The sequence below is a fragment of the Hevea brasiliensis genome, chromosome 8 (genome assembly GCF_030052815.1).
Source record: "Hevea brasiliensis isolate MT/VB/25A 57/8 chromosome 8, ASM3005281v1, whole genome shotgun sequence".
Lineage (NCBI taxonomy): Eukaryota > Viridiplantae > Streptophyta > Magnoliopsida > Malpighiales > Euphorbiaceae > Hevea > Hevea brasiliensis.
In genome coordinates, this window is record NC_079500.1 from 1,190,552 (window position 1) to 1,334,730 (window position 144,179).

Sequence of the window (144,179 nt, forward strand, 5' to 3'; positions counted from 1 at the left end):
GTTAAGCATGAAAAAGCAAGAACTATTTAAAATTGAGAAACCATATTGTTGCTGAAGCTATAAAACAGCATGTTACCTGAAACAACAAATAGCAGGAGCCCAGGAACTGCAGCATGGAAGGAAATTAATCCTATGATCTACTGCAACAACCTGAACTCCTTGCTTGCAATTCTGGCTCCTGTCCAGGGACAACAATCTTGGTTCCCTTGAGAAGTGAAGCATTTCCTCCACTTCCATGTTCGTCATTTGCAACAAGGCTCTTCTTGCTGACAATTCGATAAATCTCTGTCAGGACAGAAAGGAAAGCCGATTCAACATTAGTGGACTCAAGAGCTGACGTCTCCATGAAGAAGAGGTTTTCCTTTTGGGCAAATTCTTTGGCATCTTCAGTTGGCACAGCTCGAAGGGTCTCCAGATCAGACTTGTTACCTACAAGCATGATGATGGTGTTACTATCAGCATGCTCCCGCAATTCCTCTAACCACTTTGCTATATGATCAAACGACTGACGCTTGCTTATGTCATAGACCAGCATTGCCCCCACTGCACCTCTGTAGTATGCACTTGTCACTGCCCGATACCTAAGAATGCCACCACAATTTACACAATCAATATATGCACCCATTATCAGGGCTTAAATGTAGAAGCAGGGGAAAGAGGCCATATAAATATCCTGTTCAATGCTTCACCAGTGAATTACGTACATTAAGGAACTATAATACATACATTAAGGAACTATATTGATCTTTTCCACACAGGCATTACAAAAACATGAGTACCCAAGAGATCAGCACCTGTTGTAATAGATAAAAACTCCTCTAGTAATTACACACTTTCCTAACAGAAAGTCATAGTAACGGAATCATTCATTTCCCATTTCACTAGTTCGTTCCTCATACCAACTAGGATTTTTTACAACATGTAATTACCGGACAAGATAAATCGAAGAGGTATGTTTGAAGAGAATGATTTGCACAGATACTAGGTGTCAGCGGAAAATGCAGTTCAGTCACGAAATCAATGAAATTTAGTTTCTATCATGGTTCAAATAGTGCCCATTCAAATTTACCAGCCCCAAAAAAATTGCTTTAAGGCAGTAAGAGCTAAAATAACAAGCATATTACAAGAAAACTAATAGAAAGGCATGACACATATGCTTTACCCAAAAAAAAAAAAAAAAGGACCATGTCAAAGCTGTTATTGAGAAAAGCAACTCCTCAAATAGGTATGATAGTTGTTAGAGGGTATTCAAATTTGAATTAAAGTTAATTTGACATATTTTACTCATCAAAACTCCAAAATAACTAACAGTTTTCTTCAACATCATCTAGAACTAGAATGATACTTTTTCAAAAAGCGCTTAAGATCCTTAAAAATTACATGCTCACAAGTCACAACCTACCCAAAAAAAAATTTATTAATAATAAAAACGTAAAAAATTAGACTTGGGATCTCAACACCGGAGTGAACTATTTTCACTTATTGTTGATTCACCGTTAATAAACTATTAGCTCAATGAAACTAAATAACTATCCAAGAAATTGAATAGATGCATGAAAATAACTTAATCACTGCTCAACATCCAACAATTTTAGTTCTTTTTCTTTCTATAACCAGAATTATTCACCTAAACTCCAAGAGAGAGAAAGAAAGAGTACCGTTCTTGACCTGCAGTATCCCAAATCTGAGCTTTGATGGTTTTGTGATCAATAACGATGGTTTTAGTCTGGAACTCTACTCCGATCGTGGCTTTGGAATCCAAACTGAACTCGTTTCTGGCGAATCGAGCCAGGAGCTGCGATTTGCCCACCGCTGAGTCACCAATCAGTACGATTTTAAACACGTAGTCTATCTTCTGATTGAAATTCACTTGCAAATTCGACATCCCTATCTCTTATATCAATTTCAAGCTAATTTTTTTATATGAAGAAAATTATTTACATAAAATTCAAAGCTTGGTACAGTATGAATGGTAAAGAGAGATCAGGATCAAAAGAAAGAAAGATCAAAGCCTGTAGTAGAGTAGGTGAGGTTTATGAGAAGTCTGAGTCTGGGGTTTGATGAGAAATTGAAAGGAAAAGGTGGGTATTGAAAAGAAAAAATGCCGCCTCTTGACAGCAAAAAAGGGGTGAATGTCATATATGGTACATGAATTTTGAGCTTCAAAACAGAATGGTGCATAAATTTTAAATTTTAACTTAAAACCTTCTAAATTTAAAAAAAAATAACTTTAAATCCTGAATAACTTACAATTTTCAGTTTAAAAGTAAAATAATGATATATCACATTAAAATAGGTTTAAAAATTTTTTATTCCCTTTTTCTCTTTTTCACTATATATCACTCTCACTCTCTCTTTCTCATCTTTATTTTATTTCTCCCTCTTTTATTCAAGGCCTTCTTCATCCTCCCAACTATTCACTCTCTCGCTCCTTCTTCTTCCTCGCTTACGGCTCTGAAACCCATTCACTTCTATCTTTAGTAATTGTATTATAAATCTAGATCTAAGTTGTTTTAGCCTATTCATCAGCTTAACTTTTATGTCTTCATCAACTTGAGATTTTTAATTTGCAGAATAAGACAATATACACCTATTAAAAAAAATAATTTCATAAAAGATGAAGTATACATCAAATTGTAGTGACTTCTTCTTCCTCAAGTTTTGCAGGCTTCTTCTGCTTGACAGGTTTCGCTTATAACTAAAACATCAGCCCATTAGGTTTAACTTTTTTTTTTTTCTATTGTTTTGTGTGTGTATATAATTTTAAAATCAATTAACAAAAAAATAACTTTAACCAAAAACACAATAATCTCCTTTCTTTTTGCCTTGATTTAATTCTAGATTTTTTACCATGTTGAAGACTAGGGTTTTTTTTCTTAATTTGGGTTTTATTGGAAGGTTTTTTTTTTTTTTTTTCCTTTTCTTTCTTTATATGCCTTGTTGTTGGTTCTAATTATTTTTCCTCTTTTTCTCTTTTGTTTTTTCATTTTGGAATTTTTGGTAGGTAATAGTTTATAGTTTAACGACATTTGCAAAAGAGATATGAAGTGAGAGAGAATAAGCCCATGGAAATAATGTTTTTCTTTTTTATTTTCCTTTTTTTATGTCATATTTTGGTATTTGATACGAGATCAATGGGATTGAAGGCCATGGGAAGTATGAAAAGTGATTCAAAATGAGAGATTGTCACATTGAAAGAGCAAAGACCTTTTTTTCTATTTTTTTTAAGAAATTTTTGGAATTTTTTGTTTATAGATCTTGAGAGAACTTTTGTTTGCAATTTTTCTATTCTACTTCTTTTTTTTTCATTTTCATAAATCGTGTCTTATTTTATTGTCAATTTTTTTTTTCTCTTTGGGTGAATGGCAAATGCAATAACATGATCATGCTCCTTTACCAAGCCATAATTTCGATATGGTATACTTTGCAGCTTGAAGCATTTTTACACACTAGAGTCTTCACATTCCGAAGAAATAAAAGAAATTGTTAAATAGATAATGAATGAAGTTCTCTTCAAAGTCATGAGAGAGGATGTAGAAGGAGCTGAGAGGACAAAGAAGGTATTGAATGCAAGAGAGAAAAACAAAATAAAGTTGAGAGAGAGTGTGAGGGAATACACAATGGAGGAGAAAGAAGAGATGTATCATGTCACTATTTTACCTTTAAATCGGCTATTGCAAGTTATATGGAGTTTATAGTCACCTTTATTATAATTTAGGAAGTTTTAAGTGAAAATTTAAAGTTTATGTATGATGCTATTGTCAATCCTAAAATTCATATACCATTAGTGAAATTTACCCAAGAAAATAGCAGCGGAAAGAGAGGGGCACGAGTGTGTTTTGGGTTCGGCTTGATTTAAAATTGAAATTGAATCATAATTGAACCGGTTAAAATTAGAATAAAAAACTGTCAATGTCAATGGTTCTTGAGATTGAATTGGACTAAATCCATGGCAGCATAAGTTCGGTTCCAGTTTAGGATTCTGTAAATCTTTAAACATATTGAAACTAATGGTTAAATTTATCGATTCGGTTAGATTTTGAACTGAATTTTTTTTTTAATGGCATCTCACTAGATCGATCTAGAATCACCGATTCTCGGTTCACTAAAGGGGCTAACCTGAATTGGTCCTTAAACCTCAATGTTTCAATTTTGATCTTGGTTTAATTCAATTCAAATCCAATGTTCTCAATTTTATTCAAATTTTTTTAAATGAGAAAAAAAATGATTTGGTCTGAAATCAAAACAAATAATTTTAGTTTAATTTCAATCCAATTCACTCATAGTTTGAGTCAAATATGAATTTGATTGATTTTTTATTATGAATCGGCCCATGACCCGGTCTATAAGAGATGCATAGCATTTAAACTAAATCGAAATTATCTTTAAATTGAATCAAAATGAAATTAAAATCAACCAATTACTTGTATGGCCCACATTTCTTGCTCAGTAAACAAAAAATTTATAATAATTTAATTAAATTTTTTTATCTATATTTGGAATAAAAGAAGTGAATTCTTTTTAACTTAAAAAATTTTTATTTAAAAAAATATAATTATGTAAATTTATTTAAATTTTTTTTTCTTACAAATAATTACTATAAATAAAGTACTGAAAAAACTATTTACACAGATAATGCAAGCTACAAAATCCCAATTCTTTCTTGAAGTCTTACCCTTCATATCACATTGTTGGATCAGAATCAATTCACAATAAAAAAATAAAAAATAAATAAAAAAATAAAAAAATTGAAGGGCACAAAACACCACTAAGACATTTACATTCAAGAAATTACAACATAGTATGTGCTAAGCAACTCATCTTCTTGAATCCTGCAGTGCAGAAGGATCTGATTTCATTTTTCTTTCCAAAAGAGATTCATCATTAAGAGTACTAGCTTGCAAAATAGGTAACATCACAATCTCCTATTCTTCTAGAGTACATTAAAAATTAAGTAGCTGGTTATTCTTCTCAATCCTTCACATTTTCCCAGCTGCATATGCATACAGAAACAAATCAAGCAGACACATTCGAATACTGTTTCTGTTTACTTGAACATGTGCACTTTGCTCTAGTATCTGTGAGGGTCTACAAAAGAAAGAAGAAAATTAGGTAAGAGAAGGTAAATGTAGTTGAAAGATAAAGTGATCTTGATTCATGATTGGTCCTTTATATATTACCTTAACCTGTTTTTGAAGGTCTTTAATGTACTCAACTGCCAAATCTAACATATCTGCTGTGTTCGTTTGCTGCCAAGAAGAAAGGTATTAAAGATGCTTAGTATCTAATAATCATTGGAACCCAAATCACAATTTGAGAGTGAAAAATTAATCTAGACCGTGATGTTTGAACTACCTTGTCCATGTTTGGGAAAAGATCTTGCAGTTTTCTCATTCTTTCACTGATCCGTGTTCTTCTTACCTGCAGCAGATACATATATCAAATGGTTAATTCATTGGTCTTGTGAATAGAAAGGAAAGATTATTGCTGGATGAGTGAATGGGTTAATTGGGATGTACCCTCTCTGCAATGCTTCGAGGGTGAGTAGCGCAGCCCCTTTTCGCTCGAATCTTACAGGGAACGGAAGAACCTTGAAATTGCAGAAACTTCTCTATAGTAGCCATCTCTGAAGCTGTCTTAGGCAAGCTCAGGTGGTGAGTCAAACCAATCATGCGGTTTCCAGAATTCCCATTCTGACAAAGAATGATATTATTAGCATTTCAACAAAGAATTTAGCAGAACTAACAACAGCTACATAATTTCTGCAAAATTTACCTGATTGTCCAACATGTTAAAGCCAGAAAACACATTCCCATCATTACTTCTTAACCGTTTAAAGTCGTTTGATGAAGAATCATCCCATGAGTCATTTGCAAAATTCATGTACTGTCTCTTGCCAGTATTGCCTTCAGTACTACTTGCACCAGGGTTTTCATCTCCAATTTCAGCAATCCGAGGCAAAAACCTCTGCCCTGATGGGAAGCTTAGATGATTGTTTAACCTAGTAGTTGACAGGCTAGCGTCTCCATTCAAGTCATCGCAAGCTCGAAAACTGCCTGTATCTTTTGTAACAGTGAAGCCTGTTAGCCATTGGAAAAAATAAAATAAAATAATGAATCAATCTTGAAGCAATGAACAAGAGACAATTAATTAGTCGTAATGGCTGAACTCAATATTTCAAGGGAACACAATTAGGATCTAATTGAAACTAGAAAACTCGACTTTACCATCAATATTAAGATTTCAGAAAACTGAATAAACATAACTCAGCTACATTGACTAATGTTATTCTGTAATTCTGGACTAGACTCTTTCTTTCACCAGACAATTCGAGTAATTCAATGGGAATAGAAGAAAAAAAGCAAATTCCAAAAGTCAATTTTCTTTGCTTAAAGAAAAAACTTTTAGAGGTACCTTTAACTTTTCTGGGTGAAAAAGTCCAACAAATCTTTTTGTTGCCACCAAGCCAAGCCAGGAACAAGAACTCAAAATGTTTGATTGCAGAAAAAGTGAAAGAAATCTAAAGAGCATTTTCCTTTATTCTCAATTTAATCTTTTTTTTTTTTTAATTTTTGCAATTTGAAAAATCAGATGCCATCATACCATTCCCGTCAAGAATTCAAGGGAATCTTAAACAAATATAAAAAATAAGATTCCTCCTACAGTCGTACATTTCTTCTATTTATTGCCAACTTTCTCGGAAAACAACTAGAGATAACACGCGCGTGTGAACGCTCTCACACACACATATATATACATGTTAAATTTTAAAATTTTTATGTGAATTCAAGTAAGAGCGAGAAAAAAATAACAATACCGTTGTCAACGCCTAGGTTGGAGAAAAATACAGCTGGAGAGCTGTTTTGCCTAACAAGATTGGATCCATTCACTGTACTCATCTTTGATGCCTGCATAGAATTCTTCAAAGCCATTGAGTTCATGACACCATAAGTGTTATCCAGAGAATTGCTAACATTCAGAGAATTTCCATTATTAGTCAAATCATTCACTGGTAAGCTTTGATAAACCATTTGTGAATCTTCCATTTCTCGCTTCATTGCTGGTTTTTCTTCAAATTCTTGCAAATTCCGAGAATTGGAATCCTCTGAACCACTTAATGTTGACATATATCTTGCCAACATGGTATCCATCTCAGGGCTCGAAGATCGAAAATAGCGGTAATTTTCACCTTCAATGCCACCACCGTCACCCCCATGACCACTGGTGCCATTAACAAGACTGTCAAGAAATGAGCTTGGCGCTGAGCGATACCGCATTAAGCCAGAATTATGCTGGTGTTGTTCCTGATGGTAATGATGGTGATTCAAATCCATATATTCTTGAGTCCTTCTCAATTCTCCATCTTGGTAATTGAAACTAGGACTATACAAAAGACTCATGTCTTCTTGTCTTGAGGGGCCCTGAAAACCACCAAGAATACCATACATCATTCAATCTCCTTTTCTGTTCCTTTCTTGCTAAGCTAAAATTGCTGATAATTCAATGAGAATAATATGTACCTGAGCTGCTTTAAGCAATTCCAAATGTGAACATTGCTTTGATTTGCTTGAGCGCCAGACCTCTAACCTTTGCTTAAACTTCAAAGTTGCTTGGTTGTTCTTCAATAGAAAAAATACCCAAGAAAGATCAGCTTTTCCTTCAAAGTAAATCCAACCCAAAAAAAGGCTGCAAAAAAGCAACAAAATTGTTACATTTCAGTGAGAAACCAAGTCAAAACAGCTTGCATTTACACTAGTATATTGTTGATCAAGCCTTGACTGAGGAAAATTAGCTTGCAAATCTAACACAATATACAGGACATGTAAGCATGAATGCACTTAAGTTACTTGTACAAATGAACAAGAGAAGAAAAACAACTTTGCATCTACTTGGAATCTCTGTTGATTTATGGCCCTTAGCATTGGAAGTAGTAGCTTCAAGACAAAAGAATTCACAAGACAAGACATGTACAAATAGTACAAGTCATTAACTCAAATTTAACACCATGTGAGCTATCAACAAAGTACCTTAACTTTCTGAGTCTCAGCTTTTATCACTCTTCTTCCTCTGCAAAACACTGAAATCAAGAAACAACCAGAAAGAAAGAAAAAAAAAAAAAGAAAGAAAGATAGAGAGAGAGAGAGAGAGAGAGAGAGAGAGAGAGAGAGAGAGTCCAGGAGCTGAACAATCTTGTTGTTGTCCCTCCAAATATGCACATATATGTACAAGTATTGTTACATAAAAACACTTGAAATTGAACATAATTACAGAAGGATGCCATTGATGATGATGATGATGCAAGGTAGTCCATGACACGTAAGCCATGTAGATTGACCAAAATACCCTGGAAACATTATTGGAATTTTCTAGGTTTTTGGTATATAAACCTGACATGTGGAGTGTCTGTTTGTTGCAACATGGAATTGTTTATGAGTTTTGATTTGTGGGTTTTGCTTTTAAGGTCTAAAAGAAAACAACTTTAATAAGGCATATGAATGTGATGCCTTCTTTGCTTATGGGTCAAGCGACTCTGCTGTGACATGGAGAGTTAACATTCACATAATACTGATGGAGAAAATGGGAAAATTACAAAACGTGGAGTATCGGGTGGTGCTGTTGCTCTCTTGGATAAGGGAAGAGCCAAGTAGTTGGCTTGTTTAAATATAATAATAATATTTTTCCCCTTCGATAATAATATTTTCAACCTTTAATTTTTTGTTTTAAAGTAAAGAAGCACTAATCTATCTTAATTAAGTAAAAATAGTAATATTGGCCATTTTGATATTTAGGGATGCTAAAATTGTGAGGGTTTAATTGCATCTTGGCTTGGATTAAGCAACAATTTAATGTAGCCATTTATTCTTTGACTATGGTAGTTTTATCTCATGCTAGTTTTAATTTTTCATTTGAGACTCCAAGTTTTTTATGTAATATTTTTTTATTTCATGTTATTTTAGATAATTATATTACAATTATCTCTAAAATTATGAGTTAAAATTCTAATAAAAGTTTGATTAAAATAATATTTTAATTTCAATGAAAAAATATTTAGATTTTTGTGGTCATATGACACATGATAATATGATATTAATCAAAATGAAATTGCTAAGTACCAACAACAGCCTTAAATTAATAAAACACACAATCATTATCAATTTCCTTTGAATATAATTTATAAATTGACTCTTTCTTTGGTAAAAACCAAACCAGGAACTAAAACAAAGTCTGGTATTGTTAAGTTTCATTGTTTTCTAATAGAATCTCTATAATTTCAAACCAAACCCTAAAAGTTAATTTTATATATAGAGGTATAGAGGCTTGCAGCGTACAAGTTTTGAGCAAAAGATTCAATGAAGAAAGGAAGAAAAGACAAAGAAGAAAGGTTCTTAGTCGAGAAACTCTTTAAACCCTAATTATTATTTTTACCATATATATATATATATATATATATATATATATATATATATATATATATATATATATATTTATAGTGTGAAGTTGATGTGATTTATAGCTGTTCAATGAATGGAAAACATTGACCAAAATGGTGATATAATTGCATTCACACATGTGGGTATTTAATTTCTTGATTGTTAACAATTCAATGCAAGCTAATTACTTGATTAAACTCATGGTTTTATTAAATCAATACCACCATAATCTCATGTTACTTTGTCTAATTATCAACACTGTTTATTATTAGTTGACTTTCTTTTCTTTTTTTTTTCTTTTTTTTAGTATATTAATTAGTTGACATTCATAAAATGTCAACCCTACTCATGAGTAGTAAGTCATGGCTTTTTTTTTAAGTAGATGGAACTTAAATTTTATAATTTTTATTCATTATTTGATCACCCAATTGAAAATCATAAATTTGATTTCAAGATTTTTCATCAACAATCCAAGAACAAAAGTATGTATTCAAATAAATATAAATATAAATAAATTACTTCAAAAAACCACTAATAAAAGTTTAATTAATGGATACTACTTAAATCTACATTTATTTTTTTAATGTATTAAGGGAAAAAAAATACTTAAAACTTCTATCTAAATTAAGCTGGGAGATTCACCTATCACAAAATTAAGTGTCATTTGATCTTATTAAGAAAATAATTACCTCCAAACCCACCATCCCAGCCCCTTGTCTCACTCCTTCCCTTCTCAAAACCAATATTTTAAACAACTGAACCAACTATGAGTCTCTAGCCAATTGAAATAATATGTGGTCACCAACACTTACCTAATAGTGGCATTATGAAGCCTAGTGATTGGAGCACATTAAGTTATGCACTGTCATCAGATGAGGTTTGGCGAAAAGATTGGATTTTGTTTATTGGAATCTCTTCCTCTCTCAAAAATATGGAATTAAAATCATAAAAAAATACTTTGTTCTTGGAATATAACACTTAAATAAAGAGCATTTTAGGATAATAAATTTCTTTTATTATTCTAGTGCTTACTGAGTACTTCCTTCTTTGTATTATTTTATGGAGAGATAATCACAATTTGATATTTGATAATTTGAACACACAATCATCAATGACAAATCTTGAAAGGTGATTATGAATCTTAAGTACATTTATTTATGATGAGGTGTAACCTAAAAGGTGTGTAAGAGAGTGTATAATGGATTCAAATAAGCTTTTTTAAGTGTTTTGATGGAAAAATGGTGGGCAAAGTTAATCCATGAGATCATAGACAACTGTAAAATTGGATTATACCCAATAGAATTTACTAATTTATAAGAGAAAAAAATTTAAAAAATTGAAGCACAGGCAACTCTTATCTTCAGGCAAGACCTTTGATTGGTGATTATTAGTTTGAGTTCATCTTTAGTGACTAGTGATTTGCTATATAATCTTAGATTGACAGGCTTACGTGAAACATGCCCCAAAAACATAATCAAAAACTAGATATGGAGGCACTTTTAAGATAATATATCTTAATTAGATTGATTTTGAACACAAATAAATCAGAAAAATCCCAACATCATCTTCCACTCCTGATTTTTTTTTTTTTCTTTTTCCTCTGAGAATAACTCTTTGCAAATGAAATTTGATGGTTAATTACGTGATTTAGTAAAAATCAGAAGGCATGTGCAAGAAGCATCAGGCAATGAAGTTTGCTATTAATGGATAGACAGGAATTCTTGGATACGTATGATTCTTTATCAATGGCTGTCTGTTTGGCTATGAATTGACCTTTGAAGGAAAAGAGGCTAATTACATGTCTGCCAATGGAGAACAAATACTTTCCTTTCCCACATTCTGGAAGATTACTCCCCTAATAATGACTTGTATCTATCACCTACTTCTTCTCCTTTCCGCTTTTATCATGTCTATCACAACTATATGTCCTCTCAGATATTCTTTTTCTTCTTAATATATATATATATATATATATATATATATATATATATATATATATATATATATGTATGTATGTATATTAAATTTATTGTACACTTCTATTTCTCTATTCATTTTTATATTATAATTCAAGAACTAAAATAGTAAGTGACTAGATAAGGAACTAAAAGTGTAAAAATTTAAAAATGAATTTTATAATTAACTCTCAGACTCTTTATTTCTTAGCGATGAGCGTAATTCAGTAATAACTATATCTATATTAATTCTAAAAATTTCAGATTCTAATTTTTTCACCCTTGTAAAAAAAAAAATATTCCCTCCCCTACATAAGTAATATATATATATATATATATATATATATATATATATATATATATATATATAAAATTTTTTTTTTAGAAAAAACTGCGTAAAAACAGTGCTTTCTGTGTTGCAAGTCTGAGAACAAGTAGAAGTAAGTCAAAGGAATCAGATTCTGTAATGGGAAAATGGGAGACTCAGAGGCAAGAAAATAAAGAGGACAAACTTTCAAGCTTCAAAGGTCTGATAAAGTTGCAGTGCTTCTGTGGAGGACACAAAGACACGTGAAAATAGATTCTGCCACGCATTTGCATGTGGGAGAACCTCTCAAGTATTATTGTATTGATTAAGAGCTAAATTTATAGTTTACATGATCTTAAAACACTGGAATTTCACAAGTGCCAGGATTCCTGTCATGTCTACCTGCATAATATATGCTGATAAGGATTCACTGCTTGGATTCTTATATATCCTTTCCTTGGATATCATAATTTACTACTGGAATATGATGCACCTTTTCTTGTCTAATGATGATGTATTGTTGAATATATGTATACATGCCCCTGAAACTTCTGGATTATTAACAAACAAGATCCTTTCAGGACATTTATTCCGCTGCATTGCCTTTAGAATTGCATATCATGGGTCAATTTTCACCTAGTCAGTAGTTATCGCCGTTTCGATTCTAGCCTATTTCGATTTAGTGATTTAAGGAGACTGCAATAGGAATGGTCGGGGATGAGAATCCCTCCTTCCGTCCTCGTCCAACAGAAGTTACGGGTCAAAGCGGAGCATTCCCATCGGAGTGCAAGGCGAGATGGGTTGTTCTGTAGAAAATTTTCTTTTTATTTTTAATTTTTTTATTTTAATTGATTAATATATAATATAAATTTATTTATTAAAAATAAAATATAATTAGAAATATAAGTTTTACGTATTATTTTAATAATATATTTATATTTTTTATTAAATTTATAATATTTAAATATATAAATATATAAAAATAAATTATTTTTAAATAAATAATAATAATATATTACTATGCAAAACGAGTTATGAGATTTTAATGCAGAGAAAAAGGCCTTTCCATTTCTGTTCCGCATAAATTGGGATCGAGGCCAAATCAAAGAAAATTGATTTGAGTTTGGAGCACGGCAGAAACTTTATGCGATCCCTAGACTGAAAGCGAACTATAGGATTGACAAACTTAGAATTCAACAAGAATCATATGGTACTGATTTTCATTATGCTAATAGTTCAGTTTTTTTCCTGAGGGTCTACTCTCTTGCTTGCTCTGTTTTTCGGCTTAGGAGACGAGTAGCTATAGAAAAGGCTTGATTGCTCTTTGTTATGAAGGAGAATTGACATGAGGACATCATTAAACCAGTGGTCCAATTATCAAATGCAAACTTCATATTCAAGACTGCACATTCAAGCCTAACATTTACCCTTTTGAAAATTTTCATAGCAGTTGGTATGCAAATTACTAGGCTAAGTGGAAGCTCAAGGGCTCATCAACAGGATCACCTCCTTGGCATCTCTGCTCCAATAAAATGAATTCCATATGAAAAACAAATGAATAATTTGTCATTGAACGCCAATTTCACAAATAGCATGCTCTAGACAACTTCATTCTGTCATAGACTACAGTTTAATATTCCTTGAAGAGTATAATACGTAGTTTCAATCCCAACTTACTTTTCCTAAGATAGGTCTTGACAAACAACTAGCTTGACTGAGGTTGCTCAGTAATATGCTTTTCGAGGGTTGTTCTGTAGATAAGAAACAAGAGACCACAATTAAACTTTGCAATTTTAAGGCAACTGTTATCAACAATTTACCAAAAGAATGGAAAATGAAAAGAACAAACTTTTAAGTAAAATAAGATATAATACCAGAGGATTTGGTCTGTAACGGTAACCAAGCATCATTCGCTTCTTATACTGTTCATATATATCGTCATCAGGAGCCACCTCCCCAGGTTGGTGAGCACCAACACCCAAATTGTCCTTCTTTACATTACCAGCCAATATGGGATCTGCAATGCCATTTCTGGAGCTCCCCAGACCCTCACCTGAAAGCCACAGCCCATTAACAGGTCTGTTTCTCACATAGCAAAACATTATGGAATTCTCTCACACAAATAGATAAGCCAAAGAAAGCTTTCAGAAGTATTACACTTGATGCAACAATAAAATTTCTGCCTAAATCAAGCTGCAAAAAAACAATTTGCTTCTCACATTATAGACAAAAACAAATGGCCCTCAAACCAAAAAATCCCAAATAAACAAATACATAGCACATTTTAAATTCTTTCATGGCAGAATGGCCATTCATACAGAATACAGTGACATTTTGGCTATCAAATTACCAGCATATTTTTCAGAGCATGCAAATATCTATACAAGCAGATTATAATTTGTCTAATAAGCATCTAAACCTCCTTTTAATCCTCTATTAGGCTCACACGAAATTATCTCAATAGTTACCTTCAATGCTTTAATTCAATTTCAATACAAAATAAGAAAAATCCTGAATGAAGAGCCAATACTTGCCAAATGTACAAGAGCATTGTACATTAGGAGTTACTTATATGGAACCAAAATCATAGCTAAGAAAATTAAATGTCCCAAGGTTCTGTGTAACAATTTTGTTTGCATGTGTAGCTGCAGAAACATATCTGCATAGGATGTGAACAAGTAGGCACACAAGTGGGGAAGGGAGGACAAGAGAGAGAGAGAGAGAGTAACATCCATACATATGAGAGAGAGAGAGAGAGAGAGAGAGAGAGAGAGAGTTGGAGAGAGAACCTTCTTTCCAACCCATTTTGGACAGCAATTTATGCCCAACATTATCAGCCTGGATTTTTGACCTATCTGCCGTTTCTCTAGAAGCTCGTTGTGCAGCTACATCATTACAGGCAGCCAAGAATTTCTCAAGCTCTTCTGGTGGAATGTAGTCACCCATGTGATGACCTCTTTTTGATGGAGCTCCTGTGCCCAAAAAATACATAAATATGTCCATTGTAAACATCATCATAGGAAGACCTGAGTTTTCCTGCCAACAAAACAAGAAGCATATGCTAACCTTGAAGGGAAGGAGGTGGGGGCATTTCATCCTTGGACTGTTTAGGCTGTCTCCTTTTCTCTTGTTGAGCAGCCTTTTTCATGTAGAATTCCATCATTGCTATGGGATCTGTACCTCCTGGAGCACTAGATTCACCTGCAGCTGCATTACAAAAAGTAAATAAAAAAACTAAGGAGTTGGACACAGATAACACATTTGATGATTAACACTATCCTACCATTAGATGAAAATCAACAAGCAAATAATTCAATAATCACTACATATAAGACCCATAGGGCAGTGACACTCACATAAAACTCTCAACAAGACAGCAAATCATTGTGTAAACACAATGTAGTCTACAAATATGAGACCTTCATAAAGAACCTCATTCCAATGGCAATACTAGCTACAGTACATGATAAATAGATCTTTTTAAACTACATTCAAAACTACAAGTTAGTTCAGATGGTCAAATGAAGTTTCTGGCTTGGCACAACCAAGAACAGATATTGATTTATAAGGTCCCCAGAATTATCCTCCATTATCAGAGTTTTGATTTCTTTCCATTTACTTGAGTAAAAAATGAGAAACAAAATCTCTGCATGACCCATTTCTTCGTAGGAACACAGAAAAGAATAAAGGAAAAAATTCACTCAAGAAACTAAAGTATCATAACACTGAAAGGTGGGCAGATATTATAAACAAGAGGATCTGAATGGACCCAAGACTGAAAGCAGCAGCACAGGTGCAGAACAACAGATTTTTATGATTTAAACCTCCTAGGATGTTAGTACATTACATTTCTATTGGAAAAGGAACAAAAATATAAGTTTTTTGTCCTTGGGAAAGCAATTAAACAAAACTCTCATGCAAACCCTATAAACAGATGCTATATGCTTTTACCAGTTCTTCCAGCTGAAGCTGTTTGTGCTGCAGTCATTGGACCCCCAGGCTCATCAGTGGCTTCATATAGAGCTGAGGCAGGAATTTGGTAATTTGATTGCTGCTGATGCAAACTTTGAAAACTACTTCTGGATTTAGAAGCTGACGTACTTGTAGCACCTATGCAGACAATTTTTAACATTCAAATTTAACTCTAAAGATGGAGAAAATTCAAAGGAAAGAACTTTAGAGAGGGCAACCCAAACCATGTATTTTCAGCATAAAATACTAAAACCAACTTTTCTCTGTCTCTGTCTGCTAAATAAATTTTATATTTTTACGAGAAGTGCGTAACATTTCAAAGACAAGCACATCAAATAACCCTTGATCCCAATCTACCCGAGGCCAGTTCAATGATCTTTTTACACTCCAGGCTGTTCCATTTAGGACCAAATTTTTTTCATGCACCGTTGAAATACACTTGCGCACTTTAAGATGTTAAGCATTCAGAAGCTGAGACAAAAATGTTCAGAGTATAAAGAAGAAAAAGAAAAAAGAAAAAGAAAACATATGTACACAACACACAGAATACTTGAAGTTTAAGACAATGACAGTCTAACCTCAACAGTTAATATTCAATAGAGAAGCACATAGAAAATCCTATGCTATGACTAAATAGTTAGTGAATGATATAAATAGCCCTTTGCATTGTAATTGATAGGAATCATCATCAAATCAACAATACAACAGTTATTTCCTCTCTCTAATTGTTCTCTCTCTCTCTCTCTCTTCTTCTTCTTCTTCTTCTTCTTCTAATTCTGGTGTTATGGTGTTCTGAGATTTTGCTATGTAACAAACTGGTATTAGAGCTGTTAGATCAATGGACAACATTTATGGCAGATTACTCTTCCCAAATACCAGGTTCCTTCTATTCTTCTCTCTTCCTCTCTTCTTTCTTCCAATTCTCCTTCTGCTTTGAGATCTTTGTCTTCTCTCTATTCTTCTTCTTCTTCTTTTTCTTCTTCTTCTTCTTCTTCCTCTATTTCTTCTTCCTTCTTCCCTAAAATTTCTTCCCTTTCTTCCCCTTATTTCTTCTTCCTTCTTTATTCTTCCTGTCAGTTCTTTTCTTTAAGGGACAAACCCTAAAGTTATGGTTTTGGTGGGAATTCGTATTTTCTTCAATTTCTTGAAATCTTCTTTCTTCCTCAAAATTTCCGCTTTCCGAGAATTAGATCTATGTTCTTTCTTGATTTCTTTGTTTCTTGAAATTCTTGAAACTCCATATCATACTGAAACCCCGTTCTTGAAGTTCTTGGGTTTTACTGCATTACTGTCTCAATAAAGACTAATCTATGGGGTCCATGGTGGTTAGTTCTGAGTTGTTTAGGGTTGCTGAATTGGAAGAAAGAATTACGGTTATGCAGGAGAATGTGGATGGGAAATTTAATTCAATAGAGGAAAGATTTAATGTGCTGAAAGGAAAGTTGGACCGATTTTCTGCTGATAACAATGCATTGAGGGAGGATTTAAGATCTTTCATGATTACATTCGTAAAGGAGAAAGAGAAGCTCCCTACCGTGGATAAATTGGATCGAGTCTCTGTTGACAACAATGCATTGAGGGAGCATTTGAGATCTTTTGTGAGTAAATTTGTAAGGGAAAAAGGCAAGGAGGTCTCTACTGAGGGTATTGGAGTTAGGGGAGCCGAAAGTAGTGGTTTGCTAATATTTCCAAAGGATCCGGCTAAGCCACAAATGAAAGATTAAAGCAATATTGATAATATTGCTACTGTTAAAGAATTTCTGAGTGCAGAATCCATAACCCTTGGAGCTGATGAAGACATGATAGATCAACAAGGAAAATTTAAGCAAAAAATAGAGAAAGAAACAGAGGAATTTCTTGAGGATGATTGTGGAATGTTCTCTGAAATCCAAGAAGCAATTTACATTGATTTTGGGATTAGAATTTTGAAGAAAGAAATTCAGAATTTCTTGAGCATTGTGTTGTGAAGGAAGTCCAAAATTTCCATCATGGCCTTTAGCATGTGTTAACCAACCAAAATGAGGTACTTGTTGCTGGAGTTCGAGAAATGGAGTGGGATGCTATCGAATTGCCTTTTTCAGCTCAGAAAATTTGCTCTTGTCACACGAAAATTTTGCTGGAAATTGCAATTTCTTGGTGCAATGGGGATGAATTGATCTTACCAACTCAAAAGGACCAAGATTACAAGTTCTATTCTTGTGTATTCTTAATTTCCAAGGAGGATAAATGGGAGAAATCAAGAAAGCTGAAGAAGAAATTAATCTTGAAGGGAGCTGCATTTGTAATTCTTAAAGAAGATGAATTTGAAAGATGGAGAAGGCAAAGAAAGAAAAGGAAATAAGAGGAAAGAAAGTACAATTTCATTATATTAGTTTTGAACATTACAATTCATCAGAGGACTTAAAATTGTAGCAGGAGGTTTATAATTGTAATATGTTTTTGCTGATTATAGTTCCTTTCTTCATTCTTGAGGACAAGAATGATTTCAAGAGGTGGGGAATGTTATAACTAAGTAGTTAGTGAATGATATAAATAGCCCTTTGCATTGTAATTGATAGGAATCATCATCAAATCAACAATACAACAGTTATTTCCCCTCTCTAATTGCTCTCTCTCTCTCTCTCTCTCTCTCTCTCTCTCTCTTTTCTTCTTCTTCTTCTTCTTCTTCTAATTCTGGTGTTCTGAGATTTTGCTATGTAACATCCTATCATACACACAAATATATAATAATAATAATAATAATAATAATAATAATAATAATAATAATAATAAAAGAAGCCAATTGAAAAAGGAAAAGAACAGCCCAAACAATTAAAAAAAAAAAAAGAGATTACAATTAATACACGCAAATAATAATACTCTAGAGGCTCATGAACCATAAAAAGCATATTTCCTCTATTTTCCATGAAAATGAACCAACTAAAACTGTGCATGGAATATAATAAAATAGAAAAACAGAGATCCAAGTACACACCACTAGGAGAGATTTCAGAATCCCTGGTCTGTGAAAGAGCCCTCTCCTCTTCAGCGAGCCGAAACTCATAGTATTTGTAGTCTGAACAAGTCATGTCAAATAAAAATCTGCAAAAAATACGAGACCACAAATAAACAAAATATGCAAGTTTCATGGGCACACTTCGAATCCACAGGGAAGTAGGCTCTGAGCTTTGAAAAAGATTAATGCAATGTTATTGATATCATACAGAACATACTTAAATGGTGTGTCTCCAGGGTTCTTCTGTCGTGTGATATGCTCAAATTGCCTTCCATTTTTGGCAACAAAACTTGCCAGTTTGTCTGCAACTTTCTTCACTGTAGGATCACTCGGTGAAGTTGGTGCTGCACATCACTTATAAAACTGATTAATATCGAGAGCATGAACAAGGGAATTCAAATTACTCTTGTAGCAGGCGTGCCACATATGCCAAATCTTTCATTGAACATCTCTTTCGACCAATGTTGATCACTACTTAAGGTATAAGCTGCATTCATCAGACAAGAAATATTCAAGAATGTTTTGTCCTCTTCATTTGCCCATTCAAGATGAGAATAGACATGTCCAGATGTTTCTTTGATCAGAATTACTTAATGAAGGGGACAATTTTTATTGGTTCAAAACTGATTAAAAAAGTTTTTTTTTTCTTTTGGCAAGAGATGCAGCCATCTAAAACAAGAGGACAATAGAAACTACTAAAATGGTTAAGACAAATAATCCAGCACCCCACCTACTTCTGGGAAAGGGATATTTAGGAAAAATCATTTGATTTGCTCTAATCATTTGCTTCACAGGTGACAAGAAGAGAAAAGATAATGAAAAGAATCATGAATGCAATAACAAAAACATCAGCATGCAATAATTCTGGACAAAATTATGCATTTCCAGCATGAGAAAAATGAATGCGTGCATTCTAACTAATTGTGGATGAAGAGATAGCACGAGTCATGTTAGATACCAACAAAAGAGAAGTTATCAAAACATCAAGATAAGTGCATAAATCAGAAGTAACTTTACTGATATGATATCCCTTAACTCAGGAAGTCAGACTAGCCAAAAGATCCAAAACAACCTTCAATTGCGACCACAACCAAAAGAGAAGGAAAAGGATATTTGTAAAGCAGTAATTACCAACATCCATTTGTTTTGATTTTTCAGAGGCATCCAGTTGATTCAACTTCTGTCTTTTCGCTGATGTGTCAACTGAAACATTCCCAGCATCTGCTTCATCTTCATCCTCCTCATCTTCACCCAACTTAACAGGAGGAGCCACAATTTTTGACTTCTGTTTCAAGCTGAATGCAAGTTTTCCACCTGAAGGAAGCTGAGGGGTCTTGCTTGCACTATTACCCTTAAATTGCATAGTTATTTTACCAGTAGAAGGTTTAGGAGTTGTTGTCCCAGAAACAATTGTTTTGGGTTTAGATTCCTTCTCTACAGCACCTTTAACCTTCTCTTGGTCCTTTCCCTTCTCTGGCTGAAGCTGTTTGAACCTCTCCATGAATGAACCATCATTAACAAAAAGACTAGAAGGTGCTTTTTTATCCATTTCCAAAGAGCCAAATATGCTCAAGCTGTCTACAGGAGGCCACTGTTCAAAAATAAGCTTTCAAGCTATTTAGACGTAAGTGTTAAAGTTTAGGACTGATCTTTATGACTATGAGCTTACGCATTTCTTAATACGACAGTGATCATAAACTCTACAGCACACAAATAATATATAAAATGAAAAGTAACCAACTATCTGCTAATGAACCACTACAAACATAGTTTCATCACCAACCAAACACCCAAATCGTAAATCAGAATAGCAACTCCTTCTGCAGCACAATAAAGATTCGAATTTCACTTGCTGTGAGAATATACTTATTTAAACCTCTAATGTTGCACAACTCAAAATCCATTGATTTTAAAGACAACAAAAAATCAAATTAAATTGAAAAAGGGACAGAAAGTAGAATGCTTGACTTGATAACTTCAAAAATATTCAAGCAGTCAGAAATGCAGAATATAAAATTAATCGTTCATAAGCCAAAACAATAATGCTTACTAATTTCATAAATGGAGGATTGCATTCCACTGCTAAAATACCTCTCTACCCTAAACAATAATAGCCCAATGAAAATTATTGCAATCACTCTCCAAATTCCTTTTGCCAGGAAAAATAATGTTTGAAGTACTCTTCAGATATTCTCCAATCAAGGCGGGGCTCAACGACAAAGACATCACCTTGTGCAATCCTCGCATAGCTATAAATAATTCCCAACTCTAGCTAACAAACCTCAATCTCTTTTCATTGGTTACACAATTTCAATCAATTCAAACCCTAAAATTTTGCACCTAACAGATATACATCAAAATAAAGAAAAAAAATTTCAACTTTGCAACACAAATAAAGACAGAAAAACCACAAATCTCATAAAATTAGAAATTCCGAAAGAAAGTACCTGTTGATGAAGTGAAAAGATGATCTAGACCGGTAATTCGTGGGTTTTTAATTATTGATCGCGAATATAACTGGGCTGGTTAGGGATTGAAAGAATAGAATGCTCTGACCTTATCATTTTACCGTCTCCGTGGAGGGGAGGGATAGAAGAAAGAGAATGCGTGCGGGCTTAGTAGAGCCAGCGGAGGTTACTTTGATATCGTGAAATTTGCAGTCTTGCCCTTTACGTTTCGGAAATTTTATGTTTGCCCCTAGTCCGTAGACCTGGCTACCGGTTTGGGCGGAGCCCCTGGTTCAGGGTTGAGAAAAGGAATGAACTGGAATCGGATTGGATGTCCCAAGTGATTACAATCAGTTCTGGTTCAAGACAGTTCAATTTCTAGGGAGTGTCTTGTTTCTATTTTCACATTTATCTAAATTTTTCTTAATATATCATTGTTTTACCAAAAATTAATTATTTATATTATTAAATTATTTTTAAAAATATTAAATTTTAATTTTTCAATGTTTATTAAACATGAACATAATAATAAATTAATAAATAAATTATTGTTTTAAAAAGGAAAATAATTTATAATTTTATACAAATAAAAAAATAAAGTAAGATTATATTTATAAGACAAAGAAAGTATAACATTTGAGAAAAGATAAAGTAGAAATATTATATTATAAAATAATTATAGGGAAATTTTCAAAAAATTACAACTTAATTTCTTCTCTAGTGATAATTATTTCATTTCCAATTTTTTTATGATAATTTAGGTAAAAACTTAAACAAGAATATTCTTATTCAAATATAGTGAGGGTTACAATGCAACAAACCAATGAAAAAGTAGTCCATCCTACAATTATAGAAATAAAAAGGAGCAAGTGGCAATAATACCAAACAACATCAATAGAAGAAGGAAGCCAACCCAAGTGCAACTCAGCAACGGATTTTAATGGAGTCGGGCTGTAGCTTAAGAACCCTAAACGCCATAAGCCCTTTACCCTTCCATTTCCGTTCAAGAACCCTTCTTTTGCGTCCCTTCTACTTATCCCAATTCAGGAAGAGGCATTTCCACTCGTTCCTTTCTTTCTCCCAACGCTTCTCTCCTCTCTGTTCTGTGTGTAATACTCCATCTTTGCTTCTGAATACGCACATATGTGTCTATGTATCTGTTTGATCTTTTTCTGGGTTGTTTACTAGTTTTTTCTTGCGTGTGTAGCTGAAAGAGGAAATGGGAATTCTTTGCCCAGTGGAGTGGGCGAGGCTGTTAGTGAAGTCCCACGAAATAAGCTTCTTCAAGTGGTATTAGTTTCTCCCCAGGTACCATGCATAGTTTAAGCTTCAAAAGATTCAAAACTTAGTGTTTAAATTTCAAATTCAGCATTGGTTGTGTTTGAATTGTGTAAGTTTATTGGTTTTGATGCTTGACTTGGATTTTTATCGTTTAAGTTGATTGCTTGAAGCTTGCTTCTTTCATTTTTAATGTGAATTTAATATTTTCTATTGCAATAGCTTCCTTACAATTGGATAATTTTCATTGAATTAGGAAAAAATGGAGAAAAAAATTAGAGCCTTTATGTTCTGTGTTTAGTGGATCTAACGTGTGGACTTTTGGAGCCAATTGATTATTGATCTAAGATTGATGCTACAATGATTTCAGAATACTATCATTTTACCAAAAGGCATACATGTTAAAGCCTGTGTATTTGTATCATTACAATGTTAAAGTTGTTTATTTGACAGAAATGACATGGATGTTAGACCATTTTATATACACTGTAGTATGATCGAGATTCTGCTGTCGAAAACAACTATTGCAAATATGATATGCTGAATGTAGCATTTAGAAGTTCCTGTTACATATATGCTTGAAGTGAATGTCTATCCTGGCAAGAATGAGGAAAAAAAAAAAGAAATCAGCTGAGGAAAATGCTCATGTTTCTACTAATAAAGTGTGTTTAAGTCTATCTTTAGTCTAATGTGCATCACAAAGTAGGTAACATTAATTCTTCCTGCTCTGCAACATAGAAGTTTGGTTGGTTAAATAAAATCCCAGCATATCGTTTGCTATTTGTTTCTTTAGTATGAACCACTCCTCTCTCTCTTACCAGTTTGTAGGAAGTTACTTGCAATGATTGTTTGGGTATTGTGTAGTAAATTTGCATTGATTATTTTCTAGATATCTTGTATCTGTGCTGAAAATGTAGGGTAACGTAAACTATTGTAAATTAAATCACTCGTGGATAAATGAAATAGTTGTGCATGATATTGCCAATTGTAAATGCTATGCCCTTTATGCACATCATTTTCTTGAATCCTGGAATTTGGTGGCCATAAATATATGCATGTTACATGTTTTTAGGGCCTGCAGACTACCTCAATATGTCAAACTTTATTCTGAGAAATATTTATTTTATCCTTGGCAGATTCCAGGAAACACAGGTTGCATTGCCAGAACATGTGCAGCATCAGCTGTTGGACTACACTTAGTTGGGGTGAATATTGCCGACTGACAATTAGTTCCTTTTTTTTCCTTTAATTTATTTATCAATAAGTTTGTATTAGCAGAAAGATAAATAATTTTCCTCTATCCTTGAACTTCATCGCTGTATTTGGTATTATTTTTTGCCTTTTGACTTGCATCTCTTCCTCTTTCAGCCCTTGGGATTCCAAGTTGACAATACAAAACTAAAGCGCGCTGGACTAGATTACTGGCCGTATCCTTGTATATCTTCTATATGAGATCCTTTCCATTGGATTTCCACTCACAGTTTTTTGTTCTGCTATAAATAGATACGTGCCTGGGTTTTAAAGAACATGCTGCTTAATATCATAATCAATGACGCAAAGACATTAGTCTTTCTTTTTTTTTAATTAAATATTTAAAAGTTTAAGTGATAGCATATTCTGCTTCCTTCAATACATGGACAAAGAAAATACTGTTTTTCTTTTTCTGTTGTGGTTCGTGAAACCTTTTGTTTTTGAGATGCCTACCTCTAATGCTTTATACAAAACCCACATATTAGCCTGTTTACGACGTCTCCTCTAGCATTATTATGGTTCGTTATCTGATATTCAACTCCTATTACAATTATCGTTATATAGCTTATTGCCTGTCTTAAATTAACTGTTTTAGATATGTGGTTGTAAAAGTTCATGACTCCTGGGCTGAGTTTCGGGAATACTTCAGGCAACAGGTTATTCCTCAAAACTGATAATGGTATTTTAGAGCATGACTATCTTCCTTTGATTTAATATGCCTTATATCCTTCGATGCAGCAAGGTGAAAAGCGTTTGTTAGCATTTACTAAAAGAGGAACAACAACTCATTCAGTATGTTCGCCATCTTTTTTAATCACTTTCTGGCATTAGAGATTCCATCGTTATTAATTTGTTTGTTTTGGTACTTACCAATGAATCTCATTGCATCAAAATCTGTGATACTCCTAAATGATTTTATAGTTTACACTCTCTCGATATGGCAACCTAGCAAATTAACCAGCATACATTAAACATGCCACAACTCGTGTCTGATGGAACTTGCTGGAATTCTCCTATAGAAAAGGCGATTACCTCATTTTTGGCTCAGAAACGAGCGGCTTACCACCTGAAGCTTTACTGGACTGTAAAAGCGAAACCATTGGCGGTGGAACCATTCGGATTCCAATGGTTGAAACATATGTTAGATGTCTGAATCTCTCTGTGAGTGTTGGAATTGCTTTGTATGAAGCTTCAAGACAGCTAAACTATGAGCAGCTTAAATTCCCTTCCGAAACTTGGTTGAATAACGATCAATCATTTACTACTGAGGATATATTTGCTTGATTCTACTGTGTCATTATTTTCTTCCCAAATCTGTAATTGCAGGAATAGAAATTTTGGATTGAGAATAGATGCATCATTTGTTATGCTGTAATTTCAATTTCAATTTCAATTTCAATCCTTTGAAGAGATTATAATACAATTAATTATTATTTAAAAAAAATAAAGGACTTGCAGTTACAGAAGTTGACCATATCACGTGATAGGCTTTGAATGATGTTCTAATCAAGACAACACAGCCCCATGTTCTTCCATGATATTTCCAGCTTTATGTCCCTAAAATCTGTCAGTTTAATTGTGCAATTCATTGGTTTAGATCTTTGCCACGTGGCTGATTATTAATATCCTTAATCTCTGCCTTAATCAAACAAAGATTTGGTTTTGCAAATATGCTCTACCATTAGATTAGCTACTGAGCCGGTTCTATTATCAAAAATAGGGTTCAGCAGAGTTTGTTTCGATTTTCATTTTGATTCAATTTTAGTTCAATTTTAATTGATTCGATTTGAGTTAATTTAATTAAATTTTTTTTCTTTTAAAAATGCACATTTAAACCAACTCAACTCTGATTTAATTGAAATTAAACTTACAAAATTTAAATCGATTTGATTTTAATCCAATTTTGAATTCATACTGAACCGTGGTCCATGGCAGAGTCTATCTACCATCTTAACTGTAATCATGAGAATTGTGTGCTAGCAATGTGCATCTCTCTCAAAAGCAAATGTCAATATGTATGAAATTATACCAAGGAATCTCAGAAATTAAATCAGCAACCTCACATAAAAACCAAATAAAGCCTTTTTCACGGAACCTTTTCAGTAGATAATAAACAATATTGAATTTTTATTTATTATTTTGAAATTTCTTAAAGGGGTACGGGAGAATATTGAATCTTTGAGAATATTGAATACCGAGCTGATTCTGGTTTGAACTGGTTTAGAGTTGCCAATTCATAGCTCACCAAAAAGGTGAACTTGAATTGGTCTATAACCTCCCATAAGGTTTTGGTTTCAGTTCCATTGAGTCCGATTCAAATTCAATTGTCAAATTTTTTTAAATAAAAAAATTTGATTTAATCTAGAATTGAACTAAAGGATTTCAGTTCAATTTCAATCTAATTCATTCAAGATTCAAGTCAAACACGAATTTAATCAGTTTCGATCCGATTTAAACTAATTTGATTTTGATTTTGAATCTGCCAATGGCTGGGTCTACTTAAACCCATTAAAGATGAGTAGCTTCCACCCAAGTGTGGATATAGATGTGCAGTGAAACTGAAAAAGTGGGCATATCTATACATATAAATATGTATGTGTTCTCTTTTTGCTTTTATCACATGACTCTCATGCAAGTGGCTTATGGTGGGTCCATTTATATACCTTGTTAGGGGTGGTACCCTTTACTAGTCATGCAGTTGGTCCAGTTGGCCTGATTCATAAAGTTTCAGTTCAGTGGTTTTGTAATACTTAGACAAATCCCACATCGGCAAAACACGAGAGAGACGCTGGGTTTATAAGTTGGCGGTTTGTAACCCCTAGCGACTCGTTTTAAAATCGTGAGGGCTTCTGCCCAGAGCGGACAATATCACTAGTGGGCTTGGCCATTACCGCTCCGCATGCAACCTTAGGCGATGGTGGGGCAAACCTCAGCGATGACGCTGAGTCCCATAAGGGGCCAAAATACAAGAGAGATGCTGGAATTTGCTTAAGGTGTTACAGGTTTAAGGGAATTAAAATTAAATTACAAATTTTTTTAATTATGGTTTGATTTTAAAATAAACATTTGTTCTTGAAAAGGCCAAAATTGGCTGCATGATTTTATGAATTAGATCAGAATGATGATGAATTGCTTATTTTAAAAGGAGGATTAGGTAAGACACATGTATATGTTCCCTACTTAATAATCTCATTTATACTTCTTCATCCTGTCTCCCTGCATGGTCCCTCACTTCCCTCTTCTTTTATCTTCATTAATGCTCATTTTGCCTTGGAAAATCTTCAACAAGCTGTAATTTCCAGTATTTTTTCTGAAATGAGAAATGATAATACAAAGGCAAGCCAGTATGGTAGACATGGGCCTGCCACTCACTTGCATTAATTAGATTTTGCTGGTGGGGTTGAAGTCAATTAGGTATTATTTCATTTCATTTCATTCAATAGAATTCACATAGCAATAAGTTGGAAGAATTATCAAAATTGAAAACATTTATAAAGCAATACTAAAATATTTATAATTTTAATTTTTTTATTAACCAATAAATTTTAATGTCCATCATATTATTATTAAAATTTTTTTTTTTATCTTAGTAAAATTTATAATTGTAACTTGACTCTAACCGGTAGTAACAAGAATAATTAGGATGAAGAAATCTTTTTTTCCTCTCAAGTAGTAATTGAGTAGCACTGATTATGTTGTGGTATACCAAGAAGATTTTGTTTTATTTGCTTTTAGGCTTTACCATAAGTGAAACTTTGGAAAAGAGGAACCTTTTCAATCATTAAGACTAAGATTTTATTTTTGAAATCATGAAGGGATCTCATTGCTAGATATTACTTTCAATGTCAGTCCTTTACATAGTTAGGTTTTATTTGTTTGATGGAAAATAATTTAATTATAAAAAAATATAAAAGTATACTTTTTATAAAAAAAAATTTTTGTTATTTAATTATAATATTAAATTAATGATATATATTTATTTTATATTTATATAATTGTGTTTACATTTTAATAAAATTATCAAAATTTAGAAAATAAAAAATATTTTTTTCTTTTAAAAAATAGAAGTTATTTTTCTTAAAAATAATTTAATTTTTCCTTTATTAGAAAAATATTTTCTGTTAATTAATTTTTCTAAATGTCCTACACTTCATAAAATACAGAAATATTTTTTAAAAAATATTTTTCATGAAATAAAGAATTCTAATCTACAAATATGAATGGTCAATTTCTATTTTCTTTTTTTGTTTTATTTTAGTTATAATTGAAGATTGAAGAGAGGTTGTACAATAGGTCCCTTCCAATCTTTTTAACCTTTCTTTGGAGATTGAGAGAACTTTAAAGGATTTTGCAAAAAAAATATATAGTTTATTATTTTTTAGGTGCTGCTACATAAAGTTCGAGCTTATATAAAAATGAGCTCATCAATCAACCGCTCAATTAAATATTTAAATATAAATTTGTATATTCTATATACACACTTTAATTAATTATGCACTTATCTCAATATAAATATTTAATTTAACTAAATTCATTCTCCTATAGACTTGAGTTTATACTATACTATTATTTGCCATAATAATAAAGCTCACAAAATATACTATTCAAATTATATTTATAAACTTTTCAAATCTAATTATAATTCAAGTAAAAAAATATAATTACATTTAAGCTACATTATAATAAATTAAATATTTTTATTGACTAATATTTTTTATAATTATTTTTTAAAATTTAATGACTTAAAATTTGAATTTAAAACTTAATTATTGTTGTGTTGTTTTTTAATCCCACCTCATGAATCAATGAAAGACCAAAGCAAGACCTAAATTCAAAATCTTCAACTTCTTATACAAATCCATAATTTCTTTTTCTCATCTCAACCCATCTCACATTATTCAATAATTAAACTAATATTATATAAAATAATACATATTCATTAAAAATTTTACATTGAAAAAATATGAAATAAAAAGATAATATATAAATGGTTAGATCGTAATATTAAATTGACTAATCAATTTAATGATAAAATAATTTAATCACTTATATAAGTCTAATTTAAAAATAATTAATATATAATTTATTTAATACTATATGTGAATTTAATAATATTTCTCATAAAATAATTATTTTATAAAAATTATTAAATTAACATTAAATAATATCACTGTATATAAATATAAGTATATATAATATTTCTTATAAATAATATAATAAAATATTATTTTAAATTCATAATATTTTTATTATTAAAAGCAAATTATTCAATTTATTATTATTAATTTAATATAATATTTGATATATCAATTTATAAAAATATTATATTAATTTATATATACTTTTAAAGTATATTTATTATATTTTTATTAATTTAATATATTTTCTGTGACATAATTATTTTATAAAAATCTATGAGATAAAATATTAAACTTTGTAAAATTTATTTTTTGTTTCAAAGTAATTTTATAAAAAAAACAGAGAAAACATATGCACATGTGCACCTAATTACCTGTAAACTGTCACATTATGCAGCCATAGCAAGGGCTGATTGGTCCAAAACTTTGTATATTAGAAGCCCCATCTCCCACCACCCCTCCACCCATCTCTCTCTCTCTGCCCATAAACCCATCACTCCATTACTCCATTGCAGAGTACAGACATCCTCCTCTCAGACACACCTCGTCATTCTAGTTCAGAGAAAACCACTTCTTACTACCTCTGTAAGAATAGAAACAGACCACAATATACATATTTTTTCCCATTATACTTAGGAAAGGAGAAACATGGATGTGTTGTTTCTTTCACTCTGTCTCCTTCTCGCCATTTTCTCCACCGTCAGCTCCTGCCCGGCTTCCGACTTGCAGGCCTTATTAGCCTTCAAATCCTCATTAAACGAGCCTTACTTGGGCATCTTCAATACATGGACAGGCACCGACTGCTCCAAGTGGTATGGCATCAGCTGTGACCCAACCACCGGCCGAGTCGCTGACATTAACCTGCGCGGTGAATCCGAAGACCCCATCTTCGAGAAGACTGGCCGATCCGGTTACATGACCGGTTTCATCAACCCTTCAATATGCAAGCTCGATAGTCTCACTACTTTAACCATAGCAGACTGGAAAGGTATTTCCGGGCAGATCCCGGAATGTGTAGTTTCTTTGAAGTCTCTTCGAATTCTTGATCTTGTCGGGAATAAAATTTCCGGTGGGATCCCGACGGAGATTGGAAACCTGCAGAGACTCACCGTGTTAAATCTTGCCGACAATGAGATATCTGGAGCGATTCCAGCTTCCTTAACCAAGATGGGGAGTCTCAAGCATTTGGATTTAAGCAACAACCAAGTGTCCGGTGAGCTGCCAGCTGATTTCGGTAGCTTGAAAATGCTGAGTCGGGCCTTACTGAGCAGAAACCAACTCACTGGGTCAATTCCCAACTCCATAGCCAAGATGAATCGCCTTGCAGACTTGGATTTGTCCAGGAACCGGATATCCGGCTGGCTACCTTCCTGGTTAGGCAACATGCTGGTTCTCTCTACCCTTAACTTGGATAGCAACATGATATCAGGCGAAATACCATCATCTTTATTGAGCTGTACCGGTTTGGGAATTTTGAATCTGAGCCGAAACTCTATAGAGGGGAAAATACCCAATGTTTTCGGGGCGAAATCTTATTTCATGGCCCTTGATCTATCATACAACAATTTGAAGGGCCCGATACCCGGTTCATTATCGTCCGCAAAGTATATCGGGCATTTGGATTTGAGCCACAACCATCTATGTGGGCCCATTCCAGTGGGTTCACCGTTCGATCGGCTTGAAGGGTCTTCGTTTTCCAACAATGATTGTCTTTGTGGAAACCCATTGAGGACATGCTAATGAGCATCGATCGGCCGATGGGCCTTAAAAGTGGTGGGGTTTCGTTTCGGCCGAAATGTGGGGTTGATTATTGTGTCTGAAGTGTTATTATTAAGGTGAAAGTGAGTGATGTTGTGGGGTTTGTAGATTTGATTAATGTTAATGTGATGTAATATTTAAGAGTTAATTACAAGTTGAAATGGACAAAGATAAGGCAGTTGCATGCATGTGGAAAAACAGCATAAGCTTTTGTCACATACTGTGAGATAAGAAGATAATGTAGCACATGCTTGCATAACGCATGGGCATTGTTGAAATAATTGTAAAATAATACATTAAAAAAAAATAAATATTATTTCATGCCAAAATATGCCGTGATAAAGAACGCTTTGAAATAATGAAGTCATTGCAAGAGGGTAAGGATTCCAAGCACTTTCTTGTGATAAAAGGCTTTGGATCGAAAAGAATAAAAGGAAGACAGAATGCACGTGATAAACAGTGCTGCTAGGATCATAAAGAGATTCGACAATTTTTTAGATTGCTTCGTTTCTTTAAATGCGTAGTTAAAGCTATAAAGGTTATGGCTATTTGGAAAGAATTCCAAAACTTAGGCTGCAATTAGTTAAGAGGGTTGCCCTTCACTGACACCCACATGACCCCATTAATTTTCTATTTTTGCCCTGCATTGGCCGTCTGTCTCTGCATTGCGAAATAGGCAAAAGCCAGACTAGTCCACATTCCTGAAAACCAGAATAGAAAAACTAATGGACATTTAACTTCAAATATAATTGCTCTCCGTCAAATTTTCAATAGACCTCTACTAAGATTCCAAGTAACTTCTTGAAAGCTTTATTTCAAATTCAGTATGGCAACCTAAAGCACTATCATGTTGGAATTTTATGTTCTTTTCACTTGAAACAAATCCAAATTCACGTTCATTTCAGATCCAGACGTATCCAAATGGACCATTGTCATTCTCTTATATCAACATTCACAAACTATAATGAAAATCAATGCATAAATGTAGGTAATAATAGTCCCATATCATTGAAACAAGGCACACGAAGCACCAGCAGGAGTCCGATAATGCCCCCTATCAATGACAAGGAATGAAGGGCACTGTGATTAATCCACCATTCTCCCGTCTAATATTTTGCAGTTTTATTCCTCCTATATATGCAGTTTTATTCCTCCTATCAATGACAAGGTGCAGATTTTAACGTATCCTGGTTTTGCTACCCTAACAATTTTGACCTAACAACTCCAGGTTATGTCAGTGGACACTGGCCTAGGCCAAAACAACAGCAAAATAAAGAGGATCTGATACTAGCAGCTTAACTTATATAGGAATCACTTATCACGATATATTAGCAAAGCAAAATTAACATGAAATAAGCTAAAAGCATAATAGAGACAACTGCAAATTAACATTTGAATTTGACGGCAAAGTAGTTTCAGGAGGTCAAAGAAAATAAAGGTACCACTGTATTTTTCAAGGTAAAAATTCAGACAATAAAATTAACAATGTAAGAGGGGATATAAAATAAAACTTAAGACCTCAAAATCTCATAATTGAATTATCAAAGTCAGCTATAGTTCAGTAAAGAAGTTCCAGGGTGGAGAAAATCACATTTTAGATTCAAATCCAATATTCAAAAACCTTCAGGAGTCAAGGGGGAATGTACTTATACCTATGGCTGGAAACACCATTATGATGCTCACAGCGGAAATTCTGCTTATTACCATTAGCATCCTTGCCGCCATTAGGAAGAACTGCATCATAGAATTTCTTGAACTGCTTAATTCTTTCAAATTATCCCACTCAGCTTTCTTTCTAACTGGTTCAACCTACTTGAATCCTTTTTGGCAAGCCATTGGAAGTGGCATCTGCTGCTTTTCAGGGCCTGGATCAACATTCATAACCTGTTTTTTCATCTTCTGATCTGTATGGATGCATATCTTTCCGAACTGGGGATTTGCAGATCGGGTCTTTCCTTTATGGTTTCATTCCAGCTCTTTCTGAGGTTCTTAAGGGGGGTATCAAGGAAATCATAATAGGGGTCAGGCCCTTCTCTGCACTGACAATACCTAGTAGTATCTACCCAACGTGATGCAGACCACTTTGTACCAACGACTGCAGCAGATTTTGCAGTAGGAGGGCATTTTGGTGCAAAACAACTGGAAGTAGGAGAATGGAAGCTTGGCTTTGGAATTGATTTGACTGCTTTACCATCCTTCAACCAATTACTGATGTAATTTTCGTTCTTCATTTTTTCAATCTCACGAGCAGCTGTAGTAGTATCTGCATGTATGCTCCCAAAATCTAGAATTCCGAAGGAAGTTTGTTTAGATTTTAGAATCAAGGACAGAAAAGATGTGATTTATTCCATCAAACAGGAAGACAATTAGGATTTCGGTTGTGTTTTAATGTAGTTTCTAAATTAATTATAGAGCCTAATCATGAGTTCAGAAAAATCCAGGACAAACTCATACAAATCAGATTTCAATTCATCAATAGACAATTGATCAATTTGTATTTGCCTCCTAGATCATGATTACTAGCAAATCATCACTGATTTTAATCATTTAATTCATCTCCTTTTTAGGATGTGAAGTTTGGGTTTGCGAACACATGCCTCTAAAATTTTCCAATTTCTATTCCTCTCCCTTTATAAATGCATAGAATAAAAGACCAAAAATATCTTACCAGGTGAAGTTTTTGGGATTTGCTGATGCGTTAATGAGCCACTTTCATCTTCGAATTTGATTTGAGAAAGCATAATCTCCTTAATAAGGCCAGTATTTGCACAGACAAATGTGTACTGAGAATTCAACCTTTTGTACGCATCCAAGACATTGCTTGCCTTCTTCTTCTCAGCCAGTAACTGAGAGTCTTTCAATTCAATTTGCTGAAGCAACTTTTCATATGAACACTTCCCTTCAGTGAACTTGCTGTTCCTTCCGAGATTTTCCTTGAGCTCGTTGATCTTCTCCTCTAAAGCATTTACTTTCTCCAGAAGAAGTTTTTTATCCTTCTCAGAGTCCTCCAACAGTAGTTTTTGCTTCAATATTTCCAATTTATTCACTTCAATCTGCTGAAGCAGTTGCGCTAGTGATACCCTTCCATCCTCAAATTCTTCTGTCTTTTTCAAGAGCTTCTTTTGGAGTTCACTAAGTTCCTCTTCAAAACATTCCAATTTTTTCTTCTCCTTTTCAAGCTCAGTCGACAACTGATCATTATCTGATAAGTGTGACAATAGGGAGTTGATCCATTTGAGTAAATCTTCAGTTAACTCATTTTTTACCGCTTCCATTAAAGTCTTTCGTCTAAGGTCATCTTCGAGAACCTCAACCTTTTTCTCCAAGCTCTTCACTGTGGCAATCAGCCCATTTGTCTTTTCTTCATGCTCTTTCAGTTCTTTTCCCTTATCTGATATGGATTTCTTTTGAAGCAATTGATGTAATCTATTACGCAATTCCACCTCACCAACTTCCTTGGACTTCTTCCTAACCTCCTCTTCTAGTTCATCAATTCTAACTTGCTGGCTTCTTCTTTCTCTTAAAACTAGTGACTTTGTCTGCTCATTCAGCTCCTCCAAAGACTTTTCTTTCTCAAGCATCAGACACTGGTTTTCTTCAAGGACTTGTTGCTTTTCAAGTTGAAGTCTTTCAATCTGGAGCAGAAGATTTCTCTCCTTCTCTTTCCATGAATCTTCTGCTTCTTTTTTAGCCTCCTGCAAGCTTTTAGATTTCATTTGGAAATTAGAGTAGAGCCGACTGCAAAATATACACTCTATCTCAGAAATTGTGTCCTTCGCTTCCTGAATTGTTTCAACAAGTGTATCACTAAGCCTGGAGACATACTCTTCATCATCATTCTCTGCTGGATACCCTGGTTTCGGTGAGTATTGAAAGCTCCCTCCCATTTCTGCAATTAACAAGATAATAACAGCCAATTAAGATCTACTAACACATCCAAATTTTCCCATTTTCAAGAACTGAAAGAGTTAAAGAACCTAATAATTTCAATGGTGAAATCGAGTATTGGGGTATTATGATAAGATCTTAAGCACGTATTAAACTAAGAAATCGAATGGGAGTAATATAAAGCAATTTTAAAAAAGGAAATATATTAAAAAATAAAACCAACACGATTAAAATCAACCAACAATATGAGAGTGTGTTTGATTTAAATTTGAATGCAATGGATAATTGATAAACATCCAAATTATAACTGTTCAGGATAAGTATTTGATTTAGCCATTAAATATAATTGATAATTGATAACTATTTAATAAAACTCAAAAAAGAAAAAGTATTAGGGTTGTTGAGAAGCGTATCAGTAGATTTTTATCTACTCTAAAATAGGAGTCGATTAAGGATTGATATATATTTATTGATTTTTTTTAATCCTCTAACATCATCTTCTTCTATCATATCTTTATCATATCTTCTGTTGATTTTTTTTTTAATTTTTTTATCTTCTTACTTTTGTCTCAAATTATCTTTGTTCTTGAATTTCTATCATTTGTCACGCCCATAATTTTAAAATTATTAATATGATCTTCCGACTTCTTTATAGATTATTAATTTTTTTAAATAAATATTTTTTTATTATTGTTTCAGATTTAAATATTATATATTTTAAGCAAATTTATATACTATACTACTTTAAGTTATTTAATTTTTATTTATATATTTCAATAGCCTATATCTATATTATATATAAATATATGAAGACATACATTAGTTTTATCCAAATTGCCCCTCATTTTTAAAATTAGTTACAATTATATTTTATTATTGAAATTAATTTTGAAGTTTGTATAAATTTAAAATTTTTAATTTTAGAGTTTGTATAAAATTAAAAGTCTTAATCTTACTTATATTTAATCCTATTTGTATTTAACTTTAATTAGATATAAAATTTTCTAAGAAGTAATTAACTAAAATAAGAAATTAAAAATTAAAAAATATTATTAACCTATCTATTAATTGTAATTATATTTTTGTTATTAAATTTAATTTTAAGTTTGTGTAAATTTAAAATTCTTAATTTTATAGTTCATATAAATTTAAAATTCTTAATACTATTTATATTTAACTTCAATTAAATATAAAATTTTATAAAAAATAATTAACTAAAATGTGAAACTAATAAATAAAAAATACTATTTGTCTCTGTATTATTTATAAAAAAAATAAAAAATATATATATTTATAGCAATAAATAAATAATTCATCGTCAATAATGCATATTAAAGACAATAACATGCAAATTCATATAAATTTATCACTAATATTATTTAGTGACGAAACATGCGTCACTATAATTTTAGTAACCAGTGCCTTCAAAACATTATCATTGCTAATATTTTAGTGATAGAAAATTTATCGCTAAATCCTTTAAAATGTCAATTCTACAATATTATATATAGTCTCTTGTAACTTTTAACTACAAAATACTTGTCATTAAATACTTAATAAATTATTTTTTTAATATTATAATAATTAATATAAATTAAAATTTTAATTTATTTTAATAATAATAATTCTACTTATACTAAAAAATATTTTATAATTCATAACATAGTAATTCTATAATTATAATGCTATAAGTATTATTAATTCATTAAAAATTATTTAATTTATTTTAATAAGTACACATATAACATACATGTCATGAAAAATAAAAAAATTATTATATTATCATAAAAATAATCAATATATTATAATAATATTACATTATATAAAAAAAATTTTTACACAAATATTAAAATTACAAATATATATATAACGAATGCAGAAAATATGCAATGCGCGTTTTGAAAAAAAAAGATATATAATAAATCAATAATTATATATTTATTTTAATCATAAAATAATTAATAAAATATAATAAATTTATAAGTATATATTTATTTTAATAATAAAATAAATTATATTGTGATTCTATGTATTAATAGTAACAATTAAATATATTTTATTAAACACTAATCAAAATAAATTATTATTAATTATTAATTATTGACAACTATCTTTATCAGTTACATTCAATAAGAATTTAGTAAAATTATCAAAATATAACTGATGGACAATAAATTATCAACAATGGTATTTCATTTCCCTCAGATTTCCTTAGCAACAAACAGAAAATGCATGAAATGGAAGGATGAAATTAACTTTTAGCTGAAGCTATTTGCTGAAATCTCCTACTGGTATTAGAAGAGATTCAACTCAACGCATTGACATGAATTCATGTGTGGATTGGGCAGGCCTAAATAATAGAAACGGACTGTCTCTCTTAATGACGAGTGTTTAGTTCAGATAAAATGATTGGTCAATTTTAGATTGAACAGAAGAACCAGTCTTTCTATTAATTTATTGTTATTTAATAAGATACTTAAACAGATATTAGATTGGATGATATCATTTCAGATCCGAGTTTTTGAAAAATCCAAAAAACAAAATTTTAAAATTGGAGATATTTAAAATCAAACTGGATTTCGATTTAGATTTGATTTGATTTTTTTTTTTATGATAAGGTCTCAATCCCTAAAGTTTTTCTAAGATTTTATATTTTATTAAGTTAATTATATAATTTAAAATTTAAAATTTGAAATTAAATTAAAATTTATTTTCTTAAATTTAAATATTTAATATAATGTAGTTTAACAACTACTTTAATATATTTTAATAATTTATTTTCATAAATTATAATTAATTATGTCATTATATAATAATATAATTTGTAATATTATATATTATTAATTATAATAAAATTTATACAATAAATTTATTTAGTTTATAATTTTATTTCTTTTAATAATTTATTTAATTTTATTATATAATATGTTTAATTATTTAAATAATTTCAATAAATTATTTAATTATAATTTAATATGACTTTAAGATTTGCAATAATTATTCATAATATTAAGTATCTTATCATGATATAATAATTAAGATACAACATTTAAATTTAGGGGTAGTCAATAATATATACAATATTTAGAGTTAAGTATTTTGTGTACTTTAACTCACATTGACTCTTTTTTAAATTTTTATTATTTAAAAAAAATTCAAAGTTATGGGCCATTAATTACTGTATTTTAAAATTTTCATCTTAAGATATTAAGAATGGTCTTTATTTTTCTTGACAAAACCTTAAAAAAAATTAAAAATGAAAAAAATAATCGAGAAAAAAATGAAGTCATAAATTATAACATAATTTTGAATTTTTATATTTAAAATTATTTCTTGAATATTAACATCATATTTAAGATAATATCATTGAGTTTTTTTTAGAAATCTTTGGGCATATATATATTAAATTATACATAATTTTTTTCTTAATTTTATTTTATCTAATAAAGATATTATATTGTTATATTCTTATAAAAAAATATTTAAAAGGAAATAATTAATAATTATTTGAAAAATAAAATTTTAATTTGACTTGAATAAATATATAATTATTCAAAATTTATTGTATTTACTATATTTAATAAAAATAATTTTTTTTATATGATTGATGGGTAACCGAGTAATGAGTAATATGCAATTATAATACCTCAACACTTGAATAAGGGCTCAACCAAACAGAATCCTAGCGCTACGCAACTTATTTCTTAACACTACTTGACTATAGAATCTAATAGGAGACAACAATAAAAGGCCCTCAAATAGTTTTCCATTCATCCTATCGTCTAGTTTCTATTATTAAATTTGGCATTAAAGTGGTGATCATCTAACCCATCATAGTATTCTTTTTCTTTATAAATCTAATTTTTATATCCAAAATCTATAGCCGCTAGAGAAGAGAACATGATCAATGATATAAAATTTAGATAATTTATTAAAATAGAATAACATATAGTAGACATAAAACGATTAATGAAAATGAAAGCCCAACAAAAGCTGCTTTCTCCCCTTCAAAGAAATAAGAGTCGGAAGGAGGAGTTGAGATTGGCACTTTAGATTGCCTTTTTCTTGGTAATATGCCTATTGGTGAATAAGATGTTATTCCATTCCAGCTCGAATGAAGTGCCCCAAGGGCAAGAAGAAATGAAGAAGGTGCATGGGATCTTTTCCTTGAGCTTGGCAGTAGTAATTGTCTAGTTTCATTAAGAAAACAAAGGGCCTAATCCAGCATTAGAACCTCATTGAAGAATGTAAAAATATTATTAAATCAGTTAAGATTATCAATTACTTATCAGCCATTAGTTTTATTTATTTTTTTAATTATTAAATACTTTAATTTATTTATTTAAATATATATCAGCTATTATAGTCAAACTTGAAACACTTCCCTTAATGCTTACATACCTGAAGTCTCAGCCTTTGCTTTTCCGCCTCTAATTGATACATTTAAATCGAAAATATAACTCTTTCCGGTTCCCTTAATTTTCTTGCTTCTTTGCTTGCGAAAAAGCTTGAGGAAAAGCTGTTTAACTGCAAAGTTTGCCTAAAATGTCCTAGTGTGTGTGTCCCTAAACGAATATCGTATTTTTCAATCAAATCTAAAAAATGGCTAAAATGTCACAGTGATGTTGATGTACATATTTCAATAATCTTAACTAAAAGTTTGCCTAAAAAGGCTAAGATGTGTGCGTGGGGTCATCTTTATCTTTGCCCATGTTTAAGATAATAGAGATAAGGGCGACAAGAAAAAAATATTTTTTTCTTTTCAAAAGAAATATTATTGATAGAGTAAATTATTATTTAGTTTTATATTTTAATAAAAATAATTATTTAATTTTTATATTTAAAAAAATATACTATTTAGTTCTTATATTTTGCTTATATTAAACTGTTTAGTCAATTTATTAATTTTTTCATTAATTAATATTGGTCAAACTATTATTTAATTCTTCTATTTTAATCAAATTAATTAATTAATTTTTATATTTTAAAAAAATACATACATTAATTAATTCTTATAATTTAACTTCAATAACTATTTACTTCTATAATTATTTTTTTATACTTAAATTATCCTAATTCTCCCATTTATTTCTTCCTTATCCTTTCATCAGATCATGCGAAACATGATTTAAACATTTTAGAAATTAAATTAATTAATTATTTGATTGTTTATTGTACTTACCATCTGACAAATATTTTATATTTGGGGACCCATGCACATGTCCTTCCTTCTCAATTATCAAGCAAACTGACCTTCATTGTATTCAACATATGGAATCTTAATTCGTATCAAAACATGCAATTTCTCTCAGTTCCATTACTTTCCATCTTCTTCCTACTCCATCTCATTCTATGGAGCATATGGAAGAAATTAAAAACCAGCAGAGGCAACACACTAAACCTACCCCCGGGACCCCAAAAGCTACCCATCATAGGAAATATGCACCAGTTTATTGGGTATCTCCCCCATCGCAGACTGAGAGACTTGGCAAAGAAATATGGGCCAATTATGCACCTACAATTTGGACAAGTATCGACAATTGTCATTTCTTCACCAGAAACAGCTAAGGAAATAATGAAAACTCACGATGTCATCTTTGCTCAGAGGCCCTTTGTCCTGGTTGCTGAATTTATATTTTACAACCGAGGAGATATTCTTTTTGCACCTTATGGAGACTACTGGAGGCAGATTCGAAAAATTTGTACACTAGAGCTTCTTAGTTCAAAGCGTGTGCAGTTGTTCCGATCGATCAGAGAAGAAGAGGTATCAAATCTCGTTAAATCTATATCTTCCAGTGCAGGATCTCCTGTCAACCTTAGCAAAATGTTGTTTTCTTCATCTTGTTCTGTTATTGCAAGAGCAGCCTTTGGCAAGAAATGCAAAGACCAAGAAACGTTCATACCACTTGCTAAGGAAGCTCTTAAAATGATGGAAGGCTTTAGCGTTGCAGAGTTGTTCCCCTCTATTAAATTGCTTCGTGTGATTACTGGAATTCAGTATAGACTCGAGAAATTGCATAAAAGACTAGATATGGTGCTTGAGAACATAATCAATGAACATAGAATTGACAGGGCAACAGCAAATACTAATGGTGATCAGGGTGAAGCTGAAGTGGAAGATATTGTTAATACTCTGTTGAATCTTCAAGAACATGGCGACCTTGAATTTCCATTAACAACAAACAATATCAAAGCAATTATCCTGGTTAGTATTACCTTTCACATATCAGTAACTTGTTTATTTTAAGAAAACACTATTAGTTTTGTAGATTTTTCATTCAGTTCCTGTAATTATATTTTATTTATTCAATTTCTGTATTTAAATTCTTAATAATTCATTTATCTTCTGTAATTATTAGAGCACTGTTCACCATAATTACTCTTTACACAGAGATTGTTTTAATCAAGTTATAACCACTATCCTGTTGTAGGATGTGTTTATTGCTGGGACTGATACATCAGCTGCAGTGGTAGAATGGGCAATGTCAGAACTGATAAAAAATCCAAGAGCGATGAGTAAAGCACAAGCAGAAGTGAGGCAAGTTCTTAACAGAAAAAGAAATTTTGAGGAAGCAGGGCTTGAAGAATTGAAGTACTTAAAGGCAGTGATCAAAGAAACTCTGAGAATACACCCTCCAGGTCCATTGCTAGCTCCCAGGGAGAATAAAGAGCAATGCCAAATCAATGGATACAACATACCCATCAAGACTAAAGTCATTGTGAATGCATGGGCAATTGGAAGGGATCCAGATTATTGGATTCATGCTGAAAAGTTTTATCCAGAGAGATTTTTGGAAAGCAAAATTGACTTCAGGGGAAGTAATTTTGAATTTTTGCCATTTGGGGCTGGAAGGAGGATATGTCCAGGTCTGTCATTTGGTATAGCCAATTTGGAGCTTCCACTTGCACAGTTATTGTATCATTTTGATTGGGAACTTCCTGATAATTCCAAGAAAGAAGAACTAGACATGAGAGAGGCCTTTGGGGCAATGGTTAGAAGAAAATTTGATCTGTGTGTAATTCCTATTCCATACAATCCCTGAAGTATGAAACTGCATCATCTCTCCACATAACTTAATTGTGGGTTAAGGGTTAGAATGGTTTGATGGAGCAGTGTTCTCTGTAATAAATCAGTACCTTCTGTAGTCTGTAGATAAATAAATAAATAATTCACTTGCATATTTATATACTTTTAAGTGTCTTAGCATGTTATCATAAATAATAAAATTTTATTATATACTAGTTACTAGGTGCAAATCATTAAGATTCTGAAGGTCAACAAAAATGTTTCCATGGAACAACTGCAAAGGCTGCTTGTTTGCACCCCACAATTAACAGAGATTGGTACAGGCTCTTTTTCACAAGAGCTCACTGGCTGCCAGTACACTGAACTTGAAAATACTTTCAACCATTGCAAGAACCTAGATACCATTTGTGGTTTATGGGAAGCGACGACACCATATTTACCATTTCTCTATACAGCTTGTACAAACTTGACTTTCTTAAATTTAAGCTATGCTGCTTTGCAAAGTCTTGAACTTGCTAATCTTCTTCGTCACTGCCCACAACTTCGTCGTCTATGGGTAAGAAATCATTACTTGCAAGCTTTCCATTCTGTTCTATTTCTGGAAGATTATTTCTTAATTTTCATTGGAATAATTTGATGAATCATCATTCTCTTTGGATTTGTAATGGTGTCAGTAAATGATACCACTGCCAAATGTTTGTCTTATCTTATACTATACGGACTAATTTTGTGCTTTATTGGCGAATTACTTTGGAAGAGATAACATGTTGCTCATTTTGTTTCCAATGTGTTGCTGCAGTAGCAACAATTGGGCAAAACTGCCCAAATTTCACCCACTTCCGCCTCTGCATTACATGACAAATGAACCCATGGATGAGACTTTTTGGTGCAGTTGTGAAAACTTGCTCAAAACTTCAGAGACTTTCAGTTTCAGGTCTCTTGACTGACCTGACATTTGTGTATATTGGGAGGTATGCCAAAAATTTGGAAACTCTTGCAGTAGCTTTTGCTGGCAGCAGTGTCTGGGGGACGCAATGTGTGCTGGGAGGTTGTCCAAAGTTGAGGAAACTTGAGATAAGGGATTGCCCATTTGGAAATGCAACACTTCTCTCGGGTTTGGAGAAGTATGAATCTATGAGGTCACTTTGGATGTCATCCTGCAATGTGACAATGAATGGCTGTCGGCCATTAGCAAGGGAGATGCCAAGATTGAATGTGGAGGTAATGAAAGAGGAGGGGAGTGATGACAGTCAGGCTGATGAAGTTTATGTTTACCGTTTTGTTGCAGGTCCAAGAAGAGATGGCCCTCCTTCTGTCCTTACTCTTTCAGGTTTATAATGTAGGTATCCCCTTTATTTTTCTCTCCCTATATCTCCCTCTCTCTCTTTCAAACACACACACACATAAGTAAGTGAGTCAATAGGGCTATCCCCTTTACTACCCACTGTTTGCCTTTGTTCCTGTGGCTGGTTGAGTGAGACTATTATCCTGGAAACCATTACTACCAATAACCGTAGTGCAAGTTAATTTATGTTGGGAAGGAGTGTAAAGAACTAGACTCAAGATTGTGCAGCAGCCAGTAGGCACATGGTTGCACCTGGCAGTGACTAAAATTATGGAAATGATTATTAAACTGCATTTCAAAAATGAATAATTTTCTGCGGGTAAGCATTTCTTTTTGATCTGGAAAGTTGGAGAATATGGTCAGCTCATATAATAAAATTTAAGGGGGCTTCATCAGCTCACATCAAAATTCAATTGCCAAAGAACTTGATGCCTAATAGCTAAATAGTTATCTCACATTGCATATTTATTTTAGTTTATGGTTTGGATCTTAATTCTTTTATAGAATGCTATGAGATTGCATATCTGATAGGTTGGAAACCACACCTAAAGAAACTACTGATGTTATAACAGATACTTTACCTCTTTGTTGGCTGCCACATACACTCAAGAAACAGCAGATACAAAAGTACCCAAAAATCTAGCAAGAATAACTTAAACCTCAGAGTAAAAGGCATATAATAAGATGGGCAAGACATGTAAATTTATTTAAAAAATAATAAAAAGAAAGATCAGCACGCAGATAACATAAAATGAAAAATATGCAAAGGAAAAACCTCACCTTAAAAAACCACAGATATGGCAGCAGCTCATCAAACACAGACACAATAAGGAACAAACAATGCCAATGAACTCATGAAGGAATAAATAGGATTTAAGCTGATAATAACCACAAAAACAAATAACAATCAAATGAAAAAAATATGGATAATTCAAAAAGAAACAACAAATAGGAGATTTATGAGAAATTTTGAAAGGGTAAAGAGCCTCATCTTCAGGCCCTAAAAGCTAGTTCCTTTTAGCTTCAAGTTTTATAGTTAATTTCCTAAATATTTTTTACTGCTGCTGATATGCTCTGAGCCCTATAAATTTATTTACTAATTACTATATATGCAAATTCAAAATATGGATTCAGAGGAGCACTAAAAAATAGAATAAGATTGTAATTTATAAGAGAAATATAGACATTGAACCATAAATGTTCATAAAAATGATTAAATCTGAACTCTGCACGGCATGGAACACTTTAAACTTGGACTATTATCATTACACAAGCAATTTAGTTTAAATTCATTTTTCTTTAACACCTCAGAAAATTAAGTAAAAACATGGCATTAGTACATGTAACATGAATTAGTCAATGAAAATAAATTAAAGGTGAGAACTTGGAAATAAAGGTGAGAACTTGGATGCTTTGAACAACATGGGTAGTGAGTCTGTGACACCAAGAAGAAGTGAGACGAAGGTCAAAGGCTCAGACCTGTTGAGCACCTCTTCTTAACTGCAGAATAAAAAGTCATATGTTAAAAAACTTCGAATGAAGCTTATTAAAAGTGAACATACAACACTATGAACATTACCAACAATCCAAATAAACTGAATTTACTCCTAATTCCCTATCAAATAGATTTAAGCCATAAAAAGAGAAAATAAACAATTTAAGCAATTAAATTATACATGTAAGAGCAATCTGTAATGGATCAATCACAAACCCAAAATTTGGCATACAATTATGTTGCACTTTCAATTAAGATACGATACTATAGATTGAATTATCACAGAACCCTTTTCCAAATACCTCACATTGCAGATAAACCAATAAAATAATAAACAAATTGCATTCATTTATTATCCTTTATAAAGACCAAAAGAAAGAAGAAAAAAAAATTCAAAACCCACCAACATATGAATGAACACAGAGGGCTCAATATCAAATACATCATTCAGGTCATAAATTAAAGAACCAATAATTCAAATAGAATCAGAGTTGGGTTTGGCTACCTCCAAGAAAAGGAAAAAAATTAAACAAAAAAAAAAAAAGGCTGAGAAGAAGAAAAATCAATAAACTTGACACGCATAATGAAAAATAGATATGAAAAAAGAGAAAATAGAGAGAAATAATATATACCTGAGCATCTAAATAGTTTCTCTAAACTCACCAATTAATGTATACTTTCTGAGTGCTTTCTATGCTTCTTTGGCCATTCCTGCAACATAGAAATATGGAAACTTGAAACAAACTAAAAATTTTAACATATACAAAAGAAAAGAACACACACACACACACACACACACACACACACACGTATACATTTTATCTCTGCTTTACTTCTGTAGACCTACAATCAAATTCCAATAGGAATTCAATTTTTTTTTTTTATTTTAGTATTGCACAATACAGCTAGGCATTTATATAAGCAAGAAAATTAAAAAGCATACCTGCAAAAGTAATGCCCCGAAGCAGTAGTGGCAGTTTCATCATTGACAGAACCAACCCAAAATTGTAGAACAACACAATCAACAAAAGCAAATCCATAAACATATTATAGATCCAACAATCCCATTAGCACCACAACTGAAGATTATTGATTATCGATGATAAACATATTATAGTAAATACAACAAAAAGCTAAATTCTTTGATAGAAGAAAAGCAAGCTATAATTCCATAAAGATGGTTCAGTAAAAACACATAAAGATGATCAGAGGAATAAGAAAAAATGCCTCATACACAGTGTACAAATCACCCTTTTGTCAAATTTTTGTTCAAATCCTTGAAAGCAATCTAAAAAGAACCCAAGACTTGAATTATCTGGGTTTTGATTTTAGGTAACTGCTAACTATGTTGGTTACAATAGGCACAAATATTTACAAAGCAATTGAAATTAAAAGGGACAAACTAACCTCTCCAGTAGGATCAAATCCATGAAGATATATGCTGCAATTCCAATCCCTAGAAAGAAATATTCAGGTGCTTATTTGGTTTACTTCCACTATCCCATCACTGGTTACAATTTTGATTTCCAGTGAAAGCATGTTTTGTACTGTTTATTGATCAAAGTCTCTTCTGGTGCTAAATTCACAACTTTTTTAAAAGATAATTAAAGCATTTTTGAAACAAAAAGAAGAAAAAGAAAATAAAGTGCACTTTTGATATAGAATTTTGTATCCCCCATTTGATCTCTGCTACAATTCCAATCCCCAGAAAGACATTTTCAGGTACATATTTGGCTTTACTTATTTTCACTATCCATTAGCACCACAACTGAAGATTATTGATGATAAATATATTATAGTAAATACAACAAGAAGTTAAATTCTTTGACAGAAGAAAAACAGCCTATAATTCCATAAAGCTGATTTAGTGAGAACATAGAAAAATGATCAGAGGAATTTATAAAAAAAAAAAAAACCTCATACACTACAAATCACCCTTTTCTCAAATCTTCATTCAAACCCTTGAAAGCAATCTAAAAGGAACCCAAGATATGATCAGTGTCTACTTGAATTATCTGGATTTTGATTTCAAGTAACTACTGACTACGCTAGTTACAATAGCCACGGATATTCACAAAGCAACTGAAATTAAAAGGGACAAACTAACGTCTTCAGTAGGATCATATCCATGGAGATATCGAATAATCCGTCGATTTTTCAAAAGCATCGGCAAATGTTACTTCACTACTTTCGAACTACCATGAATTGCTTGAATGACCCAACCCTCCTCACGTTCCAGAACTCCTCAGCAAAACCTCAAATCAAAATCACCACTCCATCTCTCTCATCACTATAGAGATCATGCTAATGGGTACATGCGACTGCAAGCCAACAGTGAATTCACCATTACCCACCAAATCAAAGGGAGAGAAACCAAAATGCTTTCTCACAAAAATGGGAATGAAATCATGTGAGAGGGAGAAAATTGAAAAAAAAGGAATCTTTTAACTTGGGTATAAAAGCATGGCAGTATAGTGCAAGAAAGGAATAACTTAAGTACAAAAGCATGACAGCATGGTGCAAGAAAGGAGTAAGAACATCCCTTTTTCAGGAGACACTTCTATAGGCATTGGAATAACGGAGAGAATTACCTTACTAAAGGAAGGCAATCTTGAAGTGAAACGACGCTGTTTTGCACCGATGGCGTGCACACTGGGACTGGTTAATGTTGGGCATTTTATCGTTAAGGAAACAAATGGGTTGATAAAGGGAAATGGACATCAATTTGAAAGGATTCACAAAATTACCAAAAATTTTCACTGTATGTTGGACAGTGGAAATTTTAGAAAAAATATATATCTATAATGTGTGAGTGAGATCAAAATTAAAAAAAAATGATTATATTTATTTTATATTGATTGTAAAATTATAATTTTATTTATAAATATAGTGATATAAGTTTATTAAAAATATTAAAAATTAATTAAACAAATTTCTTGAAAAAAAAAACACTTCTATTTAGGGTGAGTTTTCTCATGCAACAAAAATAATAAATAAATAAATAAAGTGAGACTGATCAATCTTGAAATAGAGGAAATCTGCACCCACAGTTTTTTTTTTGAAAATAAAGAAAAAGGAGATTCATTCAATATGAGATTTTAAGTCAAAACCAAATAGAATAAGCCTAATTGATCACTAGATACAAAATAGAATGAGGCTCAAAGAAAAACTAGTTTAGACATAGAAGGCTAATTATGAAGCGTATCAGCAGATTTTTATCTACTCTAAAATAGGAGTCGATTAAGGATTGATATATATATTTATTGATTTTTTTTAATCCTCTAACATCATCTTCTTCTATCATATCTTCTGTTGATTTTTATTTTAATTTTTTTATCTTCTTAGTCTCTTACCTATTTTGTCTCAAATTATCTCTGTTCTTGAATTTTTATCACTTGTCATGCCCATAATTTTAGAATTATTAATATGATCTTCCTACTTCTTTATAGATTATTAATTTTTTTAAATAAATATTTTTTTATTATTGTTTCAAATTTAAATATTATATATTTTAAGCAAATTTATATACTATACTACTTTAAGTTATTTAATTTTTATTTATATATTTCAATAACCTATATCTATATTATATATAAATATATGAAGGCAGACATTAGCTTTTTCCCAAATTGCCCCTCATTTTTAAAATTAGTTACAATTATATTTTATTATTAAAATTAATTTTGAAGTTTGTATAAATTTAAAATTATTAATTTTAGAGTTTGTATAAAATTAAAAGTCTTAATCTTATTTATATTTAATCCTACTTATATTTAAAATTTTATAAGAAATAATTAACTAAAATAAGAAATTAAAAATTAAAAAATATTATTAACCTATCTATTAATTGTAATTATATTTTTATTATTAAATTTAATTTTAAATTTGTGTAAATTTAAAATTCTTAATTTTATAATTCATATAAATTTAAAATTTTTAATACTATTTATATTTAACTTCAATTAAATATAAAATTTTATAAAAAAGTAATTAACTAAAATATGAAACTAATAAATAAAAAAATACTATTTGTCTATCTATTATTTATAAAAAAAATATATATGTTTATAGCAATAAATAAATAATTCATCGCCAATAATGCATATTAAAAACAGTAACATACAAATCCATATATATTCATTACTAATATTATTTAGTGACGAAACATGCGTCGCTATAATTTTAGCAACTAGTGCCTTCAAAACATTATCATTGCTAATATTTTAGTGATAGAAAATTTATCGCTAAATCCTTTAAAATATAAATTCTACAATATTATATATAGTCTCTAATAACTTTTAGCGACAAAATACTTATCATTAAATACTTAATAATTTACTTTTTTAATATTATGAAAATTAATATAAATTAATATTTTGATTTGTTTTAATAATAATAATTCTACTTATACTAAAAAAAATTTATAATTCATAACATAGTAATTCTATAATTATAATGCTATAAGTATTATTAATTAATTAAAAATTATTTAATTTATTTTAATAAGTACACATACAACATACATGTCATGAAAAATAAAAAAATTATTATATTATCATAAGAATAATCAATATATTATAATAATATTACATTATATAAAAAATTTTTTTACACAAATATTAAAATTATTAGTATATACAACGAATGCAGAAAATATGCAATACACGTTTTGAAAAAAAAAAGATATATAACAAATCAATAATTATATATTTATTTTAATAATAAAATAAATTATATTACCATTCTACATATTAATAGCAACAACTAAATATATTTTACTAAACACTAATCAAAATAAATTATTATCAATTATCAGTTATCGACTAACAGTGACAATTACCTTTAACGGTTACATTTAACATGATATTAATAAAATTATCAAAATACAACTGATGGCCAATAGATTATCAACAATGCTATTTCATTTCCCTCATATTTCCTTAGCAACAAACAGAAAATGCATGAAATGGAAGGATGAAATTAGCCTTTAACTGAAGCTATTTGCTGAAATCTCCTACTGGTATTAGAAGAGATTTAATTCAACGCATGGACATGAATTCATGTGTGGATTAGGCAGGCCTAAACAATAGAAACGGACTGTCTCTCTTAATGACGAGTGTTTAGTTCAGATAAAATGATTGGTCAATTTTGGATTGAACAGAAGAACCAGTCTTTCTATTAATTTATTGTTATTTAATAAGACACTTAAACAGATACTAGATTGGATGATATTATTTCAGATCCGAGTTTTTGAAAAATCCAAAAATAAAATTTTAAAATTGGAGATATTTAAAATCAAATTGGATTTCGATGTAGATTTGATTTGATTTTTTTATGATAAGGTCTCAATCCATAAAGTTTTTCTAAGATTTTAGATTTTATTAAGTTAATTATATAATTTAAAATTTGAAATTAAATTAAAATTTATTTTCTTAAATTTAAATATTTAATATAATGTAGTTTAACAACTACTTTAATATATTTTAATATTTTATTTTCATAAAATATAATTAATTATGTCATTATATAATACATATAATTTGTAATATTATATTTTATTAATTATAATAAAATTTATATAATAAATTTATTTAGTTTATAATTTTATTTCTTTTAATAATTTATTTAATTTTATTATATAATATGTTTAATTATTTAAATAATTTCAATAAATTATTTAATTATAATTTAATATGACTTTAAAATTTGCAATAATTATTCATAATATTAAGTATCTTATCATGATATAATAATTAACATACAACATTTAAATTTAGGGGTACGTAGTCAATAATATAAACAATATTTAGAGTTAAGTATTTTGTGTACTTTACTCACATTGACTCTTTTTTAAATTTTTATTATTTAAAAAAATTCAAAGCTATGGGCCATTAATTACTATATTTTAAAATTTTCATCTTAAGATATTAAGAATGGTCTTTATTTATCTTGACAAAACCTAAAAATAAAAATTAAAAATGAAAATAATCAAAATAAAAAAAAGAAAATGTCAATTAATATTACAAAAATTTCCTTTATTCCAATAAATTGTAATTCTATATGAAATAATCAACACACTAAATATCACCTCATTCAGTAAAAGTTATTTAAAAAATTGCCATGTGGGATGTTTATTTTAAAATCTAAAATTAATTGCCGTTTATTTTTATTTTTATTTTTTAAAGAATACATATTTAATCTTCAAGTTTGAAAATTTTCTTTACAATTTGTTACAAACCTATAATTCAAAATAATATTATCTAAACAATTGTATTAAAAATTTAAAGTCATTTTTTATCTATTCTATGTAAAGTCGTCAACTTGCTAATTTATAATAATATGATTAATTTCAAAAGTCTTGCAAATTTTAAAAGTCTTCTCTTCAGTGATTGCAAATTGATCAAAATTTTAATTATTAAATAATAAGAATAAAGAGATATGCTATTAATGGTATAAGTTTTTTTAACACCCATAATTTTTAAATTTATTATTTTTAGGTAAATATTAATATTTTTATTTTATTTAAATTTTAGAAAATTATTTGAAATTTTTCAGATTTTAGAAATCGAGTTCAATTTTTCGAAAATAAAAACTTTGATGATTTTTAAAAATTAATTTAAAGACCACGTGGCAAAACAAAAAATATATTTGAAGTCTACGAATTTTTCTGAGTTTTCTAGAATTTTTTTTGAAATTTTTGAGCCTCGTTTTTAGTCCCAAGACAGAGTAAAAAATTTAAAATTTTGTATCCTGAATCGAACCGGACCGGATTGGACCGGCCGAATAGAGCCGGCTCCTTTTCTTCTTCTTCTCCTCTTCCCGCGCGCGTTCTCCTTCCTCTCTCTCTCTCTCTCTCTCTCTCTCTCTCTCCCGTTTTCTCTCTCCTCCCACCTCTCCTCGCCGGCCAACCGCCTCTCCAGCCACCCCAGCCCGCCGGCGCTCCACCCCAGCCACCGAAACGCCGACAAACATCGCGCGAGCGACGCGACGCGCAGCGTTTGACGCTTCATCTTCCCGGGCGAAGGGTCTTGTGTCTAAACCCATCTACTCGTCAAGAGCTTTCCATAGATACCAAGAACACCGAAATCCATCGAACGGTTTGTTCAATTTTTGCCCGGGAAGTTTTAGCCCATTTTAATTTTGGGCTAGATTTCTCGCAAACAGTGAACCCCACGAGAAAACCGAGAGTACCAGAGTGCTCCACTCATCGGGAGCTTCACGGCGATATAAATTTCAAATTTTTCCGATACCGTTTTTCGATAGATCCCACGAACTTTGTAGTATTTTTCCGAGTATTAAATGAGCTTAGAAAATTCCGTAAAATTTATGTACTAACCCCCGTGTTATGAGCTTCGTGTAGGTATCTTCAATTCGAGGAAATTCGACAGTTGTCCAGGTTTATGAATTTCCGGCCAGACAGATCGGTTATCAAAAAAGTCTCCGAATTGGATCGAGATTTTGGCTACCCCACCATTGTCAGACGTCTTGAGCGCGTCCCCGAAGTCGGAATCGGCATAGGTAAACCCAAACCTTACTTTTTCGTAATTTTCTAGTACTTAAATGGGATTAAAAATCCATAAAATATTCGTGGTAGCTTAGAAAATTATGATTCTTTTTGCAATAGCCTAATAATATTGCTAAGGACCGCGGGGCAAAGTTTTAGAATATTTAGAGCTTATTTGGGCAGTTTTTGCAAAAATAATTAATTATAAGGACTAAACTGTAAATTTACATATTGTGATGGATGATTGTTTGGATGGGTCCAGGAGGGGCTGTGTGATATGATTGAGTTGTGGGTGTATGGTTGGTAAATATAGAAGTGCGTTTTGAGCCCTTTTGCAAGTTGGATAGGTCCTAGGTATAGGGGAGACTCTACCAGATTTTCGGCACGACTTAAGACGTATTGGTTTTTTCTTAGCTTGTATTGAGTCAAATTTATTAAATGATTGTAATAAAATTTGTCAGGTGAGCCGGAACAGCCTTCTTCCTCTGCTCAGCCGCCACAATGACTGCTATCAAGTCTGTGAGTAAAATATTAATTTTAATTGTAATTTCGATATTATTATATGTTTAAGCATGCCCATGCATCACCTATATGTATGTATCTATGTAGTTAAACTCTAGGCACGTTTTATGTTGCATTCATAACTATGGATAGGACGTGGTAATTTGGAGCAGTGTGCGTGCGACGTGGTGTTGACTATGGATAGGACGGGTACACACGGCTTGAGATCTTCGCTGGGACCCGGTCCTTCGGGGTAGACACGCCTTGAGTTCTTCGTTGGGACCCCGATTTGGTTATTAAGTGGAAGTCCGAGCTGAGTTCTTCGCTGGCACAGGTTGGATTAAGAGAGCTGTATATGGGATCAGCTCCCATATATGTATTGTTTGACATTATCGGGTGTGTGAGTGCTCCAAACTACCTTTTTGCTGTTATGATTTGAAATTATTGCTGATATTGCATTTCACTCTACAGGGTGCATTAGCTTTAGATAATTATAGAGATTATGGTTAAAATTGATATTTTACTCTCTGAGTCGAACGCTCACTCCTATTCAATATTTTTCTAGGCCACAGGAGGATATTTTTGAGGTTAACCTGCTTTTCTCCCTCGCAGGTCGTTTATTAATGTTTGTATAAACCTGTTAACTCTTAGAATTTCCGCATATGTTAGAAATAATTATTTGATTTGGGTCTGTAATATAAATTGCTATTTTGGACCTGTAAACTTATTATTTTATGCATGTTAATGGACTGGATGAGGGAGCTGAGCTCCCATTTATTTTTATGACATTTGAGTATGTGAAGGGTGAGCTGAGCTCCCATATTGATTATATATTGTGTTTACAGGTCGGGTGAGTCAAAAACTCCCCGTTGAAATGTCTATTTTATAGCTGGACTCTGTCCGGTTGAATTCTTGAAATTGGACCTAAATGGGCCTTAGAGTTGGGTTAAGGAATAGTTAGGCTTACAACGGGCCTCGGGGGCTTTAGGCTGGCCCAGGTTCTAGTGTCGGTCCGGCCCATAGGTTGAGTCGTGACATTTTTAATAATTTATATTATTAGTTTACTATTATTTTAAAAATTCAAAATACTGTTAAAATTTATGAATACTGAAATGTATAAAAAATTTAATTTTAGAAGAATGACGTGAAGACTTAAAAAATAATCGAGAAAAAAATGAAGATCATAAATTATAACATAATTTTGAATTTTTATATTTAAAATTATTTCTTGAATATTAACATCATATTTAAGATAATATCATTGAGTTTTTTTTAGAAATCTTTCGGCATATTTATTATTATATTTGCTGTTACACACACACACACACACACACACACATATATATATATATATATTAAATTATACATAATTTTTTTCTTAATTTTATTTTATCTAATAAAGATATTATATTGTCATATTCTTAAAAAAAATATTTAAAGGGAAATAATTAATAATTATTTGAAAAATAAAATTTTAATTTGACTTGAATAAATATATAATTATTCAAAATTTATTGTATTTACTATATTTAATAAAAATAATTTATTTTAAATGATTGATGGGTAACCGAGTAACGAATAATAAGCAATCATAATACCTCAACACTTGGATAAGGGCTCAACCAAACAGATTCCTATCGCTACGCAACTTATTTCCTAACGCTACTTGACTATAGAACCCAATAGTTTTCCATTCATCATATCGTCTAGTTTCTATTATTAAATTTGACATCAAAACGGTGATCATCTAACCCATCATAGTATTCTTTTTCTTTATAAATCTAATTTTTATATTCAACATTTATATTCGCTAAAGAAGATAGATAATTTATTAAAATAGAATAACATATAGTAGACATAAAACGATTAATGAAAATGAAAGCCCAACAAAAGCTGCTTTCTCCCCTTCAAAGAAATAAGAGTCGGAAGGAGGAGCTGAGATTGGCACTTTGGATTGCCTTTTTCTTGGTAATTTGCCGATTGGTGAATAAGATGTTATTCCATTCCAGCTCGAGTGAAGTGCCCCAAGGGCAAGAAGAAATGAAGAAGGTGCATGGGATCTTTTCCTTGAGCTTGGCAGTAGTAATTGTCTAGTTTCATTAAGAAAACAAAGGGCCTAATCCAGCATTAGAACATCATTGAGGAATGTAGAAGTATTATTGAATCGGTCAAGATTATCGATTATCTATCGACTATTAATTTTATTTTTTTAAAATCATTAAATACTTTAATTTACCTATTTAAATATATATCCATTGTTAGTTACGAAACAAACTTGAAACACACCCCTGAATGCCTTTACATAACTGACGTCTCAGCCTTTGCTTTTCCACCTCTAATTGCTACATTTAAATCCAAAATATAACTCTTTCCGGTTCCCTTAATTTTCTTGCTTCTTTGCTTGCGAAAAAGCTTGAGGAAAAGCTGTTTAACTGCAAATTACAAATACACCCCTGATTTTTTAAAAGATTTCTGGGACCTATTGCCCCCTTGTCCTAGTGTGTGTGTGTCCCTACTCGAATATCATATTTTTCAATCAAATCTAAATAATGGCTAAAATGTCACAGTGATGTTTTTTTTTGATAATAAATGGGATTTCATTAAAGCAAAAGAAGAGATGTTGATGTACATATTTCAATAATCTTAACTAAAAGTTTGCCTAAAAAGGCTAAGATGTATGCGTGGGGTCATCTTTGTCTTTGCCCATGTTTAAGATAATAGAGATAAGGGCGACAAGAAAAAAATATTTTTTTCTTTTCAAAAGAAATATTATTGATAGAGTAAATTATTATTTAGTTTTATATTTTAATAAAATTAATTATTTAATTTTTATATTTAAAAAAATATACTATTTAGTTCTTATATTTTACTTATGTTAAACTGTTTAATCTATTTATTAATTTTTTTCATTAGTTAATATTCATCAAATTATTATTTAATTCTTTTATTTTAATCAAATTAATTACTTAATTTTTATATTTAAAAAAAATACATTAATTAATTAATTCCTGTAATTTAACTTCAATAACTATTTACTTCTATAATTATTTTTTTATACTTAAATTATCATAATTCTCTCACTTATTTCTTCCTTATCCTTCCATCAGATTGTGCGGAACATGATTTAAATATTTTAGAAATTAAATTAATTAATTATTTGATTGTTTGTTGTACTTACCATCTGACAAATATTTTATATTTGGGGACCCATGCACATGTCCTTCCTTCTCAATTATCAAGCAAACTGACCTTCATTGTATTCAACATCTGGAATCTTAATTCGTATCAAAACATGCAATTTCTCTCAGTTCCATTACTTTCCATCTTCTTCCTACTCCACTTCATTCTATGGAGCATATGGAAGAAATTAAAAACCAGCAGAGGCAACACACTAAACCTACCCCCGGGACCCCAAAAGCTACCCATCATAGGAAATATGCACCAGTTTATTGGGTATCTCCCCCATCGCAGACTGAGAGACTTGGCAAAGAAATATGGGCCAATTATGCACCTACAATTTGGACAAGTATCGACAATTGTCATTTCTTCACCAGAAACAGCTAAGGAAATAATGAAAACTCACGATGTCATCTTTGCTCAGAGGCCCTTTGTCCTGGTTGCTGAATTTATATTTTACAACCGAGGCGATATTCTTTTTGCACCTTATGGAGACTACTGGAGGCAGATTCGAAAAATTTGTACACTGGAGCTTCTTAGTTCAAAGCGTGTGCAGTTGTTCCGATCGATCAGAGAAGAAGAGGTATCAAATCTCGTTAAATCTATATCTTCCAGTGCAGGATCTCCTGTCAACCTTAGCAAAATGTTGTTTTCTTCATCTTGTTCTGTTATTGCAAGAGCAGCCTTTGGCAAGAAATGCAAAGACCAAGAAACGTTCATACCACTTGCTAAGGAAGCTGTTAAAATGATGGGAGGCTTTAGCGTTGCAGAGTTGTTCCCCTCTATTAAATTGCTTCGTGTGATTACTGGAATTCAGTATAGACTCGAGAAATTGCATAAAAGACTAGATATGGTGCTTGAGAACATAATCAATGAACATAGAATTTACAGGGCAACAGCAAAGACTAATGGTGATCAGGGTGAAGCTGAAGTGGAAGATATTGTTAATGCTCTGTTGAATCTTCAAGAACATGGCGACCTTGAATTTCCATTAACAACAAACAATATCAAAGCAATTATCCTGGTTAGTATTACCTTTCACATATCAGTAACTTGTTTATTTTAAGAAAGCACTATTAGTTTTGTAGATTTTTCATTCAGTTCCTGTAATTATATTTTATTTATTCAATTTCTGTATTTAAATTCTTAATAATTCATTTATCTTCTGTAATTATTAGAGCACTGTTCACCATAATTACTCTCTACACAGAGATTGTTTTAATCAAGTTATAACCATTATCCTGTTGTAGGATGTGTTTATTGGTGGGACTGATTCATCAGCTGCAGTGGTAGAGTGGGCAATGTCAGAACTGATAAAAAATCCAAGAGCGATGAGTAAAGCACAAGCAGAAGTGAGGCAAGTTCTTAACAGAAAAAGAAATGTTGAGGAAGCAGGGCTTGAAGAATTGAAGTACTTAAAGGCAGTGATCAAAGAAACTCTGAGAATACACCCTCCAGCTCCATTGCTAGCTCCCAGGGAAAATAAAGAGCAATGCCAAATCAATGGATACAACATACCCATCAAGACTAAAGTCATTGTGAATGCATGGGCAATTGGAAGGGATCCAGATTATTGGATTCATGCTGAAAAGTTTTATCCAGAGAGATTTTTGGAAAGCAAAATTGACTTCAGGGGAAGTAATTTTGAATTTTTGCCATTTGGGGCTGGAAGGAGGATATGTCCAGGTCTGTCATTTGGTATAGCCAATTTGGAGCTTCCACTTGCACAGTTATTGTATCATTTTGATTGGGAACTTCCTGATAATTCCAAGAAAGAAGAACTAGACATGAGAGAGGCCTTTGGGGCAATGGTTAGAAGAAAATTTGATCTGTGTGTAATTCCTATTCCATACAATCCCTGAAGTATGAAACTGCATCATCTCTCCACATAACTTAATTGTGATTTAAGGGTTAGAATGGTTTGATGGAGTAGTGTTCTCTGTAATAAATCAGTACCTTCTTTAGTCTGTAGATAAATAAATAAATAATTCACTTGCATATTTATATACTATTAAGTGTCTTAGCATGTTATCATAAATAATAAAATTTTATTATATACTAGTTACTAGGTGCAAATCATTAAGATTCTGATGGTCAACAAAAATGTTTCCATGGAACAACTGCAAAGGCTGCTTGTTTGCACCCCACAATTAACAGAGATTGGTACAGGCTCTTTTTCACAAGAGCTCACTGGCTGCCAGTACACTGAACTTGAAAATACTTTCAACCATTGCAAGAACCTAGATACCATTTGTGGTTTATGGGAAGCGACGACACCATATTTACCATTTCTCTATACAGCTTGTACAAACTTGACTTTCTTAAATTTAAGCTATGCTGCTTTGCAAAGTCTTGAACTTGCTAATCTTCTTCGTCACTGCCCACAGCTTCGTCGTCTATGGGTAAGAAATCATTAATTGCAAGCTTTCCATTCTGTTCTATTTCTGGAAGATTATTTCTTAATTTTCATTGGAATAATTTGATGAATCATCATTCTCTTTGGATTTGTAATGGTGTCAGTAAATGATACCACTGCCAAATGTTTGTCTTATCTTACACTATACGGACTAATTTTGTGCTTTATTGGCGAATTACTTTGGAAGAGATAACATGTTGCTCATTTTGTTTCCAATGTGTTGCTGCAGTAGCAACAATTGGGCAAAACTGCCCAAATTTCACCCACTTCCGCCTCTGCATTACATGACAAATGAACCCATGGATGAGACTTTTTGGTGCAGTTGTGAAAACTTGCTCAAAACTTCAGAGACTTTCAGTTTCAGGTCTCTTGACTGACCTGACATTTGTGCATATTGGGAGGTATGCCAAAAATTTGGAAACTCTTGCAGTAGCTTTTGCTGGCAGCAGTGTCTGGGGGACGCAATGTGCGCTGGGAGGTTGTCCAAAGTTGAGGAAACTTGAGATAAGGGATTGCCCATTTGGAAATGCAACACTTCTCTCGGGTTTGGAAAAGTATGAATCTATGAGGTCACTTTGGATGTCATCCTGCAATGTGACAACGAATGGCTGTCGGCCATTAGCAAGGGAGATGCCAAGATTGAATGTGGAGGTAATGAAAGAGGAGGGGAGTGATGACAGTCAGGCTGATGAAGTTTATGTTTACCGTTTTGTTGCAGGTCCAAGAAGAGATGGCCCTCCTTCTGTCCTTACTCTTTCAGGTTTACAATGTAGGTATCCCCTTTATTTTTCTCTCCCTATCTCTATCTCCCTCTCTCTCTTTCAAACACACACACATAAGTAAGTGAGTCAATAGGGCTATCCCCTTTACTACCCACTGTTTGCCTTTGTTCCTGTGGCTGGTTGAGTGAGACTATTATCCTGGAAACCATTACTACCAATGACCGTAGTGCAAGTTAATTTATGTTGGGAAGGAGTGTAAAGAACTAGACTCATGATTGTGCAGCAGCCAGTAGGCACATGGTTGCACCTGGCAGTGACTAAAATTATGGAAATGATTATTAAACTGCATTTCAAAAATGAATAATTTTCTGCGGGTAAGCATTTCTTTTTGATCTGGAAAGTTGGAGAATATGGTCAGCTCATATGATAAAATTTAAGGGGCTTCATCAGCTCACATCAAAATTCAATTGCCAAAGAACTTGATGCCTAAAAGCTAAATAGTTATCTCACATTGCATATTTATTTTAGTTTATGGTTTGGATCTTAATTCTTTTATAGAATGCTATGAGATTGCATATCTGATAGGCTGGCAACCACACCTAAAGAAACTACTGATGTTATAACAGATATTTTACCTCTTTGTTGGCTGCCACATACACTCGAGAAACAGCAGATACAAAAGTACCCAAAAATCTAGCAAGAATAACTTAAACGTCAGAGTAAAAGGAATATAATAAGATGGGCAAGACATGTAAATTTATTTAAAAAATAATAAAAAGAAGATCAGCACGCAGATAACATAAAATGAAAAATATGCAAAGGAAAAACATCACCTTAAAAAACCACAGATATGGCAGCAGCTCATCAAACACAGAGACAATAAGGAACAAACAATGCCAATGAATTCATGAAGGAATAAATAGAATTTAAGCTGATAATAACCACAAAAACAAATAACAATCAAATGAAAAAAATATGGATAATTCAAAAAGAAACAACAAATAATAGATTATGAGAAATTTTGAAAGGGTAAAGAGCCTCATCTTCAGGCCCTAAAAGCTAGTTCCTTTTAGCTTCAAGTTTTATAGTTAATTTCCTAAATATTTTTTACTGCTGCTGATATGCTCTGAACCCTATAAATTTATTTACTAATTACTATATATGAAAATTCAAAATATGGATTCAGAGGAGCACTAAAAAATAGAATAAGATTGTAATTTATAAGAGAAATATAGACATTGAACCATAAATGTTCATAAAAATGATTAAATCTGAACTCTGCACGGCATGGAACACTTTAAACTTGGTGGACTATTATCATTACACAAGCAATTTAGTTTAAATTCATTTTTCTTTAACACCTCAGAAAATTAAGTAAAAACATGGCATTAGTACATGTAACATGAATTAGTCAATGAAAATAAAATAAAGGTGAGAACTTGGAAATAAAGGTGAGAACTTGGATGCTTTGAACAACATGGGTAGTGAGTTTGTGACACCAAGAAGAAGTGAGACGAAGGTCAAAGGCTCAGACCTGGTGAGCACCTCTTCTTAACTGCAGAATAAAAAGTCATATGTTAAAAAACTTCGAATGAAGCTTATTAAAAGTGAACATACAACACTATGAACATTACCAACAATCCAAATAAACTGAATTTACTCCTAATTCCCTATCAAATAGATTTAAGCCATAAAAAGAGAAAATAAACAATTTAAGCAATTAAATTATACATGTAAGAGCAATCTGTAATGGATCAATCACAAACCCAAAATTTGGCATACAATTATGTTGCACTTTCAATTAAGATACGATACTATAGATTGAATTATCACAGAACCCTTTTCCAAATACCTCACATTGCAGATAAACCAATAAAATAATAAACAAATTGCATTCATTATTATCCTTTATAAAGACCAAAAGAAAGAAGAAAAAAAATTCAAAACCCACCAACATATGAATGAACACAGAGGGCTCAATATCAAATGCATCATTCAGGTCATAAATTAAAGAACCAATAATTCAAATAGAATCAGAGTTGGGTTTGGCTACCTCCAAGAAAAAGAAAAAAATTAAACAAAAAAACAAAAAAGGCAGAGAAGAAGAAAAATCAATAAACTTGACACACATAATGAAAAATAGATATGAAAAAAGAGAAAATAGAGAGAAATAATATATACCTGAGCATCTAAATAGTTTCTCTAAACTCACCAATTAATGTATACTTTCTGAGTGCTTTCTATGCTTCTTTGGCCATTCCTGGAACATAGAAATATGGAAACTTGAAACAAACTAAAAATTTTAACATATACAAAAGAAAAGAACACACACACACACACACACACACGTATACATTTTATCTCTGCTTTGCTTCTGTAGACCTACAATCAATTTCCAATAGGAATTCAAATTTTTTTTTTTTATTTTAGTATTGCACAATACAGCTAGGCATTTATATAAGCAAGAAAATTAAAAGGCATACCTGCATAAGTAATGCCCCGAAGCAGTAGTGGCAGTTTCATCATTGACAGAACCAACCCAAAATTGTAGAACAACACAATCAACAAAAGCAAATCCATAAACATATTATAGATGCAACAATCCCATTAGCACCACAACTGAAGATTATTGATTATCGATGATAAACATATTATAGTAAATACAACAAAAAGCTAAATTCTTTGATAGAAGAAAAGCAAGCTATAATTCCATAAAGATGGTTCAGTAAAAACACATAAAGATGATCAGAGGAATAAGAAAAAATGCCTCATACACAGTGTACAAATCACCCTTTTGTCAAATTTTTGTTCAAATCCTTGAAAGCAATCTAAAAAGAACCCAAGACTTGAATTATCTGGGTTTTGATTTTAGGTAACTGCTAACTATGTTGGTTACAATAGGCACAAATATTTACAAAGCAATTGAAATTAAAAGGGACAAACTAACCTCTCCAGTAGGATCAAATCCATGAAGATATATGCTGCAATTCCAATCCCTAGAATGAAATATTCAGGTGCTTATTTAGTTTACTTCCACTATCCCATCACTGGTTACAATTTTGATTTCCAGTGAAAGCATGTTTTGTACTGTTTATTGATCAAAGTCTCTTCTGGTGCTAAATTCACAACTTTTTTAAAAGATAATTAAAGCATTTTTGAAACAAAAAGAAGAAAAAGAAAATAAAGTGCACTTTTGATATAGAATTTTGTATCCCCCACTTGATCTCTGCTACAATTCCAATCCCCAGAAAGACATTTTCAGGTACATATTTGGTTTTAATTATTTTCACTATCCATTAGCATCACAACTGAAGATTATTGATGATAAATATATTATAGTAAATACAACAAGAAGTTAAATTCTTTGACAGAAGAAAAACAGCCTATAATTCCATAAAGCTGATTTAGTGAGAACATAGAAAAATGATCAGAGGAATTTATAAAAAAAAAAAAAAAACCTCATACACTACAAATCACCCTTTTCTCAAATCTTCATTCAAACCCTTGAAAGCAATCTAAAAGGAACCCAAGATATGATCAGTGTCTACTTGAATTATCTGGATTTTGATTTCAAGTAACTACTGACTACGCTAGTTACAATAGCCACAGATATTCACAAAGCAACTGAAATTAAAAGGGACAAACTAACGTCTTCAGTAGGATCATATCCATGGAGATATCGAATAATCCGTCGATTTTTCAAAAGCATCGGCAAATGTTACTTCACTACTTTCGAACTACTATGAATTGCTTGAATGACCCAACCCTCCTCACGTTCCAGAACTCCTCAGCAAAACCTCAAATCAAAATCACCACTCCATCTCTCTCATCACTATAGAGATCATGCTAATGGGTACATGCGACTGCAAGCCAACAGTGAATTCACCATTACCCACCAAATCAAAGGGAGAAAAACCAAAATGCTTTCTCACAAAAATGGGAATGAAATCATGTGAGAGGGAGAAAATTGAAAAAAAAAGGAATCTTTTAACTTGGGTATAAAAGCATGGCAGTATAGTGCAAGAAAGGAATAACTTAAGTACAAAAGCATGACAGCATGGTGCAAGAAAGGAGTAAGAATATCTCTTTTTCAGGAGACACTTCTATAGGCATTGGAATAATGGAGAGAATTACCTTACAAAAGGAAGGCAATCTTGAAGTGAAACGACGCTGTTTTGCACTGATGGCGTGCACACAGGGACTGGTTAATGTTGGGCATTTTATCGTTAAGGAAACAAATGGGTTGATAAAGGAAAAAGGATTCACAAAATTACCAAAAATTTTCACTGTATGTTGGACAGTGGAAATTTCAGAAAAAATATATATCTATAATGTATGAGTGAGATCAAAATTTTAAAAATAATGATTATATTTATTTTATATTGATTGTAAAATTATAATTTTATTTATAAATGTAGTGATATAAGTTTATTAAAAATATTAAAAATTAATTAAACATATTTCTTGCAAAAAAAAAATACTTCTATTTAGGGTGAGTTTTCTCATGCAACAAAAATAATAAATAAATAAATAAAGTGAGACTGATCAATCTTGAAATGGAGGAAATCTACACCCACAGTTTTTTTTTATTGAAAATAAAGAAAAAGGAGATTCATTCAATATGAGATTTTAAGTCAAAACCAAATAGAATAAGCCTAGTTGATCACTAGATACAAAATAGAATGAGGCTCAAAGAAAAACTAGTTTAGACATAGAAGGCTAATTATGAAGCGTATCAGCAGATTTTTATCTACTCTAAAATAGGAGTCGATTAAGGATTGATATATATATTTATTGATTTTTTTTAATCCTCTAACATCATCTTCTTCTATCATATCTTCTGTTGATTTTTATTTTAATTTTTTTTTATCTTCTTAGTCTCTTACCTATTTTGTCTCAAATTATTTCTGTTCTTGAATTTCTATCACTTGTCATGCCCATAATTTTAGAATTATTAATATGATCTTCCTACTTCTTTATAGATTATTAATTTTTTTAAATAAATATTTTTTTATTATTGTTTCAAATATAAATATTATATATTTTAAGCAAATTTATATACTATACTACTTTAAGTTATTTAATTTTTATTTATATATTTCAATAACCTATATCTATATTATATATAAATATATGAAGTCAGACATTAGCTTTGCTCAAATTGCTCCTTATTTTTAAAATTAGTTACAATTATATTTTATTATTGAAATTAATTTTGAAGTTTATATAAATTTAAAATTATTAATTTTAGAGTTTGTATAAAATTAAAAGTTTTAATCTTATTTATATTTAATCCTACTTATATTTAACTTTAATTAGATATAAAATTTTATAAGAAATAATTAACTAAAATAAGAAATTAAAAATTAAAAAATATTATTAACCTATCTATTAATTGTAATTATATTTTTATTATTAAATTTAATTTTAAATTTGTGTAAATTTAAAATTTTTAATTTTATAGTTCATATAAATTTAAAATTCTTAATACTATTTATACTTAACTTCAATTAAATATAAAATTTTATAAAAAGTAATTAACTAAAATATGAAACTAATAAATAAAAAATATTATTTGTCTATCTATTATTTATAAAAAAAATATATATATTTATAACAATAAATAAATAATCCATCGCCAATAATGCATATTAAAAACAATAACATACAAATCCATATAAATTCATTACTAATATTATTTAGTGACGAAACATGCGTCGCTATAATTTTAGCAACTAATGCCTTCAAAACATTATCATTGCTAATATTTTAGTGATAGAAAATTTTTCGTTAAATCCTTTAAAATATAAATTCTACAATATTATATATAGTCTCTAATAACTTTTAGTGACAAAATACTTATCATTAAATACTTAATAATTTATTTTTTTAATATTATAAAAATTAATATAAATTAAAATTTTTAATTTATTTTAATAATAATAATTCTACTTATACTAAAAAAATTTTATAACATAGTAATTCTATAATTATAATGCTATAAGTATTATTAATTAATTAAAAATTATTTAATTTATTTTAATAAGTACACATACAACATACATGTCATGAAAAATAAAAAAATTATTATATTATCATAAGAATAATCAATATATTATAAAAATATTACATTATATAAAAAATTTTTTTACACAAATATTAAAAATACTAGTATATACAACGAATGCAGAAAATATGCAATACACGTTTTGAAAAAAAAAAGATATATAACAAATCAATAATTATATATTTATTTTAATGATAAAATAAATTATATTGTCATTCTACTTATTAATAGCAACAACTAAATATATTTTATTAAACACTGATCAAAATAAATTATTATCAATTATCAGTTATCGACTAACAGTGATAATTATCTTTAACAGTTACATTTAACATGATATTAGTAAAATTATCAAAATATAACTGATGGCCAATAGATTATCAACAATGATATTTCATTTCCCTCATATTTCCTTAGCAACAAACAGAAAATGCATGAAATGGAAGGATAAAATTAGCCTTTAGCTGAAGCTATTTGCTGAAATCTCCTACTGGTATTAGAAGAGATTCAATTCAACGCATGGACATGAATTCATGTGTGGATTGGGCGGGCCTAAACAATAGAAACGAACTGTCTTTTTTAATGACGAGTGCTTCGTTTAGATAAACTGATTGGTCAATTTTGGATTGAACAGAAGAACCAGTCTTTCTATTAATTTATTGTTATTTAATAAGATACTTAAAAAGATACTAGATCGGATGATATCATTTCAGATTCGAGTTTTTGAAAAATCCAAAAATAAAATTTTAAAATTGGAGATATTTAAAACCAAATTGGATTTCGATTTAGATTTGATTTGATTTTTTTTTATGATAAGGTCTCAATCCATAAAGTTTTTCTAAGGATTTAGTTTTTATTAAGTTAATTATATAATTTAAAATTTGAAATTAAATTAAAATTTATTTTCTTAAATTTAAATATTTAATATAATGTAGTTTAACAACTACTTTAATATATATTAATATATTATTTTCATAAAATAAAATTAATTATGTCATTATATAATACATATAATTTGTAATATTATATTTTATTAATTATAATAAAATTTATATAATAAATTTATTTAGTTTATAATTTTATTTCTTTTAATAATTTATTTAATTTTATTATATAATATGTTTAATTATTTAAATAATTTCAATAAATTATTTAATTATAATTTAATATGACTTTAAGATTTGCAATAATTATTCATAATATTAAGTATCTTATCATGATATAATAATTAAGATACAACATTTAAATTTAGGGGTAGTCAATAATATATACAATATTTAGAGTTAAGTATTTTGTGTACTTTACTCACATCGACTCTTTTTTAAATTTTTATTATTTAAAAAAAATTCAAAGTTATGGGCCATTAATTACTGTATTTTAAAATTTTCATCTTAAGATATTAAGAATGGTCTTTATTTTTCTTTACAAAACCTAAAAAAAAAATTAAAAACGAAAATAAAAAAAAGGGAAAATGTCAATTAATATTACAAAAAATTGTAATTCTGGTATGAAATAATCAACACACCAAATATCACCTCATTTAGTAAAAGTTATTTAAAAAATTGCCATGTGGGATGTTTATTTTAAAATCTAAAATTAATTGCTGTTTATTTTTATTTTTTAAAGAATACATATTTAATCTTCAAGTTTGAAAATTTTCTTTACAATTTTGTTACAAAATTATGATTAAAAATAATATTATCTAAACAATTGTATTAAAAATTTAAAGTCATTTTTTTTATCTATTCTAAGTAGAATCGTAGTAGTACAACATGACTTAGAAGTATTACACATTTATGAGGATTTAACCCAAAATCGTTCAGAGTGAAAAAAGCGAATCCATATAGCTGACCCCAAATTTTTAGGATAAAGGCTTAGTTGAGTTGAGTTGAGTAAGTAGAATCGTCAACTTGCTAATTTATAATAATATGATTAATTTCATGAGTCTTGCAAATATTAAAAGTCTTTCTTTTAAGTGATTGCAAATCGATGAAAATTTCAATTATTAAATGATCAGAATAAAGAGATATGCTATTAATCGTATAAGTTTTCAATAATTTATGTTATTAGTTTACTATTATTTTAAAAATTCAAAATACTGTTAAAATTTACGAATATTGAAAAGTATAATTTAATTTTAATTTTAGAAGAATGACGTGAAGACCTAAAAAATAATCGAGAAAAAAATGAAGATCATAAATTATAACATAATTTTGAATTTTTATATTTAAAATTATTTCTTGAATATTAACATCATATTTAAGATAATATCATTGAGTTTTTTTTTTTAGAAATCTTTGGGCATAATATATATATATATATATATATATTAAATTATAATAATTTTTTTCTTAATTTTATTTTATCTAATAAAGATATTATATTGTTATAAAAAATATTTAAAGGAAAATAATTAATAATTATTTGAAAAAATAAAATTTTAATTTGACTTGAATAAATATATAATTATTCAAAATTTACTGTATTTACTATATTTAATAAAAATAATTTATTTTAAATGATTGATGGGTAACCGAATAACGTGACTTGTTTCCTAACACTACTTGATTATAGAACCTAATAGGAGACAACAACAAAAGGTCCTCAAATAGTTTTCTATTCATCCTATGGTCTAGTTTCTATTATTAAATTTGACATTAAAGCGGTGATCATCTAACCCATCAGAGTATTCTTTTTCTTTATAAATCTAATTTTTATATCTAACATCTATAGCCACTAGAAAAGAGAACATTATCAATGATATAAAATTTAGATAATTTATTAAAATAGAATAACATATAGTAGACATAAAACGATTAATGAAAATGAAAGCCTAACAAAAGCTGCTTTCTCCCCTTCAAAGAAATAAGAGTCGGAAGGAGGAGTTGAGATTGGCACTTTAGATTGCCTTTTTCTTGGTAATATGCCTATTGGTGAATAAGATGTTATTCCATTCCAGCTCGAGTGAAGTGCCCCAAGGGCAAGAAGAAATAAAGAAGGTGCTTGGGATCTTTTCCTTGAGCTTGGCAGTAGTAATTGTCTAGTTTCATTAAGAAAACAAAGGGCCTAATCCAGTATTAGAACATTACTGAAAATGTATCAGTTAAGATTATCAATTACTTATCAGCTATTAATTTTATTTTTTAAAATTTATCAAATACTTTAATTTACTTGTTTGAATATATATCAGCTCAGTATCCAAACTTGAAACACTCCCCTTAATGCTTACATACCTGAAGTCTCAGCATTTGCTTTTCCACCTCTAATTGCTACATTTAAATCCAAAATAGAACTCTTTCTGGTTCCCTTAATTTTCTTGCTTCTTTGCTTGCGAAAGAGCTTGAGGAAAAGCTGTTTAACCACAAATTACAAATATTGCCCCCTTGTCCCATTGTGTGTCTGTCCCTACACGATTATCATATTTCCAATCAAATCTAAATGGCTAAAATGTCACAGTGATGTTGATGTGCATATTTCAATAATCTCAAATAAAAGCTTGCCTAAACAGGCTAAGATGTATGCGTGGGGTCATCTTTGTCTTTGCCCATGTTTAAAATGATAGAGATAAGGGCGACAAGAAAAAAAATATTTTTTTCTTTTCAAAAGAAATATTATTGATAGGGTAAATTATTATCTAGTTTTTATATTTTAATAAAATTAATTATTTAATTTTTATATTTAAAATATATATTATTTAATTATTATATTTTATTTATGTTAAACTATTTAGTCTATTCGTCAATTTTTTTATTAGTTAATATTGATCAAACTATTATTTAATTTTTTTATTTTAGTCAAATTAATTAGTTAATTCTTATATTTTAGAAAAATACATAAATTAATTAATTACTGTAATTTGACTTCAATAACTATTTACTTATATAATTATTTTTTTATATCTAAATTACCATAATTCTCCTACTTATTTCTTCTTTATCCTTCCTTATTTCTCTCTCTCTTCATTTTTTTCTCTACACCCACACACTTCTCCCCCTCATTCTCTTTTTATTTTTATTCTGTTGATGAAAATGATATAAATTGTCAATACAAAAAAAAAATTAATTAGTTTTTTTAAAATTTTAAATAATTAAGGAAAATTATTTTCAAGAGAAAATATAAAAATAATATCCAAGAAATTAAAAAAATAAATTTAAATTTAGTCTGCACATAACAATATTTTTATTTTTTTTTTCAATAATATATTTTTAAAATATTATATTTTTCAAAATACATGGACCAACTAATTAGTTTTATTAAAATAGAGAGATTAAATAGTAATATTTTTCAAAATATAAGAATCTACTAATTAGTTTTCTTAAAATAGATATATTAAATAATAATTTGAATAGTATGGATAATAAAAAATTTAACGAAAAGTCTAAATAATTAAAAAAAATAAAATATAAATATTAAATAATATATTTTTTAAAATATAAAAATTAAATAATAATTTTTTTTAAAATATAGAGCTAAATAATAATTTTTCTTTATTAATAATAAAAGTTTTAACCCATTAAATATAACGTCAAAGCTAAAGGATCACATTACATAAAAAGAAGGTGGTTTAAACTCACAACTACAACAAGAAGCTCATGGTATTAATAAAGAGCCAAGTATCACCCTAACCTATCCTACTAGACAAAACCCATGACTAGAACGTTAATTAATCAAGGTAAAGGGATCCGAAAAGAAGACCCGATAAAAAAAAAAAAGTTGCAGCGCCACTGATCAAGGTCACCTCTCCATCAGACTGTGCGAAACATGATTTAAACATTTTAGAAATTAATTATTTGATTGTTTGTTGTACCTACCATCAGACAAATATTTTATGTTTGGGGACCCATGCACATGTCCTTCCTTCTCAATTATCAAGCAAACTGACCTTCATTGTATTCAACATCTGGAATCTTAATTCGTATCAAAACATGCAATTTCTCTCAGTTCCATTACTTTCCATCTTCTTCCTACTCCACTTCATTCTATGGAGCATATGGAAGAAATTAAAAACCAGCAGAGGCAACACACTAAACCTACCCCCGGGACCCCAAAAGCTACCCATCATAGGAAATATGCACCAGTTTATTGGGTATCTCCCCCATCGCAGACTGAGAGACTTGGCAAAGAAATATGGGCCAATTATGCACCTACAATTTGGACAAGTATCGACAATTGTCATTTCTTCACCAGAAACAGCTAAGGAAATAATGAAAACTCACGATGTCATCTTTGCTCAGAGGCCCTTTGTCCTGGTTGCTGAATTTATATTTTACAACCGAGGCGATATTCTTTTTGCACCTTATGGAGACTACTGGAGGCAGATTCGAAAAATTTGTACACTGGAGCTTCTTAGTTCAAAGCGTGTGCAGTTGTTCCGATCGATCAGAGAAGAAGAGGTATCAAATCTCGTTAAATCTATATCTTCCAGTGCAGGATCTCCTGTCAACCTTAGCAAAATGTTGTTTTCTTCATCTTGTTCTGTTATTGCAAGAGCAGCCTTTGGCAAGAAATGCAAAGACCAAGAAACGTTCATACCACTTGCTAAGGAAGCTCTTAAAATGATGGGAGGCTTTAGCGTTGCAGAGTTGTTCCCCTCTATTAAATTGCTTCGTGTGATTACTGGAATTCAGTATAGACTCGAGAAATTGCATAAAAGACTAGATATGGTGCTTGAGAACATAATCAATCAACATAGAATTTACAGGGCCACAGCAAAGACTAATGGTGATCAGGGTGAAGCTGAAGTGGAGGATATTGTTAATACTCTGTTGAATCTTCAAGAACATGGCAACCTTGAATTTCCATTAACAACAAACAATATCAAAGCAATTATCCTGGTTAGTATTACCTTTCACATATCAGTAACTTGTTTATTTTAAGAAAGCACTATTAGTTTTGTAGATTTTTCATTCAGTTCCTGTAATTATATTTTATTTATTCAATTTCTGTATTTAAATTCTTAATAATTCATTTATCTTCTGTAATTATTAGAGCACTGTTCACCATAATTACTCTCTACACAGAGATTGTTTTAATCAAGTTATAACCATTATCCTGTTGTAGGATGTGTTTATTGCTGGGACTGATACATCAGCTGCAGTGGTAGAATGGGCAATGTCAGAACTGATAAAAAATCCAAGAGCGATGAGTAAAGCACAAGCAGAAGTGAGGCAAGTTCTTAACAGAAAAAGAAATGTTGAGGAAGCAGGGCTTGAAGAATTGAAGTACTTAAAGGCAGTGATCAAAGAAACTCTGAGAATACACCCTCCAGGTCCATTGCTAGCTCCCAGGGAAAATAAAGAGCAATGCCAAATCAATGGATACAACATACCCATCAAGACTAAAGTCATTGTGAATGCATGGGCAATTGGAAGGGATCCAGATTATTGGATTCATGCTGAAAAGTTTTATCCAGAGAGATTTTTGGAAAGCAAAATTGACTTCAGGGGAAGTAATTTTGAATTTTTGCCATTTGGGGCTGGAAGGAGGATATGTCCAGGTCTGTCATTTGGTATAGCCAATTTGGAGCTTCCACTTGCACAGTTATTGTATCATTTTGATTGGGAACTTCCTGATAATTCCAAGAAAGAAGAACTAGACATGAGAGAGGCCTTTGGGGCAATGGTTAGAAGAAAATTTGATCTGTTTGTAATTCCTATTCCATACAATCCCTGAAGTATGAAACTGCATCATCTCTCCACATAACTTAATTGTGATTTAAGGGTTAGAATGGTTTGATGGAGTAGTGTTCTCTGTAATAAATCAGTACCTTCTGTAGTCTGTAGATAAATAAATGAATAATTCACTTGCATATTTATATACTTTTAAGTGTCTTAGCATGTTATCATAAATAATAAAATTTTATTATATACTAGTTACTAGGTGCAAATCATTAAGATTCTGAAGGTCAACAAAAATGTTTCCATGGAACAACTGCAAAGGCTGCTTGTTTGCACCCCACAATTAACAGAGATTGGTACAGGCTCTTTTTCACAAGAGCTCACTGGCTGCCAGTACACTGAACTTGAAAATACTTTCAACCATTGCAAGAACCTAGATACCATTTGTGGTTTATGGGAAGCGACGACACCATATTTACCATTTCTCTATACAGCTTGTACAAACTTGACTTTCTTAAATTTAAGCTATGCTGCTTTGCAAAGTCTTGAACTTGCTAATCTTCTTCGTCACTGCCCACAACTTCGTCGTCTATGGGTAAGAAATCATTACTTGCAAGCTTTCCATTCTGTTCTATTTCTAGAAGATTATTTCTTAATTTTCATTGGAATAATTTGAGGAATCATCATTCTCTTTGGATTTGTAATGGTGTCAGTAAATGATACCACTGCCAAATGTTTGTCTTATCTTATACTATACGGACTAATTTTGTGCTTTATTGGCGAATTACTTTGGAAGAGATAACATGTTGCTCATTTTGTTTCCAATGTGTTGCTGCAGTAGCAACAATTGGGCAAAACTGCCCAAATTTCACCCACTTCCGCCTCTGCATTACATGACAAATGAACCCATGGATGAGACTTTTTGGTGCAGTTGTGAAAACTTGCTCAAAACTTCAGAGACTTTCAGTTTCAGGTCTCTTGACTGACCTGACATTTGTGTATATTGGGAGGTATGCCAAAAATTTGGAAACTCTTGCAGTAGCTTTTCCTGGCAGCAGTGTCTGGGGGACGCAATGTGCGCTGGGAGGTTGTCCAAAGTTGAGGAAACTTGAGATAAGGGATTGCCCATTTGGAAATGCAACACTTCTCTCGGGTTCGGAGAAGTATGAATCTATGAGGTCACTTTGGATGTCATCCTGCAATGTGACAACGAATGGCTGTCGGCCATTAGCAAGGGAGATGCCAAGATTGAATGTGGAGGTAATGAAAGAGGAGGGGAGTGATGACAGTCAGGCTGATGAAGTTTATGTTTACCGTTTTGTTGCAGGTCCAAGAAGAGATGGCCCTCCTTCTGTCCTTACTCTTTCAGGTTTATAATGTAGGTATCCCCTTTATTTTTCTCTCCCTATCTCTATCTCCCTCTCTCTCTTTCAAACACACACACACATAAGTAAGTGAGTCAATAGGGCTATCCCCTTTACTACCCACTGTTTGCCTTTGTTCCTGTGGCTGGTTGAGTGAGACTATTATCCTGGAAACCATTACTACCAATGACCGTAGTGCAAGTTAATTTATGTTGGGAAGGAGTGTAAAGAACTAGACTCATGATTGTGCAGCAGCCAGTAGGCACATGGTTGCACCTGGCAGTGACTAAAATTATGGAAATGATTATTAAACTGCATTTCAAAAATGAATAATTTTCTGCGGGTAAGCATTTCTTTTTGATCTGGAAAGTTGGAGAATATGGTCAGCTCATATGATAAAATTTAAGGGGCTTCATCAGCTCACATCAAAATTCAATTGCCAAAGAACTTGATGCCTAATAGCTAAATAGTTATCTCACATTGCATATTTATTTTAGTTTATGGTTTGGACCTTAATTCTTTTATAGAATGCTATGAGATTGCATATCTGATAGGTTGGAAACCACACCTAAAGAAACTACTGATGTTATAACAGATATTTTACCTCTTTGTTGGCTGCCACATACACTCGAGAAACAGCAGATACAAAAGTACCCAAAAATCTAGCAAGAATAACTTAAACCTCAGAGTAAAAGGAATATAATAAGATGGGCAAGACATGTAAATTTATTTAAAAAATAATAAAAAGAAGATCAGCACGCAGATAACATAAAATGAAAAATATGCAAAGGAAAAACATCACCTTAAAAAACCACAGATATGGCAGCAGCTCATCAAACACAGAGACAATAAGGAACAAACAATGCCAATGAATTCATGAAGGAATAAATAGAATTTAAGCTGATAATAACCACAAAAACAAATGACAATCAATTGAAAAAAAATATGGATAATTCAAAAAGAAACAACAAATAATAGATTATGAGAAATTTTGAAAGGGTAAAGAGCCTCATCTTCAGGCCCTAAAAGCTAGTTCCTTTTAGCTTCAAGTTTTATAGTTAATTTCCTAAATATTTTTTACTGCTGCTGATATGCTCTGAACCCTATAAATTTATTTACTAATTACTATATATGAAAATTCAAAATATGGATTCAGAGGAGCACTAAAAAATAGAATAAGATTGTAATTTATAAGAGAAATATAGACATTGAACCATAAATGTTCATAAAAATGATTAAATCTGAACTCTGCACGGCATGGAACACTTTAAACTTGGTGGACTATTATCATTACACAAGCAATTTAGTTTAAATTCATTTTTCTTTAACACCTCAGAAAATTAAGTAAAAACATGGCATTAGTACATGTAACATGAATTAGTCAATGAAAATAAAATAAAGGTGAGAACTTGGAAATAAAGGTGAGAACTTGGATGCTTTGAACAACATGGGTAGTGAGTTTGTGACACCAAGAAGAAGTGAGACGAAGGTCAAAGGCTCAGACCTGGTGAGCACCTCTTCTTAACTGCAGAATAAAAAGTCATATGTTAAAAAACTTCGAATGAAGCTTATTAAAAGTGAACATACAACACTATGAACATTACCAACAATCCAAATAAACTGAATTTACTCCTAATTCCCTATCAAATAGATTTAAGCCATAAAAAGAGAAAATAAACAATTTAAGCAATTAAATTATACATGTAAGAGCAATCTGTAATGGATCAATCACAAACCCAAAATTTGGCATACAATTATGTTGCACTTTCAATTAAGATACGATACTATAGATTGAATTATCACAGAACCCTTTTCCAAATACCTCACATTGCAGATAAACCAATAAAATAATAAACAAATTGCATTCATTTATTATCCTTTATAAAGACCAAAAGAAAGAAGAAAAAAAATTCAAAACCCACCAACATATGAATGAACACAGAGGGCTCAATATCAAATGCATCTTTCAGGTCATAAATTAAAGAACCAATAATTCAAATAGAATCAGAGTTGGGTTTGGCTACCTCCAAGAAAAGGAAAAAAATTAAACAAAAAAAAAAAAAAAGGCAGAGAAGAAGAAAAATCAATAAACTTGACACACATAATGAAAAATAGATATGAAAAAAGAGAAAATAGAGAGAAATAATATATACCTGAGCATCTAAATAGTTTCTCTAAACTCACCAATTAATGTATACTTTCTGAGTGCTTTCTATGCTTCTTTGGCCATTCCGGGAACATAGAAATATGGAAACTTGAAACAAACTAAAAATTTTAACATATACAAAAGAAAAGAACACACACACACACACACACACGTATACATTTTATCTCTGCTTTGCTTCTGTAGACCTACAATCAAATTCCAATAGGAATTCAAATTTTTTTTTTTTTATTTTAGTATTGCACAATACAGCTAGGCATTTATATAAGCAATAAAATTAAAAGGCATACCTGCATAAGTAATGCCCCGAAGCAGTAGTGGCAGTTTCATCATTGACAGAACCAACCCAAAATTGTAGAACAACACAATCAACAAAAGCAAATCCATAAACATATTATAGATGCAACAATCCCATTAGCACCACAACTGAAGATTATTGATTATCGATGATAAACATATTATAGTAAATACAACAAAAAGCTAAATTCTTTGATAGAAGAAAAGCAAGCTATAATTCCATAAAGATGGTTCAGTGAGAGCACATAAAGATGATCAGAGGAATAAGAAAAAATGCCTCATACACAGTGTACAAATCACCCTTTTGTCAAATTTTTGTTCAAATCCTTGAAAGCAATCTAAAAAGAACCCAAGACTTGAATTATCTGGGTTTTGATTTTAGGCAACTGCTAACTATGTTGGTTACGATAGGCACAAATATCTACAAAGCAATTGAAATTAAAAGGGACAAACTAACTTCTCCAGTAGGATCGAATCCATGAAGATATATGCTGCAATTCCAATCCCTAGAAAGAAATATTCAGGTGCATATTTGGTTTACTTCCACTATCCCATCGCTGGTTACAATTTTGATTTCCAGTGAAAGCATGTTTTGTACAGTTTATTGATCAAAGTCTCTTCTGGTGCTAAATTCACAACTTTTTTAAAAGATAATTAAAGCATTTTTGAAACAAAAAGAAGAAAAAGAAAATAAAGTGCACTTTTGATAGAGAATTTTGTATCCCCCATTTGATCTCTGCTACAATTCCAATCCCCAGAAAGACATTTTCAGGTACATATTTGGTTTTAATTATTTTCACTATCCATTAGCACCACAACTGAAGATTATTGATGATAAATATATTATAGTAAATACAACAAGAAGTTAAATTCTTTGACAGAAGAAAAACAGCCTATAATTCCATAAAGCTGATTTAGTGAGAACATAGAAAAATGATCAGAGGAATTTAAAAAAAAAAAAAACCTCACACTACAAATCACCCTTTTCTCAAATCTTCATTCAAACCATTGAAAGCAATCTAAAAGGAACCCAAGATATGATCAGTGTCTACTTGAATTATCTGGATTTTGATTTCAAGTAACTACTGACTACGCTAGTTACAATAGCCACAGATATTCACAAAGCAACTGAAATTAAAAGGGACAAACTAACGTCTTCAGTAGGATCATATCCATGGAGATATCTACTAATCCGTCGATTTTTCAAAAGCATCGGCAAATGTTACTTCACTACTTTCGAACTACTATGAATTGCTTGAATGACCCAACCCTCCTCACGTTCCAGAACTCCTCAGCAAAACCTCAAATCAAAATCACCACTCCATCTCTCTCATCACTATAGAGATCATGCTAATGGGTACATGCGAGTGCAAGCCAACAGTGAATTCACCATTACCCACCAAATCAAAGGGAGAAAAACCAAAATGCTTTCTCAGAAAAATGGGAATGAAATCATGTGAGAGGGAGAAAATTAAAAAAAAGGAATCTTTTAACCTGGGTATAAAAGCATGGCAGTATAGTGCAAGAAAGGAATAACATAAGTACAAAAGCATGACAGCATGGTGAAAGAAAGGATTACAAGAATATCCCTTTTTCAGGAGACACTTCTATAGGCATTGGAATAATGGAGAGAATTACCTTACAAAAGAAAGGCAATCTTGAAGTGAAACGACGCTGTTTTGCACTGATGGCGTGTACACATGGACTGGTTAATGTTTGGCATTTTATCATTAAGGAAACAAATGGGTTGACAAAGGGAAAAGGACATCAATTTGAAAGGATTCACAAAATTACCAAAAATTTTCACTGTATGTTGGACAGTGGAAATTTTAGAAAAAATATATATCTATAATGTATGAGTGAGATCAAAATTAAAAAAAAAATGATTATATTTATTTCATATTGATTGTAAAATTATAATTTTATTTATAAATATAGTGATATAAGTTTATTAAAAATATTAAAAATTAATTAAACATATTTCTTGAAAAAAAAACACTTCTATTTAGGATGAGTTTTCTCATGCAACAAAAATAATAAATAAATAAATAAAGTGAGACTGATCAATCTTGAAATGGAGGAAATCTACATCCACAGTTTTTTTTTTTTTTGAAAATAAAGAAAAAGGAGATCTATTCAATATGAGATTTTAAGTCAAATCCAAATAGAATAAGCCTAATTGATCACTAGATACAAGATAGAATGAGGCTCAAAGAAAAACTAATTTAGACATAGAAGGCTAATTATGGATAAAACATTTAGATATAAGTCTTGTCATTCTTTTAAAATTTATTTTTTTATAACTTAAAGAAATTTAAAAAATATAAGTTATTAATTTTTTAATTTAATGGAACAAATAAAAAATAAAATTTTAAATTATTAAAATATGAGTTAATTAAAATTTTTATTTAATTAGACCAATAAAAATTTTAGCATTTTAAAATTTTGTTATAAAATTTTTAGGGACTACATGTAAATTTTATTAAGGATATTCGTACATTTAAATTAGTATAAATGAAAAATTAAAATCTTAAGGAGAGAGGCAATGATCTTTTTTAAGGTAAATATTACGTGCTATCACTCAATTTTATAATTTTTTTTTTATAAAAATTATTAAATTTTTTTTTTCAAAATTTCAATTTGATTTTTGTAAAATAATAATCAGATTGTAAAATAATTGATAGGTCAATAAATTAATATGAAAATATTTAATTTTCAGTTACAATAATATTTATGAAATTATATTAAAATTTAACAAGTTTTATGAAAAAAAAATTAATAACTTTTTATAAAAATTTATAAAATTAAGTTAATTACCTTTTTTTTTTTTTTTTACTTTAAGTGCAACATTGGACAAGTGCAACTTTTAAATTTAGGTGTCTTGTATATTTTATTCAAAATCTAAATATTTTTAATTTTTTTTATTATTTAAAGAGAATTCTAAGAATATGGTTATTAATTTTTCGATTTAATTGAGTTAATATAAAATAATCTTTTGAATTAAATTATGAAAATATAGTTCATTAATTTTTGTTTAATTTAACCAATAAAAAAAAATTGACCTTTTAAACTTTGATAGAAATTTTTTATAGGATATATGCAATAATTTATTAAATATATGTTCATAATTAAAAACTAAGATTTTAGAATCTGTTAGATGTCTTGAATCACGAATAAGGTCTAATTAAAAATAATTTTAATTCAATTCTGATAGAGTAAAACATAGTAAAACATTGTAATTTTAATTTTAATTTTAATTTAGGTATGCGTTTAGGACTACTATAGATTTTAATTTGTAATTAAGTAAAAAATAATAATAAATTTGCAATATAAAATTAAATTCAAATATCCTAGACTTTAAAATCCATATTTATCCAAAAGATTTGAGTAATCAAAACACATATCCAAAAACTCCCATTGGCACAAATGGATTAGTCGCGTCCACATCATCAGCAATAACAAGAATTTTTAGCTTTCTACTCTGCAGTCCAAATTCAATAAGCAACTAAATGACTCATTGTCTTGGACGTACAAATCATACAATCTAACCTAATGGCACTTGAATGTAATTCCTGAACCACTAACCTCTTTTATATGTTGATAAGAGCATACATTTTCATAGGGATTCCTGGGTTTAAGATAACCAATGCTACAGTATTCTGATATGCAAGAACTTCAATTGCATCAACATCAACGATCAAAGTGTCTAACTCCAAGACCCTAAACGTAGCACCAAGTTCATAAATAGGGAAGATGAGATATTTGCACCAGGAAGAACAAGCATTGCCAAAGCAACATCAATGGCTTGTGTGAAACCAGATGTGATAAAAACATAATCAGATGACAATTTGCAAGGAAGATCACGAGTTAGGTAATCAAAAATTGCCCTGTAGAATAACAGAAAGCAAAACCGAAATGAATAAAGAATCACATAAATCACATTATTCGCGGAAGAAGACGCTCGAATTTTGAACTAGAAGTTTCATACGTGCTTTTAGATGCTTCCTACAACTACTCTAGAATCAGATACCAAAACAACCGAGGCCAATACAGATTAGTTATATTAGATTTCTTATGTAATATTCAAAATTTTTTGAAGCTAAGACCCAAAAGCAGTGAAAATTTCTGAAACCAACACCTCATTGTGTAAATTTAGCTGCACAAGTCACCAATTACAAAGTGGGAACCTTTGCTGCTCATTGTTCTTCAGTTTTCTGCCAACACAGCACAAAACATTGTTATTAGAACTTGAAGCAGATGCCATGGAAATTGGAATGTAAAATAATTCTTTGATTCTAGGCACCTGGGTCAAAGACAAATCTCCCATCTATCTCAACGTAAGGTATGTGAGCTATCTTAAACCATTCTCGTCCTTTGTATTTCTTGCACCGCTGTTTTAGCAAAGGACATCCCGAGATATATAGTTGCAGGAGTGAGATGGGAAGGCCTTCATCTGGAAAGGATAGGAGCTTTGGGCAATGAGACACGCGCAAATATTCAAGAGAAGAGAAGTTCTGAAACCCACTTGAGGTGAAGGATAAGTATTCCAAACTGGGAAAATCGCCAATGGTCAGCCTTGTTATGCTGGTTGGCAGCATATATTCATGTGGAAAGGACACCATGTCTAGACATCCACCCATGATAGAGAGTCGTTTAAGAGTGGCAATCCTGTGCAATCCCCACTCCAACATTGGCTTATAGATCTTAAGATTAGAGAGTTCAAGTGATGTTAGGTTAGTGGGAAACCCTTCTCTTGGCAAGCATACAATGCCTGGACATTCATGTAATCTCAGTTGTTGAAGAGATGTGAGATTGTGCATGGCATTGGGCAGAGCTGAAAGAGCTCTGCAATCAGAGATATGGACCTCCCGCAAACTATTGGCTGGAAACCCTCCTTCAGGAAATGAAAGAAGACTTGAACACCCAATAATTTCAATCCAATGAAGATGGATGAGATTGTGCAGGCCATTGGGTATGGACTTGAGATTTTCACAGTACCATATCTCAATATGTTCAAGAGATGCACCATTCTGAAACCTATCTGCAACTGATTCCAGCTTTGGACAATTAATAATCTCAAGGTGCTTTAGCATAGAAGGTAGCTCGCCTCTTGGTGAAAATGCCATGAGAGATGGACAACTTCCGATGCTAACATGTTGAAGCACGGCAGGTAACTCACCTCCTGATGATAGGAACTTCAAAGATGGACAGTCCCAAATATAAAGGTGTTCAAGAAGAGATGTGGTGTTGCAACTGTAGTTAAAATTCTTCTTCTGCATCATTGAAGAAGATGTGGAATAACTATCACCCTCATCTAACAAGCACTGCAAATTCTTACAATGTTCTATCTCCAGCCTTTTTAACGTTTGTGGTAGCTGGCCTCTGGCAAAGGTTATCAGAGAACTACATTCTTCAATTCGCAATTGTTCAAGATGCGTGTTATTTTTCTCCATAGCCTTAAAAAAAGATACCAAAGAATTGCAATTTCTAATCCATACTACTTTCAGCAAGGGCGGAAAACTAGTATCTGGTAAGAAATCAAGTCTGGGACAATTCACGATATATAGCTCTCTAAGAAACATGAAGCTATGCAGTAGTTTTGGTACCTTCTCAAGCCTTTCACAGTCCATTATTTTTAGAGACTCCAGTAAGCAAGTTAATCCCTCATCCAGTTGATCTTCAATCTCAGCCACCAAGGAGAAAAGTTGAGGACAGCTCTCAATGACCAAATGGTGAAGAGAAGTGAATTGTTGCAGTGGTCTCGCCTCATTCTGACATAAAAATCTCAGCTCTTGACAACCAACAATCTTCAAATCCCTCACTTTTGTTAACGCTAGAGCAAGCCCCAATTCTAGATTTGTCAAATTGGAAATTTTTGAAAGAACCAAGGAGTTAAGCGAGCTAATTTCTGCTGCACCTCTATGTACTACATTTTTGCATGCTTCAATTTCTAATTTGCAGAGCAATGGAAGGCTAGGAATTGAAACAACCAATTGCTCACATTTGGAAATTGCTAGTTTTTCCAATGATGGAAGACAACTGGGCAACTCTCTTGACAGTTTGCAACAGGTTTTTATAGAAAGCTCACGCAAACAAGGAAATTCTTCATAACCAGCTCCACAAGGAATCCATTCCTCCCACTCATGCATCTCCTCAAGTTGTAAACATTCAAGCGATGGAAAAGGTTTTAAGCAAGCCTCCCCATAAAACTCAGGACCCACTATCTTAATACTAGACATTCCAACCATAGCAAGATCCTTGAGAGAGCCTAGTAACCCAAGTGGAGGCAGGGATGTACATCTCTTACAATTCTCTAACCTTAGGACAGCCATGTCAGAGAATGAAGGTTGTCCTACCCATGCTGGAAATGTCACACCACCATAGCACCTAATTGTTAGCTCTTTCAGCTTGTTATGAGGTTGTAGCATGTCTAATACATCTCTTTCCACTCGTTCATTTCGTGAATCATCAAATTCAGAAGCCCATTTCAGCTTTAACACATCTAAACCCTGCTTACTGATTAAATTTGCCTCACTTGCATGCTGAATATTAGTCACATTCTCCAACCTAGAAATGCATAATGCCCCACACAGAAAATTCAAGTTCATCAACTCTCTTATGCCAGCTCCATTATATTTGCCCACATGATAATCTGACAATGTTCGTAGACATTTCAATTCATTCATTCCCAATGGCATATCTCTTATTGAAATTGCATTTGTCAAATTAAGATGACGCAAGCTGATAAAACTTCCTATTTGTCTAGGCAACTTCTCTAGATTGAAACAACCTACTAACAACAATGTCTGCAAGTTGCATAGAGCAACTATTGATTCTGGTAAACTTCTAATTTTGGTGTGAGAAAGGTTAAGGTACCTTAGATGCTTTAGATCACCGATTGACTTCGCTAGCTCACTGATGTTATACCCACTTAAAGATAAAACCCTTAAGCATTTCAGCTTTGGCAACAGATCAAACAGAACATTATAAGTTAACCAGCATCCTTGATATCCTAGTGGAAGGAAGGTCCTTAACCCCTTCACTTCATAGAAGGCCGTAAATTTTTGGATGTTGTCAAAATTGTGGTGAATGTAAGATGAATGGCGGGCTTTCTTGAAAACTCTAGATTGCTGATAACCCTCCAATTCATCCTCCAACCTAAAACATGTTTCTCCAGCAACCCACTGAGCTAGATCATTAATAAAGTCATGCATTACAAACCGAGATTTATTGCTAACTGATACCTGAAAAATTGACCTCGATAATAGCTCACGAAAGTACTCACTACCCAAATCTTCCATGTGCATATTAATTTTCTCTTGTGGTGGTACAATCAAACCTTCTGCCATCCATAGAAGTACTAGCTCGTATTCCTCAAATTCATAGCCCTTTGGGAATACTCCACAATAGGCAAAACACCTCTTTAAATCTGAAGGGAGATGGTAATAGCTTAATCTTAACACTGGAAGAATGTCACTTTCATCATCTGATAAATTCCATATGGCACTATTCAAAATAGCTTGCCACTCATCTTCCCTCGTCTTAGTTCGTAAAAGGCCACCAAGAGTTCGTGCTGCCAGGGGCAAACCTCCACATTTCTTCACAATTTTTCTTCCAATGATCTCTAGAATTGGATATGCACTGATGTTTTTATTCTCAAATGCATGTTGTGCAAACACTGACCAACAATCATCCTCTGATATAATCTCCAAGGAGTGGTATCCTTTAGTTCCCGTCATTAAAGCCACATTTGTGTTACGTGTTGTCAGTATAACCTTGCTTCCTGGTGCTCCACCTCGAAATGTCGATCGAAGTGCATCCCAATCACCATAATTCTTGTTCCAAACATCATCTAACACAAGCAAAAATTTCTTCCCTCCTAAAGCCTCATACAGCCTGACCTGAACCAGAGTCCAATCCTTCAAATCACAAGGTTGGAAAGTGATTGACTCAAGAATGGATTTGGTTATTCTCCTTACATCAAATTCATCAGAGACAAAAACCCATGCCTTAAGATCAAAATGTGTCACAACTGATTCATCATTGTAGACCAGTCTAGCAAGTGTCGTCTTGCCAACCCCACCCATTCCTACAATGGGAATTATTTGAACGTTGGAATCATCACTCTGGCTTTCCCTTAGCATCAATTCAAGCATCTTCCGTTTATCCTTTTCCCTCCCATATACTAGAGGTTCATTTGGCAGACACGTACTGGATGAACAGGAACTCCTCCATCGTTTAGTAGACTGGCCTTCAATACCCTCTCTCACATCCAAATCACTTCTCTGCATAGCAATTTCTTGCAATCTCCTAGTGATCTCCTCTATTTTCTTCCCCATGGTAACGTTGTTCTTAACAGTTCGAGGATTATAAATTGAAAAGCAACCAGGGATGAGATTCTTTGGTACCTTACTCATAGAAAGTTGAGGAGGCTCTGCCATCAACTTCCGCCGCAAAGCTTCAGTGGCAAACTCATCTAAGATATCTTCCACATCATAAGCCAAGTCTCTAAGCTCTGTTAGCCAGATTTTCACCAATCTGTTAGCCAATTGTTTCTCCTCTGCATCATCAAGAACTGCATGGATTTTGACAAGTATTTTCTCCCACTTCTTGAGCTCAGAATGGACCTGCTTTTCATCAGCAAACTTAAGCAACTCAGGTGAGCTCAACTTGTGAAATAAAACTTGAAAGAAAGCGGATAGAGCAGCATCTCCAATTACAGACATGTTTTCCCTGTATACACTGGAGGGAATACACAGAATAACCAGATTGGAAATCTCAGTGCAAAGGGGTTAGGTTCTCGGTCTTTGCAGGTGGGATTCACTGAATAACTAAATAGGTCCTCCCTCTGAAATAATTCAAGTCAACAAAGCAACTTCAGGTCCTTGTCAGAGAACCACTACTTCACAGTTGTCACCGCCTACCTTTGTGTGACATTATGGACGAAAGGCTCATTACATGAAATTACTGGCCTTTTAATATATATTTAATTTATTTAAAATTTTGTATAAAGGATCGTAAATAAATATAAATTGTATAAATTATCGGCAGTCAAGCTAAGGAGCTTACCTTAACGGTATTTGTGCAAATTATTTCTTTCTTTTTTTTTTAATTTTTTAGTTATTAAAATGGTTAGAGAAAATCTCGATTTAATAATATATTTTTTATTTACATTAATAATAGGTAATTAAAATTTTCATATATGATATTAATTTATATAATTTATAATTATAATTTATAATTTTTTTAATATTAATTTAATTATAATTAATTATTATTTTATTATAAGAAATTAATTATATGATTTTATAGTGGACATGAAAAAGTGATTTTATTTATCTAATTTAATTTATAACTATAATTTTTAATTTTTTTAGTATTAATTGAATTCCAACTATTGTTATAAATTTTTTTATTAAAAAATTAAGTACATAATTTTACAATTATAATAAAAAAGAAAAGGCTTGTGATCTTTTTTTTTTAACAGAAATGATGTTTCATTAAATACGCCCAAGTCCACTGAAAATAAATATTGCCACATCAACCCAAGCCAAATCCCAGGAAAAGAGAAGCGCTAGACTAAACTGGTGTGATCCGCTCTCCATGTTCAGCAGCAACTAGCTTGATCTCCATCCTCAATATAACTTCATTGGCCTCCAAAATAGAGAATCTAGGCAAAGAGACCACAAATATACAAGGGAGACTAACATAAACCTCAAAGGGAGAGCAAAAGCTCCCCATGCAAACCAAAAGTCTCCCCTGCTTCTAACACTTGCAAGCCTTGAGAATCACAGGAGATTTGCAACACAATACGGGATGAGAACGGGGACTTGGATCATGCCAGACGGATCGGGAAAAACTTGGCACATACAAGACCTTGCATGCTTGAGAAGTCCTGACGGAAATGGTGGCCTTATCAGCACGAAAATTTCTGATATTGCCAGCCAGCAGTCTACACTGAGAATCATCAACATCAACAATAGATGGGAACACCTGTAACAAGTAAAGCAACCCCGCAGAAACCCAATAAAATCCCCATCCAAAGAGGGGCTCTAGAGCTCTAATAATGGAGACTGAGAAAAACTAGACAAACAAAGAAAAGAAAAAAACTGGAAATGTCACGACCCAACCTATGGGCCAGACCGACACTAGGACCTGGGCCAGCCTAAAGCCCCCGAGGCCCGTAGTAAGCCTAACTATTCATTAACCCAACTCTAAGACCCATTTGGGCCCAATTTCAAAAATTCAACTGGACAGAGTCCGGCCATAAAATGGACCTTTCAACGGGGAATTTTTGACTCACCCGACCTGTAAACACAGTATATATCAATTGGGGAGCTCAGCTCACCCTCCACATACTCATAACAACATGAAATAAATGAGAGCTCTGCTCCCTCATCCAGTCCATCAACATGCATAGAATAATAAGTTTACATGTCCAAAATAACAATTTATATTACAGACCCAATCCAAATGAATATTTCTAACACATGCGGAAATTCTAGAAGTTTATAAAATTACACAAACATAAATAGATGACCTGCGAGGAAGAAAAGCAGGTTAACCTCAAAAATATCCTCCTGTGGCCTGGAAAAATATTGAACAGGAGTGAGCGTTCAACTCAAAGAGTAAAATATCAATTTTAACCATAATCTCTATAGTTATCTAAAGCTAATGCATCCTGTAAAGTGAAATGCAACATCAGCAATAAATTCACATCATAACAGCAAAAATGTAATTTGGAGCACTCTCGCACCCAGTAATATCAATAATAATATATGGGAGCTGATCTCCTATACAGCTCTCTTAAATCCAACCTGTGCCAGCGAAGAACTCAACTCGGACTTCCACTTAATAACCAAATCGGGGTCCCAGCGAAGAATTCAAGCCGTGTCTACCCCGAAGGACCGGGTCTCAGCGAAGATCTCAAGCCGTGTCTACCCGTCCTATCCATAGTCCACACCACATCACACGCACGCCAACGCACGCACACTGCTCCAAATTACCACAACAATATCCATGGCACTTTAACAGTTGCAAATGCAACATAAAACGTGCCTAGAGTTTAACTACATAATTATATACATATAAGTGATACATGGGCATGCTTGAACATATAATAATATCGAAATTACAATTAAAATTAATATTTTACTCACAGACTTGACAATGGTCACTGTGGCGACTGAGCGGAGGAAGAAGGCTGTCCCGACTCACCTGATAATTACATTACAATTATTTAATACAATTGACTCAATACAAATCAAGAAAAGACAAAATACATCCTAAGTCGTACCGAAAATCCGGCAGAGTCTCCCCTATACCTAGGACCTACCCAACCTGCAAAAGGGCTCAAAACACACTTCTATATTCGCAACTCATATATCCACAATTCAATCACATCGCACAACCCCTCCTGGGCCTATCCAAATAGTCATTCATCACAATATGTAAAATTTTAATTTAGTCCTTATTATTGATCATTTTTGCAAAAACTGCCCAAATAAACTCTAAAAGTTCTAAAACTTTGCCCCGCGGTCCTTAGCAATATTACTAGGCTATTGCAAAAAGAATCATAATTTTCTAAGCTACCACGAATATTTTATGGATTTTTAATCCTATTTAAGCACTAGAAAATTACGAAAAAGCAAGGTTCGGGTTTAACTTTGCCGATTCCAACTCTGGGGACGCGCTTGGAACGTCTGACAATGGTGGGGTAGCTAAAACCTCGATTCAATTTGGAGACTTTTTCCAGTAGCCGGTCTGTCTGGTCGGAAATTCACAGATCTGGTCAACTGTCGAATTTCCGCGAATTGAAGATACCTACACGAAGCCCATAACACGGGGGTTAGTACATAAATTTTTCAGAATTTTTTAAGCTCATTAAATGCTCGGAAAAACACTGCGAAATTTTTTGGGACCCACCGAAAAACGGTGTCAGAAAAATTTGAAATTTATGTTGCCGTGAAGCTTTCGACGAGTGGAGCGCTCTAGTACTCTCGGTTTTCTCGTGGGGTTCACGGTTTGTGAGAAATCTAGCCCAAAAGTCAAAATGGGCTAAAATTTCCCGGGCAAAAATTGGACAAACCGCTTGATGGATTTCGATGTTCTTGGTGTCTATGGAAAGCTCTCGACGAGTAGATGGATTTAGACACAAGACCCGGTCCGATTGGTGGCCGGATCGGCCAGATTTTTGCCGGGAAGACGAAGTGGTGCGCTTGTGCGTCGCGTCACTTCAGGCGCCGTTTTCCAGCGTTCTAGGCAACGACCGGTGGGTTGGGACGGCTGGGGATGGGCACCGGCGAGCTGTAGTGGCAGGGGAGGCGGCGGCGCGTCAAGGGGAGGAGGGAGGAGAGAGAAAATGGGGAGAGAAGGAGAATAAGAAAAACGCGTGCGGGAGAGGAAGAAAAAGGAAGAAGAAAGGCCGGTTAGATTCGATTGGTCCGATCCGATCAGGTTCGATTTGATCGGTTCGATTTAGAATACAAAATTTTAAATTTTTACTCTGCCTTGGGACCGAAAATGAGGTCCAAAATTCTGAAAAAATTCTAGAAAACTCAGAAAAATTCGTAGACTCCAAATATATTTTTAGTTTTGCTACGTGGTCTTTAAATTAATTTTTAAAAATCATCAAAGTTTATATTTTTGAAAAATCGAACCCGATTTTTTTAAAATTCGAAAAATCTCAAATAATTTCTTAAAATTTAGATAAAATTAAAATATCAATATCACTCATAAAATAACAAGTTTAAAATTTTTGAGGTGTTACAGGAAAATACCAAATAAAAGCAACATAAGAAAATGGTGGGGGAAGATTGACGGCCAAAATGGCTGGACCTCCTTTGAACAACAGTTGAATTTGGGTCTTTCGAGAGTGTCAGAGAAAAGGGAACGATTGTGTTTTGAAAGTAATTAATTTGATATAATCTGATATTTAATTTTAGTTTATAATAGAGTAATAACAGGTTGTGAACTCAAGTATGGAGACTTCTCCTATTAAACTCCTAGAAGTCACGTACCAGCATGGCATGAACATATTGAACATAATTTTGTGCTCAGTTTTATTGTATTTATTTATTTTGTATTTCCGAAACGCCAACCCAAGTTAGAACCAGAAACCATGCGTACGAAAAATTTGCTAAACAAAGGAGTTTTGCCACTAAAACACTGCCTCGTCTTGTTTGCAAAGTTTTCGCTTTTCCGGGCGCTGAAAATGCAAGTCCGTTCTCAACATTTGGGTCCAGCAAACATGCATTAAAATAAAATCGAGCCACTCAATTTTAAAGAAAAACTTTGCATGTTGGGAACTTAACCCCCTACAGTCATATTTTCAACATGAAGAAACGGAATTTTATTTCCTGTCAGATATACACCAACTGCAGAGTAACTCCTCAAACAGCATTTTCCATTAAAGTACCATTTCAATGAGCCATGGGCATTTCAAATTAAAATAGGAAGGATATAGATAATAAAAGTCAATAATATTTTCACTGCCAAAGATTTTCAATGAGAATCCAAAACAAAACCAACATCACAGGATTAATTATAGATAAAACCAAAACTGGAGTTCTTTAACTATGAACCAAGAAAACAGTCTACTCTAGTCCTCTTCATCAATGACCTTGGTGCCCAAACCCTTGAATCCCTCTGAAGGAACCTCTGTAACAGTGACAAGTGAATAAAACTCCTCCTTTGCATCCTCTTCATCATTTCTCTTCCGTGCAATGCGAACACGAACTCTCCTTGGCACGCTCCTGATTCCACGGCTCCATATATGCTTGTTTAGCTTGACATCCACTCTAACATCAGTTGTCCCCATGGCCTTCTGGGCAAACTTTCTGATTTCCTTTATAGCCTTGGGAGCCTTCTTCTTGAAAGTGCTATACAGAGAGTTCAAACAAAGCTTGTCATTTGACTTCTCAATACACATTACATTAGCAAACAGATGAACTTAGAACTCAAGAGTCAACAATCCTCAAAACTACAAACCCTCAAACTTTACTACCTAGCACAAGTGAAGCAAAATAAACTGAAGTTGTTTGCAACACAATGAGTCTATCTACAAAATTAAAAGAGAAAGAAAGCTTCAGAACCTTGCAACATTTACAGAGACGAATTGCATCAGTTACGCTCCTAGAACAGTTCTCTTAGGTATGCTATACAAATTTGACAAACTTAAATCCCAATTGGTATAGCATCCAGAGAAGTATGCTTCCACATTAACAAATTATCTTAAGAAGTTGAGATTATTTCAAGCAGCTTCACAGTTAAGAAAAAGAATGCAAAGCGACAGCAACATTCATAAAAAAAGGTGATAATGAACAAATTGTTAAGGAAAGACCAGAAGTTATTAGACTTGGCTCAGATCACTGTGAATAGTTATAAGTTCAAATGCCAAACCATAACAACGACATTTAAGAAGGTAACCAAAAGGAAAACCAATACAATAAAATAAAAGATGAGGGAATGCAGATACAAAAAATTAAACCAAAGAGGTACTAATCCTACTAAAGCAGGCTAAAAAGTTCTCTGATTCTATGCGCAGTCCTTAACAAGGATCATACATTTAGCAACAGACCTGACCTATGATCAGGCAGATAAACAAGAACAAACATACAGAGGACAAAATCTCAATAGCAATTGCAATGCATTAGGCTCTCCCGACAAAATCACCCATTCAACTCTTTCAAATGACACATTCAAATCTAAAATTATAAATTGATCTTCCAGATATTATCAAGTTGAGAAGGAAGATGCAACCAACAACCATTTTGTACAAGATAGACAGGATTTTACAATAATTAAATAAGCTAATGGACAGCAGAATCTTCCCAAATGACAATTTATACAAGTTCTTAGCCCTTTAAGTTTACCAAGATGTTCATATACTGATAAGCCAAGCTCTGTACAAAGTTCCATATATACATGCATGAAGCTACACAAAATACAGGCACAGAAAGTAACCACAACCCACAAAATCTAAGCTCCTATAAATCGGATCTACTATTTGAACAGGCCATTACATTCACATATTCAGGCAAGCATATGCTGAAATAAGTGCAGAGCTACGGAGAGAGAGAGAGAGAGATAGAGAGAGAGAGTACCATCCATGCAAGCGTTTATGGAGGTTAATGGTGTACTCTCTGGTGACAACCTCCTCTTTTCTTCCTTTGGCTGCTTTCTCCACCATGGCTGCGGCTCCTCGACAATCCCAAAACTACTCTTTTCTTCTCGGCCCGCAAAAGAAACCCTATCTGCCCTCACTGTGTTAATAAAGTAGCTTCCTTTGAGCGAAATGTCCTCCAATTTTGTTATAACTACGTAAATGCCCTTGCTCTTGAGGGTACTTTCGTCAAACAATTCGCAGTCTTGGGCCTTTTGGTGTGGATTCCTTCTCCTTCTCCCTCTCCCTTGGGCCAAAGCGAGAAGAGGGAACGAGTCCAAATAACTTCTACGCGCAAGCGGGAAAAGGCGAAGCAGTCTCTGGCAAGGGGGAAGAGGCAAGCTAGGGCACACTGCAATTTTCTGCTAAAACGAAAGTCAGTTGTTTCTTTTCTTATTTGATTGTTTGTTGTTGATTTTCACCGTTAAATCAGTTCTAGCAAATGCATTTACGTTTTTCAGTATTCAGTTTCAGGGTTCTCAGATTTCTGTGTAAAGATGGTAACTTAAATTCTTCTTTTTTCCGTCTTTTAATTAGAATGATTAAGTGGTTCTTCCATTTTGTTTTCCTTTTAATGTGTAGTAGTTGTTCTTCAGTCAGGAAGGAAAGAAACTGTGTTGGATTTGGCAAAATTTGTGGATAAGGGTGTCCAAGTCAAGCTCACTGGTGGTAGACAAGGTAACTATAGACCCACTTCAGGAGCTTCTTCTCTCTCCAACTTCAGCATTTTTAGTTTAGTTGTCATTAATAAAAGATCAAGCCACCCAGAACAGAATTTGGGTTACGAATAAATGGGTTTGATACTTTGGTATGCACTATTTTTATTTGATATTTTTTTATCTGGGCATGAAGAGGTTCCCAAAGAATCTCCCTATGGTTCAAATATTGAGCCTTGAGTTTATTCTTTTTAATTACTTGTAGGGTGTTGACTTGTACGAATCACGGACAAAATTGGGTGCTGAAATAGTTTCTCTCTTCTTTTGTTTGGAATGAGGGAAAATTGAGAAGGAAAGAAAATAAGAGTGGAAAATAACAAATAGAAATCGATATTCGTTTTCTCTCCAATTTGGAGAGAGTGAGTGGAAAATAAATTAAATTAAATTTTTATTCCTACAATTATTTATTTTAATTGCAAATAAAAAGCGCAAATTGGATATTTTACTATTTAAAAAGCTACTTTCCCTCTTATTTTACTCCCTAATATCCAAACAAAGGGAGGAAAATAATTTTTCCGTCATTTTTATTTTCCTTCCTTATTTTCCCTCTTTTATTTTCTTTCCCTCTAACAAAGTTTCCAAACATAGGCTTGAGTCTCATAACTAACAGTAATTTGCGGCTGTAGATATTTTCTAGCTTAGATTGTTGTCCCTACATTGTGAATATGTTGGATTTTTATGAGATTTGGGATGTGTGGAGATAATAACTTAATATACTACAGCAGAATGCCTCCTTAAAATTATGTATGGGAGACAGCTAAAAAAATGTTTAAAACTTTAAGGTCAAAATGAATATAATAATTATGAGTGTAGTTGCTAAGTTAGCATTCTCCTGCCCCCTTAATGCTAGGGACCAACCACTGCACAAACACACCCTCCATAGATAGTGTATTACTCACACAAACTGTGGAGTCAAAAAGACATAATGAGGGCTTAAAATGCAAGATTTCATTGCTCTGCCTGTGGCAGAAATGTTGACATGACATTTTTTTCCCTTAAAATTTGTCTTAGTTGTGCTTGTTATTTTATGGCTATCTAAATTTGCTCTCTATTTCTTTCGCACTCTTTCAAACAAGTGGTCTGGACAATGGATATTTGGAGATACTATCTAGTAATTTTGAGCATTGGCATATCCACATTATAAAAAGAGGGGTCAATTAACCCCTCTTTTTATATTAAAATATTATGTATATATACATATAAATGTTTAATTGACCTCTCAACCCTCTTTTTGATAAATATAAAAATAAATTGCTTATTTGTATTACTTGCTTGAATTTAATAGCTCTTCTTTTTACATGAAAATATTGGTTAAAATGACTTAATTTTATCTTACCAAATTTTTAAATATTAAAGTCTTAATACTTGAAAATCAATTTGAAAATTTTATTTTTGATATACATATTTCTCATGTATTGACTCCAGAAAAATTTTTTCTAGATCCGCCACTAATTTTGAGAGAGAGAGAGAGAGAGAGAGAGAGAGAGAGAGAGAGAGAGTATAACATAAGAGGAAAATTCTAGCCTTTAAAGAAATGAAACATTCACATTATTGATATTTTCTATTTAAGTGATGACCATGGGTTCTTCTTGTTTCAGTGACAGGGACTCTGAAAGGGTATGATCAATTGTTAAATCTTGTCCTGGATGAAGCTATAGAATATCTAAGAGGTATTTCCTTTATGACATTGATGACGGATTTTAGGTTTGTATATGTGATTTTATGCATATTTTGAACCGTTATTTGCAAGTTCAGGCTATATTGTCATCTTCACATTAGTGGTTCCATATCTCTGAAATTTATTGCTAATGACTGAGAGAAAATGAATCCTAGATAGGCAAGTAGAAAGAGAGGGAGTAGGGACATGCCCAGTTTTGTTTAATGTACTTATTCACTTTTCCATCCCCAGATATTTGTTCCATTGTTGCAGCGCTAAGGATATAGTGAAACATGTAAAAGGGTCTAAAATGAAGCCCAACTAGGCTTATTTTTAACAATCCATCATTGTCCATCATCAGTATCTCTTCAGCAATTTGTGTAGTGATAGTCTTCTTCTTTCCTTATCCTTTTTTTTTTTGCCTTCTCTTTTTTCTAAGTGGTATTGTAATAATAGTCTTAGAATCCTTAGAGCAATAAATTACCCTCCCCCCTACTCCTGCAAAATGATGGAAAGCAAGGAGGCTCATGCATTTGGAAAGCCCTTTATTATAATGGTAGTCTTTAATCTGCAATTGATTGGAGTATCCGATTGCTGGAAAGTTGAGGGACCATGGACTAGAGAGAACTTATGAATTATTTCTCATGTTCAGGAACCATCATCTTGAAGTATCTGTTGATTTAGTATAAATTTCACTAGCACCATTTTAAATTTGGCCTAAATCTGCTGCCCATGTTCTCATATTTACCATGTCTTTTATTGAGCTGTGCAACTGAAACCACAATCTCTCAAGTGTTGAAATTCTTTTTGATACTATTTTGCGCATGCTTATTTAGTTCTGAAAGAGATTTATTTTGATTGCTTCTCATTGGTTTACAGATCCTGATGATCCACTGAAGACCACTGGCCAGACCAGGCGCCTTGGCTTAATAGTATGTTCTTTGGGTTTGTGTAGTACTATTTATGCATTCACTGAGAAGGAGCTGTTGCATGGGTTTGAAAATGTATTTTGGCCAATTGTGGCATAAAGTTAGTGGTGAATTGTCCTTGATGCTTTTATATCTTTGTCCAATTTCACAATAATTATCCTTGTTTTTTACCATCAGCTTCCTTGCTTTGTCACAATGCATAATTTTCGTTTGGTTATGCCCTCGCATGTTATTGGTTAGTGAAAACTCGTACAAATTTATAATGTAATTGGACTTGCATTTCATTGTGCTGCAGGTTTGCAGGGGAACTGCTGTAATGCTGGTCTCACCAACTGAAGGGACAGATGAAATTGCCAACCCTTTCATGCAGCCAGATGGGGCATAGACATATCTTTTCTTCATATTCAAAGCCTAACTTTGAATCTATATGCTCTTTTGGCTTGTCCTCCTCGTTTTAATTTGGAGAACTGTCTCATTACAGAATAGGAAACTTGTGATGAGCTTTGATTTAGTCTTTTTTGCACTACAAGTTTTTAAGTGAACTGCAACTGTAAAATTGTTATTATACCCTCTCTCTTCTAAAAGATCTGAGATGAATCAGAATGCTATGAATCGAATCTTGTGTGATAGGCATCATCTAGTTAATTGTGACGTTGTCAATGGATAGACAGCAAAAACACATGCATTAGGTTATTATCAAAACGTATTTTAGATCAAGTGCAAATAAGCTAATTTAGATGGGAAAGCCAGCTGACATCATTTCAAGAAGCTAGGAATTAAGTTCATTTCCCATTTACATCTAATGTTGGACCACTGAAACTCCAAGGGCTTGAGTGCTGTACGCACTCGTGGGCTGATTCTATTAGCTTGTGTTTGGTTCACATCCTTTGGAAGAAACTTCTATCATCTTAACCCACTGGATAACAAGAGGTGGGTTTTCTGGTTTATTATATGTGACAAGGTAACAGGGATGTGATTGACTTGGAGAAAAGCCAACTTTTTTTCTGCCATGGCAAGGAAATAGCTGCAAAAATTCAAATTATGCCCAACTCTTGTTTAGTTTTCTTCTGTGATACCGATGAGCTAAGCATCCGAAAGTGAAGATAGAATTTTCAGTTGATAATTATGTATCTGGTGATGCTTTAATTGTCCAATTCAACCATATTAAAGGGTCACATGTGGCTTATGATGGGTTTAATCAACACACTTTCGGTCCTGTGACAGATATTTCTGGAATTGAAATTCTGTGTGCTTAGTTGTTTTGTGCTTCTTTTCTTACCCTTGAGTTATCTTTCTATTTCTTTATGTTATATGTCATGATCAATTAATAAATTTCTCAACTTTTTCAACTTCATTTACAAAACCACTTGTTTCTTTGTTATATGGCTTTTGCCCCAAATTTCATCTGCTTGATTCACAACTTGGGTATTGATTGAAATTTTAAACACATTCAAATTTCACTGTAGTCCTCACATTTTTCCCCCTTATTTAATTTTTCTTGAATTTTGAACTTGATTAATATAAAATAGTTTAGCAGGCAGGGAGTTTAGGTTGCCAAAGTTGAAAATAACCATCCAATGAAGAATTAAGTTTTGGCATACATTTCATAATAATTATTATAATAAGAATCAAGCCTTCCCCTGTCAATTTTTAATTGGAAGATGTTGGAGACATTTTGGGTGAGAGGCAGAGAATAAAGCAAAGTTCAAAACCCCATATTTGTTTCCCGTTTGAGTCATGCCGTCTTTTAGAAGCCTTCTGACCCGAAGCCAACGTGAAGGCGACACAACGATTTTCCCTTAACTTTACCAGAAAGTTTTAGGAATTTTTTTTTTCTTTTTTTTCTGCATTTTAGATATTCGGTTCGGGAATCGGTTTTAGACTTAAATTATTGATTCTAATTTCTAAAATTAAGGACTTAGGATCAGGATCGCTCAATTCTAATTTAATTTTAATTTAATTTAATTTTAATTTAATTCAATGATTTTAACTTGATTTGATTTTTTTTTTTTTGGAACGATTTGAATTCGATTTAAATTTTATGTTAAATTAAACTAATTATAATCAAATTTTAAATTTAAATTGGACCATGGTGAAGTTTAATACAGACTACTAGAATTGATCCCATTCTAGTGATAACCCTACACAAATATGTGGCAATTGGCATTGTCAACGTATTTGTTATTTGTATATTATGATTTATGTGTGAATATTTGTTACTTCGTATGTGTCAATGTAGTTGGTATTTAACATCAAATTGTTGATTTCTTTAGCATTTTTATTAAAGAAAGGTTTTCTTTTAAATGGATTAATTAAATTTCATTAAATTTTAATTTAAAATTAAATTAATGAAATCTGTCAACTTTAACCCAAAAAAAATAATAAATCAAAAAATTTTATAACCAGAAGCCATTAATGTCTAAATATAACTACTTGTAAAATGAATTTTATATATCTATATAATTTAATTAATTTTACAATGTTTTTAAAAGGATATATTTATAAAGAATTCAAACTAATATAATTTATATATACATTTTAATTAATTAATTAATTATATATTAATATAAATATTTAATTTATTAATAATTAAATTTTTATTTATATCTACGCGATCTTATATTAGATATATATTTAAAAAAAAATATTAAGTTGCAATTTTTTTAACTGATACATTCAATAGTAAAAATAGAATGTAATATTGAAATTATTATATTTAAAATTGATGTGATTTAAAAACAATCTTATTGGTTAGTTTAAATTCTTTTAATGTAATATTTAAATTATTATATTTTCCTCTTTTTAGGTGGAAAATTAATCTCAAATTTTAACATCTTATCTAACACAACTCAGTTCCCTGTAAACCAACAACAAATGTACATCTCTCACTGGTCTACGTCCTTCAAACAGCTTTTCCTGCCTCTTAGAGGACACCTCACACCGTTTCTTTTATAGGTGGTCCCCAGCCTACAATTCCCCTCACAATGTTTTCCATACACGCGCCACTATGGAAATCCTTTACACCTCAACCAACCACATCCGTCGGATCATCATACTATTGTCGAGATTATCTTACCCCAACCACTTTCTCCTCCGTTGTCATTATTTTACAACACACCCAAACCCACAAACCAATTTCCTCACGCAAATGTTCCCGTCACGCCCAACTTTACAGCTTTTTTCGTACAGCCTTATAACTGCATACGTGGCCGTGTTTCATTGGACGATGCTCTATGCCAATCATGTCAAGCGAAAAGTAAACTTATCGCGGTTTTTTGCCCCACAAATATGTGAATATCGCGTCAAAAATTAGGAAGGACAGAAGAAAACAAATCATCACATGTCATTCTTCCCCGCATGTCTACGCCACAACTTTCTAAACCTTCCCATCGAAATTTCCAGTTGCAAGGGAAAAAAACAACCAAAAAGCCCAAAATGACAAAAGAGCCATAAACTTATCTTCAAATTTACATTCATATGCCATTGCCATTTCTAAATCTCTCCAACATATCGAGAAAACATAAAGAGCAAACACGACTAAGCAACAATAACATTAATAATCATATTAATAATAATAATAATAATGATCTTTCATTAAAAAAAAAAAAGGAAAAGAAAAAGACATTTTATAGAAGGATTTTGATCTTGATCTTCATCCAGATCTGGATTATCTTCAAAGCCATGATTGATTGGATTCTGGTTCATCGATCGATCTCTTCTTTCAACCCCCTAAATCTTCACTAGCTAACGAGATCTCTATCTCTTTGAGGAAAAAAGAGAGATGATCAGATCGAGAGCATCGATCATCGAGAAATTTTGAATCTCTGTTCAAATTTGACTTTTTTTTTATCAAACTTTAACGATCTTCGCCGCCTTGACCACGGGGTTTTCTCTAGCTATCGCCTCCCGGCCGGCTGCTTTGTAGTCGTAGCTGCAATCGTGTCGATCAGAGTACCGGTGTTCCCAGCAGAAAAGCTCTCCACAACGACATCGAAATCCGGTCAACCCAACCTTCCTCCGGCACCCTGAGCACCGGTTCACCCCACAGTTAGCTACCGCCACATCAGATTTTTCCCGATCTGATGACGTGTCCACCTTTCGATTCGTCTCCAGAAGCGGATCTCTCACAGGTGACCGAGATTTGCTAGATCTCGGTGATTTAGTCAAGATCTCGCTGCAGGATGAGACACCAGGGGCAGATGCTATCGTCGTGGTCGTAGGTGCCGCCGCCGTTGAATTGGAGGTGCTGGCGGTAGTAGTAGCGTTGAAACATTTCTGACACATATTATTGGTTGCTGGATTACCAGTAACTCCACAATTATTTACGCATAAGGTGAGGGTTTCTGGCACCTTGAATTCAGTCTCTTCTTTCTCCGTCTTCTGAGCCATTTCTTGATCTAATACCCTTTTCTTTCAAGATTTTAGAAACGAAATTGAGAATTCTTGAATTCTATAGAGAGAGAGAGAGGGAGAGAGAGAGATAGATTGAGGACGAGGAGGAGAGGTGGATTTTGGAGGCAGAGGCAGAGGAGGGGATGGGGATATGAAGGGAAGGAGAGGTCGGTAATGGCGCGATGGAATATGGGCCTCATACACAGGCGCGTATCAAACATTTCTTTTGTGACTTTGATGAATTTACGAAAATGTCCTTAGGATACAGGTGGAATTACCTGAGTTCATACTGGTTTTGGTTAATCGATCTGAGTGTTCTGGCGTGCTGCTCGTCATTATCGAGAAAAGTATACAATGTGGCTTGCTTATTTTATGGAAGTGTGGGTCCGGTATATTAACCACTTGATTCTCTGTTTATTGATTCTCCTTGCCGAATAAAAGCTTTGCTAGTGTCATTCTTTTGATATTTTTTCTGTGGAAATTACCATGAAAATAATGCATTTTTCATTTTTTTTTATCTATTCAAAGTTTAAAAAATAATTAAAACAATTTACAATTAAAAAATAAAAATAATTACAAAATTATTTTCCCTATTAATTTATATTTTAATGTGAACCAAAAGACTACTCACGCTTAATGCATATAATGCCTGGAAATCAAGTTTTCTTAATTACAATTTAAATTAATTTTTATAATTGACCATTATATCATGAAAAAGTCTTTATTAACATTTCTTTCGTTAAAATATTAAATATAATTTGAAAGATGTGTATTTGTATTTTTAGAAAAAATTAATTAGTTTTTTTAATTATTCATTAAACTACAATTATTGAAGATGCATGTTAATAACCCAATGACAAATTGTCACCAGATTTTAATTTTTAATTTTTTTTATCTTTAAAAAATTGATCAATTGAAATTGAGAGAACTCTTTGATTTGATTTCCCTTACAAACTAAACCATGGAGGATGGGAAGCCAAATTGGGAAAGTGGATGTAAATAGCTTAATAACGAAGCGACCTTGTCTCTCATAGTTTTGTACTATGACGGCAAATCCCAATTGCCCATCATGCATATCTCCTTCACTATTAATATTATTTATCAAAAGCCAATTCCATATCATACCTTTCAATCAAACACATCAATTTTTATTTTTTAAAAGCATTACTTTAAAAAAAATGTAAAATATTATTCTAAAGAAAATAACCTAAATTAAAGCCCTTAGTGGGTAGTAAAAATTAATAAACTTTATTTAACCATTGCCACTAAGTTAATATTATAATAATTAAAGTGTTTATTTTATAATATAAAAAAAAATTCAATTTTTAATACTCTTATTTTTAAGCATGATTTTCTCCTTGATATTCTTAGGATTATGGTTTTTGACTGAGCACTTCATTTGATATCGAGGGGTTAATTGGATTAGTAGCATTAGAATAAGTAACTTGGAGATATTGTACAAATCTCCACCAACAAGCACCCACTGCGTTTGGAATTTGGACTTGGTCCATTAAACCCACGGCCCTATTACTAATACAATATTAAATATAGGGGCAAATATGTAATTGTATAGGACAACGGTATCCCACTTGCGAGGTAATGGTGACAAGGAAGCAGGAGGCTTTGAGCCGCCCAATCTGACCACCGCCCCCACCATCACTTTTACCTTCCCTAAAGCCTCCCCGTTGCTCGCCCGTGGCGTAGCGTACACGTGTGCTTGGCACGCGTGCGTACGTGCGTGCCGTGCTAACGCCTGTCCCTCTCAGCGCGTGTTTTTACTTGCTCACTCAAACGTGCAAAACATGCTATTATTATATTTTTATTTTTTTTAGAGAAGATTATTATATTTGATTAACCCTTAATTAAAAGAAAATTTAATGCTTAGTTTAATTTAGTTTGATGGTAGTGATAAGTTTAAAACTCTATTCTCTTAATTAGTTAATTTTTTTTATAAATTTTTTCAATTAGTATGTAATTAAATTAAATTTCATTTATAATTATTGAATTATAAATGGTATACATTTATTTTGAATATATTTCTAAAGAAATATTGTACATAAAAAATAATATTCAAGAAATATTGATAATTTTTTAAAAACTTCTAATGTAAAAGATTGGAACTATTAATTAAGAATGAAATTAAAAAAAAAAAAGCATTATTAATTTAGTAATTAATTTTTATGCAATTTGGCGGATTGCGGAGACAAATTGCAAGCCTCCTTCGAATATTTGCTATAGCCTATACCTTGGTAAACAATTTAAAAGCTTATCTTGAAATATGAAGAATCTACGCGGCAACGGCAACGGCAACGGCAAGGGCAACGCTAAATTAAAAAAAAAAAAAAAAAGGTGGTTTAGACGGTTATTGGTGGGTCCATCACTTGACCTGGTCTCTTGAAGGGATTTACCATCAGAAAGTCAAACAAGGTGAAGCTTCAACGGCTCTGATTCATTCTCAATGCCCGCCAATCGCACGTGTCGATTTTTCAATGAGGCTTCAAAACTGAGGCTTTATGCTTGGCCAGGGCACAAGTGGCCATGCCACTAGGTAACTTCGCTTTCATTAGATAAAGAAGGGCTCTGTGGGTCCGACTCAAGATTGGTCCCACCAACCAACAAATTTTCTATTTTCTGTGGATAATAAATTAATCATCCCATCCATCTGTTGTCCTTAATAGGATTGACAATCCTAATTTATGATGCATTTATCAAATATGGTTATAGAAAATCTCTCTGATTCTATAATCAGTTTGGATTTTGATTACGTGATTTCAATAAATTAAATCATAGTCCTTCCAAATTTTAATTTTAATTTTAATTTAATTTTATCTCAAATCTAATTATAAACTATCCAAATTCATCTTAATAGAGTTCAATCAGATCGAACACTAAAAAATAACCGACTTGCTATCATTCCTATGTCTAAGTATAGATACCACCATTGATCTTGTTTAAGTAGAGGCATTAATGAAGTAGCCACCGGAAAACATTTGTGTGTATTGCCAATGTAGCTAGCAAATTTAATGGAGATGAAACAGACACACTATGGTGGTCAAAGGAAGAAACAAGAAATGAGAGGGAGGAGGGACCCTCTAAGCAAAGTTCAAAGAATAGCAAAGAAGCCATACTCCCTTTATTTTTCCTTGAATTTTTAGCCCATGGACTAGGGAGATGATAGGTAGGTATAATACTAAAACTAACCAACAAACATACATAACTTGGCCAAGATTTTAGAACTAAAGAAGCACAAGGTTAACTAGCTTACAAGTGGAGCATAGAATGTGAACTATTACCTACACCATTTCATTTAGCCAGCCTAACAAGCATTAGGGTGGGGCCATGCGACATCCTCAACATCAATGTTTAGGCATAGAAGGCAATTGGAAAGATGTCAGATCATATGTTATTCAACCTTTTAAAACACACGACATCTTAATGTAAGAAGAGAAAACTGGATAGAAGCCTAGTGCATCGCATCCAAAGCATAATGTAATACCTTCCACATGCAGTAATCTAAATATTAGATTTTGTCAAGTTTTTTGGACTTGACAATGGGGTTGGCCTTGGCAATAGCATCCCGTGCAGCAGCTTGATAATCGTAAGTGCAACCATGCTTATCTAAGTAGCGATGAATTGAACAGAAAATATTTCCACAATGACAATTGTAGCCAGTTAGACCAATACGTTTCTTGCAAGTGCTGCACCTAGTTGGGCCTGCTTTCATTATAGTATCACCACACATGTTCGTAGTTAAATTAAAGGATGCCAGTCTTGAGCTGACCAAAGTCTTTGCCGAGCTACCTTGTAGATCTGCAGCAACAACAGGCTCATCACCAATATTGCTAGAGTTACCCTTCGCAGCGAACCTAGGGGATAACGAATCAAATTTAGCCTATTCTTGCTTTAGTATGAAGTCTTTGTGGCACTTAGAACACAAGTTCATAGTTGCTGCAGTTCCAAAGAATCCACAACCATTGGTGTAACACCCCTATGTTTATTAGGTCAGTACATTCTACTGTTCCGATGACTAGTGTCCGCCCGGACAGTTGGAATGTGTAAAACTATATTTAAATCACTTAGACACGCCATGAACAAAAATTAATAGCAATTACATGAATGCAAAGTAGAAATAAGAAAAACAAAGCATAAAGGGTTAAATAAGCCAAGGTCACAGCAATGGGTGACCGAACCGGGAAGTGACTGCGAGGTCAGTCGTAACACTAATTTCATATGAGACATTGTGACACCGCAGGCCTAGGAATTATTGCGAAGCTAGTGAAAATGAGAGAACCACAGAAAAGAATTGAGAACAAGGTCAAATAATTAGATCAGAGTTCAGGAAGCAATATAATGCTATTGGTAAACCGGATCAGACCGGTAAGGGGCAATTCGGTCAATTCACCCTTAGAGGTGACTTTTGGCCTAAATGTCCATTAATATGTTAGAAATTAAATTTATGAAAAATAGATTTAAAGTGAAGAGGTTAGGGAAAGAAAGGAAATAGAAAAGAAAAGAATAATTTAAATAAAGGTTTATGACATCATTCTTGACATAAGCATGACACAATAAGTATTAATTTTTAAATTTTGGGATAATTCTTAACAATTATAAGACAAAAAAAAATCCTCATTTTTATCTTCTTCCTTGCCGCCCTATCTCTCTCATTTATTTATTCTTCCTCTATGAAAGCTCATCATCAAGCTTTCTAAATCCCAAATTAAACCGTAAATCCTTTGTGAAAAATAGTAGAAAACCTCAAATTGAACCTCAAGAAGAAGATTAAAGGAGAAAGTAAAAGGGGAATTTGAAGAATTTAGAAGATAGGAAAACTTCATAAGAGGTAAGCTCTCCTTCTTAACTTTAGTTGATTTATAAGTACAGAATTAATGTTGAACAAGTTAGAATTGCATGAAAACATGAGAAATCATGCCTATCTATAACCCCATGAAATTTGGTAGCCATGGGATGTTGGGGGTAATGAGGTGTTTTGATTTAATCAACCTTGTATACTAGTTTGATTAAGTAAGTAAAGGTGATTAGTAAGCTTTAATTTGAGTAAATTGAGTTAATTGGTGAATTAGGATTCTTAGCCATTAAAAATTTGGGGAAAATTTGGAAATTTGGAGAATTGATGCCAATTGACCTAATTAAGGTTTAAATTAGTCAATTGGTGTGATTTGGAGTGTGAGTGAATGATTAAAATTGGAATGGAATGGTGTATGTGAAATGGTCAATGCTGGCAGCTTGACCCTTGTCCTTTTAAATGGTTATAACTAAAATTCTGTTACTCCAATTAGTGTGAAGCTATTTGGAGATAAAAATTAAGACCCAAAGCTACAAATTTCATATAGAAACCTTGCCCTAAAACTGACCAAAAGTTGGTGAAAAATTAGATTGAATCCGGATTAGGTGCCTTGCCACTGTATATAATTGACCATATGAACAGTATTTATTCAAATGGTCATAACTTGGTGTAGACAGGTCCAAATGACCTGATTTTTATACCATTGGAAAGCTATGACATAGTAAAACAACTTTAATGGAGAATACAATCTCAAATTCTGACCATAACTAAATCAATTTGCTATTCAAAGTTGAGTCACCAAATCTGCTATAACTTAAAAATTGCCTAGAAATCTGGACTTTAGTCAATCCGGCTAGTTATGGTTAAATGGCCATAACTTGAGCTACAAAACTTTAAATGGAGTTATTCAAAAAAGGAATTAAATCTAGGACACTAAAGAACAACTTTGATGAAGGGAAGTCAGCCAAATTCCCACTGTAAAAGGTCCAATGGAACAGTAGAAACAAGTGACCCAAAACTAAATTTTTGGAGTTTCACTTAAGGAGCTTAGAAATTCAATTGGCAATCAATACCAACATAATTGTGACCCAAAATGTGGTATGGGGGGTGCAATTAGGACTATTATACCTATTTAGTATGAAAAAGTCAACATCTTACCTAATTGGTCAAATGAATAGTAACCTCCATAACTAAGAATACAAGGAGCTCAATTTAAAGGACTTTATAAGTAACTTTAAAATGCAAAGTGCAATTACTAGAATTATGGTTAGATATAATTTGGATAAATATTGAAACACCTTAATTTTGTGCTTCAGTGGAAAAAGGGCATTCCAATGAAGGGAATCGACGGGAGTGAAGTAAGGAAAGACTAATTTACGAGGTTTGTGCACAATAACTTTTCACTTTTGATTCATTATTAAAAAAATTATGTGAATACATTTTGGAACAATTTATGATAAATAATGCCTTGAGAAATGTTGTGTTGCCTACTTTGTAAATAGAATTTTGAAATGAAAATTGATTAATGTTTTGCATGAAATGTTGAATAATATGATTTTGAAATTGTTTTTTATTCACACTTGGCATGGCAATATCACTATGTGCCTCCTCCGTTACGGGATTTAGTTTAATTATTTTCCTCCCTCTCTGGCTTGCCAGTTTGAGGTTGAGTTCGGATGAGTACTCATATAGCTAGCTAGCCACCTCCCTCATCGATTTCGGTTAATGGAGTTGAGATTGCTTTGTCGTGGTGTACAACACAGTATTGATTAGAAATTTTGTGTCATGACCTAAGTTGTGTATTGATTGGTAAAACTGTGACTTATAAATTATTTTGATAAAATGGTATTGTAAAAATTGACATCAATTTCATGAAATGTGATTGTGAAGGGATTTAAATATGTGTTTATCAATGTATGCCTTTATGTTCACAACTTTAAATTTTTATTATGCACCACTGAGTAAAATTACTCAACGATGGCTTTTATTTGCTATCGCAGATAAAGAAAATGACAAAGCAGCAGAGTGAGCTGCTAAAGTAATAAGGAAATAAATTTTGAAAATCTTGTACGGGTATTTATTTGTACCCTTATAAATTAGCTTGATATAAATATTTTAGTCATATGTATTTGCAAACCTAATTAAGCAGTTGTGCATTAAAATTTGTACTAATATTATTTTTTATTTTCTTTTTATAAATTGAGACTTGTATATGTAAATTAAATTAAATGCAATGATGATGAGTTTTCATTGAAATGTGTTGAATTGAGAACTATTGGAGTTGGGTTTGAGAAAAATTTATTGGAAGTACTTTCTTTTCAGGTTTTTGAAGAACTGTTTTATCAAAATACAGCCGGCACTCTGCCAAAATTTTTATAAAAATTGCAAAAAGTTGAATTGGCCAAAATTCTCACTTATAATTTAAACTCCAACTAAAGACTTTTAATTAATACTCTACATTGCTTGTCACTTTGAAATAAATTGAATTTGTTTAAAATCTCTTGTAGTATATTTAATGGATTATCGGTAGGTGAAGTTCGATAATTCATTAGGTATATTACGAGATCATGTTATACCTTACGGAGGGGTAAGGTATGACATATGGTGTCCATGGTCTGCATTTTTTAAATTTAACTTTTTAAGAATTTATTTTTCACTGCTTTGTTTTCCTCAAGAAATAGAACACTAGGTAGGTATTGGCGTTGCCATACCCATAATCATGTAGTTTAACAGTATAAAAAAAATGTCTCGCGCAGTAGTGGATGCTGCTGTGAAAAACTCTCATGAGAGATTATCTTTACTTTATTCAAGAATTTGAAACGTAATTATGGAAGCAAGACAATACAATGTGCGCATGCATAAAAACTTATATTACTATTTTCCTATAATGAGAATTTGCTTATTAAGTCATGCATAAAATTATGAAGGGAGCTAAACCTAGCAAGTTAGAATGTTAGGTGCAAATTAAATCTCATGTTTACTCATATTGCAATAACTTAAGAACAAACAATTTTTGAAGATTTTTGCTAAAATGCTATAGTTAAAGGCTATTAATGTATAGTTCACCATAAATTTTTTTTTTTTATAGTATTCTTAATTGGCGCAAAGATGTCTTCTTTGGACTTTCTGGTTCATTTTCACATATATTGAAGTTATTTCAAACAATGAATTGCTTCCTTATTTTCCCTCTCCCTTCTCTTCCTTTATTCTTCCTTTTCATTTTTTCTTTAAACTTCCTTTTATACTTGTGATATTTGCTTGACTTAGTGCAGCTTGTGTAAGAAATGTAGATGTGCCTTTCTGTTTTCTTTTGATTGTGTGATTGGTTTTGAATTGTTACTTTTTTTTTAGTGAAAAGGGTTTGGATCCCATGTTAATTTTTTTTAATATGGTTGGATCAATTAGTATTTGTTGTGAATTTGGTTGAAACTTGTTAGAGGTGTCTAGTTCTTGAAATGTGTAAATAGAAGTAAAGAAGTTTTCAAGTGTTGATACTAAAAAATTATTGTCATGCGCTTTTACATGAAATTAATGTTGGCATTCTACTTGCTTTCAATACTTATTTTTGCTAAATGAATTGCTATTTTGGAATTGGGATGTGGATGGAGGCCCAGGAGGAGGCCCAGGAGGGGCACAATGCAATATTGGTGCATTTGTCTAGGCAAATTTGAGGATTTGTTATTGGGATGTTGGGGGATAATTGCATCGAGTTGTATCTCTTGTATACTATAAAATTTTCTGTGATATAAGTCTAAAAACAATGTTGGTAGCCTAGTAGTTAATTTGATAAGATGGCTTTATTTTATTCGGTTTGATTTCTGCAACAATATGATAACTAAATATTATCTCTACTTAAAAGTGTAATGAAAGGAGGCAGTGAGTTATTCAATAATTCATCTCATTAGTTGTCACCTCGGGTTTAGTTATAGGCCACTTCTTATGAGTTTAGGTTAAATCGAAAATGTAAATCGGTGACTCAGACTTTGTATCTAAGGGAGCTAACCATCATATCTAAAGGATACTATTCTTTGCAAGTACACAAAAAATGTTTTTAATAACATCTTAATAATCAAAGCGGTTAGAAATTCATTTAAAAATTTATGAAGTTGTATAAAGGCCACCTTTGCTCTCGGCCCAACTTAATTTTGCTGCCATTCCCTCATCCTCTTGCGGCCTAATGGCCTCTCCATTAGCCTTGGCGGCATTGCTAGTCGGTTGGTGTTGGCGCGGCCTTCTGCTTCTCTATATATATTCTCTCCCTCCCTCTCTCTCTCTTTATTTGTTTCGTTTGTTGTTATTTCTCTGCTAAACTAAAATTCCCAGGATTTCCCATGAAACCCCAAAACCAAAAATCCCTCTCTCAACGCATTTTCCATCACTTTCCCGAGGAAACACTGTCCTAAACCTCTCACATTCTTCCACCTGCCTTATCGCCGCTGTTTCCACATTTACCTCCTAAACCCTCGTCCCTTTGAGCTTTTATTTTGGGTATCGTGGATAGAAAAGCGTTTAAAGAGGTCAATTATTAAGGGTTTTTATTTTTATTGAAAGGTATGGGGAGCGTGGATCGACTTGAGCATCGGACTTTTAAGCTTAATTTCACGGGAGATGGAGCGGATAAGTTGAGAGAGAGTGTTAAGGATAAGCTTAAGGAGTTCATGGGCGATTATACTGATGATACTCTTGTGGTAATGCATATGTATAAGTTTCTGTTTTTGTATTGGGACTTTGATGCCTTGCATGTTGTTGAGTTTTAGTGAGCTATTGAATAAAATTTCTTCATTGGTTCTGTATGTTGGGAATTTTTGTATGTCCACACATTGGTAGTTTTTGGACTGATTCTATTTAGAGTTTAGATTAAGCGGGCCAGGATGCTAACATTCATGCCTGAATTTCCTGTCGCTGTATTATTTATTTATTTGTTTATTCATCTTTCTTGGATTGATGCTGTTTACTTAAGAAGTGATACGAGAAGAATTTGAGAATGCTCTAGAGATGCTTGTTTATGCATTTGACTATCAGCAAGAACAGGCGCAGGCATAAGCTCATGATAGTGGACTAGCATTGGACGTGTTGAGATTCTTCTAGTTTGGGTTTCAGTTGCAAAGTGGCTTGCTTATTGTCTAATCATCTCAAATTTTTTTAGGGATTTAATGGGGGAAGCTTTTTTGAGAGTAAGGATATTGATAATTTAATAATGATGGAAACCTCTTTCATTTGGGAGTTTCCTTGTTCCATTAAACGAGGTTTAATTATGGATGGCTTGTTGATGCATTTTAATCCTATTTCATAAGTGGGTTTGGGATGACGGATTTCAATATTGGACAAGGCAGCAGTAACTTGATGGACCATATTCGTAATGCATGGATGCCCAACACGTGGAATGTTTTGCTGAAAAATACAATTGAAATGAAGGCTTTGGTGCTCCTGCTTTTTTATCTCATGGCAGTTCAACACTGATTTTTAAGATATGGTAGCATGCTGTTGACAGTGGTTATGGATGAAATGTGGTGGTTTAGGAAAAACAGAAGTTGAGGTTATTGAGGTCAAGCTTGGTGGAATGTTAAGATTGCTCCATTGCTAAAGGAAGGTTATGGGTTCAAGTCATGGAAATATAGTCTCTCTCTGCCAAAAAGCAGGGTAAGGCTTCTTACAATAGACAAGCCTTCCAGACCTCTTGTAAAGTGGGAGCCTGTGCATAACTTGAAAGTTGAGGTTGTTAATTGACCTGTTTGGCCTTATCCTTTTGGGTTGACTGGTTATTTTACTATGCGATCTATAAGTGGGCTAATCTAGTGGATTGGTTTGCTCTATTAAGTGGACTATTCAGGACATCTTCCTGTTTCTTAATTTGGGTGATGCTTGCTGCAATTACCAACTCCAAGCTATCATTGTTGTGTTCTACTACGTGTTTATTTTGTATATTTCATTTAGGTTGTTCAAATCCTGTCAATTATTGATGTGTTTCTGGAATGATTGTTAATGAATATGCCTCTACATTTCTGTTGTGATGGTTTTCTGTAATTCAGCAAATAATTTGATGAATATATATATATATATATATATTTGAGTTTTTAAGTGATTTTGAGCCATAATATTTCAAGTTCTGGTTTGCATTGACAGGAATATGTGATTGTCTTGCTGAGAAATGGCAGGCGTAAAGAAGAAGCTAGGAATGAATTGGATGTTTTTTTGAGGGATGATAGCGATTCTTTTGTATCTTGGTAATTTGATTCTTATTCTACTTTATGGGAAATTTGAGGTTGTAAAAAAGATATGGTTGGCAACTTTGTTTTAAATTGTCCTTGTCAATGATAACATTATTTATCTTTGAGCAGGCTGTGGGATCACCTGGCCTCAAATTTGGATTTATATGTACAGCCTCAGGAGACTTGTACTAGTGATGTAGTCAAAACAAAACCGGCACTGGGAGAGTTGGCTGATAAGAATGAATTTCATCACATTGATTCTGGATCTGGTGAAGGAAAGTGTGATAACTTCTGCAGAAGTCGACGCAAAAGAGAATGGAAAGGTTTAATGAGGGATGCTACTGAACTGCCTCTTAGAAGCTCTGATGTTAATAGTACACATTTAGATGAAAGAAGTTGTCACAAAGCAAGTCATGCAAGAAGATCTCCATCTCCTCATCCTCCACAACAGAAGAAAAAGAGTCGGCAGGATGAGCGACAGCAAATGAAGGTATGGGTTCTAAATATTCCTTGTCTTGTTTGACTCAGAAACAAGGCATGAAAATTGAAATACTTCACTATTACAATAGTTGAGTACTTGAGTAGCGCACGTTTTAGAGTAAGTCCAAACTTTAGTCCAATTTCTTGAATGAAATGTGTAATGAGAATATAAAACTGTTCATCTGCAGTATTCCGTTTATTTCTCAGAATAAGCATTTGAATTTTCAACAGTAAAAATTGCTATGTGCAATTGTCATAGCTGACTGCAAAAGAGAATTGCACGTCTTATTTTCGTTGTATGAACTGGTTAGATGTCAACATATGCAAGCAATGGAGACCTTGTGGTATTAGTTGGACTTGTCAAAATGTTTCCTCTGTGCATCTCTGTAATGAGCAGTCAGTAAGTAGGATTGTGTAGTCATAAAGAACTTGCTCAAGTATCCAGTTATAACTGATTGTTTATATATATATATATATATATATATATATATATATATATAAAGCAAGAAGGTATTAACAAGAGAATGTCACGTGGCATTCTCTATTATATATATGTTATAAATTATTTAATAGTTACCTTATTAATACTACAATAAGTAGCCATTATTATAAGGTAACTTACAGTATATTAACATATATTAGTTACACATTTAATTATTTATATTTATATTATATATAGATAGATTTTAATTATTTCTATTATGAAATCTTTATTAAAAAGTTTGAGAAATAAAAGTAATAAAAAAAATTGAAAAATTAATAAAAAATTTAAAATATTACATTGTTTTTATATATTAAAATTAAAAGAAAATATATAAATTAAAATTATTAATAGCACTTGTATTAGCACGGGCAATTCTTGTCTGACATGACATATTCTCTTTTATAGTATTGCTACATAGTACTTTCTATTATATGTAAACTATAAATTATTGAATAGTTACCCTATTAATATTATAATAAGTAGTCATTATTGTAAGATAACTTACAATAGATTAACACACACACACACACATATATTTTAATTATTTTTATTATGAAATATTTATTAAATAGTTTGAGAGATAAAAGTAATAAAAATAAAATTTAAAATAGTTAGTAAAAAAATTTAAAACATTACGTTATTTTTATATATTAAAATTAAAAGATAATTAAATTAAAATTATTAATAGCCACGTGCATTAGCATGGGTAATTTCCTAGTTTATTAATATTTTGAACATCAAAGCCCTTGATATAGTAGGACAGTGTGTGTTTGGTTCTGGATCTATTAGTAGATGGCTTTAGTAAACAGATTCTCATTATTAGAAGGCATTAATCGCATTTACACTTCAGTATCAACTTGTGTGAAATGAGATGCTGATGAGAATAAACTCAGCTTGACATGTTGCTGGTTTAATAAAGCTACTTGATAGTCATACTAGGACCATTAACCTAACAATTAAATATTACTGTTTAAATCTGCGTATGAGCTTGGAAATGACACAACATTGGAACTTTCTTCTTTCTTGAGTATGGTGATTGTTTCCCATTGATGTTGTTTCAGTTGTGCTCGGTTTTATGCCTTAAATCATAAAGTATTGAAGCGTGTTGCATGCGACAGAATAATAGGACTTAAAAAGTTCAGGTTTAATAATGGAGTTTCTTATCTCTGTATTTCTTTTTCCATTTCCAAATCTAATGCGTGGATTATTTTCTTTCCTTATCATTGATGAGATGTGGGCCCTATTTTCTGCTGAGCTTAAAGAATTGATTAGAGGTGTGCAAATGGTCAGCTTGGTACCAAACTGTACTTGAAAAATCGAAAATTGAATTTCATTAAAAATTTAATCCAAACCGAACTATAGAGAACCAAATTGGATTGAATCAATTTAGTTCAATTCAATTCGATTTATCGGTTTGGGCTTCATTTTGGTCTTATTTTGGACTCTATTTCAGACTTAATTTTCTTATTTTTATTTCTAATTTGAGATCTAATAACAATTAATTAAAAACTATTCTATTCAGTTTGATTGATTATTTCATTAGAAAATCGAATTGAATATACCAAACTTCTAAAATAAAAAATGAACCGACTGATTTATCTAAATAATCGAACTAAAATTTTAAATTAAATCGCTTTGGTTGATTTTTCGGTTTGAATCGAATTCTGCTCACACCTAGAATTGATGATATTGTAAATGGTAACTTAAGAAATGTAGTTCTCTTGTGATAGTGTAAATGCATGGTTTTAAATAGTGGTGGTGGCTGTGTTCGCGAGTAATGGAAATGGGTTGCAAAAATCATGAAATAAATAAATATTCAAAAATATAATTAAAATTAAGATATACAATCAAATAATAAGCACAAATATATTAAATAAAAACATTAGATCCACCATTCTTATACATCATTAGCATTAATCAATTTAAAATCAAAATAACTAAGAAGATAGTAAATAACTAACTTTATTACCTCCAAAATGAGTATCTAGGAGATTCTTGGTTATCTTGACTTTGATTCTAGGACTTCGATCGTTAGCTTAGGTTGTAAACTTACTATGTAATTCGGAATTAGGTTATTTAACTTATTATGTAATTAGGTTGTAAACTTACTTACGATTTAATTTAGAAAATCAATTTCAAAAGTTAATTTCATGATTATTTATTTTTCTTAAATTTTATCTTGCCAAAGTCTAAATTTATACTTAGCAAATATTATTAAAACTTAAAACTTTCTTTGATATTTTTTTCTAATTATTTATGTATTATTCAAAAATAGCTAAAAATTAAAAAAAAAATAATAATAACACACCCTTCAATCTCTTTTACTTCAAAGCAACATTGTCTATTTGATGATCCATGCTCTTGAGCTCAAAAATTTGTAGAGAAATGAATGATTAGAAAATCGCTTAGTTGGTTGTGGAGAAAGTTGAGAGAAAATGGCTTAGTTGCCTGGAGAGAATAAAAATATGCTAAAATGAATTGAGTCTATAGTTTTTTGCCCAAAAAAAGGTTTTCCTACTGCATTTCACATGAAAAAGGTCAAAAAAAGCCAAGCATTTTTAACTGGAAAAGTAACGGCCATTACAACCATTGCATAACGGTCGATAACTGCTGTTACCTTTAAATAAGTGCCGTAATGGCCTTTATAGTTACAAATTTAAAAATTCGTTAAATAACGGTGATAACGATAAGCCAAAAAAAATCTTCAAATAACAGTCATTACGTAACCTAACAGCCGTTATTTAAAACCATAATAAAGTACTTGATGAGGGGTGTTAATGTCTTTTCTAAGTTGATTGCAGTTGTGTAACCATGCATATGGCACTATAGTCTGATTCATTTTTGGAGAGATGGCCTATAACCTTTCTAATTCCTCAATTGTAGGATTTTATGCTATAGTGTTGCAAATGATGTTGCAGATTAGGACCTCATATCTCTTCTTTCTATTTTATGATTTGAGCCTTGCCCTTTGTATTCCAAATGTCTTACTAGTGGATTTAACTTTTGGTTAGAGGGAGGCCGTTTCTCAAGCAACAATTGATGCTCCTCGGCGACTACTTCAATTTGCAGTACGAGATGCTGTAGGAAATTTGAGGTCTTCTCAGGTAAAAGAGCCCTCACTAAAGCGGCTTCGTTCTGCGGTGTCTACATCCACTGGAGAATCATCATTAGTTGATCATCCTCGGAGGATTCAGTCGATTACTAGAGTTCCAAATCCTATGGCTACTGTAATTAAAGCTGTGCAAGAAGCTGCTGAAGATGCGGTAAAAGTTAAATCTCGTGAAATGGATGTATCCGATACTGCTGAACAATTCAGAGACATTAGAGATGCTGCTGTTGAAGTTGAAGAATGTGAAGAATTTAACCAAATTCCAGAGCAGATGCACTCGATCTATCATCAAAGATGTGGAGGGAATATTGGTATTATGGAGACTGAAGTTGGGTTGGCTGGTGTCTCAATGTCTGACAACGAAGGTTATGATGATGATGATGATATGGGCCGGAGAGTTATGGATGTGTCTGAAACTGGCACATCTGGTGGAAATAAGAGGGATGATTCACTCATGGTACAGTACAGTGTAACTAAGAATGCTTATGATGTAATGCAAATTGCCCGAAATAAGGGTCAGGAGCAACCTGTTTCATCTGCTAAAACTTCGCTAAACATTTCTGTGAATCGAAATACCTGGAAAGCACCTCATTATCAGGAATCTAGAGAGGTTACGGAAATAGGTAATTGGAAATCTGTTCGGGAGAACGAGGTAGATGCTAGGAAATCTGGTATGCTAGGAATGAAGGAGAATAGCGATGTTAAACAGGCACAGCCAGTTGATGATACACAGAAAGAATTTCTGAAGACACTGCAATCTGTGCCTGGTGAGTTCTGAAGACTCTTCCAACTTCCAAGTGCCTTTGGTGGTAGTTTCTATAAGTAAAAAATAAAATAAAATAAAATAAAAATCTGAACGCAACATCAGTAGTTTATTGCAACTTCTGTAGTTTTGTTTCCATTTTCTTGTCTTGATGATGATTCATCTTAAATTCCTTAACGGTGTGACAATTTCTATTCTATTCTGTTCTGCATTGTCCCCACTTTTCTATACTTCTAATGTCTTGAAAATTTAGAAAGGTTTGTTTTGGATTATATTGCAGGTTCATATACTACTGGTCGTCCATTAGAGGATGCTGATTCTCGAACCATTTTTGTTAGCAATGTAATTACCTATACTCATTTATCTATATTTTTGGCATGATAGTTCTCCTTTTTAAATGGTATTTTTATCATCATTCCACAGGTTCATTTTGCTGCTACTAAGGACAGCCTTTCTTGGCATTTTAATAAGTTTGGTGAAGTGCTCAAAGCGGTTATAGTCACTGATGCAGCAACAGGGCAACCAAAGGGGTAAGTTGCTTTGATGCTATTCTGCTCTGCCTTTTCAACAATTCAACTATTGTGTCATTTTTTTTCTCACTATCTATTGTTACACAGGTCAGCTTATGTAGAATTTATGCGAAAAGAGGCAGCAGACAATGCATTATCTCTTGATGGTACCTCATTTATGTCTCGGATTCTCAAGGTAGGGAACATATCTTTAGGTGTCTTAATTTGCTACAAGTAGTGTTACTCCCCCTTCTTCCCCATTTCTTCTCCTTTTAGTTCTCTATCTTTTTGCTTGTTGCATGTATGGATTTCTCTTCTAGTTGAGGAGGATGTATGTGAATGTGTTTTATAAAGAAATATCATAAATGGTTAGATAGATGGCTGAAGTTGCTAAAAACTTGAAGGAATTAATTGATTGCTTGCATTTTGGCTGTAAGATTATATAATAATGGTTTGACTGAATAGTTTATTACTAAGGTGTAATATAAGTCTCTCTCTCTCTCTCCATCCCTTGATGTGTGTGTGTGTGCACCTGTGCACACTTGTGACTACTTTCAGTGGCATAGCATGAAAAAATTGATTTGGTAATGATTTTAGGGAGTTTGGGTTTGGGAGTAAGACTTAGTTGTTGTTGTTGATAATGATTTTAGGGACTGCTAGAAGTGTGAAATAGCACTCCTCGGATTATGCTAAAAACTCGAGTAGTGTCATGGGAGCCTTGAAACAATGGTGTAGCATCTCTTCTGCCTCTTATTCTAGACAGATACATGTGACAAAGAACTTTCATCTAGCATAATTTGAGCTGTTATGTTCATACTTGATTGAAAGAAATTGCCAAAAGTGCTTGAGTGATTACATGCAAGAATGTCTAGGGAATTTGCAGGCTTATAATCTCCATTAGAGGTCTTCAGATATTTTTAGCATGTTTGACCTTGTATGTGATTTAATTGGTCGAGATGAAGTTATAACATTAGGCCTCCAAGTTACAGCTTCCGCCTCCTATTATCAAACAGTAACTGAATGTAACAACTTTTTTAACTAATAAACCTAATCTTACTGAACACTACCCAATCCTAACATTATATCATGTATGTCATGTGGTCCTGTTATAGACATACATGCTTGTTTGCTGGACTGTACAATACAGGGTCAGTTTACAGTTGACATGTATAACAAGTAAGAGTGTCTATGTTGCATGTTCATATGTGCATCAGTTCACGCTCAATTTCATTTGAAGATTTCAGTTTAGGGTATTAACTTGGTGGATATAATTCATGGTTTTTGATGTGGACTATGAAACGCTGCTTGGTTCCTTGCTTCTAAGATGAATGATGGATTCTCGTTGCTGTTTTACTCTTGCAGGTTGTAAAGAGAAGCCCTGCCCACCAAGAAGCTACTCCTATCATGACATGGCCCCGTGTTGTCCATGGCTCTCCATATGCTACTGCTAGGTTTACCAGAGTTCCTTTTCCTAGAGGTATTCCTGGTGCATTTAGGCCTCGCCTTCCTACGAAACCTGGTGCCAGAAGTTTCCAGTGGAAGCGAGATGCTAAAGGCATCCCAGCTGAGAGGGGGGCTCTAGTCTCAGGGAGCACTCTTGTGTCCCCTACTGGCAGGAGTCTTACCTATGTCCGAACAGAGCCTAAAACCTGATGAGAATTCGGTTACCACTTTATAGAACAATGCATATTTTCCTTTGCCCAAATGTTCACTCGTCAGATTGCGTTGGAATGTACCAATCGTGACTGCAGCGAAGAGAGATGGAAATTTGTGAATAGCAAGAGAGATTCTCTTGCTTGTTAGAGTATCGATCTTTTGTATGTGGTGAAGGATGTGCCTGAATTGGTGGAAATCTAAAGGAGTGGAGTGACATGGAAGAGTGTCTTTAGCAAATATTTTATTCTTCATGGGGCTGGGGTTTTTGACAAATGCAATGGGGAAGAGACAAGGGACTCTGGCTGCCAAGTTTTCTGGTCCCTGAGTGATTTATACCATTAGATGGAAATTTGTGAATAGGATGGATGACGCAGTGATTTCTTTTGTTTGAGGGATTTTTTCCCAAGTTTATTATTATTATTATAAAAAAAAAAAGAGAAAATAGGAAATGAAAATGGAAAATAAAAAAAAAAGGAGAACTTGTAAATTGGGTGGCATCTGCATCTGCTAGCATTTTGGTAGTTGCTATGTTACATATTTTGGATGGGTAATTGCTCTTATTGCCTGTTATTATCTTTATCAGATATCAAGTATGTTTTGACCTTGAAAGATGAGTTGCAGTGCGTTTGTGCACCTAGAATCAGGAATGTGGTGTTCTTTTGTGGAATCACATCTTCTAAAGTGAACAATTCAACGACTCTAATTCTCCTTGAATCTCGATCCAAATGGCTCCATATTTCCTGTACACAGTTGTTTCAATGGGGATTGTTTTTTTGTTTTTTTTTTCCTTCACCTTATGCACAGTAGCAATGAACAGTTGTTTTAACAGTTAAATCCTGTTCTGCTCATTCACTCCACTGTGAGTTAAGAGCTTGATTTTATGGATCCATTGATTAAATTCTAATTTTATCCCAGCTTCTCGAGTTGGCGAGATATGAACAAGGTATTACGAGGGGTGGCCATTGGGCAGGTTCAGGGGTTGGATGGCTGGACTCTTTCGTTTTCCCTGCTCCTCAATAGTTGGCAAGACATAAAGAGGGTATTATTAAGGATGGCCATGGGATCGGTTCCAGATTCAGGGAACTTTATCGTAACTGGCTATCAATTGATTTTAATCGCCGGTCAAAATTTATAAATTATAAAAATTTCATTTAAATTTTGTGAAATTTTAAAAATTATTGCAATTTTTTTTCCATATTCTTCCTTTACATTTTTTTATTCAAACTTTATCTTTATATTCATGGTGTATCAAAATTTTTAGCCATTAGATGAAATTGGATAATTTTATATATAAATTTCTTTTTTTTTTCACTACTACTAAATATTATTATTATTTGATACTCAATCGTAATCAAAATAAAATAATAAAATTATGGATGAGTTGATGAATGTGATATTATTTGATTTTTAATGGTAGATATAAATAAGTCAAAAAATGGAGCTTAATATTTGTTTAACGAAAATTCTAATAGAAATTATTTAAAGATTCATTAAAATTCATGTAAATTATTTAAATAATTTAATATAAGAAAACAAATAAATCAAAGGAATATATATATATATATATATATATATATATATATATATATATATATATATATATAATGACCATGGTATATATTGAAATTTTAAAATAAATAAGAATAATATAGTAATATATTTAATTAAATAAATTTATAAGTATTGAAATGAAAAATTTTTCAGGCTAACCAATTATGAAAAGCTCCATGCAACGTCTCAATCAATTCAAATCATTGTATCATCTTTTAGAAGAAATGCTGGGTCAGTACTGGGGGACTGAGTTAAGAGGATATTTGAGCCATAACTGGACAGGATATCATTTTTAGTTCAAGTGATATTAGAGCCTCGTTGACTTTGGGTTTACCCTTGAGGTCCCAGGTTCTAACGCCTGCCCTGTGAATGTTAAGCACTGCGCACAAGGGTAGCATGGTGGGTCAGTACTGGGAGACCGAGTTAAGAGGATGTTTGAGCCCTAGCTGGATAAGATATCATTTTCAGTTCAAGCTCCTTACCATACATATAACATACTCATGTTATGCCTCTTCTCTTTCCATAGGTGCTCTCTAGCTGTGCCATTTTGTATCATTATACATATGATAATGGGACCGTCGCATCTAATATCATAACAAAGACATTTTTGATACACAGGATTCTCTAACGAGGACCAAAAGGAGAGTAGGTGGGTTCATGTGTGGCAAGGAAAGGATTCTGTGATATTGGGGCAGAGAAAGGACTGTAGAAAGCAGGTGCTTCTGTTGGCCTGTGAAGATCTGCTTCAACCTGAGCCAATTGTTTCTTTAGTCTCCTGATTTCAGTTTACTTTTGGGTAAATTCCATACCAAATCTCCTTTGTTGTATCAAGGACTTAATATCTTTGTCAAGCTGCGTGATCTTTTCCTATAATTCCTTGTACATATTTTGAGCAAACGCAGTGAAAGAATCCACTTTCTGATCAATGTGCTGAGTTTTTGTAAGAACTTGATCAATTTTAGAATCAATACGCTGCAGGGTTTTGTTTTGAACTGCTGCGTTTTTCGTTTGCCAGTTTAGAACTTCTTTAGCTTGGGGTCATCTAAGAAACTGGCCAAACACTACAGAGCTTCTTGCAAATCTCCTCAAATTCTCAGAGAAGATTATCCTGATAATAGTCCATGGATAGGCATCCATGAAGAGACTACTTTTATGTTTTAAAAATATTCTAAAAAAGTGGGTCAACTTAGAATCTAAACTTACAAATTGATTTGATGAATTAGGCCAAACACCTTCTAATGAAAAGGAGGTCCACGATAATCATTTTGAGTAGTTTGATTGTATGAATCATCTGCATTGTTAATCTATTTTATTTTCTTTTGTCTTCTACTGTTTCTTAATGTCCTTAGTCTTAATCATGTCAGAGTTTTTTTTATTTTAATTTCATTATAGAGTAAATTTTGACAATCATCCTTGAATTTATATAGTTATAATATTATAGTATTTCAATTTAAAAATATAATATAAAACTCCTTCAATTTTTAAATTTTACACAGTAAAATTTCTCTAACCTCCAATCACCGATTTTCCAATTAGACGTTGACCTGGACAACTCCACCGTAACCCTTAATTATTATTTCTCTTTCCTCTTTCAAGTCATGTCTAAGTTGAATCCTTATACTCTCTATAGAGAAAATAATTTTTTATGTGTATAGAGAATAATTTTATACTTTGCATAAGAAATGAAAGAAAAATATTGATTAAGTGCTACGCTAAATCTATTCACGTCAGCGTCTAACTGGAAAATTAGTAATTGAAAGTTAGAGAGATTTTACTGTGCAAAATTTGAAAGTTGAAAGGATTATATATTATATTTTAAAGTTAAAGGACAATAATATTACAACCATATAAGTTCAGGGATAATTGTTAAAATTTCACATTTTATTTTATATATATTGGTTTTAACAGTATGTTTACTATGTAGATGATATTTTATTTTTCTATTTATTTCTCTTTATCAGATTACGAGTGCCTAATGCAATATTTCATGTCAATTTTTTAATTATTTGTTTCATATAATTAATCATAATTTTTTTTAATTTTAAATTATTTAATCATAATATTCATTCTTTTATTCATATAAATTTCTCTAAGCTATTTAAATATTTTTTACAATCATATTTTTAATTATTGTTGATGAGTTGTTTACGACTATCACTAATTGTTATTTCCTTTAATTTAAGAAATTCATTATACATTATCATTAAAGGCTATCAAATTATTTGATCATAATAATGTATGCTTTAAATTGAAAATAAAAAAATAAAATAAAATATTAAATTATTATAATGGATATATTTTCTATTTTTTGTGATGATTATATTAAGACCCTATTCACTAATATTATTTGTTCAGCAACCGTTAACTAACAGTTAGTTAGTGGTAAGCTACTTGTATAATGATTTAAAACAGAAGTATTTAATAAAAATGATTGTTGAATTAGTTGTTAAATATAAAAATACTTGAATTATCTTGTTTGCTCTAGTCAAAACACTATTTCAATTTCTAAAAGTTAAGAAGAGTTATTTTATAAATTATTATTTTAACCTCTGAATATTAATATAAACATTTTGTTATCAAATAATTATTTAAATAAAATTAAAATATTAAATTTTATTTTAAAAGTCGTTGCCAAACACTGTCTAAAACTTATTTAATATATGTAAAACTTTGAAAATGCACGTTCTGCCAAAGAAGTGGTAGACGATAAAACTTTAAAACTTGTCTGCCTAACTAAAATATGGCAGCAGGCGCTACAGTAGGTGCAAGACAAATTTATAGCGTGGGTTATAACCAAAGTTGAAGGTAAGGTTCACTTCTAAGAGAATAACCCGTCGACATCATGAAAAAAGCCTATTATTATGGTGGTCGATCATGCCTAAGTTCAGAAGCCAACTAAGCCGAAAAATGTAACAAAAGACATAGATGTTTGGTCTTTAACAGTAAGACGAACCCCGAAGAAGACAATGTTTGGAATGCTGTTTCTCACTTCCAAGTCACACACTAATTTAAATAGCCCACGACACAACACTAGTTGCTAACAAACTCTAGGGTTTTTGATGTTGAGGTAGTGAGCAAAGAAGAAACAAACTTATGCCCCACAATCATCAATGGGCAAATCTTTTCTCTGAAATGGTTTCTTTTAGTTTTTTCATCTTCATATAGGTACCTAAGCTCTGGTCTCTATATGAATGTGATGGGATTCTTTTAGATGTATGGATATTATGGGGGCAGTGTTTCTTGCTAATACAGTAAGATGATCATTTTGCCTCCCACCGGATCTTCCAAATTAAAGGGTAAAGAAATTTAGGGCCGTTTGTGTATCGAAATGCCATCTTGTATGTATCATAAAGATGCTCGGTTGAAACAATAAGCTTTAGTAGTATTGTACTGGGTCGGCTGTAAAGTCTCGTACATATTTGAGTTTTCGGTCGGAGTCAAATGTACCAAATACTCGACTGAACTGGGATCAAAATCCTTCCAAAACAAAAAGGTACTTTTGGATGGCTTTAAGTCTGCGATCAAAATCCTTACTAATAGTGCTGTATATGAAATTGACCCTTCCATGTCAATTTGATAGGGTAGATTCCTTTCTTTACATGTCCACATTTCCTATGTTTAAAGCTCACTCAGCTTCTCTGATAATGCAAGGCTTATATCTGGTCTATTGGCGAGGTTAAAAAAGCATGCATATGGCGAAGTGCAGAGCTTTGCACGCATGGCCTCCCTGATGATCACCAAAATATAAAAATCAGTTATTGATAGAGATTTAGAAATTTTAATTTAAATACCCATTTTTGTGCTTTTAGCTAAAAGTTTGAAATTTAGGGCGAGTGATTCTATAATAGTTTTTATGAAACCATTAAATCCAATAACAATACCTCCATTTGAAAAAAGAAAAAAAGAAAGAAAGAAAAAAAGGAGAAGCAGCAGCAAATCCACCACACTAGGAGTTCCTATTGTTCTTTAACATCTTTGGCACAAATTAATTTTTGGCTCTTTACAACTGAGGAAAAGTAATGGGAATTCTCCTATTAATTTAACGATGTGAAAAGAAGAACGTATTTCTGCATATAAAATTTCAGGCTGTAATGTTGCGCTTTTTTAAATGCAGAGCCTTCTAACAGGTCCAGCTATAACACATTTGGAACTAGTGTCGTCAGCTTGTGTCCCTCATCTAGATTTCTACGCTCCACGCAGCAAATTAAAGTAAATCCAACAGGAAGAGTTACTATCTTCATCGGAATATCAGATTTATTTTGGTTGCAGAAACAATCTGCAAAATAGATGTTGACTGGTTTCTTTAGTCTTCATTTTTTCACTTTAAATACTCCAAAGTTCCTAGACACTAGAATTATCTCTGAACTTTGTTTTGTTCAATCTTTTTCCCCCTCTCTCTTTTCTTCTTTCTCATTATGTTTCTGGTTCACCAATTTCTCCTGTTCCAAACCACATGGCATAAACGTGGAGGACAATGTGTCAACCAAATTGGTGCAGGTTCTGGGGGCTGGTTTATTTTGGTGCTGAGCGTGGCATAGATGCCACTGGTAAGTACAATGGAGAATATGATTTCCAACTTGAAAGGATGAATAAGAATTATACATAATGAGGGATTGAGAGATAAGTTTATTGGTTCATCGGGAAAATTTTAGAAGGAAAAGGGTGTTAATATTGTATCTTAATCTTAGGGACCTGACTCAATCCATTCTATACTCGAGTATCTTACTCTAACTCAAATATTGTGCAGGATGAGAATAGGAATAAAGTCTCATTCTAAATCTTCAAAACCATCTCGGTAATGTATTATTATTTTATTAAAAAAGTTAATTTATTTTTATGTACATAAATACTTAAATATTATAATTTTAATAAAAAAATATATGTATATTATTAAAATTATGTTTAAAATTTATATTCCTAGTTTATAATTATATTTTAATAAATAATTTATATTATATAATGATAAATTAAAATAAAAAAATAAAAAGGAAAATCTCCGTGAAAAATCTATCCTATCCTACTATTTATTGGAGAATTTTTTTTATCTCTATTCTTTACAGATAAAGATAGGGAGACGAATCCCTACCCCCGACCAACCCACTTGTTATCATTCCTACTTAACCTTTGCATTTCAGATAAACACTTGAATAATGTGCAACTTATTTTAAATATAAATTGCTTCTTTTTCAAATAAATCTTTATGTCGTCAAAAAAAATTTTTTCTTTATATTTTTTTCATGAAAAGCTTCATTTTGATTTCAACTCTACATAAAATCTTGAATTTAAATGGTTATTGTTGCATGGACAACTTTCTTCATAACAGCTTCATCTTTAGTCAAATTATTCTAAATTATGACTATGAAAGTGTATAATTCACAAAAATATAAAATAAAGAAATAAACATAACAGAAGTTTACCCTCTAATTAAAGTTACTTTCATTGGTATGCCATTTTCTTTTATAAATTAAACTATATAAAATACATCATAAGCTCAAAAATTATCTTTCAAACTCATCATCCCAATTGCACTCAAAAGGTACATGCTTGACTTGCACATAATACTCATGATAAACATATTAGTTTGTCCCTCTCATTTTTCTATGGACATAACTAATATATTTACTATTTTAACGTTAAAAATATGTCAAAATTAGTATTTTTACTGTATAAGAAATAGTTCCTTAATGATGGGTGGGAATCCTTTCCTCGTAAACTCTATATAATTTCTTTACACATGATTGAACATCAAATAACCTTAACTACAATATTTCTACTTATAGTGTTATTCTTTTAATTTCAATTCAATGAATTCCTTTCAATTAAGAATAATACTAAAATATAAGTCCTAAATTATAAAAGAAATAATTCTCCATTAAATCAATAAATATATATATTTTTTGATAAGCTAAAATCTATTATAATAACACCAGAAAAAACTTAGCATAATGCTTCTAACTACACACGGGTTAACAGACCATCCCAGTACACCCATTTTAGGAAACACCATGCTGAGTGAAAAACATCAAAAAATATTTTTTCCAATCAAATTAAGAAAAAACCTTCTCCACATCTTATGAGAATTTGAAATCATACTTTAACATATTTATTTCATACTTTATATGTTAGAAATACTTTTACAAATATAAATCTGTAGAAATACTTTTACAAATATAAATCTGTGGGTTATTACATTACATGATTATTATTGTATATTCCAATCCTTTAAACTTGTATAGCTCGCCAATTATGTTTGCACGGACTAATGCTAACAACTTGGCTTCTTTTTTTAGTTGTTATTAAAATTTGAATCCAAGATTTAAAAATTTTAAAAACGACTCTACTATTATTGAGTTAAACTCATTAATACTTAGTGTCTGAGTGGCATTGTAATTGCAAGGCCAAATTACCTTTTTAGGGAAAAGAATCATTTTAAATGATGTTGAAATTAATAATTTAAAAAAAACTTATTTTATTATTTTAGTGTTCTTATAATCAAAACTTATTAAATTTAATTTTAAATTATTTTTAATACTAGTTAATATATTTTTAAAAAAATTACTTATCTCAACAATAGTTTCAATAATAATGTAAAACAGACCTTAGCTAATTGTTTTGATATCTATTTATGCCATTATTTTTTTAGTATGGAGGAGAGAATCAGTGAGATTTGAAGCTTGGCATCCACTTCTAGTAAGTTCTACCTTTATCACTAGTTTAGTATTAAGTTCTTATCTATAAAAAATCAGTATGGATAGACAAGAATGTTCCATTTGAATTTCATTTAATATGATAAATATTTCAATTTGATTGATCTAATAAAAGGAACTATTAAACATTAAAGTTGAATTAATTACCCCACAATGTCAAGCACCTTAAAACTTATTAGCCTAAACATTCGATTATTTTTTTTTGAATGCATTAATTAAATTTATTATTCACCCTAGAATATCCAATTTTAATGTGAATATTCTAATATACTTATATTTAATATGATATTCAAATTTAAAACAAACGGAATTGAAATTTTTTATTTACAAAATTTTGAAAAGAAAATATTTTATTCTTTTAGTTTTCATTTTTAACCTCAAAGGTTACAAATTTGAGACCAATATTAGATGTTAATTTATTTTTAATATGAGCTTCTATAAGTAATTAAATTGCTTTAAACATTAAAATGATTAGTTATTTTAATATTGTAATTTAACCATTTATATTTTATCACTTTATTTTATAAACGTTTTATGTGGGATAAATATTTTCAACGGTAATTAAATAATTAAATATGTATGTGTATGTATATGTGTGTATATATATAGTTTTATGTGTGTATATATATAGTTTTATTAATTTATCAATATTTAAGAAAAGAAATTATAAATTCGTAATTTATATAAATTATGAATAGTTTTATTAATGCAAATACTTTGTTGAGGTACGAATATTGGCACATTGGAAGATATTTAGTTTGAAAATTAAATTATTTAACTATATTAAGTGAGATTGATATGTTTACATTTTGTAGATGAATAATACATCATTTGGATTGGATTAATAAAAAAAATTAAGAAAAATTTTGGATAAAAAATTATATAAAAAAAAAATCTTCTAAGACCTAGAAATTACTTGATGTATGCAGTGAAGTAATATATTACACATTTTTTTTCAAGAAAAAAAATTAGGTTTATTTATTAATATTCAAATGGATTTAATTGGATTATTAAAGGAGAGTGTATCATGGCATTTAATTGTTTTTACTAAAAAAAAAATAATCCATATAAGAAAAAAAATATAAATATTTTGTATTTTTTGTGAAAAAAAATATAAATATTATTTTTTTTTTCATAAAAAATACAAATATTATTAAGATTTAAACCCATAATTTTTTACAAATGATTTCAACATTAATAAGTTAAAGTAAATTGATTAATATATTATTCGTTTTAGTAGACAAAACATGGCGATTATTACTAGGGTACACTTAATGGCACGGTTCCCTCAGCAGCTATAATCGACGGCAAAAACAGCTGGGGCCGGCAAATGCACACTGAAACCAAAGCTTTGGGGCGTAAAGTTTGAGGGGATGATAGTATATATAAAACTTCGCAACTCTTTCTGCATTTTCTCTTTCTCTGATCGCTCGATCCCCCTAGAGAAGCCAGAAACTAGATTGATCGGAGATCAAGAGGTCGTCTTAATATTCCGGCATGAACCCAGAAGCTCCATATCGGTATCAGCGGCGGGGAGCCCTACATGCGCAGCGGCAGCAGGAACTTATCTTGGCAGCTATCATGTGCCTGTTGATGGGCAGGGAAATGCGACACCAGATGAGAATACAACGGCAGTGAGTATATATATATTGAAATATATATCAACAATTTGTATCCTCATAACAAACAACTAAAAAGAAAAACAATTATTAGTTAATTTGATTTTCCTTGGTCCTTGCCAATCAAAAATTACAAGAGATCAGACAACATCGAACGCATATATATATGGACCCATAAAAGGTTTAAAACCCATGACTATATAGATCAACAAAACGAAAAAAATTTTAGAATATTGTTGTCATACAATTTTATTATATTTATATAAATTAATTTATCAAAATTTACTCATTATACATATATATACAACAGTTGCTTATTGCATTAAGCTATGCATAATTAAGCCATAAAAGTGAAAGATCTAAAACTCATCACCAATTTATTTTATTGTTGTTTTTTTATTTATTAACCTGTGATACCATACTTCTAATTTTGAATATTAAACTATAAAATTTAATTTAATATCTGAACCCCATTAATGGGTCTTCCTTATGCAAATTTTCACGTACAAATCACAAATCGGTATTCACTACCCAATTTTTTTTTCCCATGAGCAAGAGAAATTTATTTGCTATGTTTTCTTTTCGATGTTTTAATTCAAGACGTAATTTAAGTTATCATGAAGGCTTTATATTTAACTATATTAATTTCTTTCGTAATGCTATTAATTTGTTTGTTAAAAAAAGCTATTAATTTGTCCTATGTTTTTCTCATATATAAAAATATCAATTTCCTTTTCCTTTTTCAATTATTTCAAATTGTAATTTACTTTTTCTAAGGATAGTTAATTTATTAGTTTCTTAATATACACCTATTTAATGTTCATTAAAAATAAAAAATTAATTAGTTTCAAGAATAATTTAATAATATAAGTCATTTAATTTTAAGAGAATAATAGGATTCGTTTCATATTAATGAAAAAAATATTTTAAAAAATTAAGTTAAATTTATTGATTTAACTATATTTATTATAGTTTCTTAATTTACGTGATGAAGATGTAAGTAGGTTTACCTTTACGGAAGAGAAAATACTTTGTACTGGTTATTTTTAATTTTTACACTAATTAGACCACAAAATTTCTTTTTTGTTGTGAATTTCTATGTTACAATACAAATTATTTATTTTGAACCTGCTTTAACAATCGAATTTAATATAATTCACGCAATTAACTATGTACTATCAAAATCGTAGCACCAAATTTTGAAAAAAAATGTGTAACTTAATCTAAACGTGTACATTAATTTTTGACAGAGGAAATGATCAACAAGTCACGTTATTTCTCATTGCAACACTAGCTTACTCCGTGCAAGTAAAGTACCAGTCTTCAGAAGTGTCACCCTTCGAGATACACAAGATCACCATACCCACGTTGATGGTTGATCTGGTTATCTATGGCATAGCGTGGGCGAACGAAGTTAATCTTCAAGCACCTAACGACGCTATTTACTACACTGTTGCTTGCAAAATCCGTCTCCTAGCAAGCACCCTTGCTGTGGTTTTACTTGTGTTGATCCTGGTGCCTATCTTAGGATGGCTGCTTTTAGGTTTATGGTTCATTTTGTTTCTACGTGTATCAAGCACCTCTTACCAAGAAACATACCGATTGCTTCTTGAAGCCTACGATGAATTGAAGAGGCTCAGTGGAAATGCATTTAACGGGCTGAAAAGGGTAATTGGAATTTCATTTGATGGATTGAAGAGGCTGATTGGAGATGCATTTCTTAGATTGAAAAGGGTATGCATAGCGGCATTGGACAAGTTCAAGAGGCCAATTGAAGAAGCTCAATTGCCTGTGTAAGTCTATTTAAGTTGTGTTAGCTTGGACATGTTGTGTGTGTGTGTGTGTGTATATATATATAGTGTTTCGTATGATGCAGATTGATAACAAAACCTGCTTCTAATATTTCTCAAATATATTGTGAATTGTACGTTCAGGCATGGATCGGACAATTTCAGGAATGGCTAAGTGCAGTTATGCGTGGAGAAAGATTCCTACTATTATAGAGCAGACCTGTGTTATTACTGTATAATTTAAGGCTTATTTTGTTAAGCAAGTAGCAGTTAGAGAGGAGAAATTACTAGATATATCTGTACTAATAATGTTTCTTCACTCACATAAATGTGTGATTCATCTCCTATAGTTCATAGGAGGACCCTCATGTATATGAATGCAGGAAACACTAAATTATTGTATTCCAGATATACCTAATTATTAATAATGATTGTAATATATTGTAATTAAAAGATAATTACAGTCTCTCATATTCTCAAAGAAGGGAACTTTGTTGTTGATAGTCCTGCAAAGCAAGGTTTACTTCATAATGAGAATCTGTAGTCTCTGTTGTTGATGAATTATATGTTTATTATATAAAAATAAAAATATAATATTTGGTGGGTGATTTGTAAACTTCATTTATAATTTTTCAGAGATGTCAACAGTATACCCTAATCTTGAATCGGGAATCTCCTCTTATCCAAACTTGTTTTCTATATAAAAAAAAAAAAAAACTTATTTTATATGGTGTTTAAAAAATAGTTTAATTATTTAAAATTTTATAGTTTAAATATGGTAAATTTAATTTAAAATAAATTTTTAATAAAATTCAAATAATATATTTAAGTAAATATTTTTTTCCACATCAACTCCAACAAACACAATAAAAATGTAATATATGTATAGACAATATGAGAGATGCTCTCTAATATTCTTATCTGGGTTTAGCATAAATTCTATTATTTTTCAATATATATATATATATATATATAATCATAGATTAATTGACTAACCACCTTGCGGAGTACATCCTCTTAAACGGCGCCAAAGATTTTAATTTTACGGCTCTATTTGTTTTCGGGAAATTCTTGAATTTTTTTTTTAAATTTTTATCTTTTAAAGTATTAAAAAATTAGTTAATAGAAAATATTTTTGTAATAAAGAAAAACTTATGTCATTTAAAAAAAATACACCATATCTTCTCTTTTAAAGAGAAAATTATTTTTTTATTTTCTAAACTTTAATAATTTTATTAAAATAATATATATATATATATATATATATATATATTATTTTCACAAAATAAATGGAGTCTACATTTATATATATATATATATATATATATATATATATATATTTTCCAATTGGTAAAACCTTTTATTTGAAATTAGAAGTATATGAATATATATCCACATCAGGATTAATGGTCTTCTTTGGTTTTTCTTGTTTTGGAAGAAAAAAATTAAAGAAATGATTTCTTAAGAAGAGCATTATGTGCATTGATATAATCGACAAGAACACACACATTTATAGATTATTATTTTTAATCTTGTTGCAGTTTCAATAGGTTTTATTTTGATTTTAACGCTAGATGGGTAAATCTACAATGCTTATATATCAAAGAAATTCAGACATTTGTTTAACTTTTCATAGAAAGATTAGTCATAAATCCCTCAACTTCATCAATCATTTGAACTTGATATTTTCAATTAAATTTCACACTTTAAGCGTTAAGCTAATATTACAAAAGCTAATGATCTTTAATTAATTAAAATCACAACCCTTTTAATGAAGAAAACTGTTAAAATTTGTAATTTTCTTTATTGTGAGGCGAATACTCATCAGTGAATGACTATTTTAATGACATTTATAAATATTTTTTATCTAATTTTAATTGAAACTTGAATTTTAAAGTTTTATAACTTTAAAAATAACTCTAACATCAGAGAATTAAAGACTAATTAGTCCTATAAAAAAAATATACACAACTGGATTCTTGCTGTCTGTCTATTTGTGAAAATTTGAGATCTTTAACAGTCGGCTCTCGTCAGTTGAAAACAAAGAATATGATAAAAGAAATAAAACTAAAGCCTAGGTGTTGCTGCAAAAGAAAGCAGATCATAGCAAAAAGACAGTAACCAAGAGACAAAAAAATTGCAGATAGTAGATGTATAACACTTATATATAAATAGCTATAGTTATCATCCATCATTAATTACATCAAGTAAACTAATAATTAAGGAAAGGTTGAGCAAAGAAAGAAAGCAGCAAGAATTCATAATAATCACTGCGCACATCTTCCTTCTGAAAGGTTTGTTCAATTAATTCTATTTTCTTTCACTTGGTTTTGGCTAAAAATTAGCCTTGCAAATTAAATTTTTAGACCCTCCATTTTCCCTTTATTAGCTTGCTTAAACACTTCTTCAAATTCAATAGGAAAACATTTTCTTTCTTGAGATTCTTTAATTTTTCTCATTCCATTTTCTTTTGTAAGCTTCATATGATAGCCAGTCAGCTCTACTTTAAAGTTCAGTGCTTCCAATATTTTAAGATTCTTCTTATAATAACAACAAATTAAAAGCCTTTTTTTTAAATAATTCATAAATTTTTTAAGAAGAAAGGAATTTGTCAGCATTTAAATTATTGGTCTCATGTTCATTGAGATAAACAAATGAATTTAATCACTAGATTTATTAGTTCATTGGCTAAAATAAATCTTATGATAAGGGATTAGTAAATACATTTAGTACACTTAATTTAATGCGGAGATTCAACTAATAATAAGTTTTGATTCAATAATACTACAGTTGTGGAAAAAACTTACCTAGATTAGCTCGTTTATAATGGATCTAATACTCAAATACATGAGACTCACCTATTTTACATGTAAGTCCCACCATACACATGCATTGTGTTTTAAATCTATTATGAACCTGATATAGACAATACTTAGAAATGTATTAACAAAAAAAAAATTATAATATTAAGTTAAATTAATAAATTGATCTAACATTGCATTGAGTATATTATTGTATAAATTTGATTAAGTGTGACAATATCTTTATAGGACAATTTAAGGATTAAACTTTGAAATTCAACCGAAGATCAATTTCAGATTTCAATATTGGTGGGATTAAGAGGAGAAAAATAATCTTAAAAGCCTTATTTCATCTTTGGTTTTTCACATCTTTTTTATTGCATTTATTTCAAGCATAATTTTCAAAAAAAAAAAAAAAAAAAAGCATTTGAATAAGAGACAGAGAACACAGACAAACTAGGTTATATTGAAATCTTGGATTTTATGGAGCTTTTCTTGTCGAATACCTCAATACAGGACATTTAGTTTGTCAGATAGCTTAATGGAAGACAACTGATCAGTTTGTCGATACCTCAATAAAAAACAAATACTCCATCTTGTTTTGGTCTCAAATTAAAAGACAATAATGAATAAGAGTAGATGAACTTTCGTTTCGTAAAGAACAAGTATAATTAATTTCATTTTTGTTTGTGTTGGCAAGGCGAATGGATCAACAAGGAATTTTCTTTGTGATCACAATGCTTACTTCCTTGATGCAAGTGAAGTACCCATCTGAAGAAGTGTCTGCATTTGACAAACACAAGGCCATTATACCCATCATGATGGTTTCTCTAATCATCTATGGACTATCATGGATCAATGAAGTTAAACTCAGAGCAGATGGCTCAAATTACCAGGCAATCGTGGGCAATATCCGTCTATTATCCAGCTTCCTTGTGATAGTATTATTAATGTTGATGCTTGTGCCTAATTTTGGATGGGTGCTTTTGGCCTCATGGGCTGCTCTGTTTATCTGGGTAGCATGGAAGTCATACCAGGAGATGTACATGTTGCTACTTAGGGATATGGCACGCCGCAGGGTGGAGGAACCAAATCAACTGCCTGTGTAAATCTCTTTGGAACTATATTGAACTAAACACAAATATTTTGCAAAATAACTTAACTGAAAGAAAAGTAGAGAGAACTCTTTTATTTGAAAAGACTTTATATAATTAAGTATTGATGTATGATTGATTACTTTTAGGGCCATAAGGGAATTAGCACACAACTCTGTTGTGGATGATGACAAGGGTTTAGAAGTTTCAACTCATCCTTAACCATGGTAAGATCTCTCTCCCTTCCTCTGCAATTTCATTATGATACTATCCTTCTTCAATTTATTTTGGATTTTATGTCCAAATTAACTAGTTAAAGTCTATGAATATAGCCCAGCCTAGCTCAATTTTATAGCTGAATACATATTACTCACCTAATAAAGTTAGGTTTGAGTTCTTACTCTCTCAATCTCTCTACTATAAAAAAGTCTATGAGTATATATTTTCTTGAAAGATATTGTAAGAATTTTAACTCAATGATCAAATGTTCAGAACATGTAAACTTTAAATTTATACCTATTTTTTACCTGCCAAGAATAGAACAAAAAACAACGTTCATCTTTTCTTGGCACCTTCAACATTATATTATGATTATGAATTTAAATATAATTTTTGATGGAAGCCCTCATTTTTTGTAGGCCGTTCAGTCCAAGGCCAACAGCTCAAAAGACATTGATCACAGTTCTTGCTGGCGCTGCTGGACTCAATATAAATCATTGTTTTCTTGTTGCTTCAAATTTTGATAATTTTGTCTTTTAATTTTTCCTTTTAGTGTTGTTTGTGAAAAATAAGTTGGATAGGCCGCTGGTTTTGGAGTTGAAAGAGAATAAAGCCAAGCTTGAGTCCGCTGGAGCTTGTCTCAGTCTCCGGCTCAAGTTCAAGCTTATACGAGTTCTACACTTGTAATTTGAATAATAAGTTTTCACTTTATCTTCAATTACCGATGCCATTTGTAATGGTTCGGAAGTTCCCAACTCCTATTCTTGACAGTTGGCAAGGCCGTCACAAACTGTCTCTTGCCCTATGGAGCTAACCAGTGTGAATCTGTACAGGTATGTGCCAGAAACCTCGAAGATGTTTAATATATGGGCTTATGCGAGCTTGCCAGATAGGGAGAAGCTGACCTGGGGGCTCTGGCCAAGGGGGACCTAGGTACCGCACGGGGCTAGAACTCCCGCCTCGTGACAATATGGTATCAGAGCAAGGCTCCAGGCGATCCGAATCACGACAAGCGCCCCAACGGGTGGGGGAGAATATCAGGCCTCAATGGGACAGAGGTAGACATGGGTTTCTCAATCCCACGTCGGACAAGAAAGGGGTCGATCCAAGGGACAAGTGCGGTCTGTCATGCAGCTTGTATGTGTCTGGCGAGTAACATAATGAATCTTGGCAAGGCATTTTAGAGGACATCTGCATGCGAAAGTGGGTGAGTGCATTGGCAAACTGGTGGCCAACATGCTGCTCAAGTGTTTGCGTTGGGCGAACGCAACAAATGGTGTGTGGACTCCTAAGTGTGAGGGAGTGTGACCAAGTTGCGCAGGGAAGCGACGCAAATGCACGCAAAGGAGGGCATTTGCGGGATTGGGTGGGGGAGAATGTAATAGTTCGGAAGTTCCCCACTCCTATTCTTGGCAGTTGGCAAGGACGTCACAAGCTGTCTCTTGCCCTATGGAGCTAACCAGTATGAATCTGTACAGGTACGTGCCAGAAACCTCGAAGATGCTTAATATATGGGCTTATACGAGCTTGCTAGATAGGGAGAGGCTGACCTGGGGGCCCTGGCTAAGGGGGACCAAGGTGCCGCACGGAGCTAGAACTCCCGTCCCATTACACATTTCATAGATGACTAAAGTAACCAGAATTATCTGCATTATGACAACATGTGTCTGAAATGGATTTTTCACTAAGATGAGGGAACAATTACCTACATTAAGACACCATGTGTCTGAAATGGATTTTTCACTAAGATGATGGAAATCAGCATCTGAAGGAAAGAGGTCATCTCATTTCATTTGCTACCCTGCTATCACCCAAACCAAAAAGATATAGTTGGGTTATTATGTCAATCTAGTAAAACAAAAAGCAGAGCAAGAACTTAAAGCAACAAAGGTTATTATTTTAAAAAAACTTTTTTGTGTTAGTCAGGTTAGTTTCAGGAAAGGTGCACGAGATTAATTTTACAGATAAATTGATTGGTTTTTGTTTCTTAAAGGTAAACTATATTTACTCTTTGAAATATCATAAAACTTACTATTTAATTTTTGTATTTTTAAAATTAAATAATTTAATTTACGAAATTTGATAAAACTTACAATTTAGTCATCGCCGTTAAAATTTTAATTAAATTATTATTAATTTTAACAAAAATGATCAAAATGCCTTTAATTCCATTTTTTATCTAAAAATAATTTAGTCACTAAAATTTTATTTAATTGATAATTTAGTAATTGAAATTTGGTTAAACCTACACACTAATCCCTAGAGTTTTAAAATTAAGTGATTTAGTAATTGACATTTAATAAACTTACAAGTTAGTCCATACTGTTAGAATTATAGTAAATTTCCCATTAAATTTAGCAAAAATACTAAAATATTTTTAATTTTATTTTTAGTTTGAAAATAATTTAGTCATTAAATTTTTATTTTAATAACAATTTGTCCATATTCATAATTTTTTCTTTTTAACATACAAAATGAAATATAATATATGAAAATATTGTAAATTAATAAATATATTTATATATTATTAAAATAATATAAATAAAATTTTACAAAATTATGAAGGCTTATTTATAAATAGTTATAATATTTAAGGATCAATTTATAAAATATATGGAAAATTTTTTAATTAACCAAACGTTTTAAAAAAACTTAAATTAATTAATTTATATTTTAATTGTTAGAGATATAGGGAGCTTAAAGCATCTGAAAGAATACTTCTTAATGGGTTTTATGAAATAACACACTAACATCAAATCTAATTCAAAATTTTAAGATAATAAGTATATACGTTCTTTCCACTTATATGCATCCTACTCATTCCATCCTTTTTCGATATGAGAATTTTACACTTATATATTCTCAATATTAATAATTTAAATTTAATTTTTTTTAATTTATTGAAATTCACATTTTAAAAATATAAAGATTAAATTATTAATAAAATAAAATCTTATGATTAAATTATGAAGAAAATAAAATTTTAGAAATTATATTATTTTTAATTTTTCTTTATAAAAATCAAAACTAAGACATCACTTTTGAGATATGTTCATATCTCTTGCCTGGACCGAGAAAGAAAGAGAGAAAGAAAGAAGGAAGAAAAAATTGACAGAAATGTGAGGCAGATGGTGCTACGCTGAGAAAGAAAAAAAATTGACAGAAATGAGTGTCTTGACGTTGTTCAACCCCATTATTTTTCTTCAAAATATTCTCTTTTCTTTTCCACTCGTTATTTTTCTTAAAAAATTAGTCTTTTTTTTCTACTCATTATTTTTCTTTCCCTTTAAAAAAATTCCCCTAGGGTGCCCAGTGTGGTCCAATTAAAAGAAGAAGAACACAGGAAGTCGATTGTCTGGGTTACGCAATGGAATGATGGAGGTCTCACCCAAATAAAATGGGAAGAAAAATATTAGTATTGGCATGTATTGGTATGAGCCCAAAAGTAAAATGTCTATAGAAAGGAAGACAGAGATGACACAAAACCTTTCTGTCCTTGCATATTTATAACAACATATTGCCGCCTTAAAATAAAGAAAACAAGGGAAAGTGATTTTACTTATGCATTGCGAAGGAGATGCTGAAACTGAACTATGAGGTTGTGAATTCTGTGATAGGGATGAACTACTCAACTACAAAAAGATGATTTGCTAAACAAAAAGATTAATCAAAATTAGGAAATGTAACAAAAAAAACTGCATTACTCTTGATTCCTAGGGGACTTGTAGGGATAGCATTATTAATTTTGATTACATACAAAAACGTTGTAGTAGATTTTCATGTGTAAGCAATTATTAAACGCCCTTGAAAGCAATACAAAATCATAATCAATTACAGCTTATTCAGGCAATTGATTTGGTGGCTCGGTCCTGCTGTCTTGCCTCCTCAATCTGTGGGTTACATCTTTAGCTAGCTTCTTCAAGTGTTGGAATGCTTCCTGAAGCAATTTATACAAGTCTTGATACGAATCCCATGCTACCCGTATAAACGCACAGACCCATAGGCTCAGAAGTAACCTACCAAAGTTGGGCATAAGGATCCACACGAGTTGCACGATAGCAAGAAAGCCTCTCAGAAGTCGGCAATTGCCAAAATTATTTTGTATTTTTGAATCACAATTTTCAGTTTATCCTCAACTGTCGATGCTATTATATAGATGACTAGAGTAACCAAAATCACCTGCATTATGATAATCTGTGTCTCAGGTGAATCCTTCACAGAGATGAGGGATACCTGCATCTGAAGGAAAGAGGTCATCTCTTTCGCTACCCTGTTATAACCCAAGAAAAAAAAAAAAACTCATTTATATATTTCCTTAATCAATGAAAAAAAAAAAGAAAAAAAAAAAAAAATATATATATATATATATAGAAAGGAAAACAGGGGATAACAGAGACTACACAGAACAAAATGGGGGAGAGAGATGTTGCATACATTTGGCTTGCGAAGGAGATGCTGAAGCTGAACTTATGTGGTTATGAAGTCTGTGATAAGGATGGACTACTCAACTACAAAAAGATCATCTGCATAACAAAAAGATTAATCGAAATGAGGAAATGTAACAACAAAAGCGAAACAGGTGACGTGATAACGAAATGAAAGAGTGGAAATGGGGTGAACCAGAATCTGACTGCCTGCAAAACAGAAACACTTGGTTTTGAACAGGAGATTTAGAAGTTTGCATGGAGATTTTGGAACTAGAGAGAACATTTTACTTGGTTGAGATTTTGGACGTAATCGAGCAAAAGAAAGGAGCTACTTGATCACAAACCCCAGAGAGGTAGATGGAGACGTTTTGGACTCATTTGACTCTTTATTCCGCAAACTCACACTGACATTCTAATAGAATAATTGGTTTTTGAGGATTCTCTTGGTGTTAGAATAATTGGTAGATTTCAATGCTGGGAAAAAAATTATATTGGCACTTTTTATTTTTATATTTCGCTCGCCAGTGTGGTGTGGAATATATATAAATGACTCCAAACAAATTATGAATGCCAATGTGTACGGATTATATGAGTTCTTTATTAAAATTGTCAATTTTTAATAGCAATTTAGTTTTATCAGTGTCTCGTGTGTGTATTTCTTTATTTTTGATAAATTTTTTTTTCAAAAATTTGAAATTATGACATCTATAACACAAGTAATTTTTATTTATCTTAAAAGTATTTAAAAAAAAAACTATAATTTAATTTTTAATATTTTAATAATTATATAAATTAGTTACTGTCGTTCAAATCTCAATTAAGTTATTGTTAATTTTAATAAAAATAATTAAAATATCCTTAACTTTATTTTAAAATAGAAAATAATTTAATTTATTAGATTTTATTTTATTAACAATTTATTCATAAAGTTTGGTTAAACCAATAACTTAGCTTCTATAATTTTAAATCTTCAAGGACTAAATTACTTTTAGCTTGAAAATAGGGTAAGAGTATTTTAATCATTTTTACTAAATTTAATAAGAAATTAATTGTAATTCTATCGGTAAGAACTAATTTATAGGTTTACTAAAATATCAATTACTAAATTACTTTGTTTTTAAATTATAGGGACTAAGTTATATATAGGTTTAACAAAATCTAAGAATTAAATTATAGTTTAAAAAAACTAAAAAATTATACTATATATAGTATTTTAAAATAATAATTTGGATTGATTATTTAAAGTTGAAATAAATATATTTTATTAAACTCGAACAATTATTATATACTTTCAATTTTATCTATGTAATTTATAAATTATTGTTTTTATTTTAATTGTATTCAAGACATACATGTGCTTTATGTAACTAATGATGTAAAAACTATAGACTTAAATAATATAATACCATCAATTTAAATAATGATATCATACATACAGATATTGAATGGAAACTCTCAAGGTGGGTATTTACTTTGAAGAATTATTGAAACGAATCGTATTGAATGGCAAGAAAGAAGAAGAGTGTAAAACTCAAAAAAAAAAAAAAAACGATGCGCAACTGGGGAAGAAAAAACAAGAAACGGTGCGGATTGAAGAATTGAAGAGAAGGAAAGGAAACTAGTTTTCCCGTGTCTGCGTCCGTTTGCAAGAGCAGCTGTGATTAGCTGGGAAAACTATTGTAATTCTGCTAATATATTTTTTCTTCAAGTAGGTTCTAGAAGATTAGAGCCTTAATCAAAATTTCCACAAAAATAAATTTTGAGTCAATTACTTATGAATTATGGATTAAATTCCAATAAAAACGGACATTCATACATGTGAGCTACGCTATGTTGATTGGATAAATTGGCTCACTCAATTTTATAAAGAAAAAAATTAAGAATATATATAATATTTTTAATAATTTTAAAGTCATTGATTTCATTAAAATTAATAAAAATTATAAATTGGGTTAATTTTATATTTTAAATTAATACAAGTAGAAAGAGTTGAAATTTACCTATATAATTCATTTATAAAATTTTATTTTTAATCTTTTAAATGATATATAAAGTTTTAATATATATATAAAAATATTTTATATTTAAATTTTATTTGTTAGCATAAATAAAGAGAGGACTACTCTTAAAATATATTTATTATTTTAATATTTTAATGTACTAAAGTAATTGTAAAATGTCATGATTATTAAAATTATTTTTTTTATATTAATTTTTTTAATTTATAATCGATTAATTGATTTCAATAATAATAATAATAATAATAATAATAGTAATAATAATAATAATTATTATTATTATTAGCAGTATTGTTTTCATAAATATAGTGATACAAAATTTAAATATCAAAAAAATGCTCATCATCCATTTCAAATTATTTACAATGATATTAGCAAGTGATGATAACATTAATGATTATATCGACAATATGTGTTGCTTTGGGAGATAAATTATAAGATTAATTGAGAATTTGTTAATTTTTTTTGAAATTATTTATAATAATATTTTTATACCAAAGATAATACATATTATATAACGAAAATTTATTATTTTATAAAATTAATTTTTACACTTTGTTATTATATATATATATTTTTTAAGTCACTCTATTATTATTATATATTGAAAATTTGCATGCAAAGTATATATATATATATATATATATATATATATATATATATATATATATATATATATTCTGTTTCTCTCAGTAGATGTGTAATTTATTATTATATGTATTTTTTTTTAATTTAGTAATTCAAATTTTGTAGCTCCTCTTTTGTTCATATTAGAAAACAAAGCCACAAAGATTAATTAATTAATTACTTAATATTGAATTATAAGTTCGAGGGTTGAGGAAAGGATCAATCTTGATGATATTCCAGTAGTATTCTTCTAGTAGGGTTCAATGACCAATCAATAAGAGCATATCCAATGGATGACGAGTCAGTTTTTCAATATAGGATGATCCTTTTATAGGAGCAGGGAAGGGTTAATAAATACTCTTCACGTAGAAGCAAGATACTCCATACATACAAAAGCGTCCGCTATGTAGAATCACGTGTCGTGTGAATCCTTCAGTAACATGTATATGCTTTATGTAATTACTGATCGATGTGGTTGTGATGCAAAAACTGTGGACTTAAAATGATATAATACCATCAATTTAAATTAATTCTTTATAATAATAATAATAATAATAATAATAATCAATTTGACTTTAATTATTTGTATGAGTATTCATTAAATATGTGCATTACTACCATCTAAACTCTCATAAGTTACTGTAAGCATTATGGATGGTTAAACAACAGTGGTTATGAATTTTAAATAGTTATATATTTGATTATTGATCAAGTAATTCAAGAAATAAAATGCACAATAATTTATACTTTTAATAATCTTAAATTAGAACTTCACTTTTACTAAATTAATCACGCAAATTATTTAACAAATTACAATGAAAAACACAACATTAAATTCACAGGATTTTGAGTATTCTTCATTGATAGAGTACCTAAAATCTATCAATCATAAAGTAAGTATGGGAGATGAGAGAATATTGAAACTTGAGATGTTTTAAAATCTGTACCTGTTATGAGTAAGAGTTGAAGTCCTTTTTAGCCCAAAACTAAAGCTGAATGAGTCTACTTTTGCATTCATTTGTTTGTATTTGTAGCCCAGATAACATAGGCCTGATAAAATATATTAAATGTAAAAATTGTTGCTCATTGTTGGGACAAGCAGATGAAAACAAGGATAGCAAACAAATGGAGAGTGATCCCAGACAAGAAAAAATGGACAGTAATCCACCGTAGAAGGAGACCTTTCATGAGGATGGCTCAATAATTAAGACGAGGTATAGGTCGTAGAAAACATTATCATAAATATCTTCTGGATCTGCTTCCTTTTTGAATTTCTCATGAAACCACCCAGACAGATCTCAAAAGCTGAGGAGCTAAATAGGCAGGTTACAGATCCCCAGACTTACCCTTCAAATTGCTGAAAATTTTGAATCTTTCCTTTGCCTGAAGCATTTATGCAGGCAAATATCCTTAATTAGCAAAAAAATTGCAGTAATTTATTGAAAGAGTAAGAAATTTATGCAGCAACATCATCTAATATGTCCATTAGCGCTTATGCAGTATTGCTCCAAAACTGTATATTATATTTTCGTATAACATTCTTACTTGTCAGTTCAAACCTGAAAAGTATAATTTATAAAATTAAAGAAATAGCATATGTATGATACTCGAAAAAATTGAACAATGCTTAAGCATGTGAAATTTTCTCCGAGTATGAGAAGGTCGAGGGCTATCGGCATAGGTTGATGTGTGGAACTAGCCAATTATATAAAACAAAACGCACCGCATCTCCCACTGAGAGCGAGTCAGAGCCAGGGGACATTTTGCTAAGATGTTCCACCACTGGGCTTGATACTGCGGCTTTGTCAGTTGTTCCTTTTGGCTAAATGGACTAATCATTCTTCGGTGATTTAACATGGATATGCCAACATTTAAATATTCATATAATTATTAAAAATAAAAAAAAATTATAAAATTATACTTCTAAAAAATAATAATAATAAACATTATTTTTTTTATAAATTATATATTTTATTAATTTTAAATAATTAAGGTTTAGGGTTTAGAAATTACCGCACATGTATTTTTTACTACTCCAATTTGAGGGTATAAAAAACAAATAGGTGCAGGGAATGGAGCCTAACGAGCAAAAGACTCCACCAAAAAATCGTCATGAAAATCATTCCACAAAACAACCGGCAGACCACGACGGCTTTGCATCTAGATCTTTTGAAGCTAAAGCTGAATTAGCCCACTTTTGCATTCATTTGTATTTGTAGCCCAAACACGGATAAAATATCACCATTATTCTTCTTAAATTATAATTAAAGACTTGCATGTCATGGGTCATGAGCTGTAGATAAGTTGACCTGTATAATTATATATTTATCATATGATGAGAGATCCTAGCCAAGACATGGAGAAGGATCCACCGTAGAAGGACATCTAGCTTCGCTCAAAGGGACTAGGAGGTCGTAGAAAACATGATGACCAATATCTTCTGGATCAATACCCTGGACAGATCTCACGAGCTCAACAGCAGCTGACAAAGGTAGCCTACAGATCTTCACTCTTACCCTTCAAATTGCTAAAAATTTTGAATCTTTCCTTCGTCTGCAGGATCCTTCTGCTTTCTTTCTTGTATGTTGCGAGGATTTATATGTCATGTTTTTTCTTTTCTGTGGGATTTGGTTTAAATATATAAGTAGAACAACTGCCAAATTTGGTAGTTTTCTGAGCATGAATTACAATGAATTTTGGATATACTTTCTAATTCAAAATGGGCTTCAATAATGCAAGATTTTCACGAGTTTTAATTAGATGTTAATTAATATTTTTTCATGAATTTTTCTTTTCTATATATGGCTAATCTTTCAGATTCAACATAGAATTATTTTATATCACAAATAAAGTTGTTTTCACAATTTCAATTATGAAAGCATTCATCTCGTAGTAGTGTACTATAGTGTAATGTACTGGTGGAACCATACATATTATTTGCATCAGTGTAGTCAAAGTCCAAATGAATTTCTAAATCCAGCATATGCAAAGAAGCATAATCACTTTAAAAACCAGAAGTTTAATTAACAATGTCGTATAATAAGCATGGTACACGGAAATTTAACCGAAATGAACATAGAGTTCAATACCACAAATGCAGTAATTTATTGAAAGAGCTAGAAATTTGAGTAGCAGCATCCTCCAATGGGTCCATTAGCGTTGATGCAGCATTGCTCCCCCATTGAAAATTTCATATAGCGTTCTCATTTGTGGGTGCAAACCTGAAAAATATAATTTATAAAATTAAAGAAATAATCAAAACTAGTTAGTTTTTGTGTCGATTTATTTTAAACAAAAAACATTATAATTTTGAGGAAAGCTACACAATTGATATAGATCATGTAACTGAGCTCAACTAATTAAGGCGCGGATTGCTTAGAAACGAAAGGAAAATAAGTTGTAACTTAAATCCAAGGTTAACTTTTAAGTCATATTTGATACAATCTCAATTACATTCCATAGCCCAAAACACAAATTTATTATAAGATTCATGATCATCATGTTAGGAGATTATTGCTATAAAATTCTCTCCAAATATTTAGGGATAAAAAGCCTTTATATTTAAGGAAATTCTTGTTTAGACAAATATAAATATGTAGATCTCATGTATTTGACAGATGAGTCTTACCATACATCTTTTATTTTGGGTGGACAGATTCTAGATGAGAAAAATCCTTATATCTAATGCTATATAGAATTTATGTTGTAGAAAACATAACCAACCCCTAATTAATATCTTGTCAACAAATAGAACAATGCTTATAAAAGGAAATTGCATAATGAGAATGGAGTAAAGGGAGTCAAGGAGGGAGGATTTGAGTACCTTGGTGAAGGAGAAGGTTCTGAAACTGTTGTCTCCCCGGTTGAAATATGGGTGGAATTTTCATCCCTAATCATATCCATGGATAAATCAATAACCAGGAACTCATTTGTTATGCTACAATATCAATTTTGTTTTAGTTTAATTGTCCATGTTTGAACTCTTTTTTTTTTTTTTATCTTTATTTTCATTTGATGTAAATAAAGAAAATTATATCTCAGTTGGGCAAGGGATATATAAGAGTAGAGGAGAAAGGATTGAGCACCTTGGCGTAGGAGAAGATTCTGAAACTGCTGTCTCCCCACCTCCTTCCATAATTAAGATGTATCTGTAATTTTCATCCCTAATCATAGCAATGGATGCATCAATAATTAGGAAATCATTAGGTTATGCTAAAATATCAAATTTTGTTTTAATTTAATTATCCATCTTCTAAATTTTTTTTCCCATGTTTACTTTCATTCTGGTGTAAATAATGAAAATTGTATCACAATAGGGCAAGGGATTATAGAGTATGTCAGAAAAGATTGAGTACCTTAGTGAAGGAGAAAGTCCTGAAAGTGCTATTCAAAATCACTCAAATAAAACTCACAGAATTCCACACACCTCTTCACTTCGTGAGCTCTCTACAATATAATGGTCAGCCAACTAATGGCAACTAAAGCCTACTTCTTTTGGGACTCTAATTATTAAATTTCATAATTTAAATTCTACTAAGCTTTATATTTTATCTAATTTCCTAATTCCAATTTAACTTAGACTTTAACAATCTTTACCTTCAAGTCAAATGGAATTAGTCTTTTTAATTTCTGCAAAAGTCAATTTTCTCTTGAGTACTTCCTTGCACTCTTGATTGTTGATGTTGCCCTTTACTCCAACTTGTATTCTTACAATCAATGTGCTTTCTTCTAATTTGTAGAGATTTTTTGCACTAATTTTCTCAACTTTCATGATCACGAGAGTACCTTAGTTAATTCTTATGACTCCACCATGAATTTAACACCTATAACACAAAAAATCTAGCTTAGTCAAGGAAATTAAGTTCTTTTCAAATTTAGAAACGTACCTCACTTCATCAAAAAATTTCACACATCACCATATAGCTCGATCTTCACTTTTCCAACACCTTCGACCACCATCTTGTTCTCATTGACTAGTTTCACTTTTTCTCTTTTTTTTTCTTCAATCACATCAAATAACTAATTCTTTGAGCAAATATGGAATGGGTAAGCAGAATCCATTAACCATTTATCTTGTAATGGATCTTTTGCATTTTCCTTATCATCATCTACACTCAAACATTCACTATTAACACCTTTATCAATTGCAATTGCAACAGTTTCTTCTTTTTCTTTTCCGCGACTCTTCTTTAATTGTTTAAATTTTGCAAGATCTTTCTTCGTCTTCATATAATGGTATTGAATGTGGTCCTTCTCATGACAGTAGTAGCATTCTTTATTTTAAAGGTCTACCCATGGTCTTGAGTTCAATCTATTATTTCTTCTCTAATTTTTTTCAC

The 144,179-nt window shown here is 31.6% G+C and overlaps 15 protein-coding genes, 2 long non-coding RNA genes and 3 pseudogenes across 24 annotated transcripts in view; 10 read left to right on the forward strand and 10 right to left on the reverse strand.

Moving 5' to 3' along the window:
- Positions 1-2,097, reverse strand: part of LOC110657564 (ras-related protein RABA4c) — a 2,483-nt gene extending 386 nt beyond the window's left edge. Inside the window, exons 1-2 of the mRNA XM_021814804.2 lie at positions 1,659-2,097; positions 77-581 (exon numbers count right to left, since the gene is read on the reverse strand). Coding sequence (XP_021670496.2) covers positions 131-581; positions 1,659-1,885 — 678 coding nt within the window. The 5' untranslated portion in view covers positions 1,886-2,097 and the 3' untranslated portion in view covers positions 77-130. The remainder of the gene's footprint in view (positions 1-76; positions 582-1,658) is intronic.
- Positions 2,098-4,822: 2,725 nt separating this feature from the next.
- LOC110649416 (transcription factor bHLH130) lies at positions 4,823-8,146 on the reverse strand. Of its 5 annotated transcripts, none has more exons than XM_021803970.2 (8): positions 8,028-8,146; positions 7,521-7,686; positions 6,818-7,421; positions 5,776-6,080; positions 5,520-5,693; positions 5,356-5,421; positions 5,181-5,249; positions 4,823-5,088 (listed from the first exon to the last, which is right to left on the reverse strand). In XM_021803970.2, the coding sequence occupies exons 3-8, from the start codon at positions 7,398-7,400 to the stop codon at positions 5,017-5,019; spliced, it is 1,269 nt and encodes a 422-aa protein (XP_021659662.2). In that variant the 5' UTR covers positions 7,401-7,421; positions 7,521-7,686; positions 8,028-8,146; the 3' UTR covers positions 4,823-5,016. The 5 variants fall into 5 exon arrangements, with proteins under 5 accessions (XP_021659662.2, XP_021659664.2, XP_021659666.2 ...); XM_021803972.2 differs by lacking the exon at positions 8,028-8,146 and adding an exon at positions 7,713-7,876 and having other exon boundaries at positions 7,521-7,619; XM_021803974.2 differs by lacking the exon at positions 8,028-8,146 and having other exon boundaries at positions 5,776-6,056.
- A 5,091-nt stretch (positions 8,147-13,237) lies between these two features.
- Positions 13,238-20,734, reverse strand: LOC110649423 (SURP and G-patch domain-containing protein 1-like protein). Of its 2 annotated transcripts, none has more exons than XM_058150901.1 (9): positions 20,711-20,734; positions 19,792-20,251; positions 18,878-19,004; positions 18,640-18,746; positions 15,645-15,803; positions 14,760-14,894; positions 14,483-14,665; positions 13,568-13,746; positions 13,238-13,444 (listed from the first exon to the last, which is right to left on the reverse strand). In XM_058150901.1, the coding sequence occupies exons 1-9, from the start codon at positions 20,717-20,719 to the stop codon at positions 13,418-13,420; spliced, it is 1,386 nt and encodes a 461-aa protein (XP_058006884.1). In that variant the 5' UTR covers positions 20,720-20,734; the 3' UTR covers positions 13,238-13,417. The 2 variants fall into 2 exon arrangements, with proteins under 2 accessions (XP_058006884.1, XP_021659675.2); XM_021803983.2 differs by having other exon boundaries at positions 14,760-14,900.
- Positions 20,735-22,002: 1,268 nt separating this feature from the next.
- Positions 22,003-25,030, forward strand: LOC110649417 (uncharacterized). The gene is made up of 7 exons (XM_021803976.2): positions 22,003-22,216; positions 22,315-22,415; positions 23,522-23,590; positions 23,754-23,812; positions 24,232-24,292; positions 24,375-24,428; positions 24,642-25,030. Exons 1-7 carry the CDS (start codon positions 22,048-22,050, stop codon positions 24,918-24,920), a joined length of 792 nt encoding a protein of 263 aa, XP_021659668.2. The 5' UTR covers positions 22,003-22,047; the 3' UTR covers positions 24,921-25,030.
- Positions 25,031-29,225: 4,195 nt separating this feature from the next.
- Positions 29,226-30,720, forward strand: LOC110649425 (DNA damage-repair/toleration protein DRT100). The gene has a single exon (XM_021803986.2). The coding sequence runs from the start codon at positions 29,423-29,425 to the stop codon at positions 30,512-30,514; it is 1,092 nt and encodes a 363-aa protein (XP_021659678.2). The 5' UTR covers positions 29,226-29,422; the 3' UTR covers positions 30,515-30,720.
- Positions 30,721-31,938: 1,218 nt separating this feature from the next.
- On the reverse strand, positions 31,939-34,657 carry LOC110649422 (protein gamma response 1-like). Its single transcript, XM_021803981.2, has 2 exons — positions 33,201-34,657; positions 31,939-32,816 (listed from the first exon to the last, which is right to left on the reverse strand). Exons 1-2 carry the CDS (start codon positions 34,417-34,419, stop codon positions 32,425-32,427), a joined length of 1,611 nt encoding a protein of 536 aa, XP_021659673.2. The 5' UTR covers positions 34,420-34,657; the 3' UTR covers positions 31,939-32,424.
- Positions 34,658-39,658: 5,001 nt separating this feature from the next.
- On the forward strand, positions 39,659-41,599 carry LOC131182196 (premnaspirodiene oxygenase-like). The gene is made up of 2 exons (XM_058150902.1): positions 39,659-40,625; positions 40,852-41,599. Exons 1-2 carry the CDS (start codon positions 39,717-39,719, stop codon positions 41,461-41,463), a joined length of 1,521 nt encoding a protein of 506 aa, XP_058006885.1. The 5' UTR covers positions 39,659-39,716; the 3' UTR covers positions 41,464-41,599.
- A 113-nt stretch (positions 41,600-41,712) lies between these two features.
- On the forward strand, positions 41,713-42,785 carry LOC131182409 (transport inhibitor response 1-like protein Os04g0395600; annotated as a pseudogene).
- Positions 42,786-45,114: 2,329 nt separating this feature from the next.
- Positions 45,115-46,938, reverse strand: LOC110649420 (uncharacterized). Its single transcript, XR_002493759.2, has 3 exons — positions 46,879-46,938; positions 45,695-45,743; positions 45,115-45,130 (listed from the first exon to the last, which is right to left on the reverse strand). It is a non-coding gene; the product is annotated as an uncharacterized LOC110649420 (long non-coding RNA).
- Positions 46,939-55,509: 8,571 nt separating this feature from the next.
- Positions 55,510-57,477, forward strand: LOC131182197 (premnaspirodiene oxygenase-like). Its single transcript, XM_058150903.1, has 2 exons — positions 55,510-56,493; positions 56,720-57,477. Exons 1-2 carry the CDS (start codon positions 55,585-55,587, stop codon positions 57,329-57,331), a joined length of 1,521 nt encoding a protein of 506 aa, XP_058006886.1. The 5' UTR covers positions 55,510-55,584; the 3' UTR covers positions 57,332-57,477.
- A 530-nt stretch (positions 57,478-58,007) lies between these two features.
- On the forward strand, positions 58,008-58,728 carry LOC131182410 (transport inhibitor response 1-like protein Os04g0395600; annotated as a pseudogene).
- Positions 58,729-69,526: 10,798 nt separating this feature from the next.
- Positions 69,527-71,492, forward strand: LOC110649421 (premnaspirodiene oxygenase). Its single transcript, XM_021803980.2, has 2 exons — positions 69,527-70,508; positions 70,735-71,492. The coding sequence occupies exons 1-2, from the start codon at positions 69,600-69,602 to the stop codon at positions 71,344-71,346; spliced, it is 1,521 nt and encodes a 506-aa protein (XP_021659672.2). The 5' UTR covers positions 69,527-69,599; the 3' UTR covers positions 71,347-71,492.
- A 103-nt stretch (positions 71,493-71,595) lies between these two features.
- LOC110649419 (transport inhibitor response 1-like protein Os04g0395600) lies at positions 71,596-72,721 on the forward strand (annotated as a pseudogene).
- A 1,121-nt stretch (positions 72,722-73,842) lies between these two features.
- On the reverse strand, positions 73,843-76,837 carry LOC131182198 (uncharacterized). 2 transcript variants are annotated; one of them, XR_009150444.1, is made up of 2 exons: positions 74,840-76,837; positions 73,843-74,180 (listed from the first exon to the last, which is right to left on the reverse strand). It is a non-coding gene; the product is annotated as an uncharacterized LOC131182198 (long non-coding RNA). The 2 variants fall into 2 exon arrangements; XR_009150445.1 differs by having other exon boundaries at positions 74,809-76,837.
- A 2,146-nt stretch (positions 76,838-78,983) lies between these two features.
- Positions 78,984-84,011, reverse strand: LOC110649418 (putative disease resistance RPP13-like protein 1). Its single transcript, XM_021803977.2, has 2 exons — positions 79,420-84,011; positions 78,984-79,330 (listed from the first exon to the last, which is right to left on the reverse strand). The coding sequence occupies exons 1-2, from the start codon at positions 83,840-83,842 to the stop codon at positions 79,323-79,325; spliced, it is 4,431 nt and encodes a 1,476-aa protein (XP_021659669.2). The 5' UTR covers positions 83,843-84,011; the 3' UTR covers positions 78,984-79,322.
- Positions 84,012-88,578: 4,567 nt separating this feature from the next.
- On the reverse strand, positions 88,579-90,379 carry LOC110648480 (60S ribosomal protein L31). The gene is made up of 2 exons (XM_021802729.2): positions 90,221-90,379; positions 88,579-88,996 (listed from the first exon to the last, which is right to left on the reverse strand). The coding sequence occupies exons 1-2, from the start codon at positions 90,304-90,306 to the stop codon at positions 88,717-88,719; spliced, it is 366 nt and encodes a 121-aa protein (XP_021658421.1). The 5' UTR covers positions 90,307-90,379; the 3' UTR covers positions 88,579-88,716.
- A 130-nt stretch (positions 90,380-90,509) lies between these two features.
- On the forward strand, positions 90,510-94,144 carry LOC110648481 (sm-like protein LSM7). Of its 2 annotated transcripts, none has more exons than XM_021802730.2 (6): positions 90,510-90,655; positions 90,748-90,779; positions 90,876-90,957; positions 92,594-92,665; positions 93,532-93,584; positions 93,877-94,144. In XM_021802730.2, exons 2-6 carry the CDS (start codon positions 90,777-90,779, stop codon positions 93,964-93,966), a joined length of 300 nt encoding a protein of 99 aa, XP_021658422.1. In that variant the 5' UTR covers positions 90,510-90,655; positions 90,748-90,776; the 3' UTR covers positions 93,967-94,144. The 2 variants fall into 2 exon arrangements, with proteins under 2 accessions (XP_021658422.1, XP_021658423.1); XM_021802731.2 differs by having other exon boundaries at positions 90,517-90,655; positions 90,741-90,779.
- Positions 94,145-97,017: 2,873 nt separating this feature from the next.
- Positions 97,018-98,176, reverse strand: LOC110648482 (zinc finger A20 and AN1 domain-containing stress-associated protein 5). Its single transcript, XM_021802733.2, has one exon. The coding sequence runs from the start codon at positions 97,968-97,970 to the stop codon at positions 97,431-97,433; it is 540 nt and encodes a 179-aa protein (XP_021658425.1). The 5' UTR covers positions 97,971-98,176; the 3' UTR covers positions 97,018-97,430.
- Positions 98,177-101,493: 3,317 nt separating this feature from the next.
- On the reverse strand, positions 101,494-103,965 carry LOC110648483 (zinc finger A20 and AN1 domain-containing stress-associated protein 8-like). The gene is made up of 3 exons (XM_058151961.1): positions 103,960-103,965; positions 101,868-101,961; positions 101,494-101,783 (listed from the first exon to the last, which is right to left on the reverse strand). The coding sequence occupies exons 1-3, from the start codon at positions 103,963-103,965 to the stop codon at positions 101,494-101,496; spliced, it is 390 nt and encodes a 129-aa protein (XP_058007944.1).
- Positions 103,966-106,961: 2,996 nt separating this feature from the next.
- LOC110648478 (uncharacterized) lies at positions 106,962-116,375 on the forward strand. Its single transcript, XM_021802728.2, has 8 exons — positions 106,962-107,465; positions 108,901-109,001; positions 109,116-109,476; positions 112,962-113,826; positions 114,103-114,164; positions 114,246-114,352; positions 114,440-114,527; positions 115,694-116,375. The coding sequence occupies exons 1-8, from the start codon at positions 107,331-107,333 to the stop codon at positions 115,982-115,984; spliced, it is 2,010 nt and encodes a 669-aa protein (XP_021658420.2). The 5' UTR covers positions 106,962-107,330; the 3' UTR covers positions 115,985-116,375.
- The last annotated feature ends 27,804 nt before the right edge of the window (positions 116,376-144,179 follow it).

Bases quoted from the DNA above. Each gene is read 5' to 3' on its own strand.
- LOC110649418 (XM_021803977.2), bottom strand. From the start codon at position 83,842: ATGTCTGTAATTGGAGATGCTGCTCTATCCGCTTTCTTTCAAGTTTTA.
- LOC110648482 (XM_021802733.2), bottom strand. From the start codon at position 97,970: ATGGCTCAGAAGACGGAGAAAGAAGAGACTGAATTCAAGGTGCCAGAA.
- LOC110648478 (XM_021802728.2), top strand. From the start codon at position 107,331: ATGGGGAGCGTGGATCGACTTGAGCATCGGACTTTTAAGCTTAATTTC. The intron at 109,002-109,115 runs GTAATTTGATTC...ATCTTTGAGCAG, and splicing joins AGCGATTCTTTTGTATCTTG to GCTGTGGGATCACCTGGCCT. The intron at 114,353-114,439 runs GTAAGTTGCTTT...ATTGTTACACAG, and splicing joins GCAACAGGGCAACCAAAGGG to GTCAGCTTATGTAGAATTTA.
- LOC110648480 (XM_021802729.2), bottom strand. From the start codon at position 90,306: ATGGTGGAGAAAGCAGCCAAAGGAAGAAAAGAGGAGGTTGTCACCAGA. The intron at 88,997-90,220 runs GTACTCTCTCTC...CTCTCTGTATAG, and splicing joins CATAAACGCTTGCATGGATG to CACTTTCAAGAAGAAGGCTC.
- LOC131182197 (XM_058150903.1), top strand. From the start codon at position 55,585: ATGCAATTTCTCTCAGTTCCATTACTTTCCATCTTCTTCCTACTCCAC. The intron at 56,494-56,719 runs GTTAGTATTACC...ATCCTGTTGTAG, and splicing joins ATATCAAAGCAATTATCCTG to GATGTGTTTATTGGTGGGAC.
- LOC110648481 (XM_021802730.2), top strand. The intron at 90,958-92,593 runs GTAACTATAGAC...TTCTTGTTTCAG, and splicing joins GCTCACTGGTGGTAGACAAG to TGACAGGGACTCTGAAAGGG. The intron at 93,585-93,876 runs GTATGTTCTTTG...ATTGTGCTGCAG, and splicing joins CCAGGCGCCTTGGCTTAATA to GTTTGCAGGGGAACTGCTGT.
- LOC110649416 (XM_021803969.2), bottom strand. From the start codon at position 7,448: ATGTATGGTATTCTTGGTGGTTTTCAGGGCCCCTCAAGACAAGAAGAC. The intron at 6,081-6,817 runs GTATTGTTATTT...AATGGCTAACAG, and splicing joins CAACCTAGGCGTTGACAACG to GCTTCACTGTTACAAAAGAT. The intron at 5,250-5,355 runs GTAGTTCAAACA...TCTTCTTGGCAG, and splicing joins TTTTCCCAAACATGGACAAG to CAAACGAACACAGCAGATAT.
- LOC110649421 (XM_021803980.2), top strand. From the start codon at position 69,600: ATGCAATTTCTCTCAGTTCCATTACTTTCCATCTTCTTCCTACTCCAC. The intron at 70,509-70,734 runs GTTAGTATTACC...ATCCTGTTGTAG, and splicing joins ATATCAAAGCAATTATCCTG to GATGTGTTTATTGCTGGGAC.
- LOC110649417 (XM_021803976.2), top strand. From the start codon at position 22,048: ATGGAGTCGGGCTGTAGCTTAAGAACCCTAAACGCCATAAGCCCTTTA. The intron at 22,217-22,314 runs GTAATACTCCAT...TTGCGTGTGTAG, and splicing joins CTCTCCTCTCTGTTCTGTGT to CTGAAAGAGGAAATGGGAAT. The intron at 22,416-23,521 runs GTACCATGCATA...TATCCTTGGCAG, and splicing joins TGGTATTAGTTTCTCCCCAG to ATTCCAGGAAACACAGGTTG.
- LOC131182196 (XM_058150902.1), top strand. From the start codon at position 39,717: ATGCAATTTCTCTCAGTTCCATTACTTTCCATCTTCTTCCTACTCCAT. The intron at 40,626-40,851 runs GTTAGTATTACC...ATCCTGTTGTAG, and splicing joins ATATCAAAGCAATTATCCTG to GATGTGTTTATTGCTGGGAC.
- LOC110648483 (XM_058151961.1), bottom strand. The intron at 101,784-101,867 runs AGGCTAAATTTG...TTGTTGCTGCAG, and splicing joins CTTCATACTAAAGCAAGAAT to ATCTACAAGGTAGCTCGGCA.
- LOC110649425 (XM_021803986.2), top strand. From the start codon at position 29,423: ATGGATGTGTTGTTTCTTTCACTCTGTCTCCTTCTCGCCATTTTCTCC.
- LOC110649422 (XM_021803981.2), bottom strand. From the start codon at position 34,419: ATGGGAGGGAGCTTTCAATACTCACCGAAACCAGGGTATCCAGCAGAG. The intron at 32,817-33,200 runs GTAAGATATTTT...TCGGAATTCTAG, and splicing joins AATCCCAAAAACTTCACCTG to ATTTTGGGAGCATACATGCA.
- LOC110649423 (XM_021803983.2), bottom strand. The intron at 14,666-14,759 runs GTTAGCATATGC...TTTTGGGCACAG, and splicing joins CCCACCTCCTTCCCTTCAAG to GAGCTCCATCAAAAAGAGGT. The intron at 13,445-13,567 runs GTATTATATCTT...TCTTATCTACAG, and splicing joins GTTACAGACCAAATCCTCTG to AACAACCCTCGAAAAGCATA.